The sequence below is a fragment of the Anabas testudineus genome, chromosome 3 (genome assembly GCF_900324465.2).
Source record: "Anabas testudineus chromosome 3, fAnaTes1.2, whole genome shotgun sequence".
NCBI classification, from domain to species: domain Eukaryota; kingdom Metazoa; phylum Chordata; class Actinopteri; order Anabantiformes; family Anabantidae; genus Anabas; species Anabas testudineus.
Window position 1 is genome coordinate 22075006 of NC_046612.1, and position 139635 is coordinate 22214640.

The 139635-nt window shown below is 40.2% G+C and overlaps 1 protein-coding gene across 5 annotated transcripts; it reads left to right on the top strand.

Moving 5' to 3' along the window:
• Positions 1-1701: 1701 nt before the first annotated feature.
• On the top strand, positions 1702-94547 carry LOC113174816 (A-kinase anchor protein 13). 5 transcript variants are annotated; one of them, XM_026378959.1, is made up of 39 exons: positions 1702-2089; positions 15534-15577; positions 23656-23809; positions 26669-26832; positions 27321-27492; positions 32673-32856; positions 34214-34409; positions 34686-36753; positions 37942-38027; positions 47322-47376; positions 54314-54459; positions 58767-59125; positions 60486-60533; positions 63436-63610; positions 63837-63939; positions 65952-65994; positions 66185-66296; positions 69455-69614; positions 71681-71748; positions 71858-71924; positions 73074-73224; positions 73462-73574; positions 73763-73909; positions 74559-74815; positions 75656-75781; positions 76277-76394; positions 79171-79419; positions 79545-79621; positions 81064-81245; positions 82253-82335; positions 82447-82635; positions 85160-85306; positions 86255-86328; positions 87207-87251; positions 87911-87961; positions 88198-88470; positions 89257-89439; positions 89854-90151; positions 92083-94547. In XM_026378959.1, exons 2-39 carry the CDS (start codon positions 15545-15547, stop codon positions 92133-92135), a joined length of 7209 nt encoding a protein of 2402 aa, XP_026234744.1. In that variant the 5' UTR covers positions 1702-2089; positions 15534-15544; the 3' UTR covers positions 92136-94547. The 5 variants fall into 5 exon arrangements, with proteins under 5 accessions (XP_026234744.1, XP_026234746.1, XP_026234747.1 ...); XM_026378961.1 differs by having other exon boundaries at positions 89260-89439; XM_026378962.1 differs by having other exon boundaries at positions 87914-87961.
• Positions 94548-139635: the final 45088 nt, after the last annotated feature.

The following is a 139635-nucleotide window of genomic DNA, read 5'->3' on the forward strand; positions in this document are numbered from 1 at the left end:
ATGCTAAATGGTATTCATCAACAGTTGAAATCATTGTTAAATATAGATTCAAGATTTAAAAAACTTTGTTAATCCCAGAGGGAAATTGTTTTGCCTTGTTACAGTTGCTCTCAACTCAGGCAGAAAGAAAAGGAACCACAACCATAAAAGATCCACACCAACACAAATACAGAATAACATCAATACAGAGAACAACTCAACTGAATGAAAATAGGTCAATAATAATAATCCATGGTGAAATGAGAACAAATATATCACATAAATAATGATTCTGATGATAGTCAGTTCCCCATTTCTTTACAACGGGGGGAGGAGTTGTACAGTTTGATAGCCACAGGCATTAAGGATCTCCTGTGGTGCTCTGTGGACCACTGACGTCTCCACCATAAATACAACCTACAACTGCAGAATCATCAGAGAATTTCTGAAGATGGCAGGACCCTGTGTTGTACCTGAAGTCTGAGGTGTACAAGGTGAAAAGAAAGAGAGCACCTGTGCTACACAACACAGTGTCAGACACACAGTTCTGCAGGGACTGGGGACAGTTGCTGAGGTAATCCATGATTCACAAAATCAGGGGAGTGTCAACCTGCATGTTTTTTTTTATTTCTCTCCCTGTACTGCAGGCCGGATGGTGTTAAATGGACTGGAGAAATCAAAAAGCATAATCCTCACTAAGCCACTACGTTTGTCCAGGTGGGTGTAGGTGCAATGGAGCAGATGTATGATGGTGTCATCCACTCCAAGTTGGGATTGATAGGCAAACTAGAGGGGGTCTAGTGACCAGAGGTCGGAGGGATTCCAGGCTGCCTCTGAAACAAAGGTGTGTACTGTGGGAGGAGGTGTACCCAGTTGTGATCTGACTTGCCCAGAGGGGGGGAGGGCAGTGGAGCTGTAGGCCTCTCTAACATTTGCATACATCAGGTCCAGTTTGTTCTCCTCCCTGGTAGGACAGCTCACAAACTGTATGAGCAAACCACTTTAGCCAAATGCAGGATCGATGTTGTTTTTCCAATGTTTTATGGTTCTGTATGATTAGTAAAAAGTGAAATCACATCCAAATACAAAATGTCTCCTTCCTGCTCAGAGAGAACATTGCAGAAGGTCTCCTGAACCAGCAGAGGGCAGTTCAAACCACAAGTCATTATTTTCCCCAAAGGCGATTCAAAGCATTGAAACCTGTCTTATACTCTCTAGAGTAATTGGCCAAAAAGCTGGATCACTATAGGACAAGTTACCTGAGAAAAGCATTGAGAGTACAACTGCAGCTCCCAGTAGATTAATAGTGAATACAATTGAAACCATGTCTAAGATTAGTACAACAGGTGATTTATGGTTGCTATTCAGGATTGATTTAAAGTAGTTGGAAATCGGGCTAAGCAAGGTTATGAAAGTTCAGACAAACTACAACTGAAATTCAACAAAATGTGCAATAGGTGAAAAAACGTAGGATATTATCTTATTTACTTTAGAAATGTAAGAGCTTTGTCAATTGTACTGCAGTTGGTACGTGCATGTTCATGTGGAGCACCTTTAGTAGGCCATTTATCAAAGATATACCACGATTAAAGCAACACAGAGTAGAAAGGAGAAATAAATAAGTCAAATATCGAGAGGTTTTAAAACGGGTTGTAAAACACGTCATAACCTCTTAACTCAACTGTTGCTTTTATTGTGAAAAAAAAAAAAAAACAGGACACAGGAAGTTCTCCTAACTTTGCTGCCGTCGTCCCGTCGGTGAACTACGACCCGGGACAAGTTTCCCCGAGAAAAGTCACAACTAACCTCGGGGCACGTCAAGCGCGACCTCCGGCAGAGTGAGCCGAGGCCTGCGCGGCGGCAGCACGGTGCTTCTCCGCGGGGTGAAGGTGAACCGCTAATGCTAACAGAGCCGGTGACAGGGCTCCGGAGGGGACTCCTCCCACAGACAGAGTTGTCCTGGGAAACACTAACAACTGGAACAAAGTGAACCGGGACTCCGCGGGGGGAGAGCCGCTCCGTTTAGAAGGACAGCGACCCTGCCGGCCCGGTGGACGGGGATTATTATGCGTCTCCAAACCGCTGCTCATTCTTCACACTGAGCCCGCAGGTAAGCGGAGTCATTCCCAGCGTAGCTCGCTGTTGATTGTGGATAAATGTGAATGGAGTCTGGTGTAACTTGGTCCGTTTGTGTGGCGACTCTCGTTGGGAGAAGCTGGTTAATGGCTGCGGTGACCTGGGGTTTAACTTGTTGCTCGGTAGCCATGACATCCTCATCCAGAGCCCGCACGGCCGGCGTGGGAGCTTCTCATGTTCCTGTGAGCTCAGCGGTCCCATAGCTGGGTCAGATGATCCCAAACAAAGGCGAAACATCTGCAAATTACACGAGATGGAAAGAACATGTTAGTGACCACGCTGTAGCAGTAGAAACATGTACTACTACATGTACTACATGAACATGTACTACTACATGTACTACATCAGGAGGAAGTACTTCAAGCGAATGTAGGGTATGTTTGGAAACTTTCCATGGTGATAAAGTCAATTATTCTCAAGTAGTAACATTTTTAACAACATAACTCGTACTCTGTTAATAGCTCTGCATGATTAATTAGTAAAATTCATCATTCATGTGATATAAAATACATAGAGCTACAGCAAATAGAGAGATCATGATAAATACAATGCTTCATAGCTTTAACTGTGTCTGAATAGTGAATATCATTATGCTTGTGGGAGGCTCTACAAGCATGTAAAGGAAAATAGTAGCCCACTAATTCAATTACACTCGCTTGACCTCACCCACTGAAACAAGTTCAAAGGATCAGGGACATAAACATGGCCGCCCTCGGCTTCCCCATGTTGTAACACACCCATAGGTTTCCTCAGAAGCCCCATCATAGATCCCATCTTCTTCACTCCGAGGTCACTTGAACTTCCCACTCTGTCATAAACTGCTCCGGCGAAGATGCTCGGTAGCCGAGCAGAACTGAGAAGCAGGTTTTCTTCGAAGACAATCAGAAATTAGAGGGAGGTTTTGGTTTTGAGTGTGAACCCAAATATAGTACATTCAAGTGCCTTTACTTTCCTTCAAAATCCAAAGTAATCTAATAATTGTTTTTTTGTGTTACGCTGTCTTACTAGCCCACTGTCCATAATAATAATATTGGATCTTTGGACCAAACACTTAAATATCATCTCGCATCATCTAGTTTTAACCTGATAACATTAGGCGAAGAAACAGCAAGAAGGATTTGAGGATTTAGAGTAGAACCTGTTTTAACGCCTCCTAACTCTCAGAAATGTTTATTTGCCGCCAGAAAAGATGGCTGATATAGTTATGATCATTCTGCTCAAATAGTGGCGAGACCTATGTAATCACTGGTTTTACCCAGACATTTTGTGACAAGCATCTGTGTTTCTTGCTCTCAATTCAGAGACATTTTACAGTCAATATTGACTCAGTAGAACTGGCTGTGATCTCTGTTTCAGCAAACTAGTCATCTTCCTTTTTCGTGTAGATGCTTTTCATTGTGGGATTGGCCTGTATATGTGAGTCAGTTCCTGAAAACACAGGCCAACTATTCACCATCCCCGTATTATGTTCTCTAGAATAGGTGACAGTTTGTAAGAAGGAAATACACCTGTTCTAACTCCTTCCTGAAATGTCTTAAAAGTGTGTCTGATTATCACTTCAAACAGGTAATTTTAACCTTTTATGTGTCAATGGAAATTTGCTTTTAGGCAGAGAGTTAGATGAGAACACTGATATCACCCCCATGTCTGGTCACTATCTGTGAGGCTACAGTCAGCAGCCATTTACCTTAGCATAGCATTTCTGTTCTATGCTATTTATGCTAAGTTAACTAGTTATAGCCTTATATTCATTCATATTTTATTCTGATTGTCAGTTTTATCAATCTTCTCCTCTAACTCTCTGCCAAAATGATTATAAGTAATTTTGTAATTTAATACATATGAAAATATTTCATCTCACAGACAGAGTGAGACAGTGTAACAGTAGACTAAGCTGCAGTTGTGTTATAAACATTCATCTACAGTTTCATTTTTAATAAGACTATCAGGAAATGACTACACTATGCTTTCACTAAACAAAAGCTTATTAGTGTACACTTCGTGTGTCTCCCAGCAAACTTGTTGCTCACTTATGAAATGTCCCAGTGAGAGATGTGTATTTAGCTGCAGTGCAAAAGACAAATGGAAGAGGAGTTGCCCTCCCATTTAGAGTACTGTAAATTACCATGAGGATTCTGCTGGCTCCAAGGTGAACTCAGCCAATTTCTCATCTTCATAAACCCCCTAATTTAATGGTAATGGAGGATACACACTGTGTCAGCCTTGTAATTAAACTGTATTTGCCATAGAGTAGAAGCATTTGAGAAAATCTTACAGGTACTAGTTCCTGATGTGCTTTCGTGTCACGGATGGGTTTTTTATGCCTGGCTTGGCGACTGCTGATATTCACAATAAAGTCTTGACTTAGTTTTTGTTAAGACAGGAATCACTGGAATCCTCTCAGCACGCCAAACAGCAGTCACACTCCCTGTTCCAAAAACAGCAGCCTATCCAAACTGTGTCCCCTGGAGTGCTGTTTCTTTTCCCTTGAAAATTACGAGGCAGACTAGTTTTAATTGTTACTGCGCCTGTGGTGGTACAAAGATTTGCCAAAATATGCCAGTACTCACTTTCCACAAAAATGGCAAATTAACCAGTCAGCTGTTTAGCTTCAAGTTGTTTACAGCTTTCAATTGTGCTGTAAACAACTTTTCATTTGTAGTCTGAATATACGCAGCATGGGAATTACATTGTGATTAGAAAATAGAACTGTATGGCTGGCAATCATTAGTTTTTTTTTAATACTTTTTAATACTGATAATAATACAACACCTTTGCCTTTAATATATAGTAGTAGTAGTAATAGTTATCTTTATAAGGAAATTTTATATGGACAGAAATCAACCTATATATGCCAGACCCACCAAGAAGCAAGCACAAAAACAAACAGAAGACAGGGTGGCTCAAACACAATGATGCCAACAGATACTTAAAAAACTGGATTGTCTAAATGGATGGTGTACAAACCTGCTACGGTATTTATGCTGGATTTAAAGGCTTCTGGAGGAAGTCTTCTCCTGTATAGGTGCTGAAGTCTGTTTTCAGTATGTGCAGTATGTCCTACCTTTCAATGTAATCCAGCCACACACAATGTGGATGCAAGGTACATGCAATACCATATATAAAGATGACTGCTGAGCCTCTGTCTGTTCACTCAGGGTTTCGTGCTGCTGTGTGTTGAGACAAAGATCAGGTTGTTTTATTTTTTTTATGGACTACAAAGTTGCAGTATCTGTGCTTCCACTGTACTGCACACTTTCTGAGTGTGACTTTATCAGATACAGTGGAGAGATGACAGGAACCTAGATAACAAGATGATGTTGCAGTTCTCAGTCATCATCTAAACCCCGATATTGGGTCTACACCGAAAGGGTGTCAGACACATTTTTCTCAATAAGTAGACCATTAAAATTTTGAGCAGATTGTTTAGTCTGTAAAACATCAGATAAAAGTAAAATGTGCAGTCATCACACTATCCTAGACTCCATGGTGACATTTTGAGCAGAAAAAACTATTAAATTAATTAACTTATTGACCTAATTAATTATATTGACTTTCTGTCAATACTGCCAATAGGTTTGTACTTGTACTTGAAAAAACTTTGAATTTCTGGCTTTCAGCTTTTACATAGGTCACTGATCTGACTGTTTTTTCAATTGCTGGGGAGTGAGAATAGAAGATATTTGTTGTTTCTCTGTCTGGTCAGGAAAAAAGGAGAAATATATGAAAACCATTACATACCAGAGGTAGCCTGCAATTAGATGATTGCTGTTGAGCCCCTGTTGATTATGGTTTTATTGACCCCTCTAAACCCCCTAAGCATAACACACTCACTAATGTTAATAACTTTGTCCAACTGATCAAGAGATAGTAATATTGTGAATGTGCCCATGCTCTGACCTGTAACACTCTTAGGAAGAACATGTTCTGAGAGCAGAGGCAGGATATTTGCAGTAGACACCTGACCCGTGGCCTGTAGGCTCCACCTCTTCCCTCTGACATCAAGGCTTTGATCAGCCTACTGTCTGTGTTAGCACAAAGCCATATTTAGCTCAGTGTAATCAGTGTGGTGAGAACCTGCATGCCTGCTACTGAGGATCCGTACCTAGTGAAAACACACCTGCTCTCTGATGGACTTGAAATTAATTTGATGTGCAGCTGAAGGAGTCCGCTTGCAGCCACCATCATCACATACAGTAGACTGTGGGGTAAGGTTGCCATTGATGCCTTTGTATGTGGCTTGTTAGTTGACACAAGTGCTTTCAAAGTTACTTAATAAACTTTAAGCTTAATACGTAGGTAGTGATGTTGTGTAAAGAGAAGCATTATTATGTACAACATTAGACATTGAAGTTGCAGATTGCCTTCCTTGTTTTGCTTTGATAATATTCCTCAGGGGCAAAGTCTGACTATACAGTGCCTAGCAACGTCTGCCTAAGTGATAACGCTTAAGGGTTAGTGACAACATGTGTGAACAAAGAGTCTACTGTTAAATTATGTTTTAATTGGGCTCTGATGATAGCAAATTACATATTTTATCTCTTTGCATACATATCTTGAAAGGCTATTTTTTTCATTTAAAATATGATTTAATGGTTACTATTGTACGTAAAACTACTGGTGAGAGTTTAAAACAAACATAATCATCTCCGAAGTAGCCTGATTGAATAGATAGACATTTCACATTATTATCTGAAAGTTGAGTCATGGCAACTGGACTTCCTTCTTGTTAGGTTGATACGTTTGGCTACTCATCCAAACAGCTCCTTCAGTCACTATTATTACACTTTGTGAGAATGTGAAAGTGTTTTCTGTATGATACAAAACCACACCAACCCTACCACTTTGTGATCGTGTTAACAAATCTCAAGCCCATGCCAGGATAACCCTGATGTCATCAGCAGGTGCTCATATAAGTTGCTGATGCGAGCACACCTGTGTATTGAGACTGATCTATCTTGAAATCGCACCCCTTTTGGTGTCAGGTGCCAAAATGGTGGTGGAAGGATAGTGGGGAACCATCATCTTCGAGGAAGAAATGTGGTTGGAAAAAATCTTGAATGATCGTGATTGTTTGATCGCCTAAATGTTTGGTCTAATTAAATCGTAAAAAAACAACAGTAGAGCTCACGGCATTTCCACATGCACATGCGAAGGAAAGTCAAGGGATTGGGAGTAAATGGCTGTGTAGCCTTAAAAAAACCCTTTTCAATGAGGCTAACCAGAAGAAAAGGCTTCAGTTGGATGAGGAGCATAAAGATTGAACTCTGGAGCAATGGAAGAAGGCCATGTGGTCTGATGAGTCCAGATTTACCCTGTTCCAGAGTGATGGGCGCAGGGTAAGAAGAGAGGCGGGTAAAGTGAATCCAACTCTGGACAGGAATAAATGTTGTGACATTGCAAAAGCTTATTGAAACAATGCCATGGCGGCTGCTGTAATCAAAGCTAAAGGCGGTCCAACAAAATACAAGTGTGTGACTTTTTTTTTTTTTTGGACAGGCAGTGTGTTATCATTAATCTAGACTCCTGAGTTTCTTGTATTTATAAATCCTTTTCCTGTTTGATAAATCAAGCATTCTTGTGATCTAAATGGCCTGTTATAGACATAGATTCACTGTGGGAAGTGGGCAACTCTTGCACATCACTGCCAGTTGTGTTCCCAAAACCATTACCGTGGTTTTAGTTTTATTCCTCTCTGAAGAATCATGGCCATGTTTTGAAGAAACGGTGTGTTACCAGTTATATGTAATCTGGTTGTAGTGTAACTTGCTGGAAAGACCCTGGAAGGCTCACCAGTGTGTCACAGAGAAAACATGCACAAAGACATGCATATTTGTCGGATATTTAGAGTTTCTGATTGACCAAACAAGCATGCCTCAGATTCACACAGAGGAAGCTGTTATTCATTCTGAGGACTTTGTTGCTGTATAATGCTACTACTAAACCCAAAGCCATTATGTGGTCACTGTCAAAACTGGAGTAGTTCATTTCAATTAAAGTTGGTTTGTTAATTGAAATCATATAACCTACAATACACACAGGTATTAACTGCAGTGGGGATGATATTTATCTGATCAGTTCTGTTGTGAGACTGAGGTTAGAGTTGCCCAGGATTCGTTAGACTAAACCTATTAGCTTACAGATGGAACTAAAAGCCACTTTCCTTTTCTAAGATCTAAGTTTCTCAGTGGCAATTTTTTATTTCATACACAACAGTTGAAGTTCAGTGAGTTAAGATAAATGCAGTGTTGATCAATTTTGAGAGATGCGGACACAAATTTTGGGGCATGCAGATGTCCTTAGAGAGTTTGTCCTTATTTCTTGGTGGTACGTGGTGGTAATAAAATTTTTATGGGGGGAAAATATTACAAGATACAGTAGATGTGTGATGCACATTTTATTTGTTTTAGTAGTTGTTGGTCAGAACTAATGAGATGAACAGATTTAGTATAAAAAAGGTACAATGTGTTCATGTTAATTAGTGAGCTGTAGAAGTGCTGGCAGGTGAATATTATTGCTTTTGGATGGAGCCAGGATAACTATTTCTGCTTTCAATTTCTAGTTAAGGTAAGCTAATTAACCACTGGCTGTAGCTTCATATATTTAGCATATACACTTAATGTTGACATCAGTATTTTCACCTAACTTTCAGCAACAAAGGAATAAGTAGATGTTCTCTAAATGTAGATCTTTCTTTTTTTTTGTCTCATTGAACAATTTGAGGCTATGTTTTAGCCTCATAATGTTGGATACGGAGAGTGTGGAAGCTGGGTGGGGGATGGCATCAAACTTGGGGAGGAGCACTGATCAAGGCTCAAGCTGTGATTACAGGCCAGCCCCCAGTGTGCCTCACAATAAGATAATGCTATCTGGGCCCACAGGTATTTGGTTTCAGTGGAGAGGGTAATAACTGTCACCAAACACTGAGGAGACCTTTTATCCCTTAGCCTCGTGTTGTCAGCCAGCATTTGTGTGTATTTTCTGCACAGAGCTGGCTTTTGTATGGTAGAGTGAGGTCGTGTCACCACGAAGGCCTCATATCTATCCAGAGAGACAATAGCTAGGTCTGATTAAATCAAACAGCCGTGACTATCTAAATAGTAGTCAACATGGCGTGTCCAAGTTACTGTGGTGGCGTTGTTGAAAATGTGACGTAGCTTTGACTAATTTAGCCATGCCCCAAAAGAGCAGAGCTGATAGGGGACCGTAAACAGAATGAGACAAGAGTTTAACACAAAGCAGAACCACTTTACTTTCTCTAGAGTTTTGTATCCTCGGTGAGCACAGTCAGTGCAGGTTATGTTATAGTGGCTGGCCAGTAACTAGAGGTTAACCAGGGAGAAAAATCACGAGAGGTCAAGTAAATGTCTGAGTTAAACATCAAACCCCAATGAGCCACGCAGAGCCTTAATTTAAGCTTTTGTGTGAGTGCGATTGCCAATGTTATGCATTCATTTAGGAATCTAGTGGCTTAGAAAAATGCACAAGTGATTTCAGTTTGATTGATATGGCCATCAGTAGTTTCATTGAATGAGTCAAAAGTTGATCATGCTTGGAATTAATCTTTTATTTGACTACATGTAGCTGTTTTGCCAAAAAATGTCTAATTTCCTTCTTTTTGTTCTTGTAGTTATGCAGCAATAATAAGATGAAAATGTTAAGCTATGAAAAAGACAGGTAGATAGTAACAGAATAAAAGAAGATTACGAAGCATAGGGATAAAGGTCAGTGAACTGCCGCCAGGCTTTAAACCAGCCTGAAAGCTCTCCTTGGCGCTCTTATCTGCCATTTGGTGGAGGTTTTTATCTAAAGCTACTTACTGCATCATGAGGCCATACATCTAAAGCAACAGTGCCATAGGTGGAGACTGAACCCCTAAAACAGCCAGTGTTTGTTGTCTGTTCTTCAACTACCAACTGGAAAACTAACAGAATGGAGGTGATGTCAAGACAAAACCTTACCCTTAGATATGTGTGCATCTAAGTGTAATGTACAAAAATATAACAAACACAGACATTAAAAACAATAAAGTATCCAGATCAGCATGTTCCTGCCTGGTTTATGTTGGACAATGTGAGTCTGTATAGGTAAGGCACTCCATATCATGGACTGCAGCTATCTGTGAGCTGCCAAATTCAAAAAGCTTTATGAAAGAGCAGCCAAAGGTAACTGTTGTCCCCAAACAAAGATCTGCATTGACATTTTTCAAACTAAGGACCAGTGGGAGGTTTTTGACCTAGAAAGACTGCTAGGAGGCAAAAAACCCATAAAGTTGTAAAGTTGTATATTGCTTTTTATTAGAGTTCCAAGAATGTAACCCCGTTTGTCTGAAGTATTTACCTTTAGATAAATAGATTCTGCCCATTGTACATCTCACTGGCCACTAGCTTTCTTGGAATATAACTGTTCCGAACTTTCCTTGCCAATATTTTGATGTGAGCTTATTAAAAGCAGTAATAGGTAGATCACCAGGCTAAAGTGTGATAATAACCCTGAAATTGATATACAGGTCAATGCTACGCTGTGAATGGGCATGTAGATCATGGCTGTGGGGTGGAGTTGTGTTGGACCATACATGAAACCATAATGATTTTATTTCCTGTAGTAGTTTAGTTTTAAAATACTCATACCTTTGACCTGAACATAGCGTGTGAGTAGTTTAAACAGGCAGGAGGTCGCTGAGGGAGTGGTGCTGACATCAGAGGTTTGGCTGGAAATATAACGACATATTTGATAGTGCTGGAATAATCCTGAGCATAATTTTTCTGCAGGTTAGGTTAATAAACCTACTCTAGATATAGAACATTTAAATTGTTAATAAAATTACCACAGCTGTGCCACACCGATAATGCCTGCATTGTCTCTCAAAAGTGGAAATTGACATGGACTAGAATGAGTAAAGCTCTTCGTGTGGCATATGCTAACTGTGACATTCACCTTTTGTTGTATGCATTTCGGTTGAGGAAGGATCAGGCTGTCAAATAATATGTGTGACGGTAGGCTAGTGTTACAAACAAATGTGCAACATATCTACATAAAACAGCTGCAAGAAAAATGTTTAATATTGGCGTTCAGAAACTGGAGTCAGACTCCTTGTATATTCTGTTTACTTCTAATAAACACCAGCGAATCTGTCCTGTGCACGTGCTAGTGTTGGGGAATCATCAGCTGATTATTGGGCAGGGTGTAGGTGACAGTCTGATTAATGAGTTGTGAAGCTAATCCTGTTCAACCTCCCATTCATGCTACAGTCACATTGTTATTATGGCTTATTTTGATAGCCAGGGGACCAGTGAAAGCTTTAACTGGTCCATTCATTTCCCTGACTCGGTGGATCACCACTCCTACCCTTGCATTGAGGGGCTTTTGTCTCTTGATGTATTGGTCCATTTGTATTGCCTGTGCACTTAAACGAAGCTGATATCATGCTTGCTTGTGATTTTTCTGCAGCACAAAAAGAAAATTCAGTTCTATTAGCAGTTCAAAGGCAGTTTCTGCCATAACAGAAACTTGGAGCTCAGTTGAAAGCTGGATACAACTGCTGGTTTAGGTGGTGTTAGTGGGTTGTGTAATCTCTGTAAGTAGGTGTCGTGTGGCCATAGGGTGAGCTTGGGGAATGTCAATTCTCATGGTTCTTTTGTTACCATAGAAGAAGGTTGATTTGGATAATGACCTTTTCCTAAATTACTGAATATGGGCCATCTGCAGGTTGTTATTCACTCGTATTGTCAGTTGGAGAACTGATTTTCTCTCACCTGTATTTATTTTGTATGTTTTTTCACCATGGAAAAAAAAAAAAAGTCAGGACCCGGTCTCTTCTGTCTCTATACAGTTAAAATCTGTGAACTGTGAATTGAGTGCTTATAAACCCTTTTCTGGATTACCAAAGAAACCTGGTTTCTTCGAGTAGTTATTTCTGTGCATATAAAGATTGTCCTTGATAAATTAGTATATAGGAAATCTATATTGGATATTTTGAATAGCATCAATACACCCTGTTGCTCAAAAGTGTATTTTTATGATGCAGAAATAAGTGCAGTGAGTCTTTTCATTTCTGTAGTTTCTTGTATCAGTACCTGTAGTTATAAATGACCTAAAGATGTAGTCATTGCTGAATTCCCCTTGTGTACTTTCTAGACCAGATGAACACACTCGTGACCCCATGACCATGGGGTCATGAGTGTGTTCATTTGCAGAAGAACGTTCTGGAGATATCAAACTTGCACTGAGAGATGACTTTTGAAATGAATAGAGAATCAAGTGACTTCTTGTCTTGATGTGAGGTGAAAGAGTCTTACCCAACTCTGTGGCTTCACACAACTTGTATTATTAACTAATAGTTTTAGCTTGGTTTGATTTGTTGTTTTGTTAAATCCCACCTCTCAAGCTATCTAAAGAAAACTAAAGACAGTTTCAACAAACAGAAAGCACAAAAATCAAAGTGAAAGGAGTTAAAAAATTGGTAGAGACCAAAGTTGCTATGTTAGCTACATTATACAAGACTGCCTGGTTAGGAGGATATGCTGACTTCTTTACATTGCCTATCTACAGTAGCTTAGATTGATGGTCACACTAAGTATGTTGGAAGTATTTTGAAACGGGCCCTGCTGTGAGTCCATAACAACCAGCGGAGCAATTTCATCTCGTGATGATTCAGTAAATCTGAATCACCTTCCTTTATGTGTAATTCAAAAACTCAGAAACAGAAGTGATCGTCTGAAAGTAGGGAAGAAGGTGGGCTGTTGCAGAATTCCCCTCTTGTAAGAGTAGGAGTCTTGTAGGTTAATGGTTAAATGTCATGTGTGTCTTGCTTAAGTGTCTTTAACACTAAGATTGATCTGCACACACTATAATTCTTTGTGTTAGTAAATGATTGTCTAGGTGTTTTAGGATGGTACCTGAAGCTGAAAACTGTGCTCAAGAATTACTGAGGATTACTGTAATTAAGCTCTGAATCTATTTTTCTAATAAAAAATGTACTTATGGATATTAAGAGCAGTCACACCTATGTTACACTGCAACCACATGGCAAGTCAGTCTTCCCAACAACTGTTTTTCAAGTTCAAGTTGTTGAAAAGGTTTAGGTGTCTGAAACAGTTCATAAAAAAATAAAAAGATCATTTGAACCTTTTTCAATGTGACACACATGTAGCACCCAGCAGAGGAAATCCATGCTTGACTTACTGTTAAAACTGGGGAGGAGTGGTGCCACTGCAGAAACTGAAGTGTTTCCGGGCAGTGACAGTCACGTGATAGAGATATTGTCAAAACGGACACTTGCTCGCGGACATTACACAGACTCAATCGGACACTACTGGCTGGATGAAGTCTGCTTAATGTCAAGACCGAGCGTCCCTGGCTGGAGAAAGATATTTACTTTCTCACAGACAAATTCAGGATTGCAGTGTAGTGCAGTTTAAAAATGTCTACATTAAAAAAATTAATGGGGCATTTAACGAAGAGAAAAGATTAAAAGGTTCATCTGCAGGTGCAATATCTCTTTACATATTGGGAAAATCACTGTATCCTTAAAACATCACACAATATCTGGTAACCATAACTACCAGTTGGGAATGTGTAAAGTAAGTAAAGCAGTGCAGAACTGATAAAGAGTATAGAAACATTCCTTAGAGAAGAATAAATGTTATCAACTCTCTCCCTGACAGTGAAAACTGTGAACGTAGCAACACACCCTCTTCCTACCAAATATTTTATTTGGTATTGGGTTTGGTCATGTAGTCACGCATAAGATGTCACATGTCAAATGCCAAACACCTGCAATAGTCAACAATGATGTCTATCGACTCATGCCTGCTCTTATGCTGGTTATTAAGACAATACCAGCTGATAATAATTGTTCAAAAATATCAAACTGTAAAAGAACCAGCAAGACTGTTGGGGACATTATGTGAAAATCTTCTCAGTCAAAGTCCTGCATGTGGTGAGGAAGCTGGTCCCTGGCCCAGTGCACTTAAGGCAAGAGGATTAGACTCCAGAGTATTATTAGAGCTACTGATTATCCCCTTACCTGATCCGCCTAATTCTAACTTGAGCCTATTTATTTAGCAGAAAAGTGGAAAAATGTTTGGATTGGGCTGCAGAAAGTGAATTGGCTCTGCTGCGCTTCAGCGCTCTGTTGAGTCCAACATTGACTCTTTTGGTGTTCTCTGCTGAACTCATTAGGTCCTGGCCTTTTGTCGCTGCTTCCCCCACTGTGGTGTTCATGTGATTAATGCACTGCTGACCACTGTGGCCAGTAGCAAGGACTTGTTTTAGTGCCAGGGAACAGCAAACAAAAGAAAATTGTCTCTCCACATAACTGAGAAGAATGCAGGCTCTCAAAGCCTACCAGTCCCCTGACTCATTGATAAATGCAAGCGGGCCAATATCTCTTCTCAAGAAAGATAAACAGAAAAGGTTTCCAATCCATTTGTCCTCAAGTGTAGCTGTAGTATGTTTCTTTGGATGTAATTACACACCCACTGCTTCTGACCTTGTGCCCAGAAAACGGCTTTGAGGTCTACGTCCCAGACTAGAAGTGGGGAATCAAATGTGAATATGAGCTGGTAAATCCTGCTAACTGATCTTCCCTGCTCAAACCCTTGTAGAAGAAACACAGCAATGCATTTAGTGCTTTTCTCCCCTTACTTTTCTAACTTTGTGAATAGTTATTCAGTAGAGGCAGGATCCTTAGAGGTCACAGAAAGATTGTTATCATTACTGCAGCATCTTTGTTTAAACAAGCACTGATAGAGAACTGACAATTTTAGTTATGTGATGAGATTGTGTGTTACCCTAGTGTCAGTCATTGTATTTTTGATACTCAAACACTATTAGCCTCCCACAGAGTGTTGGGACTATCGCCCCGGCCAATCTGAACTATCACCTTGTTGACAACAATGTTCTGATGATCCTAGAGCTGACATACATACATTTGGTAGAAAAATGTTTCCTCTTACATTTAGTTATATGACGCTTTTATCCAAAGTGAATAACTATTAAGTGATAATTAAGAGTTAGCCGCTGTTGACTAGCAATAACAAAGAATAACCATATTCTTAGAAATAATAGCTTGTAATCTAAAGGTAATGTTTATTATTATTACTTGTGAAAACTATGCTGTTACAGTGTTGTCCATTAAGAAAATAGCCAGTGTGAATGTGGTATTAGTGCAACAGGTTTTTCTGGATTGAGCAACATATTTAGTATTTTATATTGGTCTTCATTAAATGGTAGCTGATGTTGCTCAAGGCTTAATAGGCCATTTGTTAACATGTTAGCCATCACTTTATATTGTTCTATTACATGGATGTTATACACTTTGCTAAACTGCCCAGAAATACAATGTGTTAATGCTGCTTCAAGACATGATCTTTGAATCTCACAATCTGATCCTCCATTTTGTTTGTCCTTTGCAGTTTCCAGGGACATGAAACTCAATCCACAGCAAGCTCCACTGTATGTAAGTATCACTGTTCATACTAATCTATTTTTTCCCTCTTAATGTTCCTTTACAGGCACATTAAGGTGTATACCGTTAGTCCACCCACACAGGCTTTTACAGGCTGTATGGGTGTGGCGTAGAGTGTGTTCCACCTGTTAGGGAAGGACAAGTTAAAACCATTATCATTATTGTTATTAGTAGGATATAGACTTAGATGACCTCATGTAATTCCTGGGAGAGCCCCACCTGATTTCATATTGACTCATTAACTTGAATGACAGAAAACAACTTTATGGGTGTGCAGACAGTGGAGAACTCAACATCAGGCTGCATGCAAACCAACTGGCTATGGCTGGCAATTATGCAAATACAAAAAAAGTTTTATACTCTTCTAACTGTCTTCATGACCGTCATGTTTTATGTGTTACCAGTTAAATGAGATCAGAATCACCTGATTTTCTGGTGATAAATCACATGCCTTAGATAATTCTATTATGGTTCACCCATTGATAAATTTTTCTTCCCCATCAAAATCAAAATGAAAATGACATGTGCATGTACTGGTTGACTAATGCGTTGGTTACTGAATTCAAGAAAAGACTAATTGAGGCAGCCCAATATGTTAAGAGGTAAAATAACCTACTAAGCAACAAGAAAAACATTTTGGATGTAGTGGAGGAATTTCTCAAGCTCTAATTTCTACAGCCCTTTTTGGCCATGAGCAATGAATTTAGGGTCAAATTGTTCAGCTGATTCATGATAACTTTAGAAACTTTAGGAATTAACTTTTAACCTTGATCTGGAATGCCGAGGCAACGTAGGCTGCTTTTACAGATGTAGTCTGGGCAATATCAGGAGAATCAGGTCTAAAAAAATTGTTGCTCTATCACAGCAGCACACAATGGGAGATTGCCTGTATCAGATGTGTTCTCACTTGCGAAAGAGTCTGATGGAAGCACACTGCAGAAATCATACTGTATTGTTTACAGCACACTGAAGCAGAGCCAGTTGCATGATTAGAAACAATGGGTTTTTTGTTACCTTTTGTTTGAATCCACCCATTTTTCATATATAAAAGTATTGGAACATGTGACTGACAGGCAACTTTTGTTGCCCAGGTGTGTCCTGTTACATTGGTTATTCAAGCAATAAATAGCACTGAATGTCTAAACCCTGTATCTGCTTTGGATTTGCTTGTTCAGACTGCATTCATAGTTTAAAGGTGTAACCAACATGAAAACCAGAGAGTTGTATATGGGTAAAAAATTGTGAAGCTGAGAGAATGGAGATGATAAACTGTACCAATACTTTTGGAGGGGAGTGTATATTGCCCCAGTTTCATGAAGGACTGTCGTCCAACAACAGAAAACATGGTCTAATTCAAGTCGCCGTCTAAGTCATTAATGCTTTAAATAGGTGGCAATGTGTTTCCTGCTTAAAATGAGGTGAAGGTGCAGCTTCATGGTGAAATTCTCTCACATTGCCCATTGTGTCATGGAGAATGTGCTACCCGCCCAACTGAGGTTAAATATCCCATCTTATTCTTTGTCGGGCTTGTTAGTACAGGTGAAGACAACTTGTAAACTTAAAGCTTTACTTTGCTGCTCTTATTTCTGGTTGTCATCATAGGATATCATAAACAGGTGCCCCTAGCAAGAGGTTAATCTGATGATACTTCTTATCTTCTCTTTTGTATAAAACCTCATGATGACTGATTTTCCCCTTCAAACCACTTCTTTCCAGGAATTCATCATGGACTCAGGCAATTTCATGTTACCCTTTTTCTTATAATCAACATTTAAAGGACACAGCCTTCTGGAGAGACGACGGATAAAATGATGGAGCCAGTTTGCATGTCTAAATGTCAAGGCTTTAGTCTTCTTGCTGTTTTTTCTTTGGCCAAAGACTGATTTTTAATGAGCAAGTGATGGGTAAAGATATTACCTAAGTGCTGATCTTGTCTCAGGAAGCAATTAAATGAAGTAGATGGGGTTATGTGATTTGTTGGGCAAAAAATGACTTCAGGAAGCTCTTAAAAATTTTGTTTTCTTTCAATAAGAGATGCTGCTATTCAGCTGAACAACTACTGTTCTGACTGCAAGAAAACATGCAATTTACCTTCTTGGCATTCAGCAGACAACAAAGATCCCACAGCAGTAGATTAAAAATTTCAATAATAATCATATCAAAAACATAAGAACAGTATAAATCTAGAGTGTAGTACAGTGCAGACATAGACATGAATAATTTAATTAATTATTCAGGGAAACTATGTTTCTCTGGTAACTGTGGAATTAGTTTACATGCTGTATAGAAACAGAAGACCACTTCCTGACTTTTTATTTTTTCATATGTGTGTCAGTGGAGCTGACTGATACACGCAGTAGAACTTTCTGAATTAAAGAATCACACACTGAAAAGTGACTTATTTAGAAATCTAAGGGGAATTTTGTGTTGGTTTCAGTTTTTATCATATTTTGGACATATTTGATTTGAATATGTGGCAGCATTTCTCTTTTTAATGACCACTCCTTTCATTCAGCTGATCCTCTGCTGAAAGTAGTAGAGCAATGAGCGTCTGCAGCCTTTGTTACAAATGTGGGCTCTTGTAAAAAGCCAATTAGAAGCCTTGTTATGTACATACGTGGCAGAGTAATCAGGTTTCTCTAATCTCTTGCCCTGCCCAGAAACCATGTTTTCTGTTTACTTGACAATGAAAAAATCTACCCAAAAGCCGATTGCAACCTGTAAACACACTGAATGAGAGGGAGCAATGACACTAAGTTGACAGGTGCCTTAAGTTCTGCAGTCAACAATAAGTCTGAGGCTATCGCAGTAACTTGAGGTTGGTGCGATCAAATGGAAGTTTGAGTGCAGCAGAAACAAAAGACCAGTGGCAGACCACCTAGATGACATTCTGCCATGCCCACCGTTCTAGTCCATGATCGGTCCTGATGATCCATCCATTTTATTGAGGAGAGACTGTGACCATTTTTCTAAGCTCTTTTCTCCACATCTGCATCTTCACTTTTTTAGGTCATGATGGATTTCAGATTTCTCTCCTGGCAGGAAGTGGAGGTGGAGAAACAGAGATGTGAAACATCTGCTGGAACCACCAGTTGCGCGCAGCAACCTTTGCAAAGCATGCTAATAAGCACAAATGCAAACTTAAAGTACTGACAATAAGTCTAATAATAGTAATAACTAAAATGCTAAACAGAAAATTCTAAGTGTGCAGCTTTATTCAGAAAAACGTCCCAGTACTGACGTGCACAAATGGATGTCTTTCAGTCACACCGTATGACAATGCTCTCTGCTGGTAATAAGTACTTAACAAAGTGACCTGCTGGGGTATTGACCTGCTAATCATGGAGCTTCAACAACAGTTTTACCTTCTGTAGGCTCATGAACACAAATGTTAGCCAGTTCCAATGATGCCTTCAAATCTTTGGCTGTCACTTAGGGTTGCTGCTTTATCTCATTAATGAGTTGTGCTCTTGGGGTCATTTTGACTTCTTGTTAAAGTAGCCACAGTCCCAAAGTGTCTCCATTTGTAGATTGTATACCAAACTGTAGGCTGGTGAATTTCTAAAGTCTTTGACATCACTTTGTAACCCTTTCATTTTTACATGTTTTTTGTGACATTATTTGAGGCACATTATATTTGTTAATACTCTTGACTCGAAGATCAGATCACATTTTATGACAAATTCATGTAGAAAACCATGAAATTCCAAAAGGTTGACATACTTTTTCTTGCCACTGTACGTTTGAATGCCAGCGTTAATGAATCACACTGTCAGGCAAGTGTAGCCAAGAAACCTTAACATCTTTTGAATCACAGATGTAATGCACAAAAAAACAAAATATTTTCAAGATTGTGAATGGCATTTAGTACTTGCTATTTGCGATCTTAGTATATCAGGGCCAAAGCGTGTAGGCATAAGGCTTTACTACTGTAATAATCACAGACACAATTTTAAAACCCTGAAGGGCTTTAATGGTGGCAGCTGTTTAATCTTTGGCCATGACAATTTTGAGGTAAACACATAAAGACAATGTTTATCTTACAAAGTAAAACACCTCTAAAGTGCAAGTGTGAAATTAATCACTGCCTTACCTGGATAGCTGAACCTGGTACAGTTGCTGGATGTGTAGGAAGGGCTGCAGTCATACATGCATATTTAAAAAAGAGGGGGTTGGGTTCATTGCCTCCAGCTGTTCTTTTGATGTTGCTTAAAAGCTGCCTGTTCCCTGTTGAAGCTCCATGATTAGCAGGTCAATACCCCAGCAGGTCACTTTGTTAAGTACTTATTACCAGCAGAGAGCACTGTCATACGCTGTGACTGAAAGACATCCATTTGTGCACGTCAGTGTTAAAGCTGCCGGGACGTTTTTCTGAATAAAGCTGCACACATAAGAATTGCTTAGAATTTTCTGTTTAGCATTTTAGTTATTACTATTATTAGACCTATTGTCAGTACTTTATGAGTTTGCGTCTGTGCTCATTAGCATGCTTTGCAAAGGTTGCTGTGCACAGCTGGTGGCTCCAGCAGATGTTTCACATCTCTGTTTCTCCACCTCCACTTCCTGGCAGGAGAGAGATCTAAAATCCATCATGACCTAAGAAGGAGAAGATTCATTTGCCTCCACACGGACAATTATCTTATTCAGTTGATATTCTATTGTAGTTTTTACTTTTGCTTCTTTTATGTATATCTTGAGTAGGGCCTTCATACTTCATATTATAATGCTGATATTCACATTTATTATTCATCTATTCATTTGGACAAAGGAAGATGCCGTTGTGTTATTCACAGAATCATTTGATCAGCAATTGTGTCAAAATTGTGTCTGTTATTGTGACTGAGGTGATTTGCCACCTGACTTCAAGAGAGAAAACCATTTCTTCTTAAGCTTTTGTTTGTAGTGAGTACGTGAGACTTATCTCACACTAATACGTTTTCATTTTTACGTCACACACATCCACTGAGGTACCAGTCCACTCAGTAGCATCACACCCGAATTTCCAATCTGGGCTCAGGATAAGAGATGAGTTTTTAATGAAGAGAATGTCATGCCTGTTGGCTTTCACCCATCTATAACTCATTTATTCCAGGGCCTCTACTCTGCTTGTTAGAGCTGAGACTCTTAGTGCATAGCAAAGCCTGTGTCCTTCATGCTTCATTCAAGTCAATGTATTCAGTCTTGGCTCTCTGCTGGCTGTTTCTCTTCCTTCGGCCTCTGGGCTATGTGGTCGCCTTTGAACACATTTTTCCCCCTCACATTGCTCACCAGCAGTGGCTTGCCAAACTGGGACTCGTTGATCCCACGGCTGTTGACTAGCTCTGCTGTTGTCAACCTGCTGATCCTCCTGTATGGAACAAGGCCCTAGGGCTAGGACTTTATAAGAGGAGGAAGCACCTTTGACTCTGTTTAGCTCTCCTCCACATCAGCTTTCACTGGCTGTTCACATTGTAATGGAGAAAAGATTGCAACACTGGTCAGATTAAGTGGGATGAAATGTCCCATTATCCATCCTCAGTGTCATCAAGCTGCAGTCCCCCGGTGGAAAGCAGCTAATTTTGAACAATATCTCTATTTTGTGTTCCTTCTACTCCTCCTCAGTCTGTCCTCAGATGACACCACATCATACCACACAATGCTTATCCACAACACATCCTATTGTCACTGAAAAAAGCAGACTGCACAATGAACTGTGCAATTGTATTTTCACATTGGAATATTAGCAAACTGGCAGGACACACTATGTTATCTAGTAAGGTCATTATACAGTAGATGTGGAAGTGATGTAGACATCCATTTTAAATGGAATCTTGATCCTGAAATTACACAGGACTTGAAGCTCTGCAGTGTGAAATTCTTTTTATTGTTGAAGTGGAACAACCTGTAACGAGTGATTTACCAAATGTGTATGCAGTTTAGTCAGTGTGGTGAATCTAGTCTGCAATAACCATAGACCACAACGAGAAAAAAAGCAATTTTAGACAAGAAGACAAACGTGTTCTTTCAGGAAGCTCAGTCTGTTCTTGATTTTAGACAGAAGAAGGCCTCTCATTTTGACAGCTAAAATGAAAACTGTATGTAAAAGTAATTAAGCTAATGTTAGAATAACCCCCCCCCCAAAAAACAAAAAAACAAAAGTAGCTATATACTACATCCATGTATGGAGAAAGTCCATGCACTGTATACATTGATGGTGTCAGTGGAGCCAGACAAGAGAATGAATATAATATCTTGATAATATTTGCACTGCAGCCAGGGTTTTACAGCTTTTTTTCATATACAGTATTGAAACAGCAAAACAAAATGAGAAAAAACAGTTTTCTGTTCTGTTTCCCTGTTTCTGAATGGCAATAGAGAAACTGCTCATTTCCTAATTTTGGATGTGCAAAACAAAAATCGATTGGTCTCCTAGCAGGCATTTTTAATGTTCCCAGCTGACTTGTTTTATAACAAGAAACAAGAGAAACAAGAGAAATGGATTTCAGGATGATGACTAACCTGTGTCATTTGCAAAAAGAGTGCTGCCTACTAGCATAAACTCTAATGGCAACCAAGAAAGGCACTGGCACAGTGGTGAAACACTGCATACTATTGTAGATGTAGTAGTTGCTAGCTAGCAAGCTACTTAAGCAAATGGTTTTAACTCAAGTATAAAAATGGTTGAATCCATTTTTGGAAAGCTTGAGCAATAAAACACCCTTTATTCTCTTACAACAGTCCAAAGACTAGTATCCATGCTACAGCCCAGTGCACAGTGAAGGTCACTGGTGTTTGCACCAATAAACTGGAATATGTGGAAGTGGAGAATGAATTAGTAATCACTCAATAACTACTGTTTACCTGTGAACAATTATTTTGACCCACAAACGTCCTCCTTCTCTTCTTTGGTCTTTCTCACTGAGTTGGCAGCAAGTCTAGCTGCTCCTCCATGTTTCATCACTGTCTGCCTACCAGTTTGTTTGTTATAGATGTCAAATGTGCAGCATTTTAATATAAATAAATTATTACTATATTAAGTTTAATTGCTATAAACAAATGTGGTGCTTTCAGGGCTTACTACTGTGACTGAATTAACATTTAATATCCTCATATTGAGCTTGTAACTGTATGCAGGTTTGAAGTATTGTAGTTCAAGCCTGACATCAAAATCAAAATCATATCCTAAATGCATCTGAATTGACCAACTGTCATATGAGCTCACACCTCTGATCATGTTTGATTTAATATGTAGCTGAACAGATAAACTGCTAGAGAGGAGGAGTAAGTTTCAGGCTTCAAAACCCAAATTGTTACAAAATATAAAGCTTTTTTTCCCCACTCTGCTTTGTAAGTGGGTACATACTGTACCTTCCTGACCACCATGTGGCTTTATAAATCGCATCCAAATGCATTTAGAGTTCATTTGCAGGGTTATTTATATCTATCAGCGTCTTTATTGGATCAGCTAAGTTGCATTTTAGTGTGAGTACTGGGTGTGGGTACTTGTTCATTAAGTCTGATTTAAATTCTACTTGTTTAAGAGAACCACAAACCATGCTTTTTCCTTCATTAATTTTCTCAATCATTGAATTTTATCTAGGGTATGATCACAACTTGTGTCCTGAACTTTCTGCTTTTTAAATTTTTTGTATTTTAATTAGCTTGTTTCATCACAGCAGCTCTGACATTGCAATAGTTACAGTAAATAAAACACTTTAAATTTAGCCTTTGCCTTGGGGCCTTTATGTTCTTCTCTGTACAGTATAATATCATTTGTTTTACATTGTAATATTTTCTAGTTTATTTTTATCAGTATAGCACTGCTGTGATGGCATTTTAGCTGCTATTAACATTACCTAATTGTTTTGGTTGTTTCTCAGTATATCTAAATATTAATAAGTCTGGAATCAAGTGATTCATGAAGTTTGTCCAGTTAAAATCCCACTTGGAACACTCATATGAACAAGAAAAGATTTGTCTGTCTCTCATTTTTCTACCTTCTCTATTTTAACCCATCCATGTCCATCCTGCTTTTTTTGTGTTGTTTCTGTTCTATCTTGCTTCCTGTGACTGTGGGCCTATCTCTGTAGGGGCGGTGTGTTATCACAGTGCAGCTCGCCGATGAAGAGCTGGCTGCTGATGAGGAGGGCGTGGACTACTTCCTGCTGTTTGCTGGCAGCACACAAAGGCACCTGACCAGCACCCTAAGGAGCAGTCATGACACCTTGCAGGCACTGTGTCCTGGTAAGCCACCCCACACACAATGCCTTACAGCTTCCCTCTAAACTCTAATGGACCTGTGGAAAGGCAGCTCCACCTACAGCATTTAGGTCAAATCTTTTTTTTAATTCTTTCATCATGTTTAAACTATGGTAACTGATAGCTGTCCTTGTTGGAGACAATTTATTTACCCTGTTTAGTGTGGCTAAACTGAGTCAATAAAAATGCTAAAATGCAATTAAGGTTCACTTCAATGCAAACTTAAAATTTACACATTAGTAACATATACATATATAATTTCATTATATTTGAATAAAAGTGAAAACATAGTAAGATCTCCTGTAGCGGTTAATCCTGTCATATGGGACAAAGTAAACCTTAAGCTGTGCTAAGATTTCCCAGATCATTATTGTGTTTAAAAAGAGAATGGTGTTTTTCTACCCTCACATCACACAGAAAGCATGGGGCTGTCCGGAGTTATTATAGCCGAGGAAGAAAGTCGAAGTAATAAATGATTAATCATCCACCATCACTGTCCTCCTTTTTAAACTAACGTTTTAATGTGTTTTGAAGTGAGAGAAAGCACCTTACTTAAAAATTTCTACAGTCTGGCTCATTCATCATTTCTCTTGGAGCACATCCCACTTATTGTACTTGCAAAATTAAACGTATTTAACGAATGCTATTAGTCAGGGATAGAGTACCTCCTCTGAGGTGAATGAGCAGCAATGGCAACACAGATATCAAAGGTCACTGAACTTAGAAAATAGTTGGTAAAGATACTGAAAACCTGTGACCATCTTATAAACATGGATGGTAGAAAGAACACATATAAAAGATGTTGTTGATCTAATTTTCCTCAAGCGTCTCTGCCTTCTAGACAGGAAAAAAGAAGGCAGACCTTGATAAACTGTTATCTTGTTAAGAGCTCCACTGAATTACAGCCGGCAAAGGCGGGGGGTTGTTATTACTCAACTAACAGATTAGCTCTGCTTCACTGAATCCTGCATCATGACTCTCAGCGCTCAGAGCTCCAAAGGGCTGGTCCTGTGACCATAGGAAGGCTGTGGGATAGAATGCCCAGGTGGAAAATTGCATCAGATACATAAATCACTACTTTAGCTTGGATGGAGCTGCCAGAGAGCAAGGTCTCAATACCTTAGTATTTAATAAGCTGTTCAGTGGCCAACTAGGTTTATAGAGGCATAAAACATTAAATGAAAGAAGGTGCAGATGCAGACTATCCCACTTTGTTTTAATAACTGAAAACTAATTAGCATAGACTTTCATTTAAGTAATTATTGCCAAATTAATTTGAGGGTAGTTAGATTTGGATTTGCTCCTTGCTTTCTATGGTTCTAGTTGTGTACATGTGTATACGTGAATATGTATCCTAATAAAATTCCCTTGCCTTTGCTATATTAAAATGTCTCCCTGCTCCTAGCTGAAAAGCTCCATGCTATACTCTGGAAGAGTCTTTCAGTTTTAATGAAATCTAGTCACTTTATATTACAAAACTTAATGTCTTGGTTGACTTTAAACATTTGATATAAGTACCACTTATAAAATAGAGCTACTTAACAATGCAGTTACATTGACTTAATGGACCAAATAGTGGTAATTTTAATTGGCCAAAAAAGGGACATTTTGACTTGTCATAGTTGGAAAAGCACTGTGTTACTAATAACATTAACAATGACTTTGTTTTATTCAAGCCATTAGAGTGTGACAGTGAGACAGTATTCACAATACCAGGACTCTTAAACTGAAGCAGCAAGCTGCTAAATGGAATTCATCATGGCATTAATAATTTTTTATTATTTACAACCATTATATCCCTACTGTGGCATATCAAATGACTGCTGTGAAAATGATTTGTGGATGTAGTTCATTTGGAAACAATAAAAAAAAAAAAAAATAAGTGAAAAGGGTTTGTTGGATCACTCAAATTTAGCACTGCTAGTATGCTATGTAACTAGTGACCATTCAAGCGGTCTAGTCACCACAACGCACAACTGCTGCTTATTCAATATCACCGTTCTGTTATTGCTTGTTAATGTCAATTTTTGTTGTGCCAGTTCATACTTTCCAGTTACCCACTGATTGATTACAACTTTGTTTTATTTGATTGTACCATGTGCAATAGTAAAAAAAAGAAAAAGACAATTAACAGCATGTATAACTGCTTTAAAAGATTTGTAAAAAGGATTCTGAATTAAATGTTACATACCTTTTGATATTTGCAATAAGCAGCTGCTGTACTATAATTGGATATGTGCTGTTTGTGCACTGGCACAGTCCATGTGGACACAAACACTGACTGCAGTGTCACTAAAATTAACGATCATTGATCAACTTTAGGTAGCTGGCTAATGTTAGTAAAATAGCAATCACAATTCTGTCGACAATGAAGACTTTTTTGTCTTTCACTTCTCGAATGCATTATTGACCCATCCAAATTGAAAACACATTTAGCCACTGGTACTTCTGTAAGCTTTTATCCTGGTCGCAGTGTAAGGAGAGGGATTCATATATACAGATACTGTGTGTAGACAGCACTAAACTCTGATCCAGTTTTCGCTGCCAGTGTTACTGTGCTCCAGGTCTCTGCGCATATCACGTCTGAAAACTGTGGGTTAGGGTTAGGCCTGGGCTTGGGCCTAAGACTTATTGAGTCACTATAGGCTACAGTACAACAGCAGTGTAGCTTGTCGCAACCAGCTAACAGATTGCTTATGTATAAATCATACTCAACAATATGATAGTCCAGATTTCAACAGCATATAAAATGTATATTACAGTCTCTGTCTCAGTTTCTGCCTCATTCTTTTGAGATTTTTCCTTTGTGTCACCCTGTCTTTTTCCTCCTAAATTGACTTACAGCTCATGACTGCTGCGAGGTGGTGTTGGTTACGTTGTGTTCTGTTAGCCAAGGTGTCCTCAAGACCCCTGATGACCTCCAGCCTTGTCAGGGTCATGTGACTCCATTGTCCGAGCATCGATTCAGCTTCGTCCAAGATTTGGCTTTTGACATGGCCCAGTTCCTGGTAAGCAAGACAAGTTATTTCTGTTTCTAATTTAGTGATAAAATAACAAATGTCACAGACATGCCCCCTATCAATGTGAGTGACAATAAAACAAAAGATTGCAGTGTCATTTCTTCTTCTGTGACTAGGCCTGATGTCTCAGTCTTTGGTATTCAAATAATGAATTCTTTTCAGTACAATTTTTCATCCAATAGAAATGTAATAATTTGCTCTGCCATGGAGTAGGACAAGATTAAATAACTGTCTTGAGCATTCAAACTTTAAACTTCTGATGGAACATTTTTGTCAACACAGCACAGCCCCAATTTGAGTTTAGTGCTGATACACGCATGCTGATGTGTCTTCCTACATTCACATTTACATCTTACATTTAGGCATTTTTTTAATGCTCTTATGCTTAGCTTCTTAAAATCAGTGCTTCTGCTAGACTAAGCCTCAACTCTACCTTTGTAAAGTGTGACTCATCTTGGTAATCGCCCATCACACAGGTGAGCACAGCGGGCCGGCCTCATGGCCTCGATGGGGCACTGCTGCTGGATGAGTGTCAGATTCCCCTGCAGGAGTGTGAACGTCTGGATGAGAGCCTGGCGCTGGCCCTCCATCACCTCGTACTGCCTCCAGGATGGAGCTTACTGGGAAACAAACTAACCAACAGCTTTGGTGAGACTTCAGGGCAGTGGGCTGTGTGTAACATGTAATTTACTCACACTATAAAATGTCCGAGAGCCATTGCGTCTCACTACAATGCAAAGCATTCTAACAAATAACAGTTGTAAGCCACATTGTGTATTCTTTGCATCACATGAGATATTTTTCACAATTCACTTTTCAATCAAACTACGATGCTCATTCTCAGCGTCAGGCTGGTGCGGAGGATTGCATGTTGCTATGCAAGATAGGGTTTCCAAATTCTGTGTGTGTATATCTGTATGTGTGTATGTCTTCTTCAACATACAATCAATTCTGTAGGATCTTCTGGACAGACCTACCAAACAAATGTGCTTGAAAATTAAATTCTTTATATATTTTTCTTTATGTAGTATTTCATATTACAGTAGTGAATTTTACAAGGAATGTGTCACCACGGTAACAGCAAATTGTCCACTTCTGCCTGCAATCCCAATTTATCTGTAGCCCCCTACTAGACTTTCACATTATAAGAATACACTCATTGGGTCAGCAGTTTCTGGTCAGCAACCAGAGTCATCCAAAATTTGGAGTAAATAAACGGAAAATTCACATACGCCTAATGTGGTTAAACACAGCTGTAGTATCTGTGCAACTGATGGATTCAGCTACCGTATGTTCTTTTTCTACAATTAGGAATGACAAGTCATTTTGTTTATTAATAGATTATTTGCATAGTTGTGCCAAGATACTGTAGGCCAAAACAATGTATTAAAATGTCTCCTGTTCCCCTTTAGAAATGGAACTCCAAGTCAAAACTGTGACAGAGATACCACATATAAACCACAGGAGCTGTTATTGTTTACACTGCTTGGGTTGTCTCCAGCAAGTTTCTGATTCCAGTGGTGATTGTTGATAATGAAGATTACATAACTAAATTGAGGAAAGGCTCAGTTGCTGCTTTCTAGTGACACATTTAGCAAAACCATCTCTACCACACAGAACGTAATGTTCAGTTGTGAAAGCATGGGAAACAGAATTTCACTGGATGTAACAATTTATTTTAACATATTTGTAGCTCAATGAAAGATCACAAACATAGTTTGTGTAGGCAATACAAATTCAACACAATAAGGCCTGTTCATGTACAATAGCTCTATCTTTTGTTGTGGCTAAAGTAGCCATTTGTACTGCTGGCAAACCAGACAGCAGATTGAGCTGTGACAAGTTGCTGAACAAAACAAACAAAACATACATTTTGCAAATACTTAGTATGTTTTAGTTTTCTTTTACTTAGTGCCAATTTTCTACAGCAATAGACTCTGATGACTTTAACCAGTTAAAGGAGACTAAATGAGCCGATAGAGATGATAAACTCTGCAAGATAATTGGTGTCTGTGAAGCAGCATAAACAAGACTTTTGGGAGTACTTAGTGTGCTGCCTCTGCCTCTGGCTGTTGTTAAGATAATAGCTTATGGTTTAACTTGAACTTAGATATTAGACTTAACCAGCAGAGCCAGCAGGATTTTAAATATAACTAACAAAAAATTATCTGAAAAAGTCCATACACTCTTTTTAAATGTTTTATTCATTTTTGGTTTGGAGCCTGAAAAGAAAACCCATCAAATCAAATTCTCAGTAATGACCTCCTGCCCGATTAGATAACATCCACTTGTTATTGTTGTGAAATGTGAAAAGTATTATAGCTTTTTAGAGATGCGCACACACATATACACAGGCTTCTTTGCACTGAAGTCAGTTGTCATGCTGTTGATGTGGAAGGCAGTTTCCAGCTGTGGTGAGTGATGTGTGCTCTAATAGGCTCTGCTTCACAATATGTCACCACTTCAATACAAGACACTCAGCTGCAGTGAACTGTGGGGAGGGAAGAGGAGTGCAACTCTGTTCTCCATTTATCAGATCTGTCAGATGATGGATTGCAGCAGACTATAGGTAGAGGTGATGGTGGTTTATCTCAGTCAACCTTCACGCTGTGGACACACAGCAGTCACTGATCTCACCATAGCCAGCCAAGTCTGGTGATCTAGGATGGTGGTCGACGGATTGATCACTCAGCCGATTAATTGGACCAGTATTTGACATTGCTGATTCATCAACATTGGCCCATGTCTGTGCTTATGCTAGTTAATTAATAAAACATTTCTGCAGACACATATGCAGCCTAAACTGGAAGCATGTCATGTGCATATGTGACTGAACATTACAGTGTATGAATGTGAAAAATTATTTGAAAACTGAAAACTGAAAGTACAGTCATCGGGATTCTGCTGCAGCCTCACCTCTCAAATGAGGGCAGAAGGCAGCCAGGAGAGCAGATGGAGCCCAGGTGAGCTGAGACTTCTTGGGTTTGGGCCTGGGCGTAGGTACACTTGTTACTGTATGCACAATATAAGTGAGTAAAAATTATTTTGCAATAATTCCTCACAATACCTGTTTAATATGCAAACTCTCTAAATAACAACGATCCTGTGTGTCCTAGAAGTTACAGGAGAGCCTGGAATTTCAATAGTGGCTCCATGACTCCCACAAATGATATAACATCTCCAGGATATCGGATGTTTCCTCTCTTCTTATAGTAAAGAATTTATTCCTCGCAGCATTGCTTGGGAGGCCTTTCAGGACAGTACAATAATTCAAATACTTGAAATCAGCCTTCCTGCTCTCTTAAGATTAGCATTGGGATTGGCTAGTGTAAAGCCCATATCAATCAACCACTACTCATTCACGTCGCCTAGAGAACTGTGTATACCAAAATGGTGAACTCCACCTAACTAATTCACTTTGCAAGACTCTGTCAGATTATCTGCAGCCTGAGGTTTGCTAATCAGTACCAGTGTGCTAGGCGTTTGTGATATGATCTCTCTTTTGTGATTTATCACAAAATAAGCCTCGTTTGTTTACTGCTGAGACAATGATGTCCATCGTCAATTTTAATCACTGACGCCTCTATTGTCTCTTAATTCTTCATGGCATTCATTGTTAAGACTAAGCATCTGCAGTCATGTTACACATCATTGGATTATGTATGTTTGTTAATTTTCTTACTAAACCTCCTGCCAATTCCCTCAACAGTTTTAAATTACTTTGGGGCCAAAGTAGTGGTAGAAACTGAAACTTTGAAATTGCCATCCCTGGAGCCATGCTCTGAGCCATTTCAGATATTTCCTCTTCTCAAAATTGCTGATTTCCTGCTTTCCTCAGATTGACGTTATTTTAAGTTGACACAAAAAATGACCAAAAGGTCTGAACAAGTACCAACAACTCTTTTGGAAACTTGGATTTTTTCCTCTCATTTTACCATATTTATAGACCAAATCATTACTTAATGTTAAGATCATTAAGAAAAATTAAAGTATTTTCATTTGTTATAATCAAACAAAAAGTAGTTGTAAATTTATTGAACTGGACAAGAAGTAAGAAAAACATTTGAGCAGTACATAGCAAGCAAAGCTAACAAGCAGCCAGTCAGCTTGGATTTTTTTCCACAGGGTATTGAGGCTGTTTTGGTTGCTCCTAGTGACCCAGCATACTGTTAAGCCACTTTTGTGATTTCTATACTGCGGCAAATGTCTGTACCTTCATCCCAGCTAAACCTCTCTGATGCCATTGTACGAAAGTGTCATGGCTGTTAGGCCAGTTTTAAGGAACCATCCTCAAACTCGGCAATAGAGGATGTAATATACTGCTTGACACCTCACATTCCAGTCATCCAATCACAGTTAGGCTAACTGGAGCATTAAATTTGACCACTTAGCCCAAGGTTCATCAGGGCAGACTGGTTCAGATTGGTCTGCTCTAAATGGAGTGAAACTGCTCATTAGCAGACAACCAGCTTTGTAAATATAGCCTGGTAATTATTGTGCAGAAAACAGTAAGTAAAATGTGTTTTAGTTTTTTTTTTTTTAATACTGTCTGCAAGATCTGCACGGGGCATGCTTAAAACATTTTTAAAAACAAAAATAATACTACTTGTTTAGGTCAAAGTGGAAAAATATTATATCTGTATACCTGTATATATTTTTAATAAATATGGAATTTTGTTTATGGACACTGGAGGAAGGAAATCCCTTGCTCACATGCAAATGAAAGAGAATAAGCCACAATCCATTTAATGAACAACAGTCCAGAGATACTGCCGTACTGTAGCTCTATAAACTTTCTCATTCCTCTTGTTTCTGATGTTATAAATAACCACAGACCAGCTTGTTTGATAAGCATGCGTATTTGATGTGCAGGGCACTCACTACAGATGTTAACACACTCTTTTGAACCCCCTATCATGTACACAGTAGAGATTTAACTCAATAAATTAGTGTGTTCCTCTGCAAAATTCACTTTCTACGTTTGTTTTTTTTTATTTATTTTAACAAACTTACCTCTTATCTCAGGATAGCCTTTTAAATTGACTATAAATTTTCCAGTGTTTGGACAGTAGAAGACACAGACATTAACACTGGAGATTGGGCAACTCCTGCACACCATGTAATGTTAGAATAAGTTTTCCCACTTAACCTAGAGAAACATTTTATTACACAAATTCAACTTGACATGAAAAGATTTCTTGAAGAACTGACAGCCATTCACTCTTTCTACAGGCAGCTTTGTTAGGAAACTGTTGCTTTTGGAGAAAGTTAGGGTTTAGTGTGTGTATATGTATGTGTGTGTCCATTAGTGTCGCTGCTGATGTGTAATTAGGAGTTTGACCGATGTCTGTGGCTTGTAATGGACTTAAATAAAAGATATGTGTGGCTCAACTCTGCTAAAATCAAATGGTCTAGTTTAATTCCATCACATGCATAATTTATGCTTTTGTTGCCATGATTTGTTTGTTTTATTATCAAATTATCACACTAGGCTTTTCACACTGATGGGAATATAAGCACTCATACATTCTGTAATACAATGCTCAAAAATGACCACTTTTAGTGATGCTGCCAATTAGCCTGTTGGTAACAATAACAATTTTAACCCATGAATGTGTGTATACGTCCATTGTTTATTGGTTCACTGGACCCGTACTAGTTATTAGACGACACAGTGGCGTTGCCAAGTTTTGATACAGTATTTCAGACAGATATATTTTACACAGACATACATGTGCTGTCTGGCTCTCCTTTTTCTAATTCTTTCTATCTAGTTTGTCCTTTTTTTCAGTATTTTTTTTTTCTCTTTCTTATTCTGTGTTCCCCAGACCTGAATCCTCAGGAGACACTACTGCATTTTTCAGCTCGTCGAGGTCTGCTTCGGGTTACGCGCTTCTTGCTCCGGCAGTCTGGAGCCAGAGAAGCCTTGCGACTGGCCAACAGTCAAGGCCACACCCCATCAGACATTGCAGCATTACGAGGACACGAACACCTTCATGAGCTCCTCACGAAGTAAGCGTCAAAGCGATCTTGTTATGGTGGTATGGCATGGCATTAGGACATTGATATTTATTTATTTGTATGATTCATTTATTTTTTTAGTTCTCAGCTTCAAGTGAGAAGATTCTTTCTCCACAACACCTACTGTATTTCTGAATGTCCCCAAGACAAACCTAACCAAACTGTGTCCACACTGTTTGACAGTGATATTAGCTCTGAGTTTCAGTGGACATTGCCCTCTTCTCTGTACAAACACTTTTATGTCAACATAACAGAGGGCAGCTTGCTTGATTCCTCCAGGAGCTTCAGGGCAATGTTGTTTGTTTATTGTGTTCACGGAACAATGGAAGTATCCAAAAAAACATCACCACGAAGCCCCATAGCAACCTAGCCTAGCATTTTCAGCTGCTGTTGGATTGTTAAGGGCAAATTGAAAAGTGGTCGGCTGCCAGTATTCTTCCAAGGGAACCCAGAGGGATGGGAAACTATTCTGCAACTTGAAAGCCTTGGTTCAACTTCTCACTATGTGTAACTTTAATCAAATACCCTGCCGTGTTGTGGTTAAGGATATTAATAGCAAGGCTATGTATGTGTTTTGTTTTGCAATTGTCAGATGTCATCCCTAATAATGCCTTTTTTTTTTTTGAATGACTAGTGAGGTCAAATTATTTCATCAGGGTACATTGAACTTCTGTAGACACAAAATGGACCCATTTTATGTCATTGTAGACACTTTACCTGGATGAGGAAATGAGGATGCCACAAGCAGATGGCACCACTTAGTGAGCTCGCTCATTGCCAGGCGTGCACTGAAGTTCTTTACAACTTGCAGCTCTCTTGTTATGTGTTGGTAATTACATTTCACTCATGAAAAGTGAAGTCACTTGCAGCCTTGCTGGTGACCTCAGCTGCCTGGCCTTGCAGCTAAAGCAATCCACCCAGGATTACGCAAGCAGATCTGCCTGACTGGGAGGTGTCTGCCTTTTACAGCACTATCTTTATGAACAAAAAACCTGCACGTAATTTTACCTTCAACACTTAGAGCAAATGCAGTAGGCATAAGTGAAGTTTTCTTGGAAAGCTTATCGACTGGGAGTGGTAGGGTATTGCGGGCTATGTTTTACTTCTGGGAAGGAAAATATCTGTTTGAGTTTCTACAACATTTTAAACTTAACATTTAATAGCAGCTTTATTACTTGAGAGCATTTCTGTTGGTTGTTTGATTACCTGCTAAAAATGCCATAATGGAGTAATATAATCACACCATTTGACTGTTGGCCTTCAAACTTTCCCTTGAAAGCAGTTGTCAGTTGTGTTAGCCAATCACATTACAGACCCAGTGAGCTGAACTGTATTTATTTGACAACAGGGCAGACACGGACATAGAGAAGGACAGAGAGAGTGAGAGTGTTCAGCTGGTCTCTACAGATGCCCGGGTAGTTTGCCATCTTCCTAGTCTGAACACACACACTCTGACTCTGAAAATTCACCCTGGCCATGAACCTCCAACCCTTCAGACGAGTGTGGAGCAGCTACTGCACTTGATATGCCATGTCCATGCCAAGGTGAGTCACACCACCCTGCCCTTTTAGCACGCTATCTCTACTCATGTTGGCTTCATCCAGGAGGTCAGCTGCTGTTGAACTTTGTAGGATTGTTTGTCTTTTCACTGCCCTCTTTTTTTTTTTTTTTTTTTTTTTTAACCTTCAAGCTTAGTTTGTATAACCAGTGGAACACCTTATGCAATCACAGAGTTGGAGATTGATAAGAAGTAGAGAGCAGCTCTGTTGATTTCTCTTTCTCTGCTAACATCTAGCCTCCTCCTTTTCCATATTCCACAGGGATTTTCTGTACTGGAGCTACAGTTTGATTCTCTGCACACAGCTGCTGAATGTTGTGATTATGTAGAAAGAGAGATTACCTGTCTCAAGCGACTACAGCAGCCTGCTACAGAATCAGAGTGCCTGGACTTTGAAGCGAGCTGGGAGGAAAACTGCCCAGTGCAATGCAGCAGTACTGTTGACTGTGGACATGATGAAACTAGGAATTTAGAGAAAGACTGGAGTTTGTCTGTGAGTACTCCAGTGTTAGAAGTACACCCCCAGGAGCATGGCCTCGATCCCCCAGAGGACCGGGTGTGTCTCAGTTCAAACACTGGGAGAGATTACTGCCAAACAGAGGAGGAGGGAAAGGAGCCGCCTGTTGTTTCCACCCGGAGTTTGAGTCTGTGTGGCAGCAGTGAAGGAGCGCAGAGTGAGACTGAAGGGACGAGCCTCACTGTGGGAATCTTACCACCAGCAGTCTGTGGTAAACAGGCAGAGGAAACTGATAGAGGAGAGGCTGTGATCCAGGAAGAACAGGAGGCCACAAAGGGAGAGAACAGATCTGAGCAGGAAGCAGAGGAGAGCACAGCCAGGGAGGAGGAGACCAACTCAGACGCAGCAGATGAAATATCAACCAGTAGAGAGAGAAAAGCTTTAGTCATGGGCCAGACTCCGTCGTCAGAGGGCTCAGGGGTTTCAGACACCTCTGATTCTGAAATGAAGGACTGCTCCCAGGAAGCGGAGAATATCAGGAAAGAAGAGATGAGACTTGGCCAGGAGCTCTGTGATGGACTTTGTGTAGATGAGCCAAAGGAAAAGACAGAGAGTGAAGGGTTAAACCCAGGGGACCTCCCCAGCCCACTGCTGATAGACTCTGGTGATGTAATCGAAGAACATGAATCTGCTGTTCCACTTCTCTTGATAGAAGGCCTCCATGAGGGGGAACCTCCACCAGACATAAACAGCCTAGAACAAAACCAGGAAACAGCTGGTATGGATTACGCTACAGAGCAGCAGAAGAACTTGTCTCCAGAAAGTGGCTGTACCTCTGGGAATTGTATTGAAACAGCAAGTGGTAAAGAAGCCTGTGGATACAATATTGACAAAGCTGACAGTACACCTGATTGTCGGACTGCTGGTAAGGACACAGAGAACGATCAAGGCATCTGTGAATCATCACCTGCAATTATTCCCAGTTCTGGTATTACACATGCTGATCTAGATTTGGCCATGGCACAGAACCTCTCCAGTGATGACGACAGCAGTTTCAGATCAGTTGCTAGCTCAATGACAGAAATATTCAAACCGACTCAAGACGGTGCCACTGTGGACGATCAGCTAGAAATTAAGGTGGCTGACACGTTCTCAGAAGGATTCAAACCAGAAGAACTAAATTACATAAAACCTGATGAATGTAAACATTCAGTAAAAGAGGACGCAGAGCTACCCTCAGAGCCAGGCACGGTCAGTGCACTGAAGGATTACAATCGAACTGGAACAGAGCCTGAATCACAACTTTCACCGAGCCTCCAGGCAATGGAGACTTTGAATCCTGAGGGAAAACTCACCCTGGAACTCTCTAAAGAGGATCTGTCATTGGTTCCAGCATTGTCCGAGAGTGTGGATGCCCCAACGGTGGAGGTCGATGAAAGTGAAAGTGAAGATAAAAATGGTTGTGACCTGAATTCTGAGATTGAGCATTCTGCATCAGAGATCACCAGTAGTGTTGTATTTAAACCTAATCCATCTCCTGTAGAAGAGAATGAAGTGACTGACCCAGTTGGAGGAGACTATCGGTTATCAGAGGCCACCGTGTTGGCATCAGCAGAGGAGAGTGGAGCTGTGCTAATTGTGCTACAGCAAGAGCAAGAGGATAGTCCAGAGATGACAACACATGAAAGGTCACCTGATGAGGGATTAACGCACTCAGAGAACCAGATCAATGAATCTTCATCAGTCACTCCAGTTCCAGATAGAGCAGATGAAGTATCCACTGAACGTATTGCTGACAGTAAGATGACTGAAGATCCAAAGATTCTTGACACAGTGGATGGAGCCTTAGGAAGCCACAACAGTGAAAACCAAGGTGAGCAAACACTTATTTTAGTCCCAGTTGTGGTTTATTCAAGTGCCACACGCTCTTCCATGTCAATATGTTTGTCAGAGTCCTGTTTCTAAAAAAAAAAAAAAAACCTCAAATTGAGATCTCCTTTAGTGATTAATGGCAATAGCTCTGCAAAAGTAATTACAGTGTGGCTCACCATAATTGTGCTCACAATGGTTTTTGGCTTTTGTGTAACATCTTGTGATATATTTCTGTTGACAAGACAAGTTTTCTTTCTACTTGTGCTAATGAATTTATAATAAGAATTTAGCTTTTAGTCTTTTTTTTTTTTTTTTAGGAACTGTTCCCTTTTAAACTTTCACTTTTGTTAATAATGTAATTTGGCTTCATCAGTTCATTCTGTCATACTGGGATACGTTGTGGCATGTTATGTAACAAGTACTGTAACACTGAGCCGTTTTATGTCTTTAGTACCTCGGGCCATGTAGTTTGACAACACTTCCTTTCATATTCATATGTTCTGTGTTAGTCTCGTTCCCATACACACACGCACACTCTGGCTGCAGTATACTGTATGTCAGCAGGCACAGTCACATTATCGGTGCATGTGACCAAGTCTCAGACGCACAGCTTAAAGGGTTGGTTCTCCAAAACAAATATACAAAAGGCAGCTGATGTAAGTGTGGAGCAGGAAGACTCTCCTCTCTGAGTGAACTTCGAGCACTCCTCTGTTGGCAATTTTCAGTCATCGGAAACAATTGTGTGGGAACTAAGTCCAATAAAGGGTGGTCAAGGGCATGGCTGGTGCTGTGCGTCACACAGGGAGTGGGGTGTCATTATGAATGAGGGAATATATTTCCAGGTAACACAGTGAGGCCATGACATCATAAACATACCAAGATCTATACCTTTAATTTCTCTCAGATAATTACATTGTTCCATCACTTGTTTGGTTTTTCTTTTTTAATCAAGGGACCATTAAGTCATTTACATTGAAATGGTTATTTGCCTTCCAGGACAGTTTAAATAGTAAATAACAACTTTAGATACAAGCTGCTACATCATTATTTTACGTAGATGCTCCTCAGTGGATCTGCAGTGGGGATAGTCAAGTCTCAGTTCTTTTTACTCCAAACACTTGTTATTGATTCCTATATTTGGAGGATTTTTCATTGGACTGATTGCATTGTGTTGTGTGCATTTCTCCAGAGGTGGAAGTCATCAAGTCTGACGACACTTTAATTGGTGCATGGGAGGAAGAAAATGGCCCAAGAGAGGAAACTGACTCCTCAACGGTAAGCATCTGTCGTGGTTGTCGTCTATCACGCTCAGCTTTTTCGTAGGTTTGATTAACAAACATGAGTATAAGATGACTTGTTTACCAAGGCTTCGAAACACCCTTAGCAACCTTTGATACGACAGTGTTGTGAACAAACAGGCAAGGCTAAGGTAAATTGTGGCGTCAAACTACTGAATAGTGGGTTAGACTTACTTCACAGGTGTAACATCACTAATTACTGCATGGGTCAACACTGATGTTCTTAATTCCACCTATGTTTTTCCTGCCATTTCTACTGCTCTATTCCAAGTCTGTTTTTCTCCGACGCTAACAAGATGATAAAGTCTCAGGTTTGCTAAATTAACACAGCAAATAAATCATTGATTACAAGACAAACATACCTTAAATAGTAAAGATAAAATCAGCTGATCAAGCAAACAAGTCAGTCAAAGGAAAAATGTGAAAAATCCCTTTAATACAGTAGGAGTACCTTGTGTCGTTGGTCTGTCCAGTCAAGTTCACTCTACAATTACAACTATATGAAGACTTACAAAAGAAATACAACCATTTTAAGAGCATCGTAAACCTTTGAACAGCCATTAACCACTTTACCAGTAAATCTATAAAAATATGAATGGTAATTTGTGGTTGTGAAGTACAGATAAGGATTTTGAAATTGATATCTAGTTAGTATAGCAGACTAATGTTTGATCCAGCTATTTCATTTAAGGCCTACGTCAGATACTTTATTATGTTAATTGTATCTCATCATTCCAAAAAAAGTTTTTTCTTTATTTAATCAGAGACAGCATATAGCATCTTATTAAAGCTTCAACTCTTTATTTTAATATTTGCTAGGTAGAGCCAGGAATGGTAAAATATCTCTAGTTTTAAAGAAGATAGAGGGAGAATTGATGAGCAGCTTGATGTGCCAACTAGAGATTTGCTGGGAGTTCAGGAGGGAAACTGTCTGGAATGTTTTTCCCCACTCACTAAAAGCTATCTATTTGAGACTTTGAGCATTTCTGTGCTTTTTGTACCATTGGTTTGTGCATTCAGCAAGGAATATATTACCTGCCGTCCTTAAGTATGACCTCTACATTTGCTTTATTATTGAATCCATCCTGTGGGAGTCATGCTACGCAGTTAATTTACACGCAGCTCAGCCACTGAGCAGAGCACAGTAGACGAGACTTTACTCTAAAATGTTGCTGACTGACAGATTCCTCAGCAGCCATAGACTGGATTGGCTTTGCTTATTCCTGGGTTGTGGTCTGGGTTGATGGCTTGTTCTGAATGCCAGATGTTTCACATACACACAGCGTGCAAGACAGTGGGTTTGCCAGTAGAGGGGGATGTAGCATCAATGGCACAACTGGAGTTTGTCCTCTTGACCAGAGAGAAAATGTATTGACCCACCATCTGATATTCCTGATCCTTGATATCTCCTGTAATTTCTGTGATGAGAGTGCAGTTTGAACAAACTGTGGTAGTAGTTGAGGTATGTGTGGAATGTTCACATGGTGGAGATCGGAGTTCTTCAGAATGCATCTTTGGGATTTTAGTACTTGTTTAGACACAATGTATGTGAAGCATAAATATAGAAATAATAAAACGCTGATCATGTTTAAAGAACAATCTCAGTCTTCCATCTTGATAATATGAGAAATAATTTGTAAAATAAAACAAAACAAATCTAACAAAAACAGACTTGAAAGTGGACAATATAAACAGTGGATTAGAAAATGTCAGACAACAGAGAACGAAACAGACCGGTTAACAGAATCTAAACGACAGCAACAACAAGTAGCTGCACAAAATGAGATGTAAGGTTAATGAAGTAATTAAAATCACAACACATGTGTCAATGTTTTGACAAGACGGAAGCTATTTAGACAGCAGCAGATAATTTAGTCCCAAATGATGCCCCATGCACGACATCTACTACATTTCATATTTATTAATATGGTTACAGACCCATAATATGCACTGTGCTGTTCAGACGTCTCTAAATAACTGGTCAGAGGTGGAATAACATGTTTCATCAGCTGTTTGGAGTTCTTTTCAAGTGGCAAATGGTGTAAAACACTCAAGACATCAGATACAGATAGAGATAACTTTAGATTAGGAAGTGGATACCATATAAACATATACTGCTGTACATACTGGGACAATATGGCAAAATCTACAATATGTTATATATTATGTCCAAAAGGCTCAATTGTTGAACCACATGAACAGAACCAGCGGTTATGGACACCGGCTACTTTTAATTTGAAAAAAGATCATAACTCATACCCACACCGTTACTTTCCTCACCTTCTTAGTTCTGAAGATGGCTGCAAGGAGATTGTGGAGGAATCATAGCAAGCATTGTGTGTATATGTTGCTATTCCTGGTCATTTCGAAAGTGGCATCTATTACTGGTGGAAGAAAATGTGTCTAATGCACATTGGGTAATTACTACAGGTAACAACTCGGAGACTACTCTACAGTCACATTTTAATAAGAATGCATGCGTGCATGGCTGTAAACTTTATATTAGAGATTATAAGCTGATTCCTCTCCTCATAATGTAGAAAGATGGAGTAATGCAAGCTGGGAGGTTGTTTAAAAAGATACATTTTTTTATTATTAGTAGTATTTGTCTGGACACTATAAACTATAGCAGAGTAATATAGTGACTGAGTTTTCAAACCCACTACACAGCAGTTTATATTCAAAGTTCACATTTTCTCTGCAAACTCAGCAGAGTGATTGCAGCAGTTCCCTGAACTGTGATACACCTGGTGCTCCGTGAAGGTCATAGTTTGGATTATGGGGGAGTTTGCTTTGTTTGTGACTGCTGGGATTCAAGCCTATATGCTATTGACCAGTCAAGGCTAGAACCCGAGGTCATGTCGGGCATAACCCACAAACTGCAGGCTGTCCCTTATTTCTTTGTTTGTTACACCATATAAATGTACATTACATCATAATTTATTGCAGGGCCACTAAAATGATTGAATGAAGTTTATATTTTTATACTGAAGCATTTAGTGAACACATGCTAATACAATGGGTCTTATAGATCACAGTAAAGGGATAGACTATTCATAGAGCATTTTATAAGCAGTTGTCCAGCTGCTGAAGTGGTGGAGCACATTTCTGGGTCCCCTCTCAGATGTTTTTCACTCTTTAGAATGACATGGAAAGCTGTTCAAATGTCCTTTCATCCCTTTTCCTTCTTAAGCCCAAATTACACACATACATCTGTGTAGCAGTGAGGGCCCACATAAATCTGCACACACACACACACACACACACACACACACACACACACACACACACACACACACACACACACACACACACACACTCTATGTCGCTATATGAGGGCTTCTGGTGCTTGCTGTGGGGATATGAAAAGGTTGAAATAATCTATTGAAATTGCAATTAAATCTCATAAGATTGAATACTGCAGGTTTAAATGTAATATGTAACAGACAAACATCATTCACCATCAGTTACTGGTTTTATTTCTATTGTTGCAGGGTTTGTAACGAATAATACTCTAATATTGATATCAACCATATTAAACAGGTGTACACATATTGTGGGCAAGTAAATGAAGTGGGATCCGCACTGGTGAGTAACCACTGCTCATAACACCACTCCCACCTTTTTCTTTAACATGACAACTGGCCATATCCAGTTTATGTCAGCAAAACCTGAGAAAGGTGCTTTCTGATTTGTGGCATTGGCTATATCTTTAGTCCCTGGTGGCATCAAGTGTATCCTCTTCCAGCAGGGGGCATTGGATCTCAACAGCATCTTAAATTCTGAAGACTAAAATCACATTAAGTCAAGTAACAATGTAGTACTTTGAATGCCTCTGTGTAGTTCTGTGAATCATAGAGAGGCATTCACAGTCTCATTGAGAGAGAGTGAGAAAATGCAGAGAGGGGGAGAGAGAGAGAGAGAGAGCGAGCAAGGGTGTGAGTCTGGCAGTAAGGAGAGAAGTTGAGAGGCGACAGAGGAAAAGAAAAGGGAGGGAAGACAAGAAGTAGGGAGGGAGCTGGAGTCTGGTAGAAGGTCGTTTCTGTGGCCAGATGTGAAGCTTAGCAGACAGCTACCCCTCTACAGTGTTTCTCCTGGATTTTAACCTTTCATTCAGTAAATCTGCTCCAGATATTTGTAGGAAAATGTATGAACGACACAAACGGAGGTACAGTCTCTGTGCCAAAGGAGAAAGGGCTGTAGACGTGGTTTTGATAAAGGTAGGCTACCATAATCTTCACTTTCACACAACATTAGTTGGTGTGATGAAACTGCTGCTTCTACAGTAGTAAGAGAAGCTTAACATAGTTGTTAAGTGCTTAAAAGAGATTAAAGTAAAAATAAAAGTAAGTGGAGGTCAAAGATAACATGGAATTAAGTCGACTTAGCTGCATTTTATGAGGTGATTTATTCACCGAAAGCTCCTCAGACTGGCTGTTTTTTTTTTTTTTTTTTAATGCATGATCACACTTCTTTTTAAAAGTTGTCCAGAAAAAGTTCTTAGCAGAACATAATCATAACTGTCACAAAGTGCTTCAGCGTGCCTTGGCAAACCTGTTGTTGTCTGCCTGATGTTGTGACGGGTTTTTGCTGTGCTGCACACTGGGAGATGATTGCATGGTTGCCGATAGTGGCCCTTCAGGCACAGAGTGCTGGTTATTTTGGGGTGGAGTGTGGTTTTTTGGATGTATGCTGCATGCTGTACGTAACTCGAAGACAGATGCTCGCACTCTAAGCATCCCTGTGGAATAACTGTGTATGAAACTTAATGAGGCTCAGACAGTTTGGTCAGGATCGCGGCTACTTGTCTGACAATCTGTAAAGCTAAAACACAATATAAAGTCCACTGATGTTTTAAACAACTACAAAGTTGTGACATTCCTCTTTCTCAAAGGTTCCTGTTACCATACCATAAACATCCTGTGACAAACCATTTGAACTGCGTGCTTGGAGTATTTCTAAATGTGATCTTTATAGCACCCAAATGTTGTGCTATTTAAAGTCCAAATGGCACTTTCACTGCACTACAAATAAAGAAACCATTATAAAAAAATTTTTTCCACTGTGCAATTTACTTTTGGCTCTTCGGAAGCAGTTCTTTTGATTGTTGGAACTTCAGTATTCATCACAGATTGTTTCATTCATTTTTATCATTCATTCAGTAATGACAGTGAGTGCTTCAAGCCAGATTTTCACTTTGACAGTTTATTTCACTGTTTAACTAGCATGTCAGATAGTTGGATCAGGCATTTAACAGTTTAACAGATGACTCGGAAAACATTTATCAACATTAACCAATACAATCTGGTAGGAATGTTTAATCTGACTGCAAGACTCTTTTTATTATTTCTCTCCTCATTTTCTTTGTGTTGGTGCTCAGCCCCATGTTTATCAAATTGCACACCTCTCCTTTTATAGCACCTCAGAACTGAATATTTCCTGTTACATGACAAGCCTCAAATATAATCTCAACTAATAAGTATTTAAGATTTGACGTCATGTGTCGTGTCATTTTGTTAGTCATGCTGTCTGCTGAATGTGACATCTAGACATGGAGTAGAGTTAACTGGGAGGTACTTGCAGGGGAAAATATCTATGAAGTGGATTGCTCTGGTATATGTAACACCTCTCTCTAGTCTTTTGTCACTTTCTAAACTTGTTCCTGATGTCAGCTCCTCTTTTCACCAGAGGGGTAAAATAGCAAGTGTGTATGTGTCTTTGTGTGTGAAAGGTAAAGAGAGAAAGATGCTAGAGCTCCAGTATAATGGTGTGGGGGAAAAAGCAGCGTTGGGCTAACAGTTTCCTATGGCCTGAGATGGAAACAGGCTTTGGGCCAAATGACTTCACTCCGACCAATGTTTCACATCCCAGCATCTCCTCTGGCCTTGAGTCACAAAACACATCATCACTCCACTTAGTACAGTACAGTAAATCTGCATAAGCCTTTATACTAACTAACATAGTGCTACTTTACTTACTTTACAAAGGCATGCAGTTTGGCAGCTAGATGGCAAACGGGGAGAAAAATAACACACCTTGTCCTTTTTAGGTATTTATGGAATATGTGTGCCCTTGATAGTCATAGTGCTGCAACCTTTGACTCTTGACCCCTTTGCTTGTAATGTTAGTGATCCATCAAAACGTTATTCTGCTGTTGATCTCCAAAGAAATGATTGGGGTTACAATAACCCATATGCTTTGGTGCTTAAAAGGGGACAGTCCTTCAGTTAGGACCCAGATTAAATTCTCTACCATACTGAAATGTTGTTTAGAAAAGCCTCCTGTTTCTATTCTGTAGTTGCCAGTGACCCCGACCCCTCATTGAAGGAATGTTAGAGGAAAGGATTTCAGTAGAGACAAGACTTTAGAATTGATCGCAAAATCTCAAGAAAAATAAAATAAAAATAAATCAACACAAATCCTGTGGACCAGTTGGCTTATTGTCTGACAGGTAATGTGTTTGGTTACATTCTGTTTGCAAAGTCAAATCCAGGGCACTTCCAAGGGGCAACAGATAATAGCTTTCCCCTCAGGTTTGCTGCCAGGCATTCTCTGGGTTCAAACAGTGTATGCATACCTGGCTGGAAACAGTTATTCAGTAAGCCATGGCATCCTCGAATGCTGCAGAACCTCCATGGCTGCATGCCCGAAACAGGACAGCGGTCCAAATCCTGCCTGCCCCAACATGCACACGTACACACACACACACACACACACACACCAAAATGCCTTTTTATTTTTAAACCAGATGTGTTTTTACTGGGTACAGTTTAGATTCCCTCGACACTACAAATATGCACTGGGCTGTTCTGAATCCAGGATACAAGTTTTCAGAGGGGGGATCAGTTCCAGTTGTAGGCCTGCTAACTGGCTGGAACACTAGTTTGATGAATGTGTGGAATGATGGGTTGACACCTTGTGCTTCTAGGTTTTTATTGGGAAAAACTAATTTATGACCTCACCTTTAGTAATTTAACTACCTCACTTTTTTCAGTGTTTTTTTCAGAATAGATTTGACATTTGTGCACAGACATCTGGCTTTTTATTTACTTTTTTGTTTCTGAATATGTTTGTGACCACTAACATAGTAGTGGTAGCAAAGTAGTTGACCTCAGTTGATGCTCTTCAAAATGAAAGAGTAGCAAACATAGCTCGACATAAGTGGAAAGAAGCTTGATGTGTCTTTTTTTTTTTTTGTATCGAAGGTGTTTCTGCATCCATGGAGCAGGGCAGACACAAGTTCAAATGTCCTTAAGCAAATCACTGGCTTTTCAGCAGCTTCATAGACCAGCGTTGCACTGTAACTGAATCAGATTATATGATTTTAAAGGAAAAGTTGATGCTATAATTGAAACTGAAAAAGCTTTTATTTTGGTGAGACTAGGCTATATTTAGTCATTCTTTGGTCCTCACCATACATCATTTTTATCATTAAAATTATAAATTTTTAACTTTTTTACTTTAATTATAGTACATTTTTAGTAGATTTTTATTTATTAATACTTTTGTCAGTTTCAAGTTATTTCAGTTTGTGGGTTTTTCTTTCTTTAACAGAAAGGTGCCAATAATTTCGTCCACGTCTGTATGTCCACTTCCTCTCAGAAGTATCCACTTCATATCCCATCATGCCTAAGAGTTCAGTCCATTGTATAATCATTGCCAAAACACGCTGAGGCAATTCTGTTGGCTCACAGTGGGTAAACAGTCTATTAAAACACTTAAGCTGATGTTTCCTTTACTTTGGCTTTAATCTGTGTTTTATTCAGGAACCTCTGTTTCAGTTTGAAGGTGTGCTGTCACTGCTCTATCTAAGGTCATCCCATGTAGCCTTTTGTAATTTGTTGCAATCATTTCACTTCTGTACAGAACCTGTACATGCATTAATGTGTCTCTGTGTGTGTTTGTGTGTGTGTATTGGCGCCCTCTGTGACCAGCTAATCTTTCCTTGTCAGCGTGTTTGTTCTCTCTCAGCGGGCACTGTTTGATATCTGAACACAACTGTGAGAGAAGAAAAAAAAAGCCTGTGTGTGCTGTCTGTGCCTGCATACATGTGTGAGGGATTTTGTTGTGTGCATGTGAAGCTTGATGAGTAGGGAAAAAAAAGGAGCGTAGTGTATGTGCACGCCTGCCTGATGGAGCCGTATGTGCATGATGCCAGTTGGTATGGAAGTACTTGTGTATTTGTGTGTGTTTGCAGGAATGCAAAAGTGCATAGTCAAACTCACCACTCCCAAGTCTAGGACAACAGAGCTCAGTGTTTCTCTTAGCATGCTTGTCAGTAGTGTGCTCCAGGACAGTGTGTTTGGTTGGTTAGGGTTAAAGAGAAGAGGAGAAGCTAGACAGGACAGGAACAAATCCTTAAAAAAGGACAGGACCATAAATATCTTAAATTTGGTATCACATACAGTATACTCCATTGCAGTAGTTACCGCTCAGTTCAGAAATGACTTGACCTTTAAAAAGTCAAGTTTCCACCCAACAAGGCTTTTGTAATAAGGGTCTGTGCTGAAGCACTTAGTCTTGGGCATCTATGCTTGTTAATAGATTATTAATCTCTTTTTAGTTTACTCGGTTTGTATGAGGGGCACATTCAAAGTCAAAGCTCATCATCTTTATCTGCATCTCATTGATGGAGTTCATTAAAACACAATGAGCTTCAATGAGAGTCTCTGTTAGATTCACATTCAGAGCTGTCAGTCAAATCTGCACAGCTTCGGGCCAAACTGTCGCTTTTGTGTTGCCTGCGAGGAGGGGGGAGTGCCTGTGGCTTTTGTAGCTAGACCCAACTCTGTCTCTCTCTCTCTCTCACTCTCTCACTCAGTCACTCACACGCAGGCGCATGCACACACAAACACACGCTCACAAACACAGCTGTTTTATAGAAGTTTAGACCGCAGAGGAAGCAGAGCCCCAGTGTTGTGTGTTTACAGCCAACCTAAGATCTCTGACAGGCACGGTGTGTGTGCCTGAGTGTATTTGTATGCGTCAGTGTGTTTGACTTGGTGTCAGTGTGACTGAGTTCTGAAGGCTGCATACAGTACAAAGTTAGATCTTTCCAAACAGTTCCTCTAGGAGATGAAGCCGGAGCGTAGCCACTAAATCCGGTGAATACTCTTAAGCCTGCCTTTATAAAAAGTGTCTTATCGTTGCCTCCCATCCTGTGTACTGAGCACCACTTCCTAACAGACATGCTGGTCTGCATCATTATTTCTTTGCGGGTGACGGTCACATGTTACTGAGGCTGATTCAGTGTCTTCCTGTTTCTTTGTAGATTCACAGAGACAGAGAGGCGTCCTTCCATCAGCCCTGCAACACTCAACACTCAGGTAAGAGTCATCGCTAGCCACTAATCCAAACCACTGATCCATTTCTGGTCAAAATGGATTATGACTTCAAATTGCTGTGCTTTATGTTTCATTTAAAATTATTTATAGATGTTTCTCTGAGCCACTCTGCAAGGTTGCTTTCCTATCGGTGACTAATGTGTTGCAGTGGGCCGTTTGTGCAGTAATGTATATGCTGAAAGATGATGTAACTGTTATACTGTTATATGAAGTGAGTTTGTTTCAAGTGATGGGAAATAGATTTTTGTGACTTTTTAAAGACTCTGAAGAAGTTTGACATAAAATAATGGCACCTATACCATTTGAGTCTCAGTATTTGGATGGTAGCCTTTTCTTTTTGTATTCAGCACTAAAAGTTTACAGCATCTGTTTTTCTGCACAAAAGAGGAAATAGAGACTATTTAGTCTGAAATACAGAGTCAACACATTGGCTAATATGAAATGTGTGTATTTTTGGAGCCTGATAGCAGCTGAACTGAATATCAATGTTTATCTACTACTTGGCCTCGTTGACTGTTTCTAGAAATTTAAAATCATCTACTTCAAAGATTTTTGGACAAAAAGTATATTGTGAAATTGGGTCTTTTAGTATTAAGAAGGCCTATGTGTAGGTCATCTGTAGTTTGATTTATTTAGAAGTGATTGAACATTAGCATATGCGGACACAGGTGGAAGAAGGTGAGACATTTGTGACACAAAACTGTATCAATAAGGCCATAGTGTATAATAAGATGGAAGAGTGGAGGCAATAAAGGCTAAACAACTTATTGTAACCATCAGTAAATATCTAGTGTTGTCTGCAGATCTTTTAATCATCATTGTCAATATAAAGCTACTTTTTCATGAGCTGGACTGGAATGTGTGTATTGCTCATACTTGCACAACACGACACAAGGAAGTGGATGGATGCCACAGGCATGGAATTATTTCTGCCAACTGCACAACTGTGAGCAGTTGGTGGCGTTTTACTTGACCCGCCAGAGGTTTTGGAAGTGACCCAGTATATATAACAGATCTAATTAATGGTGCTGATGTTTTAGAGAAACAGCAGGGTGGACAGTGGTGGTAGAAGATGTGACGTCGTGATGGTAACACAGCAGCAATGGTCTCACTAGTTTAACTAACAGTAGGTTACACATGGTTACAGTAAACATGTCTAGACATTGTCTACGTTTGTGTGTATTATTTACAGTACAAGCATTATCTCTTCACCCCAGTGTAGGGTTTTTTGTTTTTTTTTTGATAGTTTTTCTCTGTTTTTGTTTTTAATTCTGCCTTTTAGGTTAACAAAACTAATTATGTAAAGGTAGCAGGTCTCTGGGGCTGTAAATCTGTGCTTTGAGCTAAAGGTTAATGTAAGCACGGCAATATGTTTACAGTGGAAATGTTAACATGCTGATGTTTCAAATACCGCCAAGACCTGTGTAATAGTTTAAGTTTTGTTTTGTAGTTGTAGCTGCATATTACACAAATGAAGTTTGATGTCATGGTGTTGTTAGCTGAGTGTTGGCAGATAACTAACATTAAGACCATGAATATCTGTAAATTTCACAACAGTCCACAGTCCCTGTGTTGACACATTTCACTTACCAAAATAATACAACCAGTAATAAGTCAATCAACATTAGCAAACCCTAGTGTCATGGTCTAGTGTGGCGAAAAACAACATGAACTCATTTGTCATTAACACAGTTGAGTTTTTACAGCTGCAAAATATACCTGTACTTTAGTCGGCATATGGAGAGTGTATAGGAAATCTTAATCTGAAAAAATGTAGATGTTGACACATTTATTTCTATGTCTGGGCAGTAGCCAAACCAAGATAACAAAGAAAGGTTTGTTGACCTCCATAAGATGAGTCTGTCTGCAGAGACCAGTCTCAATAAAAACGACCAACAGATCGATCAGGCTGAGAACAAACTGCCTTTTATCTGTGCTGGAAAAAGGATGAAGCATCAGTCTGTCAGATGGAGAGGGAAAGAAAAATAGATATCCAGATGGAATGGAAATGGAAGCATTTCAGGGAAAGAAAGGAAAGAGGAAGATAATGTAAAAAAAACAGGAGTGTCAGACAGAAGTAAAATGGCAGGGTGGGTGAGGGTGGGTAAGGGTGGGATTTCCTCTGCAGAAGTTGGGACAAGTTGACATCACTTCCGTAGGTGGAAATATCTTTCTCGCACTAAAAATTATCCCACCTCTTCAACCTTTGTCTCACTGGTGAGCTATTTATTGAGGTAAGCAATAGAGGGTATACCACAGCAGCCACAGCATTAAACTCTAATTTACCATTCACTCACACCAATGGTATAGAAGAATCTACAATGAACAAATTATTTTTAAAGTTGGTATTTCTGAAGATAACATCTGATTTACCAATTGTTGAATGTCTGGATTGTAGCATAATTGTGCTCTGCCTGTTTCTTATGTGGTACACATACAGTACAACCATGAGTTTACATTATCAAGTGCCATGTTGACATTCTTTGTCATGTAAGCAGTAAAGCACTGCGGATAACAGTTTTAGTTTGCTGGTCAGTCACCTGTTTGGGTGTTTGATGACTTTTCATCTAGTGTGATGAACTTCTCAAAGTGATCTTGCATGTGCATCTCAACATCCTTGACTTCAGTGCCAGCATTAGGTTACTATTTATTTATTTTTCACTAATTTTGAGTAAAATGACTTGGGAATTGCTCGAGGGGGAAATGAAATTTCTTGCCTTGGTATCTTGCTAAACAGAGATGGTAATCAAGGTGAACATGAAACCTCCCTTGCATCAGCATATTTGCATTTTCATTGTGGGCATGCTAAAATCCTGATATTAAGTTTCAAAGAACTACTAGCTTGTCTGTTGACACTTAGTCATGTTATCATGTTAGGGTTAGTGTATCAGTGAATGGGGGAATGATTTCCAACACAGCTCAGAACTCAGATTAAGCCCTACAACTATACTTGTGTTTAGTAAACCAGACCATGAAGTAGAGAGTTTGAAATAACCTTCTTTTGTTAGCTCAGTGTAAATAGGTTGACACACGAAAATTGACCTTCCAGGTCAAGGTCACAGGTGACACATGGGTGATACTCTGCTCTGCTTAAGGTCATTTTAGGTGTTTTCTGCATTTTGGTCTCAAATCCAAATCCAAATGTCTACATTATCAAAAAATACGTTGAACAATCATGGAACTGTAGTTAGACTCAAGGAACTGCCCTTGAGTCCCTTGAGGTTGGACTCAAGGGACTCAAGGGCATTTGATTTACATGTTTGTACAAAACTTCAATTTGGTGGCTAAACGTACAGAACAGAATATGGATTCAGGTTAACGATGACCTGGAGCAACTCATTATGACTGGTTAATGTGTTGTTGGAAGACCTTTGGTAGCTTGCCTCTGTGCCTGTAGTTTGCTTGTGCTTCTGCTGCTTTACAGCGCCATTTCTTATGTTGAATGATATTACATTAGGTGAAGTCCTGTCTTGTTTTGCTCAACTCAATATAGGAACCCATATTTATATAGGAGGAGACGTTCTGGGCGTGGCTGAGGTTAAAAAAAAAATGCAGTGAGAAAACAAACATATTGGATGGAAATAGTGGTTTTACACAAATCTGAATGAAGTCTTACATTACAGTTTGGTGAACTGTAGTCTATATGTGCAAAGTAGAAAGCCATGACATTTAAGTAAAAAAAAAAAAATCATGCTTTGTTTAACAAGACTCTTGGCTCTATTGTGAGGACTTTTTCTTTAAGGCGTTAAAAAAATGTCAACATTTTTCATACTTGCACTCTTGAATATGTGTTGCTCAGACTAGCACATTGAACAGCAGATGGGATGGCTGATTATGATCTGATTCAGTTCACCTGCTGTCGGGCCGCCCAGCACTTTGAAGGCTTCAACAGAAACAGAGGTTGCAACACACCTTGTGTTGTCCAGACTTCAAAGTGTATCCAGTGTGGTCAGCCTACAGTGATTTCTATGCTTTGTAGAATGACTGAGAGGCTGCTGTCATACAAAAATCTCTTCATCTACCAAAAGTCAGCCTAGTTACACAAAATACCGTACGTACATTTAACATGCTCGGTTCTTAGAAAACACTGGGCAAGTAAAAGGTATCACTGAAGGCAAAAAGCTTTTGTCTGTAAGTGCTGATATTATCTGCACTTAGTGGAAACACTTAAGGTAGTCTCAGTGGTGATGTATCTCGTATGAAAATGTGCAGAGAGCACTGTTTTGAGACAGAGAGACCCGGTGGATACTTTGTCCTGTCCATTATTTCTTACTACATTTATTGCCTCAGACTGGATGATCTGTTTGGATCAAACCTGCTTTGCAATTTTTTCTTCTTCAACACTCTTCTAACAACAGACATCTTTAGTTCTGCTTAATTGAAAATGCTCGTCCTTCTAAATTAAAGTCAAATTAATGGGAATAATGTTAGTTATCATAATGTCTGTAGGTTTGTGAGCTGATTCACATTAAACCAACAACCTCAACCGCCAACTGACTCCTCAGAGGACTTTACACCTGTTCTCTGTGCTGTGTGTGTGTGTGTGTGTTTGTGTCTGTGAAAAAATCAAGAGGAAGACAGCTGTCAAAGCTCACAGTCCCCTGCTAGTTTTGGTGAACAGGTGTGAGGAGGTGGAGTCTGATGGAAAAACTCCCAGAATCCACTTCTCTCACCACCACTTACCAGTCCCCTAGCACACAGACAAACACTCACATACAGTTCACATTTATATTTTATCTATAGAGGAACAAAGAACAAATGAAGAACAATAGGTGAAATGCTTTTGCATAAACTTCCACAACCACCTTGGTCACATTCAAACTCCATGGCAGCACTTACGGTCAAAGGTCAGTGTGGTTTTCATCTATGGCGCACGTCTACCATAATGTAATGAAAGCCTGCTTATTCTATGAGGTGGTATCTCCCTGTGTAAAGCCCCATGTGTATCACTTCTGTCCAGGGATTTGTTCAGGGATGGACAGGTAGAAATGCAGCAATAAAATGTGTGTCTTTCTGCTGCTGAAATTTTCATACACACTTCCTCAGAGAAGAAAACAGAACTTGTGCCTGTTACGTTGTGTCCTCCTCTGCCTCCTGCTGAAATCCCACAGCTCTACAGTGTTCGATGCAGTTATAGAGACATTAATTTCCTTGAGAAGAGTTAAACCACTGAAACTCTGATTTAAAAAAAAACAAAAAAAAAAACAAAAAAAAAAACAAATCTGAATTACTCAGTTTCTTAGCACTTTAAACCCTGTCATTAGAAATTATTGATGTTTTATAGCATCAGTTCTCAAAGTCGTGCAACACTGTGCAATTTAGTTTTCATTCTCATGAATTATTGAAATGACTGATAAGCTCATCCTTCCAAGTTAAGATGGTGTTAATTAGTGTTAGTGTTAATTGGGAGTTGGGGGGGTCATTGCTGTGTTGCTCAGATTCCTTCTGCCTTCTTGAGCTTAGCACACTTTTGTGATTTTGATTGTGTGTCTGTTTATTTGTTGAATACACTTGTATTGTAATGTAAAGTGGTTATTAGAGCAGCTTTTTGATATATTCCGACATGCGTTTCGTCTAGTGTTTGCAATTTCTGCTAATGTAACTCCCTCATTTATCAATAAATGGGGACACATTTAGTAATCTCTGCTATGGGTGCCATGAGTGGGAAATGAACACCTGGCCTTGGACGTTTTACTGCCTCATTCTGCCCAATTAATGCACAGTTTTTTGAAGGATGAGCACTCATATGCAGTACACATTAACACGCACAAATAGCACTTCCTCTTACTCACATGAGTTTAGGGAATGCAGAATGTTCCTTAGGGACAAGAATAACTTCCGCTTTTTGGGCATAAATAGAGCTCAGAAATGATGTAAAACAACACGCTCTGTGCATGATCTCATCCAGTTGTTCTTGGCAGCTGGCTAAAGTAAGCCTGCTGGTATACATCTGCGAGTGGGTATAATCTTCCTCTTTTAGTTGGGAGTGGGGATATTATCTGTACATGTCCTTACATGTACAAAAGATTGCAGCCACAAAACCCTGTGTAAGAATTGGTATACTGTTCAGTTCTACTCTTAGTTCGTGCGTGCGTGCGTGCGTGTGTGATTGCCTGCGTAAACTCAAAAATGGCTTATGGTGGGTTACTGCTCAATACTTTAGCTGCTATTGTTGAGATGCATTGAGAATTCAGGTGAAGGGTTGACTGTAAGTGCAATCTTTATAGTTGCTACTGTGTCTTGAAAATATTAAATGTGTTACATTACTGACTATGCAACAGGTGGGGAATTTGTGGTTTTATTCAAGCATTGAATAAGTATAACTCATTTGTGTGCTTAAAGCTGTAAGCATGATATCTTTAATTGCTACTGAAATGTTGTTCTGTATTTGAAGCTAATACATGATAATTCACATGTATTTTTAGTGTCATCTTGGCTTCAGGGTGACTAATGGTGTGTGTGATACTTTGTCATAAAAAACGTTTTGCTGCAGGATTTTGAGTTGTCATTTTCTCTGAGATCTTAACTTCAGTTCTACTCTCAGACCTTTTTAAAACACACAAACCATAGTTGTTTGCCTCTGCAGTTGAGCACAGGGGGCTTTAGTCAGGACAGTTGCTCATTGATCCACCAGGCTTTTCACACCTTCTCAGATTCCCAGATGTCTTTTCTCTAATGTCTAACAGACCTGCTCTTGTTTTAGAGCAGGCTGTGAAAACATATTACAGCCAAGTGCTGTCGCTGTGAAAATAATAAAATGGAATCTTGCTTTAATCACGTTGCAACAGAATGTTTTCCTAATCAAAATGTCAACATTTCTCCTGGTACCCGTTATATTTTTTATGATAGCCAGAGTTAAATTGTTTTCCAGTTGACCTGCTGCATTTTATGCTTAACACGCTATCGATGTGTCTTTCAGGATCATCACAATCTTCAGCATTTCCTAGTCTACCAAGTAGGATCAGCAGTACCACTAGTTGTCCTCCCACAACTCAGAGGGATTCTGGCAGTGACACAGAAAGCTTTCTGAGCGCAGAGCCGGGATATGACAACGTCTTCACAAAGGTCAGCCCGGGTTTTTTCTCTTTGTACCTGCATAGCTGCCACCTCTAGCACACACAAATTACTGTTGAGTGGACTGTTTACAGTATATGAGGTAAGAAAATTGGTGGTTCAAATGTCTGAAAATTAAAAAAAATAAAAACATAGCTCTCGTATGAGACGGTGTGCTATGTGAGTTGGATCCAGCTTGTTAGTAACCAAACTGCAATAAATGTTAAATAATCAACGAAAATACATTATCATTAATTTAGAAGTGAATTCAGTGTTCACCAAATCCTCTGTTGGCTCACTCTTCTCACATTGAAGAGCAAAAATAAATTTTTGCCTCTGCAACTAGTCCTATAGGAATTATATAGTATACTGTATATGAAGTTTTGTCAGTCTGTGCTTGGCTTTTTATTTATCAGCACAGAGAGTGAAATGCCAAGCATCTATTAAGAATCTTTTCAAGCCGGCAGCTCTAGACTGCTGCTGGGGAAGTGCAAGCCGTGGTCCCTGCTGTCACTCTGCTGGTGTTGAAAGTCTGTTTGAAGCCAGGCGCCCTTTGGTTAAAGTTGAAATACTTGTATCTCTCAGTTTCGGCTCGGTTGAGCATTTGAAACAAGCTCATGGTAATGTGCACCATATGTCCTTTTTTGTTGTAAACAACAATGGAAGAAGTTGACACAGACAGTATCAGCTGCCTGGGAGTACAGAGCTGAGGGTTAGGACACTGTTGTAGGACAGAGATGTGCAAAATGTAACATGAAGACCAATTTTATTTGTATAGCACCAAATCACAACAGAAGTCATCTCAAAGCACTTTACAGTGTTTAAGGTTTAAGACCTTACAAAATATAACTGTATAGAGAATCACAAAGAAAGTCCAGCAACCCTACTTAAGCAGCACAGCACCTTTAACAGCACAACCAGGCTCAGCGTGGGCAGCCATCTGCCTCGACCGGTTGGGGTGAGTGGAAAGTGGAGAGAAAAGGACAGTAGGCAACAAAAAACAACAACAACAACAAGCAGAATGAACACTGGGCAGGTCAGTAGAGCCAGTAACTGCACTCTTGAGCTATACAGCTCCAAGGCAGAGGATACCTGCAGAGGAGTACAGAGAAAGGGAGACAGAGAGGAGGAAGCACAACTACGTTAATGACATGCAACAGTGGCATTTGAATAGATGGAACAGAGGAGAAGAAGAGCTCAGTGTATCAGTAGAGGTCCCCCAGCAGACTAATCTATAGCAGCATAACTAAGAGATGGTCCAGAGTCACCTGAACCATCTCTAACTATAAGCTTTATAAAATAAGAAAGTTTTAAGTCCAGTTTTAAATGTAGAGAGGATGTCTGCCTCCTGAACCGAAACTGGAAGCTGGTTCCACAGGAGAGGAGCTTGATAGCTAAAGGCTCTGCCTCCCATTCTATATGTAAAAACTCAACCACAAATAGACCTGCAGTCTGAGAACGGAGAGTTCTGCTGGGAAAATATGAAACTATGAGGTCTTTAAGATATGATGGAGCTTGATTAGTGATTTATGTGAGGAATATTTGAAATTCTCTTTTGGATTTTACATGGAGCCATTGGCGAGAAGCTAATTTAAGAGAAATATGACCTCTTTTGCTAATTCCAGTCAGAACTCTGGCTGCAGCATTTTGGATTAAATGGAGGCTTTTAGGGAGTTTTTGGAACGTCCTATTAGTAGTGAATTACAATAGTCCAGTCTGGAAGTTACAAATGCATGGACGTTGAGACAGGATGAATTTAATGTTACCAATATTGCTCAGGTGGAAGAAGGCGGTTCTAAAGATTTATTTTATGTATGATGTAAAGGAGATATCATGGTCAAGGATAACTCAGATTCTTCACAGTATTACTTGAGGCCAATGCTATGTCACCTAAGGTAGCAATATGATTAGACATCATGTCTCTAAGGTTTTTAGGACAAACAAAATAACCTCTGTCATACCTGAATTTTATTGTCATTGCTCATTGAGTGCAATTGAGCATGACATTGCAGACATTGTGTAACTTTAAATGATAATTAGTTGGTGTGTAAGAAAATGAGCATCTTCTAAAATATCAAATAAAACAAACAAACAAATAAAAGAATCCTCCTCAGCTAAATGCTTTGAAGCAGAACTCATGACTCAAACATGCAAACATACACTGGAGTCACATACACTCTAAACACACACACGCGCGCGCACACACACACACACACACACACACACACACACACACACACACACACACACACACACACACAAAAACCCATGTGTTCTCTCATTCCCAGAGGAAGTCGTGTCTGCAGCATAAAGCAAATCTTTCATTCCCAGCTCTCCAACAGAAGCAGCTCTATGCTTGGATCTCACACTGCAGCTGGCAGCTCAATAGACCCACTTAAAGCTCACACCTACAAATTAGCTCTAGGTGGACCGTCCCAAGCCTCTGTGTGTACAGACAGGAGTGCTTTCCCACAAGAACCAGGCCAAAGACTTTTGACCACTATTCCTTGTTTCCATGACAGTGTTCGTTACTTATATTACAGAGTTGTCAGACAGGTAAAACCCACATCTCTGACCTTATGCACCACAAATTTAGCATTTGCAAAGATGCTAATTATTTGCATACAGTACTCTTAGTTTTGAATCACCAAGGCAGACATGCTAAAGTGATGTATACATCTTAAAATGACTTTATACACAGTAACAGTGAGTGTATACATTTTCTGGGGAGCAATTTGTTTTCAGTAGGTTGCCATAATTTATTAGTGTTTGTTTTAATGTCAATGTTGCTATAACGTGTTTCTGGCTCATTATCCCTAAGACTTGCCATTTGGTCCTCATTATATCCCATTTCCTGTGGGTTAAACAGCATTTTGTTGATTCATCTCACGCTTCAGTAGAATTCTGATGAATGTGCTGTGTGATAGGCTAGGTAGTTAACATCATATCACTTTTTCTGTTGCCCATCTATGTGTCATACAGTAGTGAAATTAGATTCTACTGTGAAAGTAATGTTCCTCTGTTACTGAACAGTAGCTAGAAAAAGTTATTTTTTACTCTTCTCAGGGTTAAAGGTTTCACTTCCTGTGTGGCTCTGTGAGAACAGCAGCAGGACTCTGACGCTGCCAGTTGTAGTTCACTCTACATTACAGTGCTCTTTAATTAATTTTGTGACTTTTACTTTTTCACTAAAATGACAAATCAGTCAACATTTTATTAGAGTTCGGCATAGAGTTCAGTCATTTAAGAAGTAATTAAGCTGTTAGTGTGGCATATGATAAAATATCACTTTATGTGGTGTTTCTTTTACTTGGCTGCAAGATCTACTGTGGCACGAGAAAGTATGTAAACCTTTTAAAATGTTGTGGTTTTCTGCAATAATTTGTCATAAAACATGATCTGATCTTCAGCTAAGTCAAGAGTATTAACAAATATGATGTGTCTAAAATAATAACATAAAAATATCAGATGTTTCATGTCTTTATTAAGAACAACCATAAAACCTCATAGTGCTATTGGAAAAAGTATGTGAATCCTTGGAATTCATTGGATTCCTGTAACTGTGGGTCAGTCCTGCACATCAGGAGGAATTTTAGCCCATTGTTCCTGCAGAACTGCTTTAACTCTGTCATTGTCTATGGACATGTATGGCTCTCTTTAAGTTGTTCCATAGCATCCCTATTGGGTTGAGGTCTGGGCTCTGATTTGGCCACTCTGAACGGCGGATTTTGTTTTTCTAAAGTCGTTCTGATGTGGACTTACTTTGTTGTTTTAGGTCATTGTCTTGTAGCATCACCCAACTTCTACAGAGTTTTAGCTGACATACAGACATTCTTACATTATCCTGAAGAATTGTTGATACACTTGGGAATTCATATCCCCCTCAATCACTGCAAGCCCCCCAGGCCCTGATGCAGCAAAGCAGGCCCAAATCATGTTTCCTCCACCATACTTTACAGTTGTGATGATGTTTCTATGATAATATGCAGTGACCTTTTTATGGTAAATGTAAATAGTTCAATATAGTTTCATCAGTTCACAAAACTTTTTACCAATACTGCTGTGGAGTCAATGTGCTCTTTGGCAAACTTCAGGTGTGCAGCTATGCTCTTTTTAGCAAGCAGCAACTTCCTTTGTGGTGTCCTGCCATAGACACGCTGCTTGTACAATGTTTCACCTACTGTAGACTCATGAACACAGATGTTAGCCAGTTCCAATGATGCCTTCTTTTTTGTGTTCACATTCACATTGCCACTGTAATTGGGATTGTAAATAGTACTAAACTAGAGGACACTGACTTGTGTTTTGTATGTTTGTAGAATGACGAAGCAGTGACAGGAGGAGACAGTGCTAGCGAGGTTTCCGTGTCCTGCTCCTCCACAGACGACACTGCTAGTGTTGGCCTGTCCAGCTCCAGTCCTGAGGGCAGCCAGGGACTGGGCTGTAGCTGGACCCCAGAGGAGGGCCTCCAAACTGGGTCTACTATCACCACTGGACTTGATGGTGGTGGAGGAGGAGGATCCGGAGAAGCTGAAGAAGAGGCCAAAGACAGAGTGTTAGAAGTGCCACGACGCTCCTGTATCTTACGGAACAGCATCAGGTCCCTATCGCCTCTTCGCCGCCATAGCTGGGGTCCCGGAAAGAATAACGGAGGGGACGCAGAGATGAACCAGAGGAGGTGAGGAGTGGGAAGAGATCTGGAGTACATTCTATTCTTTAGGATAAGATGTTTCTAATTACATTATGGATAGAGATGAACTGACTGAAGGAAAGAATACCTACTCGTTTGTCTTGAGCTGCTGATGTGAGTGTGGTAATCAGTAGACGTCAGTAGATGTGATGTGTGCAGATGTCAGTGCTAACAGAGCTTGTTGATGTCACTCCCTCTGTGCCATGTTGAGTGTTTCTTCCTCATGCTGTGAGCAGCTGTGTTCCAATTTGTCTGGTATTGGTAGGGAGCTGCAAAAATTGTACACAAAGAAAGAGACAGAGATGTGACTGGAACACGTGTGTATATATATACACACACACACGCTTAAAGCAACACAGTAGTGATAAGTTTACACAGTAGTACTTCACACTCACATAGACACACCAACAGCACTAACAGAGCGCATTAAGACCATGACATGTATTTAGTCTGATGTGCTAGAACAGTGGCCTGTCATGGATTGTTTGTAGAGTAGTTTCCCGGCAATAAAAGGCATGTGCCACAATGTTGGAGTGAAAACAGAAAATCAGCTGCTAGAGGCTCTTATCAGTTTCTATTTTCATGATACTCAGGTAATGGCAGAAAAAGCTATTACCATCGAGGATACATCTGTAGCGTTTCTTCTGTGATCAGAGACGCCCTCAGTGGTGATTAAGACAAAACATACAGAAAACGTTTTCTCCTGCTGCTATGTGTATGCTGCTTAAAAGGGTTGCAGTGTAGTCTCTTTTATAAATTGAGGCATGCATGATTTGACCGCCTTTTAACTTTTAACTTAGATTTTAAAGGAATAATTTGACAAAGAAATAGAGAGATGTGACAATGTGACATGAATGTATACAAACAGCAGATTTAATCAAAGGGTAAATAGTAGGTATGAAGCAAGCAGCCACTTAGGCTAGCTTCTCGTAAAGACTAATAACAGAAAGTAAAACGGTAATAGCTAGCCTCAATCCGTCCAAGGATAACAGCGTCCACCAATCAGCATCTCTTGTAATTTACTACTTGACATATTTATCTTGTTCATTAAATCCATACAAATTGTGTAAAAAATACACTTTGTGGCTTTAAAGGTATTTTTGCACAGGCCCAAATCTGTGTCTTTTAGAATCATTACTCTAAACACATTGGCATTACTGATCCAACATGGTGGCTTGTGCCGTAGACCTTTACACGCAGACTGAATATGCCACTAAATGTCCTATCTATTAAAAAGATTATGGACCCATCATTTAGTAAAATAGTTTATTAATTCATTCATTGCCTTCTTATTGACCTGCCATCCTCATCAACCACTTCCTGTCTCTGCCTCATCCATCACCACCAGTTCCATCCGTAGCTCTGGTGAGGGGAAGCCGACCTTTCACAGGAGAAGGTACTAATAAATCTCATTCATGCATTCATGTATTGTTAAAATTGACTTGTTGCCAGGTGGCGTGCAAACACAAAAACATTTTTTATCAATGCTAAACTTCGACTGCATTGCTGCAGGCTGAATAATGGAGCTCTGTTTTCACCTGTTGGAATGTGTAAGAAATAATGTGGCAAAGAGATGTTTGAGGCAAACTGGTGTTTTGTATTGCAGTGGTAATAACAAGCAGACACATGGAAAGAGGGGGGTTTAGGTCTAGAGGCTCAGAGGACTGTATTGGCAAGAGATTGAGAACAGAGGATTTCTTTGGTGCATTAAGTGCCTGCAGGGAATATTTGAAAGACATTTTGTGTAACGACATCAGAGGAGTTTTGAATTTAGTTCTGAAGGATACAGGGTGCCGTAAAAAACGGTAAAAAAAAAAAAAAAAACTGTATGGAAGATGCGCTGGTGTTGTGCAGAATTCTTCTAGATGCATGAAGAAAGGCATTACTCACTGCATGAACGCTGCACTCTGACACAGAGGAAGTCATGACGAGAGAAGAGGCTATAATGAAGAAGGATTCAATGTAATGCACCATCAAATGATGTTGATCATATGACCAAGAGTTAGTCGCACCTTGTTAGTCTTCAGTTTATGCTGATGATAGAAGCCACAAATGTAGTACAGCCGATGTATAGAATAGGTTTTTAGCATATGAGCCCAAAAAGGATGTCATTTTCCAGATTTTAGACTGAAAAGCGCTGCGTGAAAAAGTTGGAGGATGCTACTGAAACAGAAGAATTAAACTGCAGTTCTGTGAGAGCAGGAGCTTAACATAACGACACAGGCAGCACTGATCATTTCACTGTACTCGATGGCAGTGGATTTCACCGACTTAGCCACCACGAGGGAGTAGGTCAATTTTTGACATGTTAGTCAGTAATTTATTAATTTTGACTTAATAAGTTTGACTGGTTCTTCTGTAATATTTTGAATATTTTCAATGCTGGACAGTGTCTTTGATATTAATGCAGTAAAAAAGTTGGATGACTTTATCAACATGTTTCCTCTTTTGAATTACTTTATTTTTACATATATCCCCTTCAGATAATTATTATATTATGGAGAATTTTGATTTAGGCTGAAATGCTGAAATATGTTCTGAGCAGGACCTACAGTTGAAAAATGTTGAAACTATGCACACAGTTGGATCCTAACTAGCTAAAACTATTGTTATACCAGTCTGATATTTACTGAAACGGCACTGAGTCAAATCCTTATTTTATAAACGTGAAAGATATTTGTTTAAACTATTATAGAAAGGTGAGCGATCCTTTTTAATTTCAGAATTTGATTTTCTTTATTGTTCTGGGTTATTTTGTCCATCCCATTTAAACTAAATAACAGGAGCAGCTGTCTGTAAAACGCTCTGTATAAAGTTAATCAACACCTCAGAAAACAAAAACATTATTAAGTACGCAAGTGCATGTAATAAAATACCAGCTGAGTGTAGTGTATCTTTAACATCTCTCTATGATATAGATCCGTGAGTAGCTAATAAAGAACAATAATATTCTGTCTCTATTAATATATTCAAGAAAGAGACTCCCCCAGCAGTGATTTCAACAGTGTTGTAGCTACCTCGACTGTTCTCACAGTAATGCATTTCTCTATATACAGCTTAGATTCTAGTAGTTTATTTCCTGTCTGATATAGGTAACACCATAACAGGAAATAAACTTCTCACACTTGCAGTGCTCATGTTTTACTGTGTGTGTGTGTGTGTGTGTGTGTGAACTCTTCTTCTTTTCATGTCTTCCTCTATCTGCTTCATTATTACTCTGCTATACTTACTTGTCGATCTTAACACTCCTGCTTAACTCCACTTTCCTTGTTCTGCTAGCTAACCCCTCAACCTCACACTTTTAACATCAGCCGCCACCCTCCTGACACCTCCCACAGCCATGGTGTGGAAGTAGTTAGTTCTCTCAGGTACAGTGTGTTTGTGCGTGTGAGAGCACATGACCTACTTTGTATAGGGTGTGTTTACTTGCACCTTATTTTGCATTTGTCGTTTTGGTGGGTCTCTCGTTTGTGTGTGATTGTATTAATGCCTTCCCAGTTAGCCTACCCAGGAGCTTCCTACAGCAGAGAGCGGCTGGTTTTATTCATGTTTCAGGACTGAGGGCGTTCTGATTCCATAGGATAGCATGTAATAATACTGACAGGAAGGAGGTTTTAATATGACAAATATAGTCATCTACATTCACAGCCCTGAGGATAGGTAAGTGCTGTTCCACGCTGGTCACTGATAATCAGCAAGTCATGATTCTTTCAGTCCAGTTTAGGTTACTGATGTGTGAATGTGTTGGACTGATGATTTGCTGGATAATGGAATGCCATACAAACCCGAGGGGTAGAGATAAGAGAGATTTACTGCTGGAGCTTTAACTAGAACCAAGTCTGCCCCGAAGTGAATATAGAGCTGCAGTTGTGTAGCTCATGCTGAAATGCAGCTGTAGTTTTCCTCTCCATAATCATTGTATTGGCTTTTTCAAGGCCTCTTATTCCCAGTCGTAGATCGATGTAATTGGTTTTGTAAATCACAGCTGCAGAGCTCTCTATGCTGATGTCGATGTTTGAAGTCATCTGCCACTGCTTCAGCTGTAAATCTGCTCCAGAGCCCAGTGATAACTCAGATGGCTAAACACTGTGCAGGACCAGCTGTGTGTACATGTCTGTCAACAGGTGCATGCGTTCACGTCTTCCTGTGTGTGTGTGTGTGTGTGTGTGTGTTACATAGTCCAGAGAAGTGTGTGTGTGTGTGTGTGTGTGTGTGTGTGTGTGTGTGTCTGTGAGTGTCTACAGTACAGTCATTCTTCTTTCACTGAGGTCACCTCTGCCTTCTGGTTGTCCATACAGTTACAGCTTGGAGGGGCTCAGTGGAGGGCAGGAAGAACCGAGGGGCCCCACCACCCAAGGGCCCCGAATTGTGGAACCTATAAGGATGCCCCGACATGACAGTGATGACAGGGGCTCCCTAGTTTCTCTGACAGAGGAGCAGGAGGTGCTGGAGCATGGCAGACTATGTGACCTGGTCAGTAAGACTTTATAAATATTACTTCAGCTGGCTTCTCTCCACTCACTGAATTTAAAACAAATTGTTCACACATCACAAATCATCCAGTTTCCCTTTTTAAGATTATCGTTCCTGTTTCCCGTTACAACTGGTGATGCTTTGTTCCATGTTTTTGCTATCTGGTTTATTTTCTTTTTTACAATGTCATGGAACTTCGGATTCAACCTAGTATCTCGTTATGCAGAAATCAAGGCGGTATCGGCCTTTGAGAAACAGCTGTCCCCCCATGACCCTGCCCCTCACCAAGTCTGTATCCATGCTTGCCATCAGCCAGAGGGACATCGACGGTGAGTGTTAAGTTGTAAGCTGCTCTGCTGTTTTATCCTCAGTGATCACTTTACAGTTACTGAACCAGATCATGGCCTCTAACACTCAGCCTCCCTGACCAATAAATCTAAAAGTCTATTTTTCTGCTTTAATGTCACAATATATGGAAAAGAACTACACATTATATGAGTAAATATCACTCATATAATAAGCCCAGTCTGCAGAATGAGCTCAGTAGTTTTAAAATGTAGAATTCATTATGTTTTATTAAATAGAGGGGAAAAAGAAGTTAAATTAAAGGTTCCCCTTTTACTCTGTTACCGATTTACAAGATTTCTGCTTCTCTTTACCAATTAATTTGTCAGGTAGAACATTTTATTTCTAGCTCACATTCCCAATTCTCACTGTTAACATGAAGTTTCTTTATTTTACTAAACGGCCTGTTTCCACTCTGGTTCTTTCATCCTTGCCTCCCTCAGCGATCGGACGCCTCAGACGCAAAAGGCGAATTTCCTTCTCTTTTACCCTTTCCCCAATCCTCACCAAATCTAAGTCTCAGTTCATTTACGGGGATTCTTCGTCTAGTGATGATGAGGATAATTTAAGTGAGTACTGTATATGTAGCTACAGTAGGATATAGCAGTGATATCAGAATGCAAACAGTAGCTCTTCCTGTTAGAAGCCTGAATCATTCCTTTCGTTGGTGACAAGCAGCACAGCTTGATCAAGGGTCAGTTTACCGTTTAGCACAGAGCACTCCTTGGAAGGATTTAAGCATTCACAGTAACAGAAAGATATGCATTGAAGTGTAAAAACAATGTTTACAACGTTGATGAAACCCAAAACACTGCAGTGAAGTTGCCATGAGGAAGCTGCAAATTACTGCTGATATTAAACTGCTTGTGGTGTGAATGTGCACTTAGAAAAGTCATGTAGTGAAAATCATTAGCATAGAAAATCACCTTTCACCCACGCAGCAAGCTTTGTGCTAATAAGTCCTGTTCCGAACATTAAATTAGACCTTGCCTACTCCTGTCATCTACCCAGTCCATTACTTAGCTGACCTTTACTTGGATTAGTCTTTGTTTTGTCTCTTTGCAAAAAAGCCTGAAACACAATCACCAGAGAAAGAGGAAAAGAATCATCTTAAACAGTGCAGGTGAACTGAGGAATGACTTTCTTTCCTGCAGATAAACAATAAAAAGATATCTTTAGTCCAAGATACTGAGTCATTTCTCCTCTTTTCTTATCTGTGAGGTATTTCCATGAGTGGTCTCTGTCTCCTTTGCCATGTTGCTAAAAACACAGACAGGCCAAAACTTTGCCCTCATTATCCAATTTAAGTTTGACTTTCTGATGCAGCGGGGGAATGACATGTCTTGCATATTTCTGTTTCTCGGAAAATATTAGATGTTTATATGCAGGCAGAACAGTTCGTTAGAAAAGTCGCATGCCTGTGTTCAGCTGATACCAAATAAGTAGAGTCTGTGGTGATTATTTAGGTATGTGCTGTATTTGCTTTCGTTTACATGCTTTGATTATTATTTTTTTTTTATTTAATTAGTCATCAGAATAAAATACAACTAAGTCAGACACTAACTGTGTTGGGGGGAAAAAAGGTGAAGGCTTGTGCAGCTAGATGCATTTTGGAGCTATATATCTAGCAGCCAGTAGTGGCACAGGTTCTAAAGCCAGTACTTTTGGCTTTGTTGCTGTCCACCCTCATCAGTGCCAGAGTCATTTTGTTGGTGGCCTCTGAGCAGCTCTGCAAGGGTACCCAAAGGTTAAATAGTTTCCCAAGGACATTAAAAGTAGCTTGTTCTATTCTTTGTTTAGTTTTTTTAGTGAACACAGGAACTGACAGCCTATGTTATTCTCTCCTAAACTGAGATTTTCACTGCCCAAAATAGAGGGAGGGAGAATAATTTCTACCTCCGATGAATAATAATACTGATAATATTAAGAAACATTACACCAACTTGTGAATCTTTGTCCTTCTGCTCATTTCCTTTCTGTTTTTTTTTTCTTCTAGGCATGAGGTCATTTTCCAGCACCTCTGGGTCACTAGCATACAGGTCAGGTCCAAGTCTGCATGAACACATTACTAGAAAATTGTATTTTACTTTCCTTATGTGGAGAGATTCTTGGAAGCTTTTAGATGTTTCTCCATGGAACCTTTTAAAGTGCTGTCTATTTCAGAATGTGTGAACAGGTATGAGTGCAGCTCTTTCAGGATAAAATTGTGTTTGTTCGTGTGTGTTACAGTATATCAGAGGAAGAGCCTGGGCCTCTGCGGAGCGACACTGAGGGAAAGAGTGTGACGAAAGTCAGCCGCACCTTCAGCTACCTCAAGAATAAGATGTACAAAAAGACCAGGGTAAGGGGACATGGAGTTTCTAATTCTCTTTAATCAAACTGCGATGAAATTTTAAAGGTGTCTTCATAATACTTCACCCTATACCTTTTACTGTTTTATTATTTCTCACAGCAGGGCCTTTGTGTGTTAAGTATGTTTGGTCGAAATTCAGTTTCCTTTCATAGCCTTCTGCCTACCTAAAATATTTATTCTTCGAGCAAGGATGACTGAACATCAGACTGCTTTTCAGCTTCACACTGCTCCACATTCATGCGTCTGCACATATTCACACTGGGAGCTGCCCTCTGCATCTTCTTCTGTCAACCTGCAGTCGAACAGTTGGGGGTTACATGTCTTGCTTTAGGGCAAGTCAGTGTTTCCTGCAACTTCCCCATTCAGATTTCCCCAGTATGTTTGGTTTTAAACTTACATTTTCTGGTCACAGACTTAAATCTCTAGTGTTTTGATACAGTACAAAGCCATGTAAGGTGATTTACATATATTGTCTTATAGTGAGGGATGGCAATCCTGTTTGTATCTGCCAGATGAAATATTTTTAGTGAAGGGAAATTGGCAAAACTATTGCAGGTTTCGGTTGAGACCAGCTCTTAATTGTGAGGTCATGTTACTGCATTTAGAAATCACTATGATCAGCACTGCAGTCTGGAAATCACAGTAATAATGCGTACATTGTAATTCTAATTGTCATTGATTTTATATATTTTATGAACACAATTACATGGGATTCAGATCTATAACAAATACTGTCTTGGAGCACCCTGGTAGCCAAATGGCATCTGCCACCAGGACTCGATTCCCGGTTCCTCCTAGCTACTTGTCGATGTGTTCTTGGACAAGACAGAAAACCTGTAGTAGCGCTTAAATGAAGAGGATCAATGAATTATGCCATTATTATGTTGCTTAGCCAGGCCCAGGTCACATGAATGTAGTTCATGCATGATGACAGAACATGCATTAAACTGTGTTCAATTATGCTATTAAAAAAAAAACAAAAAACTTTTCTTTGGAAATAAGAGTGGTGACAGATATGGAAACTGAAACTCTGTGCTTTCTCTAAGTGTGTAGAGACACTGAGGGGTGAACAGGAACTAAAACAGGAAGGCCATGTTGGATGTGGTGTTCTAATCTGTTTTCTAACCTCAGTCATCGCTTTGCTTTTAAAGTGACAGGATTCCGAAGGAGCACATCACAGCTTGTGGCTGTGCGCTCCATGTTGTAGGTCAGAATTATTGATCATTGTCTTGCAGAATCCAAGGTACTTAACATAAATTTATTGTTTAAATTGGATGTATTTTGGCTGCATTGGTCCTCATCGGGATAATTGTGTTTGTCAAATTACCTCTTCTGCAACCACAAGTCACACACAGCAATTAAACACATTTCTTTAAAGAATAAATCTTAATAAGACAATAATAATAACGTTATTTAATTAAATAAATAACGTCATCCTCTCAACATTACACAAGCCGTCTTCTCCTTAAATAAATAGTTCTTAAAATAAACTAATCTATAATCTATAGATACAGTTTCTGCACAGTATTGAAAGTGTGTAATTTCTGGAAGGGGATGTAGTTTATGCAATGTTCTCAAAGAGTCTATCAGATCGAAGGTTCATTGCAGAAGTAGCACTTCCTGTAGTGAGCCAGTGACTTCCTCATTGCTGCTTTCCTGATGGAGCCTTAGTGCGGGTAGTAGCTTGAGCTACCCAGCCACAGCCAGGGATGTTATACAGGAGATTCACTGGGAGCCATGGCTTCTCACTGAGATGGAAAGGTTGGCTAGAGGTAGGCTAACAGAGTGCTCTGGTTTCTCAGTCAAACTGTAGTGATGGAGACTATCACAATATCATGTTAAAAATTATCTGTGCTCCCTTCTGGTGAGTTGTCTTTTTCCAGTGAAGTCATTGCCTGTTACAGTAAGTTTCACTACAAAGTCTTTTTGTTTCTCTCTGGTCTGGTTTAGATGTCACACATGATTACTCCTTCTGTTGTGAACACTTAGAGCCAAAAGTAATGTGCAGAGAATGTTTTTGGTTCCTGTATTCTCCATGCATTTATAGATACAAACAAAAATGTTAAAGGAATAACCATTCCTCTAGATTTAACAAAGAATACGTATTAGGTTTCTGCTTCGTAGGCGTTTGCCAGTGTGTTTCACCCTTGGTTAGACAGCTGTTGTTGCAGGAATTAAGAACGAATGCTAAGTGTTGTAATGGCTATAAAACATCCAGGCTCGCTGTGGCTGAGTCAGTCTTATGGTATCTTGCATCGACTGAACCAAATGAGCTGTAGTATGGTTGAGCTTTGTGGTCCCCTCAAACCAACAGGCCCAGGGCTGGCCATTAAATTGAGCTGGAAACTCCATTTTCTCCATTTCCTCTGGGTTTGGGTGGAGACACTGTGATGTAAGTCCAAGAGAATAAGAGCTCTGTTCTTTGCTGCATCACTTTATGGAATTGTGATTCAGTTCATTGTACAGAGATGAGCAACAGCTGACGATAGCCACGTCCATTAATGAAAGAAAAGAGGCAGCGGAAAGACCGCTCTCTCATAAAAAGGTCAACCATTGGATTCCCAGACAGTGTGTCTCTGTCAGCAGTCATGTGGCTCTCTCTGCTCACTTATTATAGCATTATTTGAATAAGAGCTTTACAGCAACTGAGAAGACAACACATTGTGCCCTTTGGTATCACAGTCACTATAAATAGTTACAGATTGTATTGTTTACCATTGTCTTTAGCATTATAAATGTCTACCAGCGATCCTATAAAAATACTAAATGATCTTTGGTGAGGAGTCTTTACCTGAGACACACTAGGAAAAAAACTACCTGAAAGAAAATGTCATGTATATAAAAATCATTAAATTACTGAGAAAATTTGTTGTTAGCATAAATAATGTATTACTCAATATGCAAAGCCCCCTGCTGAGTACTACATCAGAGTAATGATGTTGCTCTGCTGGATTCAGATTATAATTTAACATAGACGTGAGGTGTCCAAATGCAGATACATTTTGTCACATTAGTCTAATCTATATGTAACCAAGCTTCACTTTGAATCTCCCTTTCTGAACATGTGCTGTAATTTGTTGGTAAAAAAGTGTGAAGACATTTGTCTGTAGTTTGTGTTCTCACCTATTATAATTCCGTCTTTGCAGGAAAAGGAGCGAGAGAAAAGGGAGAAAGACAAAGAAGGCAAGGAAAAGGACAAGAAGGCTGTGAACGGTCATGTATTCACACCAGTCAGCTCGGGCCAGGCAGCCCAGTGTTCCCAGTGCAATAAGACGTTCAATAGCAAAGAGGTTTTTCATTGCACCTGTAAGTACTATTGTCTCTTCTTTTGTTTGTCTTCTTTTTTAATTTTCCATTGCAGTTTTACTTTGCTTGTGGCTGATCACGGTCACTGTTGCTGTAATCAAAGCTCAAAAAGTGCTGTGATCCTTTATTTATTTCTGTAAACATGCATGTTCCCAGCAAACGCACAGCACTGAGCATTTAGTTACAAGTTCAAAAAAGAAACACTCAGTGGACATATATCATCAGACATAAATCTTGGTTTATGGGAGGGTGCTTTTGGCCTATGCAGCATACATTTATATTCACATATGCAATTACAGACCTGTATTTAAACACAAAAATTATTTTGTTTCCCTGTTGATCATAACTAAAGATGAATGCCTGGAACTTTTTACCTTCAACAGCTTCAAAAATTATTGATATTGTGCATGGTTACTTTTCAATACATTTTGTATGCCTGACAAATTCTGTATCAGCTGTTAACTGTAATTGGCTCACACTTGAAACCAGCTTCATGATCTGTATGAAGTAGAGAAATCTCACAAAGCACCCCTTTAAATGTCCAAGTCTGACTTTCAGTGCAAACAACAAAACCGTTTTTGCATTGTCTTGCACTAAAGCAGCAGCAGGCCTAAAGAGGATGTAGTTTATTGCACAAGACTTTGGCGCAACTCAGAAGGAGCCTAAAAAGGAGAAACTAGCTCTGCAATGGATTGTGGCAACACATAGACCCTCAAAATGGTCACAATGTGGCTCAGATTCTTCAGACTGGCAAAAACAGCTCTTGTTGTGTTCACTTGTTCTGGTTCGAATTGTAGGAGCCACAGACGTTTGTGAGGGTGTTTTTCAGGAGGTTTGCACTCGCAGATGTCTGGCTGGTGTCCATTCAGCAGACAAATACAGTGAACCTTTGTCTGAGATTAGCTGGAATTAGTTGGATGTTCACAAAAAGCAGTAAAATACCCAATAAAACCATTTAAGAGGAGAAAATAGTTGCAGGAATTTAGGATGGTTTTAGTGTGCGAGTTATAATTAAATACATGATGATCTACTAAGTGAATACTCTTTGACAGTATAGATGGATGTGAAAATGGAACTAAAGCCTGACTGTGTTGCCGAGTGTATGTAATTGTGTTGATGCAATCCCAGCAGAAACACATATATAATTGTAAACAATAAGTGTTGTGCAGGTATATAGCACTTTTCTACCTTAGTGGCACTTTACACTGCTTTTTATTCACCTACAATCTGGCCTGACTTACCCTGGGCAACTTGGTGTTCACTGTCTTGCTCAAGGACACTTAAATTACATGTGAAAGACCACTCTACCTCCTGCCCACAATTGTATTCATTGTGTTATTGTGTTGTTTGTGGGCTTCACTTGTGCAGCATATCTGTTCTGCCTCATAGAAACATACCTCTGTGAAGCTTGGTGAAATCTTGGTGGAACCTTGTTGTGAAGATTTTGGTCTCGCTCGCTAACACTTCCTGATCGATCAATTATGTTTTGTTTTTTTCTTCTCCTACTTGTATGTTCATCAACATGATGCTTCAAAGTCAGCTCTTACAAATGATTGGCGGTATAAAAATGTGAATATTGTGTGATAGTTTCTAAAGGAAACATCAGTTTGAATTCTTGATTAACTAACATCTCATTTTAGCGATCTTGAATGAAGGCTCTTGTTCCAAAATAGTGATTTGAGAATGTTTACATAATTGAAAATTTTCCCATGCAGTTCAGAGTTGTTTGTGTGTGTGTTTGTGTGTGTGTGTTTGAGAGCGTGAGAGTGTGTGTGTGTGTGTGTGTGTGTGTGTGTGTGTGTGTGTGTGTGTGTGTGTGTGTGTGTGTGTGTGTGATTTCCCAGCCCCCTTTGTCCACAAGCAGCATTACGCTCCGGTTGCATCACATACTCTGCTCCAGTCTGGATTTCATTAGTGGGCTGGTGGAGTTTCCTGGCCAGCCATGAACACCAGTCAGAATTTCTAGCCCCCACCTTTCCACACACACCCTCTAAACTCCCACCTCCACCATCATTTCCACCAGCACTCTTAGTATTCAATGAACGTTCTGTTGCTTTTCTTCCCAGACTGTAATGCTTCCGTCCACAAGGGCTGCAGGGATAGCCTGCCTGTTTGTGCCAAGGTGAAGATGAAGGTAAAAGTTCCCTCAAACTTACTCTGCCTCTTATTCTGTAGTATTATGTCCTGCAGTGAGTATTGATTTGAACGCTCCCATTATGCTTCTCTTCTGTTTTTCTGGCCAGTTGCCCAAGCAGCAGTTTGCTGTACCAGATTCAAGTTCTTTTCCTTCAGTCACGATGAGGAACAAATGTAAGTGTCAATCTGGGATTCAGTTGAAGCTGCTATGACAGGATATACAATATATACTAAATATACACTGCCTATCCAAAAAAAAAAAAAAAAAAGTCAACACCTGAATGTTACTAAGTAAATAGGTAGGACCCTCCCATTGGATAATTACTGCATGGATGATGTTTCTTAAGCATCCATGTCTAAAGACACATCCTGTGGCCATGGAAAAGATTCAAAGTCAAATTATTGACATAAATCAAGCAAAGAAAACATGTAAGGAGATTGATGAAACTACTAAAACTGGGTTAAGAACTGTCCAATTAAAGAAGGTCATGTGGTCTGATGAGTCCAGATTTACCCTGTTCCAGAGTGATGGGAACATCAAGGTAAGAAGAGAGGCAAGTGAAGTAAAGCACCCATCATGCCTTAACCCCACTGAGAATCTTTGGGATGTGCTGGAGAATACTTTGCATAGTGGTCCAACTCTCCCATCCGCAATACAAGATCTTGGCGAAAAATAATACAACTCAATAAACAATAAATGTTGTGACATTGCAGAAGCTTATTGAAATTATGCCACAGTGAATGTGTGTAGTAAACAAAGCTAAAGGCGGTCCAACAAAATATTAGTGTGTGACTGTTTTTTTTGGACGGTCAGTGTATATACACATATTAAGAGAGTATACCTTTTCTATACCTTTCCTATGTCAGCAATTATTTGTCCATTGATTAGCAAAACATGTGTTTTCACACACAATTCATTAGTAACCACAATACAGTGTTGCAGCCTCTTGTACTATAATCCAAAGTAAATAGAAATAGATGTCAGGGCTGGATTTCTGAACAGACCTAACCTCTAAAGCTTAGAAATGATCCTCAAAGGACTAAACAAATCCCCTAATCTGGACTCTTAAATCTTTTCAAAACCCATTGAATAATTTACAAATGTTTTGGCAAGAAGCTAAACATAAGTTGTTGATGTTTTGTTCTAGAAAAGAAGATGTAGGTTTGAACTCTATGGCAAAATGAAACAATGCTAAATAGTCAGAAACAGAGGTAGTATACATTCCTTAAAGGTACTTTTAGGATCCTCTTTGGGATCCCTTGTGCTTGTTGAAAAGTTTCAAGGCTATCTTTGACTGTATTATCTGTCTGGTTCTGGACCAGCTGGAGGGACGAGGGAGCGCCCCTGGTCAGCCATCTTGACCCCAGAAGACCATTCTTCTCTGACGCTCCCATCGTCACGGAGACACACCAGCATTATGACTTTCCACGGCAACAATCTGTCCAAGAGTCTTTCTATAAGCAACATCGCTGGGTGAGCTTGTATGTGTGTGTGTGTGAGAGAGAGAGAGGAGAATGAGGAGCCTCAGAATCAGTTTCTGTTGCTCATTAACCTTTGTATTAAAGTAATTGTTAATCACTTTATGTGTTCTACTTTGATTTGTTAATACTTGATTTGCCCACTGCAGCAGCTTCATTGGTGTCTGTGGTGGTTATTCATTATGAAAACTCCATTATTAATGTCACTTTTATTATTATTGTCTCCATTCAGTCCGGTGTTTGACGAGATGCCCATTAAAGGCCTGCGGTATCTCTCCCAGTCGACTGACTCCCTGAACAGAACTAACCAGGTCACAGAATCCATGGAATCGCTCACTGATGAAGGTCAAAACACAAACACACACACAAACACAGATGCACCTAACTTTTCTGCTTTCTGTGTTTTTCTTTAAACCAGCTCAGTGTGAACAAGTAATATCTAATTCAGGAAAATAATTAGTGGAAAAATAGGAGACAACTAAAAATATTATGTGACCTTCATCTTGTGAATTGTTGTTGTGTTGTTGGTGCAGGGACGGAGATGATGGATGGGCAGCTGATGGGGGAGTTTGAGTCGGAAGCCAAGGAACTGGAAGCAGATTCATGGAGTTTAGGTGTGGAGCCACATTACCTGCAGCAGCTGGACAGAGAGCTGGTGAAGAGACAAGACGTCATATACGGTAAATCTGATCGCCACACTCTCTGCAGGGATTTTAATCAAACAACAACTCATTCATAGAAAAATGAGGGAAAATATTAGAAGGGTAACAGTGCAGTTGTCATTCAAAATATCTGGTGCGCACCGCAAACTTTCACGAGCACCTGATAGTTTCTTGTGAGCACCAGAAACCGTTTCTTTAATAATGACGACTAGCAAGCAAAGCTGTAATGTCCTTATAATGTGACAGCGCACAAAATATTTTGTAGTGCTCAACAGAAAAAAAAATAAAAACAATTTTTTAGACGAGTTTCTTGTATGATAGTGTTGCATGCTCATGAGAAATACATTTAAAAAAAAACATGTGCCAAGTAAAAAAAAGTAAAAAATAAATATAAATTGTCCCTGCAGGGACCCAGATGGGCTTCTTACAGATTTATGTATTTATTTATTTTTGTAAATTAGAAAATAAATTTCACACTTCTGAACGACGTGGACAAGTCCCTGACATCTAGTCTTTTGATTAGCAAATAAAATTTATTGAAATCAAAGCTTGTGAATTATGCAAAACTCTGCAGGTCTCTGAGGTCATAGATACGTTGATCTGTGGAAAGGTATAAAACTGCTGCTTATATCACTCTTTGACTGTCCCTTTCTCTTGTGTTTCTTAGAACTGATGCAAACAGAGATGCATCACATCCGAACACTGCGCATCATGTCAGAAGTCTACAGCAAAGGTCTGCAGAAAGAGCTGCAGCTCGAGCAGCAGACAGTGGAGAAGCTGTTTCCCACTCTAGACGACCTCCTGGAATTCCACACACAGCATCTACTGCGCCTCCTGGAGAGGAAGAGGGAATGCTTGCTGGAAGGAGGAAGCTTGGAAGGAGGATTTATCATCAACAGGATAGGAGACCTACTGGTCAGCCAGGTTAGACAATGGAAGGGCTTGTGGCATATAGGTTCAAAAATAAATGTGTTTTTTGTTTGTTTGTGAGTTAGGGTTAGGGTTTGTTTTTTTTATATACAGTGGTAAGAAAAATATGTGAAACTTTTGGAATTTCATGGTTTTCTGCATTAATTTGTCATATAAAGTGATCTGATCTTCATATAAGTCAAGAGGACTAACAAAAAAAAACACGCAGAAAAATGAAAACCATGAAATTCCAAAATGTTCACGTTTGTTTTTTCTTGCCACTGTAATAGTTATTCTCATATAAAGCCTGGTGTCAAATACACAGGTTTTTATAATGTAATGAGTTTTTATATGTAAGCTTTCCTTTATATACCATCACAATGGGTTTTAAATAGCTTTATTTTAAGAGGTTTCACAAAAATATGGCACTTACCATTTAGGAACTACATCTACAGTATTTTACCTCTGTTGTTGGGGGGCTCCACAGTATTTGGACAATTGCACTGACAAGAAGTTATTGACAAGTTGCAGTCTATTGCCTTGTTTCTTCAAAACAAATCAAGCAGATCGGGGGTCTGGAGTTGATATCAGGTAGTGAGTTGGCATTTGACAACTGTCTGACTGTAGCTACCAATATAAAATTCAAATGAGATCTCAATCCAACTGAAGGAGGCCATGATTAGGCTGCTCTTGATTCCTGGGCACATGTTGAAGTGTCCCTGGACAAGACACTGAACCCCAAACATTTAGTGCCTTAAGAGGGCAGTTTGTATTTGACGTAAAAAGATCATTTGTATGTTGCAGTGTTCATTCTCTCTCTCTCTCTATATATATATATGTTCAATTCTGTTCTAGTTCTCGGGATCCAATGGTGAAAGCATGAAGAGAGTTTATGGTAGATTTTGCAGCCGCCACAATGAAGCCGTCAACTTTTACAAGGAGCTACTGACCAAAGACAAACGCTTTAAAGCCTTTATTAAAGTAAGACATTCACATCAGCATATATTTGTCATATATCACAGTATTCCTTTTGGCAAAATCCTTATTCTTGTTTTTGTCATGCTCTACATTTTTACTGCTTCAGTGCTAAAAAAATATTTTTTGGTCATCCAGACATGATTATTTTCTGCTATATATTGTGCTTGTTATTGTTTCAACCATGGAACCACTGTATCTGTCACCTTGTCTAGCATTTCTTTTGTTTTAAATTCTTTGTGTTTCTTTTCATTCTGTAAATGTATGAAAATATTTTATAAAAGTCATATCACCCTTGAGACAGTTTTTGTTCTAATTATAATGACTTTACAGCTTTTAGCCTTTCATGGCTGCCAAATCCATAATGACAGCAAACTCTAGTCTCAAGTGTTATTCCAGAGTTTTAAGTTCTCCCATTGGTAATTTAAAACCTTCTCCTGTTTAGTACCACCTGTTGTGTGGGCATGCTTTACTAAAGAACCTCTTGTTGATTCTTTCTAGAAAAAAATGAGTTGCAGCATTGTGCGGAGGCTTGGTATCCCAGAATGCATTTTACTGGTGACCCAGAGGATAACAAAGTACCCAGTGCTGATTCAAAGGATGCTACAGCACACTAAAGGTTAGCTTCATGTCGACTTTGTCTCACTGATCATCCATGTCTTTACTGTGTGTACACAGCTGTTTTAGTTATGAAAATGAGACAGAGACAGTTAGTTTTCATCAGTTCTGTGAGTATTGAACCAGTAGTTTTACAACAAAATATCTCAACTCAACATGATGAGGAATAAAGAAAAAAAAGTAGAAGTTTGCAGTGTACAGTATTACATCAAATCTACTGTCAAGTCAGTGCAAACTAAAAGAGGAAAAAAGGCTGAAAGAATATCCTACTCAGGTTATTTTTTATTTATCTCAAAATTCTCTGCAGTAATTATACTTTCATCTAAAGGATTTTTCTGTAAACCAGTGACAGAAAACAAGACAGAATAAGGGCAATCATTGCATTAGTGTCTAGAATGTTGAGTAACAAGTTGACTTGCAGTTCAAACATCTTAACACTGTAGCGAAGTGGTTCTTTTATAAGAAAGTGAAGCTTTAAGAATTGGGCAGATCCAGTATTCTTGCAATGCAATAAAATGTGTTTGTCAAACTCATCTGAAACAGTGTTAGGCTTCTACTTTGCTAATTTGTTCAACTGAAACCTTATCGACAAAGTTGTAGATGGGAATAATGGGTCCATAAACAAAACCCAATATGGTGTCATTCAAATCTTTCTACATTATTGGCACAACAATTTAACAGGAGATTAGAGATATTTATCTAAGTGTGCTAAAATAGATATATTTTCTTGAATAATACCTTTATTCTTCTCATTTTTCAGCACAATTCAATTTCACTTTGAACATATAGATCAGCTTTTTCTTTTTTTCTTTTTTAGTTGTGATACTGCAAAGCAGCACACCGGTGTCACTTGCTTAGAAAACTTCCTTAAAAGTTGAATTTCCCACACATTAATGTATGCTGAGAAAAATCAGGCATGTGTTGGATGAGTGTTTTTCAGATAATGAATCAGGCATTCTTTGAGGAGCTGAAATATTCCACGTCATATTTATATCTGATTTAAAGCAGCTCATGTCAGCAGGCCTCCCACTGTGTACACTCTCTCTAATCCTTCCCAAAAGCCTGTTTATAGTTCTGTGTGGGAGGGGGGGCTCTGACTTAATTCCCAAGGTGCTTTAAGAAGATGCTCTCCTACTCACTTTGATATATACTGAGCGGAAATAACACAGTACACTCCTAAGTAGAGTTAGTATTTTGATGTGTAACATCAATAGTACAACAGTTACAGAGGGAAGGTATCTCACTTTGGGGGCAATTGTTATATATCGAGACAGACATTATTAAAAACATTTATACTACATATTGCTTTATTCAGTTGTCAGACCTACAAGCCACTGATGATTTGACTGTAAACCCTCTCAGTGCTACTCCTAATGTATTCATGTAGAACTAGTCCCACTGTGTGGATTACAGAGGTGGTGATACAGTACGTGGCTGATCCTGACATTTGGCCTCCCACTAATCACTCTTGTTTGACCTTGGGGAAAATGTTTTCTTATAATTATTTTTTACTTTTGAGTCATTTAATAACTGCAGCCAGTTAGCCTAGTTTACCAAAGATATTAGAAATGGGATATCAGATACTTCTGACTAAAGGTAAAAGGCACATAAACTACCACAACCTGTTATTTTTTTTACACTTTACAAGAATAATACTACTAAACTATTAAACACCCAATCTTCACACTTCTGCCATCAGGGAAGAGGTTCCGGAGCATTCGGGCCCTCACAACCAGACTTTAGAACAGTTTCTTCCCCCAAGCCATCAGGCTCCTCAACACACACACAACAAACTGAACTGAGCACACACACTCGCTAGATTTTACATGTTTCCATCTTTCAGTTGTAAATTGTATTCATTTCCGCTACTGGTCGCTGCTGTTTTGTGTTTTGTGTTCTGTTTTTGCACTGTCTTCTGACGTCTGTCTGCACTTTTTCTTTTGTGTTCTTGCACTGTTTGCACTAGGTTGCACAGGATGCACTTTATGTGTTTTGCTAGGACAACTTAGCAGTCCTCAGCCCCATGTTTGTCTTGTTGCCGTTTTATGTAGCACCATGGTTCTGGAGAAACGTTGTCTCATTTCACTATGTACTGCTTCAGCTATATGTGGTTGGAATGACAATAAAGCTTCTTGACTTGACTTGACTTGAAAAACAATTAATAGTTAGGAGTATTATTCTTCATACGTGCTGACAAGCAGATGTTGATAACCTTTGACCATGTCTGTGAAGATTCTCAGTCGTTTTGTGACCAAAAGCACAAGTGCAGTTTTGGCACAGCTGTCTTAGTCGAACTGAAAATATAACTGTAATATTTTTATTTATCTACACGAGCAGGAGAAAAAAGTTAAAGTAAATCAAAGCAAACTCAAGAAATGTGAAAAATGTTGCATTATTTTGTGAATCCAGCTTCACTAGCTCAAAATGCTTAAATTTCTTTCAGGAAGGCACTTGCAATAAGAAGTTTCTCAGCAAATTAAATGCGGGGAGTTAAATGGCAAAATGGGCATCAGAATTTCTCTGCACCTTCTTCTGTGCATAAACACCTCCTCAACTGTACCCATCTGCTTTAAGTGTGTTAGTATGGAGCCATTAAATTACCAAATGGACTAGACTAACTGGCTTTGCCTGCTTTTCCACTTCTTCTGGTTTTGCACCTGCATAAAAATAAAACTTTCAAAATCCTTCATTACCTCTTTGAAATCTAACCTGAGACTGTTGTTGATATCAGTTTGCTACTGCTTCCTTTATAACCTCTCATCACATGTCAAATACAGAAAGCGAAGAAGACTACGATGACCTGACGGAGGCTGTTCGGCTTGTGAAGGAGGTGATTGCAGCGGTCGACAACAAGGTGAACGAGCACGAGAAAAAACGCCGTCTTAAGGAATTCCACAGCCGCATGGACAGCAAGTCTATCATGATGATGAAGAGCGGGCAGATTTTTGCCAGGGAAGACATGCTGAGGAGGAGGCTGATCCATGATGGAGCTCTGCAGCTGAAGAACAGTCAGGGGAGACTAAAGGGTGAGGAGATGCCTACTGATGTTTTCACTGACTGACAAATTTTGTTTTCATGGATAAGCTAGGGAAATATGTTAACGTCTTTTCCCTTATCCAACACAACTGCTTTTATCTCGTTGATTGTCCAGATGTCCATGCTCTGCTCCTATCAGATGTCTTCGTCTTCCTCCAAGAGAAAGATCAGAAATATGTTTTCGCCATGCTGGTAGGTTCCAGCTACAGTACTATCTCCTCTATCTCTCTCTCTCTCCCTCTCCCCCTCTCTCTCTCTCTCCCTCTCTCTCTCCTCTCTCTCTCTCCTCTCTCTCTCTCTCTCTCTCTCTCTCTCTCTCTCTCTCCCTCCCTCTCTCTCTCTCTCTCCCTCCCTCCCTCTCTCCCTCTCTCTCCCTCTCTCTCTCCCTCTCTCCCTCTCTCTCTCTCTCTCTCTCTCTCTCTCTCTCCCTCTCTCTCTCTCTCTCTCTCTCTCTTGCTCTTATTCTCTCTCTCTCTCCCCTTTCCCTCCTCCTTTCTGCTGCTCCCTCCATGTTCTCTCTCTCCCTCCAGTCTCTTCAGTAATAAAGATCTTATGAGCTCTGCCAGAGATGCTGTTGTCATATTTTCCCACTCTACTATTGTTGCCTTTAGCATTAGCTGCCCCGCTTAGCTTTCCCATTGTGTCATATTGTCTGCCTGTAGCTAGAACGCTAGCTGCACCTAATAAATCTCTGGCCTTGGGCATCTAATCCAACTGTGATAAATCATATAGGTTTATGTCATTTTTTCCATGTTTACAGGACTTACAGCTTCGTAGCATGACACACACATTTATTCACACACGCAATAGGGGGGATGAAAACAGAAGCAGGCCTGTGGCGTAATAATCACATCCGTTGTTTGGAGAAAAAAAAACAAAAAACATTGAGGCTGTTGACATAGAAAAGAAGACTAACATGTGGTTCTAAATAAGATGAGATCTGGGGCTGAGTTTTGAGCAGGATAAGCTTCAGTTCTGAGGATCATCAACAGTAGTCACGCAGCCGTGTGACAATGACCGTAACAACGAGGTCAGAAGTCACAGTCCCTGATCTCTGCCAACAAAAGGCAAAGAGGGGATTTTGTACATGTAATAATGTCCACTTAATGTATTGTTAAGAATGCATTTTGGAAAGAACAATTTTGTATTGTGTTCCTATATATTTATATATAAATATATTTTTATAGCACACTCGCAGTGTGAAAACAAAAGGAAATATATAAACAGAAAAGATCATTTAATTACAGAGCACTACAATGTGGTTACAATTTGTGACTTTTACCAGTCAGAGCAGAAATTAAAAATTGTTTGTGGTGTGTGCTTTACAGCTTATTCATCCTAGAGGATGCAAGCACAAATTCTCCAGGAGAAGGTGTGGATTATACCGTGAATATCTTCTATCTTGCTGATATTTTCGCTCCTAATTGTCCCTCTCCGTTTCCTCCTCTCTACCTCCTTTTCTCATCTGCTTCAACCCAACCCTCTTTCTGCCTTTCCAATCCTCTCCCCTTCTTCATTATGTTTCTCCTCCTCCCTGACCCTCCCACTATGGCCTTTTTTTTTTTTTCCCCATTGTCCTCCCTTGTCGCCTCCATCAATCACTACCCTTCCTCCCCTGCCTCCTTTCCCTATAGGACCAGCGCTCCACGGTCATCTCCCTTCAGAAGTTGATTGTCCGGGAGGTCGCTAACGAAGAGCGTGGCCTCTTCCTCATCACAGCAGGCATACAAAATCCAGAGATGATGGAGGTTCTGGCCAGCTCGAAGGATGAGCGAAACACCTGGATGCAGCTCATCCAGGAAGCCATGCAGTCTATGTAAGTAGGCAATATTCATGTGTTGATACTAATACTGGCTTTTTCTGCTGCCAGAAGAGTATTCTTGACATTTCTACTCAATATTTCAGCTTGTGAGCCCCAAACCTTGACCTAACCTGGCACAAAACCATAACTTAGCCTGGAAGACAAACACTGCCTTCACAGTGCTTTACATTCAGTGCTGGCCTTTTAGAATTGACCCAGGGTACATCTGTGTTGTAACCTGGGAGTTAGACCAAGCCCAGTTTTCTACAGAGTAATATACGGTAAGCTGCGCTGTCAGGAGGATTAGCACTACTCTACCTGGGGATGGGATGTACTCAGGGACAGTCTAATGCTGGATTGGCTTCAAGGGCAGCTCACTATAAGCAGAGGATTATTTGACTGCAGCCAGCAGGAAGGAGAGTGATTTAGTACTGTCTGTCTGTCTCCCCGACTTCGTCAAAATACTAAATTGAGATCAAGCTATTGGCAGGAATGGAGGAGGTCAAGACAAAAAGTGTGCTGTTGATGCTTCAGCTGTCTCTTTGAAGAAGTATACAGTGTCATGCAAATAGCTCTGAAGCTAATAATTATTTTTCATTAATCCTTTATTAAAGAATAGGTGACTGTATAATGCACAAGCTAACATTTTGAATTTGATTTATTTTTTGCTTACAATCTACAAAATATAAAAAATATTTACAAAGGCATAAATAAGAGAAATACTATAAATCTTTAGATCCTAAAAGCTGAAACTAGCAATTGTTTATGCATTTTGTCCTTGTAATTGATTAAAATGATTAATAAATAATTTGAATTTGTGATACTGGGTTGTACAGTATGAAAATCAATGACTTGTATCTGATTTGTCTGTTAACTGATTAATATATCGGATCACATTGATTTCTGCACTCATTTTAAATGTTCTCACAACCAGTTATACATGTTCACCAACATTTGGTAAATAGTGTGGATTTTGATACTTTTCAGTAACATTTATTGTGTTTTTGTCCTTGGTCGGATAGGGAGAAGGATGAAGATGAAGGGATTCCCAGTGAGACGGAAGATGATAAGAGACAACTGGAGACTAAAGCCAAGGAGATGAGAGGTGAGAGAAACATGTTTACCGTGTCTGAATGAAAGAAAACAAGAGTACATTTGCTTCAAATACCACAAAATGTTTTTTTCTCACTGTCTGCCTCTGTTCCTCTCTGGACAGACTTGTTGAGGCAGAAGGATACAGAGATCATGTCTTTGCTGGAGGAGAAGGTGCGCCTCTTCAGGGGGATGTGGGAGGGCTTGAACCCAGGTGAGGAGGCCTGCCGGCAGGTTGAGCCCTACTTCAGGTCATCCTGCAACCTGGAGGTGCCTAGAGGGGCATCTATCATGAAGGATGCCCTGCAGGAAGGTAAGACAGTGTTTAGAATGTATGTACTTTTGTGCTGATGCACTGTTCACTGAGCATTGTTGTCAATAAAACACAGTAATAAGAAGTATTATTAAGTAGTTTTAGTTTTATTAGTGTTGTGCTGCATCTTTAGCAGTGTTTGTTTTTTGACAAGGTGGCACAGATAATATGCCAAATCAACTGTTAGCGGTTTGTTGTGTAACTGTGGATGTACAGATAACTGTCACCAGACTACTTTGATACTGAAGAGAATAAAAAAGGATGGTGCGTCTTTTTTGTATGATTTCTTAGCAGATTTATTGTTGTTAATTGCCGCTTGACATTGGAGGTAATGAAATCATCTGAAAATGTAACTCTGTCACTAAGTCACACTGAATCGAAACACTTGAGTGTCAGCTGTAACAGCTCTCTGCAGCATGCACCTGTCCCTATTGTGCCATCTCCATGTCTTTGCCCAGCATCTAGCATTCCACTGTGCCCCACCTGGGAAAGCCCAGTTGTTATGTCCCAATATTTTTTTTTTTGATATTCTGTCCAATATTAACTCCACCTCATCTGCCATCAGATGAGTTTACTTTTACTTAAGTAGGTTCAGGTAACAGTAACCATCTAGCAGACTTTAGATCAGCTGATGAAGGTTTTCAGGCAAAGTGATTTATGCTTATGCTGGTACTGTGCTTAGTAATTTTCATAATGCGCTCATCATAAAGGATCAATTACATAATCAGTTACATGTGCTTGAAACTAAACCATAGGACTTAGCATTTCTGTGTAATGTCTTCTTTCACCAGAGCCATTTTGACTTGTCATAATAGGACACAACATTAAAATGGCTCCATTCATGTTAAATGTCCCCATAAGGCAGTAAATCAATATGAACAGTAAACCCTGCTACTGGAACATGCACACTGATCAGACTTGTAATCTATCTGCTATTAAAACCGCTTTGTATTTCTAAAGAAACATTTAAACATGTATACAGTTTTACCTGCTACTTGCTATTTTCACTTATATTCAGCCATATTTCGAGAAATTTCTTCTAGCACTTGTTATTGAGTCTGCATGTCAAAACTTAGCCCTTACACTCAATCACATTGGAGGACTAGATGACCACTAACCCTCCATCAAAAAAGAAACTGGACACAGGTCACAGTCAGAATGACACAGTCATTTTATAGGTACTAATGCTTAAAAGGTAATTGCTTGGTAATTGGATCTCAACAGAACTTTAGAAAGCAAAAGTTTAAGAGGGATGGTGTTTGTGTTTTGTGGATGATTTCATGCGACTGTATAGAAAACATTAAAAAGGAGCCTGAGTGTGTTTTTAGGATTTCATCCCAGCTCTTCTTGGCGCTTTGGCAGCCCTGTTCATTGAATGTGTATGAGAAGAAAGCTGCACGAGCTGAGAAAAAAAACTGAGAGATAGTTTATATTGTGACAAAGAGAGAATGAAATGTGGAGAAAAGAAAAGAACGCTGCATTCTCTGCATGAATCTGACGTAAGATTTAAATAAATGAAAAATACATTTGTGCTAAAAACACCTGTTGTATAAAGCCAGTATTACCAGCCTAAAGTTATCCTAAATCATTTTGTCTTGTTGAATCATGAACACAGAGTTACCCTTGTTTTAAGGCAATTCTATAAGTATTGATATTTGTTACTAAGCTAAAGGCATATTGTTTTTAGAAAGAACAGTACATTCTTACAAAAAGTTGTCTTTTAAGAAATTAAAATATTAATCAGTGAAAATAGAAAATTTCATTGGAATTTGTGCAGCAAAGCTCTGTGCCTTGTTGTTTTGGGTTTACCAAGAGCTGACCTCATTTCTGTTTTAGCATTTTAAATAATAAAGTGTTCTTCGTGTTGCCCCCTGAAAGAACTGAGTTACTGTGGTGATCTGACTGAGGAAGTGCACAACGATGTAGCCAGTTCTAACAGATTTACTACAGAAGTAGTGCTGTAAGCAAATTGTGTTTCATGAAAAGACCTAGGTGGGTAAACGCATATTTCAGGGGTTTGTTTTACTGTTTTCAGGTTTGGTAACTGTGTGACATTTAAAAAAGAATGTTCTGCCGATATAATTCAGGAAATGTGAAGGATAAAGAAAACCTTACATTTGAATTGGCAGCAATAACGACATGTCTTCTGTTGTGTTGTACTGCGAGCTCACATTCACCAGAAACAGCTTTGTTTTCCCTTGTTTTTACTGGAAGGGTCATAGTACTACTAACTCTGTCTTCATATGAATACCAAAACAATATATGTGGATCCAGAGGTTATATAAATTCAGATGGTAAAGATATTTAAACTTTTTAGAAAAAGAGCTCTGTGGTTCAAACAGGTTGTCAATAGTTGCTTAGCAACAGGAGCCAATACCAGGTTGAAAGCAGAAGTGGCTGTTTGGATTCGTGTGTGCAGAGCTGAACTGTAACACAGTTAGCTGGCATAATTCACTTACTGACCTGCACACTGATGTTTGTCTCTGTGTGTTTGTGTTTTTGTGTGTGTGTGTGTGTGTGATAGTGGAGACGTTACAGGCTCTGGTGAACGGCAGTCTGGGCGGAGTGATGGCTAGCGTCCAAGAGGGAGGAGGCACAGGACCGGGGTGTTTGCCCCGTCGGGCTGAGACCTTCGGAGGGTTCGACAGTCACCAGATGCACAGCAGTAAAAGTACGTGACCTGCTCTGGGTTACATGTAGACAAGTAGTCAGACTACATATTAGAATCCTATAGCATAAACACACCCACACTTACTGGCCCAGATAACTTGCTGAAAACCTGATGTAAGTAAAATATTTCACTTTCCATAAACTGATTTTTGGTGGTCACACAACAGCAGGCACCACACCCAGCACTTCCCACAGTGCCCCTATTTACTGCAGTTAGATAAAACATTTTAGACGGGTACTTGGACAGCAGAACTGAAGCTTCCTGAGGGAGATGTGGCCTGAGGCGATACTTCTGAACTGGTGGCTTGCAAGCTCAGAATGGGCCACTTTTGACAGTGTGGCAGATATTGAGCCATAAGGACTCCAAACGTCTGCATCACTGATGTGAAACAATGAAACTATAGATTATTTCTATCAGTGTGATTTTTATTTTTTTTTAAGGCAGGCTATTAGATGAGATTTATGGATTTTAAGTTGGGTAAGAATCAAGTCATGTTAGTATTTTAGGTTGAAGGGAGGCTTAGAACTAGTAAAATGATTGGAGTGTGGAGAAAATAAAATGCAAATGGTACCATGATAATAAACACAAAAACAGGATGTACATCATTTCCATATAAGGTGTCATATTTAACATCTACAAAAACATGAACATGTAGATTAGACATAATAACTGAAAAATTATGCTCATAGTTGAGAAGCACTAATTCTATTGATGCAGCAATGATTGAGCTGGTAGTAGCCTTCAAGATGGCATCAGTAAGTTAATAAATAATGTATAAAAAAATACTAAAATATGATCTCCTTTATCAGCTTGTTCCTGACATTGAACGTGATTTCAGTGGTTAAGACTATTCTGTTTATTATTTTATTCTCATGTTGGGCCTGTTCTTAAATGTGGGTTCTTTGCTGCCAGGTTCACTGTTTCTCCTGTGGTTTCCCTTTTTGTCAGGTGGAGACAGAAACGAGAGTGAGGATACGGCAGGAGATCTGCGCAGGACGGAGTCAGACAGTGTTTTAAAGAAGGTCAGCATCTCAGGAGCCAATTATTCTTCACTGTGAAGCCGCTACGCCCCCACTCCTCAATGAGAACCTCAGGCCATGTGTGGGGGTGCATTTGTCCTCCAACATTAACAATACTATTAAGATGAATTTAGCTGCCTTCTCTCCCTCCAGTGAATTAGCCTGTTGACTCTTCCTGCCAGGACCCGTTGCTAATAGCGACTATCAGTAGTTTAAGAATTCAGCAGTGGATGGAAATGAATGGGCTGCCTTTAAGTGCTGCTACTGTAGTTTTGCAATGGATGCTAGCCTTTGTAGTCATTTATCCTGCATAAATCTAGCAGCTGGACAGCACATAATTGTTTCCTGAATGTTTTAGTAGAGCCAAGCTACTGTAGTATGCTGTTTAACAAAAGCATTTTCTTGTCTCTGAATCAACTAAAGACCAGACAATTCCTTGTAAATTCTGGTGTCTGAACAAAACACAAGTACTTGATTTTATTCTGAAAATTTTATTGGATTTAAGCCAAAGTTCAAAGAAAGTTCAGTGGGAAAAGTAGGGAGTGTGAGTAGAAGTCAGAATCATCATTAAACAGCGTTAATTCATGCATGTCTGAACTTCGTTCATGTTTTCATCATAAAATACTTTTGAGATATTTAACTAAGTGCTTAACCTCCAGCTGCAGGACTGTTGCATTACTGTGTCTGTTCTATATAACTTTAGTCTATACAATGATATTTACAGCACGTCCAAGTGTTGCTATAATCATATTTAAATATACTCTACATTATACATTCGTACATGCACATTCTCTGCACACACAATGAGACACTCCAGCAGATGTGTGCATATGCATCACTGTGTTCTGGCTCCACAGTAGTCATTGCGTGTTTGTGTGCAGGGAGGAAACGCCAACCTGCTGCAGCTGCTGAAGAGGAACAGTGAGGTAACTCTGACTTCCTGCCTCTAATTCAATTAGAGCTGCTGTTTACATGGAAACTGTCAAAACTCTGTATCAGCATCAGTCTCTTTATGAACTGAGGCAGTGGCAACAGCAGTAGTTGGTTGTTGTAGATTTGTCTTTGTAGTATTAGAGACTGTAGAATAATTCAGAACCACTAAGGAAAAAAGCCAGTGGCTCAAACTCTTGGCAAACATATGACATAACTTTTTCTATAAATAATTAAATGATGTAGAAGTTCTGGAAACATAAAGTAACATATAGTAAATCTAATACTTTTAGATCTAGATATTAACTGATGCTATAAGTCTAATCTGGTTATTTTTTTCCCTTTGTTTGTTATACACACTGCTGGGAAGACAAGGTTGTATTTCTGTGTGATACCACGACACCTCTCTGAACATGTGCTGTTTGGAAAAAGTGCTGTTTCATTAACTGGAGAATTTTTCATTCTAGTAAACATTAACAGTAACAGCAGAAAGTTCATGGCTTTATTTTAATAAGCGAAGTCAAGGACAGCGATAGACACCATCAGACAAATGGTTCTGCCAGTGCAGCTGAACAGGATTTATCTGCTATATAACATGTTTTGAAGCTATGTGATGCTCATTGTTTTTTTTTTTTTTTTTTTGTTTTCTTTACAGCAGGTCCTCCACAGTGTCTCCAATCTGCATCTCCTGCTCAGCACTCTGCAGGTAAGACAGTGTCCATATAATGCATCCATTAGCGTTAGATCAGAATTTAAATAATGCCGCTCTGTGAGGCTTTTTGCTGCCAATATGAATTTGAAAACATCACTTTTGAAACTAAGTGGAAAAATGTTTACATTTTGTAGTGTGCACAATAGACAAAAAATTAAATTGAAGGTTTACTTGAATATCACATAATATCAGGTGGGTTTTGTCTGACCTACTCTCTCTGGGCTCTACAGGCAGTGGTGGTCCAGCAGGACAGTTTCATTGAGGACCAGCGGCAGGCCCTGAGCGAGCGCTCTTCCACGTGTACATCTTTATCGCGAATGTCCTCTCGACCCAGCTCCCTGATTGAACAGGAGAAGCAGCGCAGCCTGGAGAAGCAGCGACAGGAGCTGGCCTCCCTGCAGAGACAACAAGCCGCACATGCTGAGGAAAAGAGGAGGAGGGAGAAGGACTGGGAGTTCAGGGAACAGCAGTTGACTGAAAGAGAGGAGCTGGTGAATGTACAGGTAACTATACATCATTTTCTACTCCTTCCACATATTATTATATATTTCTATACAGTTATATTTATTAATGTAACCCCTGCCATTTTTAATAGGATGCTTGGGCAATAATTTACCTTGTACTGCATTTTATTTGATAAATTAAACCGTAGCCTTGTGCTAGGATCTCAAGGTTTCATGCAGTGTTCTGTAGTGACTGCAGGCTGCCTTAGAAAAAAAAAAACCTTTGACCGAAGAAGCTTTAAAAGAATCTACGATTGTCTTTTAAAATTCACTGAGATCAAAGCTGCATCCTCCATTTACAGTTCAGGGGAAGTAATGATATTGGAGTAGTAGGAGAAAGGTTTAGCCTGTCGTTAATAATGATTAGCTACTGATTGGCTACATTATTTTATTTTGAAAGTCAAAAGTGAGTCAAAAAAATGAATAAACAAACACATTGAAGTGTGTTGCCTATAGAAACTTGGGGCCAAACATTTGAGAAATAATGTAAAGGTTTTAAGACATGCAAGCATACACTAAATAATTTACGCTACATTGATGAGTTTTTGACTGCATAGTTTCTTTGTCTATAATTTATCTTCCTGACATGGCAAACCTACCAGGCAGCTATTAGTTTTCATTCATTAGTTTTCAGACATTGGAGATTTAAACTAGTTTAAAGGCCCGCAGACTTGTCCTGTCATCATAAATAATGGTGCAGAATACTCCCTTTCAATATCTGAAGACGCACTGTATCTTTGACCTGTGTCATTTCAATAAATCTATCACTGCACCTTCTAACCACTGCAGGAGGAGGAGATGTCGAAGCAACACAAGGAACTGGAGGAGGAGAAGCAGGAGCTGCAGATTAAGAAGGAGGAGTACCAGAAAGACCTGGAGAGGCTGAGAGACGCTCAGAGGAAGCTAGAGAGAGAAAAAGAGGCTGTGCAGCGGCAGCTCAGCAAGATGGAGGAGCTCCGTCTAGCAGAGGTGAGCAGGGACACTTAGGATCCTAACAATATTGATAACATGATGTGTTGCTTTCTGTAGGGGGGCAGCCTCCTCTGTTGCCCCCTCAGGTAAAGAGGAGCACTAATTGAGCTGAAAGGTATTCACGTTTTGTGCAATGATACTTCAGCGGTGTCGATGTTTATGGATGCTGACACTGGAGACTGGAACACGGGTCCTCTTGAAAGTGAATTTTAAAGAGCTCCCGATTGAGTATTAACTAGCAAACAAATAATCAAACCACAAAGTTATATCCATAGAGCTCCATTCTAACACACGCATATGCATAGGTTTTCTTTTCAGGTTAAGACCGCAAAGACACAAAATATCCACTTTTTATATTCACTCAGACGTAGACATCTGCTCATCTGTCTAACGTCTTTCCTTTACTTCCAGAGGACTCCCTCTACAACGTCTGACGAATCCCAGTTCCCTGGCAGCTCCCACTCTCTGGAGTTGGACCCACTGGAGCTTTCCTCCTCCTCCTCCCTGCCTAGGCTGCAGCCTCAGCGGTCCAAGCCCAAAGGGAAAGGCCTCAATCCCTTTACCACATCCTCCACTAACGCCAACATCAAGGGCTCTGAAGCCAACAACCAGATCTCAAAGAGCCTGCTGCAGCTGGCAAAGAGCAAGAGCAAAGAGGGGAAGGATAAGAAGAAGAAGAAGGGCAAAGGTGGCAGCGCACAGACAGCAGGTGAGGAATGGTGAACAGGAGGGAGTGGATGGATTTGCATTTAGTTTAATTATTCATGGTCTTACAGTGAGTCAGCAGGTTTCCTAACATTGTTTTTGTCAAGGACCTTATAGATTAGAAACACCGTATTTGACTTTGGCACTAAGATGCTGTATGTTGTACTTTAAATATGGCAGCTGTATGCTGTGTTGTTTTCAAGAATAATAGATAATAATGTTTATAGTCAATAATGACTCCAAAAACCACAATGAGCCTGATTCACATACTGTATACGTGCAGTTTTTCCCTTTTATTCATTCTATAGTGATGAATTCAGATCTGGACCAGCTTTAGTTCACTAAAACTGGGCTCCCCCTCTCTGTGTCATCTATAGATTATCAGAACTTTACATCCCCATCTATCAGTCCACCACTAACCTGTGCTGCACAATACTTAAAACAAACATAAAACACATCCTTTGTGCTAACGCTGGCAGACTGCAACAACTGTTGTCAGAGTGGTGACGGTGAATCAGAGAACAGTGGACAGATGTGGTATCTTAATCTAAAATAGTAACCTATGACATGAAAGGGCTCAATGTAGTTAGCTATGATTAACATAAAGCCATTAATTGTACTGCCAATAACAAACATAAAAATTCCTATTACATTTTCACTAGATCATCTGTATTAATTCTTCATGAGACACAATAACTGATTGATTATCTTCAGTACATACAGTAGTTCATCTGGGCGAACAGTGTGGTGATGTATTTCAAAGAACCGCAGCTTCAAAGTCAACTTGCATCATGCTGCTTCTTTATCTTCATTTTCTCCTTCGTCTTGGAGTGGATGCAGCCGCAGTCCACTCTGCTCGACATCTCCCAGGTCACTCATTGGAGTGTGCAGCAGTCTCTGCAGGCTCCTAGCACCAGTTATTTTCATGCCACGTGATTCTGGAGCCTATTGCTGTGTCCCAAATTCCTACTACATACTAACTGTACACAGTTTTTTCTGTCCACTAGTCCAGTACTCTGTTCTTTACTGTCTGCTTCTTTTTTTCATCACAGTAACAGAGAAAAATGAGTGTATCATGTGATTTTATAGTACATGAATACTGTTTTTTTTTTTTTTTTACTTTCTGGAGTGTCTCTGCAGCTGTTTCACCACCATCTGCAATTTTTTTTTTTTTACAATTTGTTCCACATGCGAGCAGCTTGTCCATTTTCTTTGCGATTACCACTGTGGGAGAAGAGTGTGCATCAGCAAAAGCACAAAAAAAAAAACACGAGGACTTCTTTTAGCGTGGATATATTTTCAATAGTTTGATTTTGTCATTTTACCCGTATGAACTCACTATGCACTCAAAACCTGCGTAATATGCGAGTTGACTTGGAGACACTGCTTAGAGATTGTTTTTGCATTATTAAAAGAATGGGAGAGGTTAATAATTTAACTGATACATTTGTGGTTTGAAGAAGCCTCTGGCTTGGCTCTGACTTCACCTGTGCAGGGGTTTATGATCAGTACGAAAATTTGTTAAGTGCTGAATTTAAGTGTTTCTGTGAGTGGCGCAGTGAACGCTATGAGGCATACACAGTACACAATACATAAAAAATACATCTGATGGGAAAACCATAGATACACATGAAGGAACAAATACATTTCTAAATGTTGAAACGATGGCTCTGACATGAACAGTGAGTAGTGAGCTAACACACACGCACGCAGCGCATTAAGCTGCTCTCTGAGGCAGCTGTTGTCAATTCTTTAATGGCTCTCAATGACGGCGCAGTGCTCTGTGCTAAGGGTCTGATCAATGTGAAGCCGGGTGGTGCTGCTCTCTGAAGCTACATATAGAATAAATATTCCAACAAAGCTGCAGACAGACATCTTTTAGGAAGAAACCTCTCTTGTGATGTGACACTGACTCCTGTCTTGTCGTCCTTCCAGACCCACAACACCTCCCAGAGCCGCCTCTGGATGGAGAGATCTTCTTCTGCTGAGAGAAGTGGTTCTCCTCATCCTCCTCCTGCTCCTGCTCCTCATCATTGACCCATCATGCCATTCTGACGTGTAGAAGAATGTGTTGCTGCCACTTAATAAATGCATTTACACTGCAGTGTACTAGCAGGGTTTTCTGCGCCTTTGAAATCACCTAGAAAAGACCTAGATTTTATATATAAGGAGCTAAAGCAGTTTAACATAACACGCAAGAAATGAGACACAGTATGTATTTTCTTGCTTTTTAAAAATCCAATACAGTACCACTTCTTTAAGTTTCTGGAAATGAACATGTTTTAGGTATTTTTGTCATGGTATGCAAGTAAGCACGCAAACACTTGCAGCATATTAAATGGGGAACATGCACTAGCGGTGCACTTTGTTCATCACTTTGTCCGGATTTGTCCACTCAGACAAGCTCCATGTGACACTGCAAACTTTTCCTGGCAACTTTTCTTAATCAGGAAAAAAAAGAAAAGACTCATTTCATTTCATTGTTTGCGCCGGGGTCTTATTTCAAAATGCTCCAGTACAGGTTTACACTGAAAGACAGTTGTAGACATTCCTTTACTCACTATTTGAAAAGCAGATGCTTTGACACCCATTCATTTAGCCTCCCGTCATGTTTCTTGCTGAAGTTTTCACTCATTTAAAATAAGGATCTTCTCCATTTTGGAGCGAGTCTCTTCAGATATGTGTCTGTTTTTTCACAGTCAACAAGAATGGAAGGATTGAGACACATTTTTCTTTGTCTAATGGCTGAATTCAAATCCTTTAGTGTGTTTTAGAGCCTTAGATGGATATTAGCCTGATCCTCACTTTATCTGCCTGTCAATGGGCTTTTATGCAGCCCTCATCCTTCGTTGGAGCGCCGAGTGCTGAGCTTTCCATCGTTTTTTTTTTTTCTTCTTTTTTTAATTGCATGTAACTCTGCAGGTAGCATACTAATGGCTCCTGTCTGTTAAAGAGTTCAACTTTCTCTTTCAACCTCCCACTTTGAGTTCTGATAATAGACACGGCAGACATGCACGGCTGATGGTTTTAGGAAATTGAGGCTGTTAATTTAGGGACAAAGGAGCTGGTTAGACAAAATGAGAAAAGACGATGAACTAAAAACACCACGGGATGTTTAATGGCTGAACCACCCAAGTCTCTGATCATTTCAGATTAATCAACACTCATTAGTGTTGTTAAGCACTTTGGTCCTAATATGTTGATATGTGTTTTCTTTTTTCTTTATTTTAATCAGTATGAAAGGTCAGATCTATGTATTCTGTGCAACTTTTTAATCGAGGGCACTGATGCTAATGAAAAGCTATGATGATCCAAAGTGAGATAATGTGTTAAAGTACATGAAAAAAATGTTGTGGTTCACGTTTGTTAGTGTTGAAATTTTAAAAGGGGCCTGGTAGTTTTTGTGCTACAACTCCAACACAAACTGTCAGACCTGGGTTCATTTTTAAGCCTGTGTTTTAGACCCACTAAAGCCCAGATTGTCGACAACGCAACCACCTGCAGGACAGGTAGGAAGTGCAAACAGAAAAAAAAGTCCTTTCCTAGTGAGTTACAGAGCAGCGTCACTGCTTCATTGCTGCCACTTCTGTCACATGTTTAACTGCTTGTTTGTTAACTCAGCATCTGTGTTGAGGATTTGACTTTATGTCCAGGCTGGTTTATTATAGTGTGTCTTCTAAGAGGCTTACAGAGCCAGCCAATTAGTTGCTTCATGTCTTTGTTTATGGCTTTGGTGTAATCCTGTCAAAGAAACGGGGAGAAAGCTTCTTTTATTTCTTCTTTTTTCCCTCTTTAGGCGTGTTCTGACCACTAGGGAGCACTGCACCTAAGATTTAACAAGTTTCCTCACACACAAACGACAACAGCCAGGACGTTTGAATTTCTGTTTTTGATATAAATTCTCCCTGCTGTGTAAAATTGAAATATTTGTCTTAGCAGCTCACTGCCATACAGAGATAATGTGATGAGCGTGGACTCTTGCACTCTGTAACATTTTTCCCCTATGGCATTTGTAATCGACTACAGAAACAAATACGTTGTCAGACATTGGAATTGGTTATTCTGAAAAACCAGTCGGCAGCAGCTTTAATAGGGGGGGGGAGTAAAGGTCTAACGTTTGGAGCGGGCGACCTGGCAGAACCACAGACCTCTTTCTGTAAGGGACAATCAGTAGACGCAAGTCACGCAACAGTGATGGGCCTGTCCGTGAGACGAGTGTGTCCGTCAGGTGAACCCTGCGTAGCCTTAAATCCTAACGATGAAATGCACTAGAGTAGAACCCAGCATCTTCTCAGGACAGAGAGGAGAGCTTTTATACCTCCGCTTTGAAACGAAGGAAATGTTTGTACTATAAAAATGGTACACAGTTGTTAAATTCCTCAACAGTGTAAAAAAAAAAAGGGCAAATGTGTAAATATGATTCATGTACAAAACAAATCAAATGTAAAAAATATGAACTGTTCCACTTGTGATTTATTGCTACATTTTGTAAGAAGGTTTTATTTATGTTTTCTTCTCACCAGCAGGGTGATGAACAATGTAAATGTCATATTTCTCTCATAATTAAAAAAAAAGTCCTATTGCACATTTTGAGTCTTTTTATTTATTTATTGTCAAAATGACAAAGTTGGTGCCACGTTTCTGCTGAAAGCGAGGCCTTGAAGTGCAGTAGTAGTAGTAGTAGTAGTAGTAGTAGTAGTAGTAGTAGTAGTAGTAGTAGTAGTAGTAGTAGTAGTAGTAGTACGCAGTAGTACACAGCATACTACTGTACAAAAACTGCAATGTGACTCCAGTGTTGAATTATCCCTATCAGCTCTGTTTTCCTCAAACCTCTCTATGAGAGCTACATATCCAGGACCTCTCCAGATTGTCATATGAACGCACCAGTCTGTTACGACCCCTCGACTCGTGCCTGGATGTGTGCAATTTGGCCACTAAGGCATGGATCATGTACTTTCACTCCGAGACTACAGAAATGAAACGCCTGATTCTTAAACCCATTTAGTTTTAGACGCTTGAATAGAATAAAAACAGTTGTACTCATCAATCGGGGCAATTAAACGGCAACGGCTTGATTTCCTGTTTCTATTAGTAGTTCCACTGCTGTGTTAGTGCCACCGCCACCACCGGAGGAAAAAGCAGACAACCATCTTGACGGATTGACAGCGGTGCAGACACACAGCAGCGTTTGTACCTGCTGATAAATAAAGAACGAGCTGCTTTAATCTCTCCATGCTCTCTATGCTGCAGACAGCATTCTGCCTGCTCAGCCCTGCAGTGTTTTGCCTTTGGAAGCTGAGGAGTTTTTTTTTTTTGTCCTTAACTGTAGGATCTTATACATCTCAGGTTCATCACCATCCCATCTCATCTAAACCATAGGTTTGCTTTTTATCCCTATCAAAATATTTTCCTTTCTGCTCATTCGCCATGTAGACCCACGAGACAAAACATCAGCTGATAAGACCAAACAGGCGGTCCGTAGCTTGATATGTTGCGGCGTGCACTTTGTTCGTTGGAGCGAGACACTGTAAAAGTTGTCTCTTATCTCTTTTTGGATTATTCCCACCAAATCAAAGGTGTAGAGCAGCAAGTTTGTCTGTGATACGCAGTGGCAGAAAGCTAGATAGTCTCATCTGTGTCTGGTTGTCATGGTGATAGGGATACAGAAGCATTTGGGGAGAGCTGAAGTTGAACAATCCTGAGAAAAGGAGAGTGACAGACAGACCAACAGACCGAGAGGCAAAAACGGGCACAAGTGGGGGAAAAACATCTATATAATTATTGCAAATGAAAAATTCCACCATATTGTAGAAGAACAAAACGATTGTTTTGCTCTGGCAGATAAGTGTTGAAAGCTCCAGTGACTTATGACAAACAGCTGAGGATTCATGGTACATTCCCCTCATTTTATAAATGATCTGCCAGAGATGAGATAAGGTTGACATAGTTGAGCTAATTATTGTCATATCATAATTGACTAAATCTGCTTAACTGATGGTTTTAAAGCAGCTTTTGAACTGAGCTGAGCTGGAAAAAGGAGACAGTGACTGACACGAGACTTAATTTCATCAAAGCATCAACATTTTCCAGCAGGCTGATCTGTCATAGCAACAGATTCAATTTCACGTATACATGGTCTCTCTGCAGCTTATTGCACCCACAGGGGTCAGAGCTCAGAGCACTTCAGGGGCCTTTAGTGGAAATGAAGACTGACCATCACCAGTCCAGATCGCTGTTCATACAGTGACGGAAGCAGCGCGTAGATTAACTGTTTACAATAAAATCATTGCAACATGAGGTAAAGTGAACTATTTGCAATTTCCTGCATAAAATGATGATGAAATGTGATCTGAGCTTCACCAAAGACACAAATATCAACAAGCTGATAAAACCCAGTCACGGTCGTTCATGTCTTTATTGAACACACCCACCAAACAGACAGACAGAGTGATGGTGGAAAAAGTCAGTGGAACAGTTTTTTAATATCTGGTTGAACCACCTTTGGCCGCAATTAACCTCAAGCAAGAGCTTCCTGTAGCTGTTGAAATGACGTGATCTTCTAAAAGAATTAGAGAAGTAGGCTACAGCAAGGGACACACAAGGAGTAAGTCATGCATCTGGTTATTATCCGGTTATTTGTTTGTTCTTTGTCGTGACTCGTTAGGTACCTATGTACAAGTCTGTGTTGGAATAAAGTGACATCTATAATATCCTATCACTGACTTGTCCAATCAGTTTCTTCCTTTTCACACTGTGATAGTCACAACATTCAGCGCCCACTGAGTCATCCTATGGCGATACGCTGTCATCTCGTTCTCAGTACATTTTGGTGACCTTGGGGAACTTTTATATTTGTCTGTAGTCCACGTCACATATAAAACCTGACCATTATTTTCACAGTGTGGGTTAGGTGCCCTGGGCTGTGACTGTGCTGTTGTACCTCAGCCCCTGTTTGGGACTACAAATGTACTGCGCTGCTCTTATGACATGTCACCTCTTGGCTCAGTTGTTGAAACAAGAACAGAAAGAAAGGCTGAACTCATTTCCATTTTTTGTCCCAGCAGTAGCAGGAAGTAGACAAATGGTTAAATGGTGTGTTTCACTTTATTATTGGTTGATGTGTGTGGGAAAAATCTGGGTTTTCTTTATATTTGATTTTAATACAAATCCTCTTGTTCTAGTTTGCAGCTAAAAGGTGTTCTGTGTAGACATCAGGTGTAAGTGACTCCAGCCTCCACATGACCCTGAATGAAAATAAGAGCACAGGACATGAATAATGAATAATAGTAGCTGAGTAGGCTCCTTCACCCCACACATTGCTTCCTTTTTAGGAGTCATAAGATGAAAAGTTCAAGAACAAAGAGGATCAGCAGCAGAGCTCGTATACAGTAGCTGTGGCGCAGCTGCAATGAACCAGAGTACATTCTCCCAGTGGATATTTACAGAATGCTGAGTAGATATTATTGCAGTCCTCCTGGAGGTTTGAGGCAAATCACGGCTGCGAGCGGTAGCTGTGCCACAGTGGGGAGGGCTGTTATGGCTGCAGTGGGGATGGAGGGCGGGGAGAGACCGTGCCCGGTCCTCCATCTTGCTCAGAGATGTGAGGATGATTTAGGAGGCCTGTCTTTGCCAGGGTGTCGGGAGAGGGAGCGGGGGCCGAGCAATCCTATTACTCCTCAATGACCCTGCCTTAATGCGCACACACGCACACACGCACACTTTTCCTGTGGCTCGAAGGCTCACACAGTGGTCAGGAAGACACCACCACACTTACGAAGACCACACTGTGGTCCAAATCCAGCAGGCAGAGTGCTCGCACAGACCAGTCACTGCACACCAAGCTTAAATGCTTTTCACGATGGACTCTCATCATCCTATATGAGATATGATTCATTTATTAAACAAGCTGATTGTCACTGCCTGCTGAAAGTAATCATTGCCCAGGTTTTCGTGAATGATTTGGATACTTGGTGTGGTCAAATATCTCAATTAGCCTACGATTGAAATGCGCCGGTCATATCTGTGGTGTCCAGAGAATACATCCTATTGAGTTTAGTGATCAACTGACCTTTCCTTCAAAGCCATCAGCAAGTTGACAGCTATAACTTTTAACTGAGTGTTTCCACGGCTATTGGATGAGTTACCATGAACTATACCACTGAATGATCACTGTGGGCATATCAGCATGGTGACATTAGCAACTAGCTGTAAGCATAACATGGTGCCATTCAGACAATAATAATGGGAGGTGGGTAATGAAATGTTCCTCCTCCTCCTCCCTCTTAATTACTGTTGGCACCCTGAACAGCATTTTGGCCACTGGAAAATGACAGAAGCTGCTCCTGCATGGCACTAATATATTGTAGAAAGTTCATATGACCTTCATCACTATTAAAAACACTTCTATAGCATTAATAAAAACTTCTAGACAGTCTTAAAATGCTGCATGACTCTATGGACAGGACTGAAATGATAAATTCATTGACCAGAACAGATAACGACAAGTAGTTTAATCTTGTTTAAAATCACTCTTTTTCTGCAGAGTTCATTTTGCATGTGACAAATTCTTCATTTGATGAGTTTGGTTTTAAAAACTATTATATAGCAAATCTGAATTACACTGTATTGTACACTTTGTAAAAGTAGAACTCATGGAGAGCTTTTCTATTGGATTGCATTAGATTATACAGGTGTACTTAATAAAGTGGCCAGTGAGTGCATGTGTCTCAGTGTGTCACAGAGGACAATAATGGTCGGGCTGTCACTGTCAGTGTAACGTCTGGTCACTTTGACCTCGTTACCTTCTATGGGATAAAATGCAGTTTTGGCAGTCTGCATATTTCTGTGCTCGTGGGGACGTCTGGGTTAGAGAGAAAAATTTCAGTTGGGAGTCTGAAATCATAAACTAGAACACTGTCACATGTCACATGCACTGTATACTCACGGGGACCATTTCTACCCCCTCAAACATTTAGCAGACATGCACACGCTCACATGAAGCAGGCTGCACAAACACAGACTCTCACAGCCATCAGAGACATGTGCAGCCACTCACACACACTCACACACACACACACGCACGTTCACGTTGACTGGGGATCTCATGTTTGCTCGGTGGTGTAGCCTGTTGCCGGGGTAACGGTCAGCCCGTCTCATTTAAAGAAGCTCTCGATGACCCGATGATGCTGCTTGTTGAGCTCTGATCGACATGTTTGGCTGTGTCACCTCGACTCTCCACAGGTTCCACCACACAGAGGAGCCAGGAAGTGAAAGCTCCATTGCTCTTTTTATCACTGACGTTTAGCAGGACACAGGCAACTGCAGGTATCTCTACATACGTTATAGATTATATTCTTTGTGGGGAGACAATTGAGAGCACTGCACACAAGGCAACAAACATTAGAATCTTACAAGGACCTATAAAGCTGCATTTATATCACTAGAATAGTTTACTTTAAAAATCATGTGTCTGATTTCCAGGGTTTTACATTTGAGTCTGTTTCAAATGTGCACTTTGACCTTCTTTATCCTTATTGCCAGAATATCCTGTGGTACATACTGTATGTTTCATGTTGTACCCAGTATTCAAACCCCCCATGTATGTTGCTGATATTCAATAAGGTTAAATTAGGTCTGAAAACCAAGTCAAGTCAGAAAAATCCAGTAAAAGCAAAAATTCAGACACTAAAAGATCTGAAATGTAGCCCCGAACCTCTGGGAAACCAACAATATGCAGTCAAGCCTGAAGCAATCATCTTTTTCTGACTCATTTCACAATTAGGTGGCCAAAAAGAATCCCATCCTCTGATGGTTATTTCGCTTCTGCAGTCGCTTCACAAATGATTCAGTCCCCTTTGCTTTTTGCACATTTATTTCAGGTCTTAATTTAATGTTTATAAATCCCTTTTGGCAGCTCCAGATCTTCTTGGGTAAGTCTCTACAAGCTTCTCACACCTGGATTTTGGGAGCTTATCCCATTCTTCTTGGGTTGTACTGTAAGTCTGGGCTTTGTTGGTTCTCTCAAAGACAGCCAGAGACTCATCATGTAGTCACTCCCGTGTTGTCTTGAACTTGTGCTTTTAAACATGGTTGGACACAAAAGGTAACCGTCCCCCAGTGATTTCAGGTCATGCAGCCTGGAGCAGGTTTTCTTGAAGAACTTCTTTATATTTGGCTGAATTCATCCTTTTCTCGATTCGGATCAATCTTCCTGTTCCTGCTGCCGTGATGCTGCCGCTACCAGGATTCACCATACAGACGGTATAAACCAGAGAACGACCAACGTGTACCAGACGCCGAGCCTGGAGTTCTGCCAACTGATCAAACCACAGAACCTTACAGCCACGTGACCACAACTTGGACTGAAAGAGTATAGGATCTGATTTACAGTGTACTGTAAACACCAGATCCATGTTAACCTACACTTATAGTAGGTTAGGTTATAAGATCCTAGTACTTATAATACTAGGAACTACTGCCTCACACAATCCAGGTTGCAGAAACTGTTGGAAACTGTTAGTGGTTGTGTTCCACTGCTCAAGGACACATCAGCAGCAGCAGGAGAAAGTTTGCCCAGATACTTAATGTGAAGACAAAATGCTCGATCGAACTTTTTAAGTGTCAGTGGTTGGGTCATCCTTCAAACTAAAGCTGACAAAAGAGCAGAAGCCTTCACCCCCAGGACAAGATTTGTGCTGATCTGATTGGCAAGATGGAGGAAATGTCAGCCAGCCTCTCAAAGGGCAGCAACGATTTCTCTTCCTGAGATCTTCATTATATCCTCCACCAAACTTTGTTTCCTTTTAACATCAGCTGTAGATGGTAATAGCTATGGAGAGTCTGACTCCTGTTTTGATACAGAAAACTGCCACATAAATTATGAACTTGTTCCTTGTGATGGTTTTGAAAGCACACAGCACGACACCGCGGCTCAAGTGTCCTGTTAAGATAATGAGTTTCTGAAGTAAATCATCAGGTTGATTCAAACAGACTTATTGCCTCATTGTTTTCCTGTGGCCAAGTGTGCCCAGAACACATTCATCTTTTCTAATGTACTTCACATTTTCTTGGCAGGCCCTCAGACATGCATATTAGCTAAAACAGTGCAGCTTTTTAAAACAGGGCGTAATATTCATCACTGTCACCGTCGGGCCAGAAGACTCCAGGTGGACTGTACAATTCCACTTGTAGGTGCTGTTCAGGTTACTGTACCTACATCTCTGTAATGCTACGGCCGTGCAGTACGTGGTGAGACCAGTAGCTCAGTGGCTGGTTGATGTTGGTGTTGCTGTGTTACAGGTGACTTTTGTGCGTGTGTTATGATTCCACTTTGTTTAAACTAATTGAGATAATTATGATGAGCAACAAACTCAGTCTGATTATCTTATTATAGCCACTTGTGACCACAGTTTATTAAAATGTGCATCGTTTGGCTTAATCTTTATGAAGGAGTTGGTTAATCAAAGTTGATCTGCAGTTTTTTTACCCATTACAAGACAAGTGTTGGAATTTGCTGATTGTTGGGGATACAGTACAATACAATACAAGTTATTGAGAGGTCAAGGGTCAGAGGTTATGCCGTCCAGACAGTGTGTGTGAATAAATAAATTGTATGTTCAGATAATGCCAGATGTCGCTGATATGTTTTAATGCAACGTCTACACGGAAATGTCCTTCTGTGACTGCCAAGACGAGCTGGCTCCGTGCACTAACAAATGTACAAATGTTTAGCCTCCCCAAACCCGGGTCTCTCCAGTAATTAGTGCGATATCTTTTTACATTCCCCCTCTACTGTAATACAACAATGCAGCCAGGACTCCCAGCACCCAGTGCCAGAGCAGGACTTAGAAGTTGGCTCATTTTGCCATTAAATGGAGCTAACAAGGTCCGCTGGGATCACGCCGCCACAGCAATTGATGTCAGTTTAGAATAGTTAAGGAGTGCTGATAATGCTCACAGCAACGTCCCAGTGAAACAGTACTCTTGTTTTTCCACCATGGAGCCGACAGGAGCAGAATTGGACTCTGTACAGCCACGAGCTTTCTCTTCAACTCTTAAAAGAAAACGCCTTCTAATGGACTAGTGTCCTCAAATCATTACCACTTCATCTGCTAATAGATTCTCTTTGAAGTCTGCAAGTTATTCTACAAGGAGACATTACATTGGTACAAGTTATTGTTTGAGTAATCAGCATGCATACTGTAGCGTTTGATTTAACCAGCGGATTTAAGTAGTGATTAACCTGTGATTTTTAATTTTATTTTACTGAAGTCACTGTACAGCTTATTGTCAACAAACAAAAGGGCGTCAACGCTCAGAGTCTGTCTCTCCTCATCTCGTCGAGCATGTTGCATGCTGTAAATTTGCATGCGATGGTGCTTACCTCAGCGTTTTGATCTCAGCGTGTTCCTTGAAGCCACAATCCTCCGGGCACATGCAGGCATGAACTTGCATTTGCAAGATACTTCACTGAGCTCTTTGCTAGGGAAATGGGTCAGCAGCAGAGTTTAATTGAGTTCAGCGCATGTAAGGTGATGCTGCCTGTCAGGAAGTGGTGGGGATACAGAATGAAATATATATATTTTTAAAAAGGCCCTTTGAAACTTCTCCGCACCCCGTCTGCCTCAGTGAAATATTCAAGGGATCCTGGTCTTGAGTTAACATACACTACAATCTGAACTGAACAGAGCAATGAAGAGCAGCGACCCCTAATCGTTTCTGTCACTTTGCCTCAGATGAACCAAAGTTTCCCTTTGTCAGAATGTGTCGTGTTCCCAACGTGTCCACTTAAACTGTTTTAAATGGAGAGATGTTATTAAAACCCATTAAAACCCATTGATTTTTGTGCATTATCACAATTGTTTCATAGTTTGAAATTGTAATTGAGGTTACACTTCTTAGGACAGTTACAGGCTATTTTTCCATCACATTAAGCTTTATTATATTATTTCTATGTGACCATTATGTAATTTTTTCACCTTTTGCTAATTATCCAACATTTTTCAAATATTGCTTCTATTCCGACTACTCTAACCTACTTTTCACGTACTTACTAATTGCCACACATGGTGTTCAGATATTACAGCTGACTCAAAATGTGGATTTCTTTAAAATCAAATAATAATTTCCATTTTGTCAAACTACTCTACAATCTTAAGTAGCCCCTTGCAATTTCATGCGTACCCCTTGGGTTCCAATTACATCTGGTTAGAAATCACCGCTCGAGGCCTGTTTAAACGTAAGGAAGTTAACACTCTGCCTCCATTCAGCATGTGGCTCACGGTGGCAGCCTGTGGTTGTACCGGGCACCAGCTAACATAAATGTGTGGAAGTGTACAAGCATGAAGCAGAGCAATGCTGACAGCATCAGCATGGAGCTCAGCTAACTCTCTCTGAATAATTACAGTCTGCTCTAAAAAAGAATCTGAGAGAGAGCTCCTGCAGTAGCTTATCTGTGTCTCTCTGTGTCGCCCCTACTCCTAAGTGCGCCATCTGTTTTTGCATTGAGTTTGGCTGAACTGTGACACAGACTCTGAATAAACTTGCGCACTTCTGCTCGCTCTCAGCAGGTCACGCTGCTGCTAGCAGATGCCTTTTTTCAGCCTTTCGGTACGTTACACTGCAGCATCTCTCAGGATTTTCAACTCATACAGGGCTCTATTGTCTTTGCAAAATATTAATATTCATTGCTCCTTGTTATTGCCACAGAGATCCATTAAACTTCAATTACATATCATTTGAATCCCCATGGGGGCCTGCACGTGGGTGTTTTCTTACAAAACGAAAATCACTTGCTATTTAGATTACATTGAGAAAAATCTTTGTTTTGTCACCGGGTGAAGTTAATTGCTGGGTTGTAACGGAAATGGCAACAGATTACTGCAGAGACCTTCTGTTCCCCTGCAGACTGCAGGGAAGTTGGATGGCGTCCACGTGAACCTGCTGACTGGAAGGAACATACACCAGAGGAGAAGCAGTGCTCCTCTTTCAGACGAGGAAGAGGAGGTGAATGGAGCGGTCGTCTGGTAGGTCCTGGTAGCATTGCTCAGGAAACAGCTCTAGTTTAAGCAGCTGTTGTGCAGAACAATGCGATAGGACACAATCAGACACGATGGGAAAAGAACAACAATGAAATCCCTTCTATCTTTTCCTTTAGCTCTAATTCCTGTTTGCTTTCAGCACTTTGGCTGAAGTCACTTATTGTTTTAAGGTAATCCCTACTTATTTATTGTTTATATTGATAAATGTCCATTTGTAATATTCACACAGTGCAATCCTCAGGGTGCTTTTAAAAGGGTTAATAATATTATCTGAGGTATTGATCTATATGTCTATAGCTCTCTATCCATCTCTATATATATATATATCAATTTATATATGTGTGTATATATTGCTGTAATTATGTTTCATCTCTGACTTCTGGAGTCTCTACTCTAAAAGTAAAATATAAGCAGTTTTTAGTTCTAGAGAGAGGTTTAAGGACACAAAGTTCAGTATAAAGACATGTTCATACAGCTCATGTAGTCTTATATATTTCTTATAATGTTTATATTTCCCATGCCTCATGATAGCAACACTATAATCATGTGTCAAGCATATATAATGATGTAATTAATTCACAATTAAAGCCATGACTTATTTCTTTATTCATTTTTGATGCCTAAAAGAGATTATTGAATGTTTTTGAACCGATTTCACAGAAATTCAAACATTCTCATAAAGCATGCCGGGCTTTGGCACAAGCATCCCCGTGGTGCCAGAGACTGGAGCTCGTCTGTAGATGTGCATTCGCGAGACATTTTTCCACACACTCTCCTATTGATTTTCTTTTAATTTTCAAAACACTGCTGCTGAACACAATATTATTCTCAATAAAGCAATTCAATAAGAATAAGAGTCAGATTTGAAATGAGAAAGAAAATGTTATCAGGGCTGATGATATCTTCCATGTCAGATATTAAGGAGACAGAGGCTGAGTCCGGGGAAAACAACAGAACAGCAGGAAGTCATAACAACCCGCCTTTAATACCTGTTGAGGCAGTGCAGACATCACACAAATGAAATGGAAAATAAGTCCTTCACCGTAATGATGCAGACTATTTCTAAATAAGGGAGGATAGAAACAGGTTCTCTCTTTACCTCAGCCGTAGAGTGGGACTGTCATGCATCAGATCTACCGTTTGTAAAAATGTACTACCTACAGCAGGGTGGCTGACTTCTTTACAACACTAAACAATACGTGTCAGTCACATGCTAAGCACACTCCAAACCAATTACCATTAATATTACATACACTTTGAACTTGAGCATGAACTATTGAGGATATTAATTAATATTGTTTACATTGCTTCGTCTTGTTCTAGATTCTGTGCTGCTTACTACGTCCTCCGGTGGCTCATTAGGATCAGCTTTCATCACATCTCTACCTCTTTGTTTCCTCCTCTCAAATTCAGAACCATTGAGCTGTTAAATTTTATTTCTACACCTCTTTTGTTCTTTCATAACTCATAAACGACGTCTTGCATGTGAACAGGAGTTGTCAGTGCAGAAGGAGAAATCCACTGTGGGGCCTTTTCAGCTTTTCTTTATCCTAAGTAGAACATTAATAAACACAAGATCACTTTCTATTAACATTCATGTAATAAATGAATGTCTGATATAGTTGATAAACTACAACTTTGTGATATATCTTCACAGGGTTAAAGGGTGTATCATACGTTTGTGGATCAGTAGAGAACAGATGGATGATACAGTGTGAGCCCATCCCTTATGGGTGGACACGTTCCAGAGATTAGTCTCTAACTGTACCATTAAAGATCAGTTTATCCTGTAGATTTTAAAGGCTATTCAAAATATTCCCTGTACTGCAATATGTACATTTAGACCATAAGAGATGACGTCTGCAGAATAAAATAGCCCTGCGGCAACATCACCTACTCTGGTCACTAACGCATGACAGACGTTCACATTCAGATCGCTGTGTGTTTTATGTTTCTAGTGTTTTCTACTGTGTAGTATTGTTCCTCCAGAGGCTGTGGCTGCACTGCACACTCTCAACACTTAGGAGTTGTATGAAAGATGCTAGGAGCAGACTCTTTGCCTGGGGATGTTGGCCTGTGTCTGTCATATTTGTAGAGACAGACTAGAGCATGGATTCTGGGGGACATATGCTCTGCCCAGTTCAACCATATGTCCGTTCTGTTGCTGCTGCTTTCCAACAAACTGCATCACTTTAGGACAACAAGTCTGCGTCTGGCATGCCTCTTCCACGTAGTGGACAGTCGCCGTGTTGGAACCAGAGCCCGGGAGGCAGAGGTTAAAGAAGGAAAATCATCTTAAATCAGCGTTAACATTTATCTCCTCTAATGATTTTGGACAGTTAAGTCAAGAGCCACAAGCACGGAGACGCTTTTCTCTGGAGATCAGAGCGTAAAGACCATTTAACCAGAGAACTTATTCAATAACTTCATGCTGAATTCCCAACAGACTTGTTGCCTCAACACATTTTTTTGAAAACATCCAATTCGTTTTTTTCTATGACAGTTGCTTCCAGCTGCGAATCATAAAATTTCACCATATCCCAGACCCCCCCCCCCCCCCCCCCACACACACACACACACACACACACACAACAGCCACTTACAGCGTCCCAGCAGTTGTTTCATTATTCAGTGTCTGTGGATCAGCTTCAGCATTTGTCTCCAGATTACCTGTCAGCACAGTGTCTCTGTCGGCCGCTCAGCTTAGGAACAGAAAACTAAGTATAAATCCAGTTTAAAGGTGGATTTGGCAACTAAAATGAAATAAAAAGAAACTTGTCATGTGTTTAAAGAGCGATGTAGAATAGGTAGCCTGAAAAGAAATGTACAAAACCTCTGAACCTTTGTGATGCCGATGTGGATACACCCTCGCTGCATTTCCGAGCCTCCTTCTGGCAGCCTACAAAATGCTTGACATGGGAAGCTGAATATTTTCCATCTCAATGGTGCACATTCACATCCCACTATCATGTAAAGCTGTTTTCTATTAAATGCAACCCTGAAATTGAGTATGCATGAGCACCGCATGGAGTGCCAAACACTTGGCAGAAAATCCTGTTCATATTCTGAAGGGATGCCATTCTCTGAGTGTCCCATGGCTGTGTGCACAAATGCCCTCCCCTTTTGCTTTTTTTTTTTTTTTTTGTGGGGCTGGAAGAAGTGCCAAGGGTAACGCTCTCCCAGCGTGTTGATGCGGTCTTGACCAGTAGGGGGCACTGTGACTATGTGGCAGCCCCCACGCCTGTTGATTTGCTGCTGCAGTGGCTGGGTGGATAGTGGCCTTAGCTACATTATATCTGTCTTCTCTCAGGAGCTTTCATGGCTGGGAGAAAATCACTGTGTTTGCTGATGATAATGCAATTAATTAAAGAGCCAATCATTTTAGCCCGGCACGTCCACATTTGAATGGAACGTGTGACATATTGCGGTTGTGTTGTACATGCCGATGCTGAGCCGTTTCTATGCTCATCATCAACAAACTTATTTTGTTTTTTCAGTGACTGACCATAATAATGCAAATCGTGTTTTCTTGTTAATGCTGATATTCAAGGTGCTGCATAACGAGGCGACAGGAGAGACAAGCAAAGGCACGGACAGACCCTCCCCTGTTGTCGTCTCTGTGAGCTACTTTCCAGTTGAATTCTATTTCCCTTCCTTTTCTGGGTGTCTCGGTGAGGCCTAATGTATGTCTCTGTGTGTGTGCTGTGGCTGGGGGCAGCTCTGTAGATGAAACCCTGTTCCCCTGCCAGATTAAGGCCTCTGCTGCCATTAGTGTTACGGTAGAGTTGGGAGGCTGCTCACACAGTGCACCCGTTTCCTCAGACAGGGAGACAGATGAGGAAGGTGAAGATAGACATGCAGAGTGGAAGGCAGGGATTTTAACCTGCGCGCCGGGCATTACTGCCAAACCAGGGGAATAAATGAGGGCAGTTTTGTCCCAGATCTCCTGTAACGCCGCCTCTACTTGTGCTCCTGTACAAGATGGATAGCATGACAACACCAGGGTATAAGGGAGGCGGTGTAAAGCATGTGTACACATCACTGGGAGTGTGCACTGTTACGTGTTTGTGTGTTGACAGGGTATTTTCGAGTGACGAGGGCACCGGCGTGAGATCCAGTCAGTGAACATTATCACACGGCTTTCTGGTGAAGCTACAGCGCTTCTCTGATGTCAGAGGAGACAGAGAGGAGGAGAGAACGAAGGAGAAAGAGGGAGAGATAATCAGACTGCCAAAGAGAGAGAGAGAGAGAGAGAGAGAGAGAAGGAGGAGGGGGAGCAGTAATGCCGTCAGCAGGAAATGCTGCTGGGGTATTTTTCTATTCTTGCCTTTCAGCTAGCGGAAATGAAAAAAAAAATCATGTAAGGTGCTCCTGCACGACCAATAATACGAACTTCCCTCTGTCCGCAGGGATCTGATTCACTCTGCAGTGAAGCACAGTGCAGGCTGTTTGTAAACCAAAACTCCAGATGTGCTGTAAAACCGCATAATGTTTCTCTGATTGACTGATTATCTACGAGCTAAAAATACACGCTGGATTTACTCGGAAAAACGACTGTTTGCTCCAAACACGTAATTTGAATAGTCGAGATGTGCAGCAGCTGTGGGCATATTAGTGGAGGGCCGCGGATCCCTCACGACGGTGCATACGAGACACCGACTACTTCCTGATGTTTGGGTTGCACTTGTGGTTCGTCAATCAGGGATCATGGTGCTTGTTGCCCTGGCAACTCTTCCGTCAGCTCATTTGTAACAAGCGTATGAGCGATGTTTCTGAGAGGCACTTTCTATCAGCTGTGAATATTGGCAGCTTCAACAAAAATAGGCTTTGAGAGAGAACATGCAGATCTCTGTGGCAAAATAAATCAAATGGTCTTGTCACAGACTTCGGACTGATGAAAGTGAAAGGCCGTCGAAACCTGGACGTACTTTATATAAAGCTGTGCTTTATAAACCATGGTTCTCCAGTCATTCTTGCAGGGCACAACACACATAGTTTACATTGAGCGAGGTGGTCAAAGTGGCACATTTAAAATTCTCAGTAACTTCTCACCGTGGTAGACGGCCGATGAACTTTTTTGCTTCCATCAGTTTCAGACGCACCTTGTTTTTTTTTCTTAAAATGGTAGATATTCTCAGTTTAAATGTTGGATTTGTTTTCTATGTCCTACTGTTAATAAAACATGGGTTTATGACATGTGTAAATCATTGCATTCTGGTTTTATGTAGCTTTAACCCAACATCCAACTTTATTGGAATTTGAGTTTTACTAGCTGCTGTTTTACAGCTGTAGTGCAACTTGCTTAGTGTGTTAAGATGGTGGATTTTTGAAATGTAATCTAATGCTATTTTATTTACCAATATTTAGCTTTGTAGTTGACTTTAAAGAATTTCCCATGAGCCATAGGTGTTTGTGACTTGACCTTCTTAAATCACTTTCTGCAGACACTACCTCACTACTGTCTATGAAGCTGTTTGCGTTTCTGACAAAGGGAGGAGGTGTATAGCACAGGTGAATAAACTAAACCAGGTTCTGGATTCACAGATAAAATAAAAACAGTTCACTTGTAGATTTAGGATCTGCTAACCAAACCAGACATGTAGAAAGTAATCTGCCTCTCCTGTAAGTACTGTAAGTATTACTTATTGTAATGGTGTAACTCGTGCTAATTTCTGCTCTAGCTCCACATCTGTCTTAGTTCTTATCTGACAGTACTGCAGCTCTAGCACACACCTTAAAACCATTTCTCTTTAGATAATCTATCACAATAAGGGCTACATATATTTTTGCATTTAGATGAGTTGTTTTTGTTACATAGGGAAATCAGGCAGACTTATGCATTTATGTTAATTGTTCTGTTAATTTGCACTGTGAGCAATTTGCTTGCCGTCTTGGTAAAATGCAGCTGAATGAATTCTGGAAAAGAAAATAATAATAAAAAAAAAGAAACACTGTGAAATGTGTTGCTGGTGATTGTTGTAGTTGAAGAAGCTAATAGGCAATCTGCTCTCGAGGCGCGTGTCACTAACCAAACTCATGAACAGCACATGCGTCAAATGAAGTCGCCTATGTGATGCACAGATGATGTAGCTGTCAGCAACTCGTTTTCCATCTAGAAAATCCTCTGATAAAATTCAAATGATGCTTTGTTGGAGTATAAAGGCTCGAAAGTGGAAGGCAGCGTTGGCCGTAATGAGACGGGGTTGAATTGAATCCATGAGGCAGTAGGGTGAAGAAAAGAGTTTTGCAACAATTTCCACTGCTGAATAAAGCTCAGTGTTAAACATGATTGTAGAATTCGTACCCATCCTGCAACAAACCTCTTCAGTGCTCTGGGTTTCGCTGTTTCTGTTGCCTCACAAGGCAGCGAATGAGTGTAGTAGATGTCCCGTACTCCTGCTGTGATGCAGTACCAACAAATAATCCTAAAACAAAACTCCTGACTGTATCTCAGAGCCATTTGTTCTCCAGGCTCACGCCATGTTGCTGAATAATAACTCCTCTGGGGAAATGCAGCGCAGCAAACGTTCAACATAATGCTGTCGGAGTCTTGGACAGTGAGCACAACTGCATGTTTTTCTACACCGCTTGGGTAATGTTGGCGTATTTCCACTTAGCATTCATGCAAAAAGAATAACTGAATTTGAAGGGGGGGAAAAAAAAAGCCTGGCTAAAGTGCTGGTATGGGCAAGGACATGATTGACATTCAGTTTGTTCTCACTGAATCCAGTGTCCTTCAGAGACACAGTGTATATTTACATTTCAGTTGTTAAAAGGTGGCCTCCACCTGCTCTCAGTCAGACACACACTTTATTAGGGAGACCAGACTAAACCAAATGCAGCCTAACAATAAATCCTCCTTCAGGAAGGTGAAAAGGTTCAGCTTTTTTTGGAACTGTTTCAGAGAGGCGTTGAATCATTTGTATGGTCATTGTGGAGGACATCGTTTGAACTGCTGTTGAAATGTACTGCCGTATACAAAGATGACAAACGCCTGGCAGCATAATTCAGTGCAAACTAATAGAATCAGCAACTAGATATTCCAGAAAGATGATACAGTGAAATCAATGCCTCTAAAACTCCTCCAACAAAGTTTGCTGAAGTTTTAGCAACATGTGAAAACATGTTGAAACAAGAACTTGCACTGTTTTTGTTTTGCTTAATTAATTAATTATTTAATGATGATGTTAAAGATTCGTCTGGAAGCTCAGCAGTGCTATTCATATAGCTTATCATCAACAAGGCTACACCGACCAAATGGTTTATCTGTGGTTTTACACTCAGCTAAAACTCAAACAACATCACATCTTTCACAAAATAGCTGCAAATGCACTGCAGGAACTGTGCAATTACTTAACATCAGAGCTGGACTCGTGCTTACAGGGTTCAATACGCTTGCAATGCAGTAGCCTGTCTGGGATTGTCTCATTGTCCAAAATAGATCTCCTTAGAGAAGTGACTGTGCACTGTGAAAACACATCCAGTAAAGCATAAATTGCACTGTTTGTGTCTAATTACGTTTTCCAGTACTGTGTTTTCTTTAGTCATTGTGGTGCACCAAGCCTTAATGGGCTCATTACTTAGACTGGAGGCCAGAAAACACCAACTGGTCCTAGTTTTTGAGTGAGAATCTCAGTGCAGTGGCTGTTTTCCCTCAGTGGCCACAAGGAGCAACACTGAACCTATTCTGTATTCAAAGAATACCTATATATATATATATATATATATATATATATATATATATATATATATATATATATATATATATATATATATATATGTATGTATATGTATATATTACCAAGAGTCCACTATAAGCACCTTCTTTCCGCGGCCACACAAAGAGCTGTGCGACTTTTGTGTGTCTTTGTTGTCTCAGTGCAGTGAATCATATTACAGACACACATTTTCAGACAGTCTCTTCTTGAAAGCCTTCATGTCGAACTCACACTTGTACACATGAAAGAAGAACAGAAGAAAATGAAAATACCAGGGTATTGAGAGAGAAGTTCACACCCACCCCGTGATGTCTTACACTTGACCGGTCACTGCATGAAGTGGGTATAACCGTCAGACTTTCAGTTTCATGAACATAGAGTCTGAAATTGTCGGACATACAGCACACGACTCAGCTTCAGGTTGAGTGAGGAGGTTTCAGATGCAGTTTGCTTTTCTGAGAAGGACGTGGCTTGAAACATGCAGTCGTTTGTGTATGAAGACTGACTTGAATCTACGCCAAGTGATCATAATCGTGCATATTTTGACTAACGTGAAAAATAAATGAAATGAAAAATAAACAGTTTAATTCCCTCCAGCTTCTTACGTCTTGCTAAATGAGTCAATTCACATTTCATTCAACAATCTTATTAATGCAGGAGCACACATTTCCTGGTGGCGTTTCTTTTCCTTGTGTGTGTGACCACCGTGTCACATCTTTATCTCTACTCAGATAAAGATATGACCATATGTCTGGACATTTGCGACTGTACAGTCCTGAAAATCTCCTCCGCTCTTACTAACTTAGAGTGAGTGCAGTTGCTCATAAAAATTGCTGTTGAAGTGCTCAACTTGGCAGCTCCAGCTTGTATCTTTTACCTTTGCAAAGCTGGTGGCAGAAATGACATGTAATTTTCCCCATAAAGAAAGCTGGAGTGACTTCAAGTCTGCTTTGGACAAAACAATTTTCTATAATGAAGAAAATTGTGCACCTTGCTAATCTAGTACCTCTCCAAAGAGAGCAGTGCTGGAAAGGTGCGATGCCTTATGTAGACCCCACTAAATGACTTAAGAAGTGACTCCATTATAGATCTATACGTCAATGCAACCCGAGCTCAGCCTTTGACAAATACAAATTGCCGAGCCATTTCGCGGACCCTTTTCCCTCATTACATATGTATTTATTTCAGCAGCTTCTCTTTTCATGCTGTCTGCTCCTGTCAGAGGCTGTGCATTGGTGTGCATCAATAACAGGAACATTTCTGACTCGCTGCTGATAGCAATACAGCAACCAGAAGGGGGAAGAGACAGACAGAGACAGAGAAAGAGACAGAGACAGAGACAGAGACGAAAGAAGAGAGGCAAAGGCAGACTGAGAGAGACGGACACAGACACTGACGTAAACAGGGAGACGTAAATGAAGATCAGTCACACTAATGTAATTGAGTAGTGAACAGCCTCTCTAAAGGTCTGTGCTTTGGGAATGGTTTGAAACATCAGGGTAAAGGTGGCCACTGTTCATAACTGCTCTGACGACCGACTTCTCGATTATTAATCCCTTTGAATTCACAATATGTCTCAGTGTGAGCAGAGGATCCACTGTTGTTCGCATCTGCTTGCTTTGGGTACCGTCCTGTGGTAAACTGAGAAGCCATTTGGTATGGAGATGGATCTGTTTTACTAGTCAGCTATATGCTACAAGCGACAGCACTATCAAAGTTACAAATGGTCATGATCAGGCGAAGGCCTTAGATTTATAAGGAAGCAGGTATTTGCACACAGTCTAATAGAGCAGTAGGACTGCCTGCATCACTGATGTTTCATTTCGGTGACTAAATGAATAAGAAGCAGCTCTAACTGGTTCACAGACGTCTGGCTGAGACACTGAAGCAAAACACGCATTTGTGCAGTTTATTAAAAGCTGATACTTAAATCAACCATGTGATTTAAAGGTTTTACACCAATACTGAAACACAGAATGGACCAGCACATTTTCACATACAGGTGAATGTGTGGCTCTATTTAAATGGCAGACTCAGCTAAATGACATCAACAGGAGCTAATTGGAGCTGGGTGTTAGCGATCCTGGTGTCCAATCAATGAAATGAGATTGGAGGAGTGAGTTGGAGCTTCTTCGCTTTGTAAAAACACCCAAACATTGAGTTTGATGTGAACCAGTCTTCCTCTCAGACCTATATTACTGTATGATCAAGAACTGCTGAACTGCATAAAGCTGGAAAAGGGTTATAAAGTGTTGTCACAGGGTTTCAGAATTTATCAGACAAATGACTTAACATGAAGTCAAGGTGTTAATATCATGCCTTACACCGTGCTTCATTTACTGTATGGTCTTCTATGTAATAGATCAGCGGTCATTGTGGTTACACCAATATTGGCCTTGGGTTTTCATTCCTGTACAACTCCCTGAGAATATTGTGGCTTTCAGCCACATATCAAAGAAAGAGCTTTTCTCTAAGTAATCACTTGCAAGACAAATGGTTGGCATTGAGACATCTTACATCCCTGTCTAATTAATGGCTCCCTGCTTTCCCCCCTGTAATAATTCAAAATGAAGGACAATAAATAAATGGTGCTGCCGTGGCCCAGGTTTTTGTCTGGAGAACGAGGAAGGATTCAATTAAAGGTGAGGCTTTGAACGCATATTTATCTAAAGTTTTACTTCAATTATATTGTTTCTTTAAGCCAAGGTGTTTGCTGTGAGACAATACGACTCCTGCTGTACTCTAACATAAAAGCTGCTGTGTTTTCATATTTAAATAAAGACATTTAATCATACGTAAGTCGCGACTCAGAGGACGTCACTTCTTTTTCCACATGATAAAAGACTAAGAGAGATAAAGTGTTACGTTACGACGCGCTGATCAACCTCCCCAAACTGAAATGAAAATAAATGTGACAAACACAAGCAGCAAAGGAAATTACAAGTCAAGGCGGAATAGGAAGGGAAATGAACAAAATGAACATAGTTGAAGTGGGCGGATTTTTTCACTCTCACAGTTTGTGTGTGTGGGTTTGAAAAGGTTGAAGGTGACAGGTGGGGTCACGTTCTCTAACTACGCGACTTCTGAATAAATGTTTACTCCGGAAAGTCCAAAGGGAATTAAAACACTGGTCCTCTGTGAATATATCAGTGAAATTTGATTTAATCTAGAACGCAACAAGAAGAGTGAAAAAAAACAACAACAGTGAGAACTTGTTCGGCTTTCACAATCTCATCCAACAGCAGGGTACAGTACTGTTATTATTATAGTCTTGGAGTCTATTCCTGTAGGTTAGTAGGCCTTTTCCTAGTGATACTGAAATATGTGTAGCAGGAGGACTAATGAAGACGAGGAACGTGAAGCTTGAAGAAATAGCATTTCATTCAATGTGACTTGTATTCACAGACACAGAGCGTCTTCCCTTCAGCACGGCCCTCTGAGCTGGTGAAGAGTGTCGCTTGCTATTTTCGTTCTTGCTGTGTTCAAAGTGCTTTCTCAGCCTCACCTCTCACCTACTCTGAAGCTTCAGCCAATTAGGATGGAAAACAAGCTTAATATTTCATATCTCGTTCCTTGACAAGAATTCTAACCACAGACGCCGAGCGATGCGCTTCACTCGGACTCCGTCTCCGCCATCTTTGGGAGACGTTCGTACAGGTGCTTTTGGCTTCAGATACACATGAGCTGGTTCTAAAAGTCTGCAGGGCAAACATAACTGTAATAAAACATGTTTTGAACGCGTGGTATCAAAATGGAACCAAACTGAAGCTGGTATAACAAACAGAAGAAGTGAAACGTACAGTCTGTGTTATCCTGCGGGTCAGACAATCCTTAAAGCTTATAAAGATCAGACATAAATGTGCTCTTCTCTGGGTTTTACTGTCTGGGTCAAGCTTACAATGTACAGTGATGATAGACAAAAAATAAATAAATACAAATACAAAGAGGAGGCTGAATTTATCCTTACACATGGTCATGGCACCAGCTAGCTTGTAGTTAATGACAGTGTTGGGGCATCTGCTTTGAAAACATAGCTTTGCAAAGTTGAACTGCAGCAAAGCTACTAAAGGAAAAGAACCTAGATTCGTGCAAATTAAAAGCTGATATTAGCCCTATTAGGCTTGATTTAGGGTTTATAGAGTTTATTCTGGGGGTTCTGTGATGCCGCAATATATGATTTTAAAGAAAATACTGTCCATGTTGTGATGTGTCTTTATGCAACAGCTCTTTTTTCTTCCTCCAGTCCAGCTCTGTTCTTATTGGCCAGCTTGTGGAAGTCTTCCTGTGGGCAGAACTATACCCAGTTGGAACAGCACTGTCCTGCAGCAACAAGCTAGACCAAAAACCTGCTGCATACTGGGCCGGTTTGTAAGAACAGTAAAGAGATAGCAGATAAAGAACAGATAAAACATTGCTTGTTGTGGGACTGTAACTGTATCCATTGCTGTTTTATGTTTTTGTCCTTTGGGAAACATAACCAATGAAAACGCTTTCTGCGAGACATATTGACCTCAGTGCAAATACACCAACTTGAGCTGAGTGGAGCTGTGGCAGCCAGCCTGAGAGAGTTGGTACTTAGTGTGTGTAGGAGCCCAAAACGGACAGCCAGTTATGGATTTTCACAACACTTGATATTAAACCAGCCAGTATGCAAACACTCATTCACCTCAAGCTCTGTATTTGAGAGACAACAAAAGTCCAGTCTGGTCCGATTGCATGGTGGAAGCAGAACTGTGACAGATTCCCTAAATGCTGTCTTTGTGTATCGTTGTTATCCGGCCACTTAAACCACATCAGAGCGCATCTTTTCAAAGGCTGCTACATCGCGAACAAGACGAGAGAACGTGGACTAACTAATCTTCCTCACACTCGACTGGAGCAGTGTAGAGAGTCAGTGTAGGGCTTAGTGAGCTGCTGCTCTTGTAACTACGCCAACTTTTTGTTTTATTACATGTTGTGATTCAAATGCATTTTGCACCATTAATTACAGAAATCAGCAGGTTTTGTGTATATATATATATATGCCTGTATTCATGTAAATGTATTTCCCAACTACAACCTTACTTTTAAATGTTCTGTGTTTTTCCTCCTTTTCAGAGGAGGAGAACTTTTCCCAATAAATTCACAGTTACAACTGGTGTGATCTCAGTAAAGGCAGCAGAATGCATAATTCTGCTCTGTTAACATGATTTGCACAATTCCGCCTAAGATGTCACGAGGAGTGAGATGAACACTGCCGACACTTGCACAAATGACACACAAACTACGATCCCAGCCTTCTGTCGCTGTTTCATACGTACAGCACATGTGCACCTGACAGGCGCAGGAGCCTTTTTGAATCTGGCCCTGAGTGATAGCACGCCATCATTTCTAGTATGAAGCCGAGAGTGAAAGGTTGGGCTTTTAATCTCTCCCTTGCCAGGTTAAATAATGCAACAAGACAAGCGTAACATAAAAAGTAAAGGAAGAGATTTGTTAAAAAACTAAACAAATAAGGCAACATAAAGCAAACATCACCGCTGTCTGTTCCTAACACCTTCTATCTCATGTAGCTTATCATTAAGGCTGTGGTATCTCTGCACCAGCAACCAAGGCACAAATCACTGCAGACCATCTGTTTGTCATCGTACTGTACCCAGAGGCTAATGCTGTGTCCTGGCGTTAAAAGCCATCTTCCCAAAGCAAATATTTCCAATGGTAAAACTCAGGGGAGCTTTTCTAAAAGCCTGTGGAACACATCCAAAAGCACTGTCCCTCTGTCCTGTGTCCCTCTCACTCTCTCAGAGTGATGTGAACTAGCTGAGTCCATTTCAGTGCCTTGATGCTGTCAGCTACAGAGTGAAGCCGAGGCCAAAGCAGCGAGCACTGAGCCTCATGTGGATTTACGGCAGCTAAAATTAAGCAAAACAAAAACACGACGTGGGACGTTAAATGTAATTTCCTGATACATTTCAACCATTTGGAAACAAAGCTTTTCATTTTCTGCATATAAATACCAGTTGCTCTGCATTTCTTTCACTCTCTCATCCTTAAAGGACCAGCTTTGTAGGAACCCATTCACGGACATCCTCTGGAGTACTGCCTAGTGATATAGCTTGTGACAAATCAGCACACAAAGCACACAGAACAGCATTTACAGTATTTACACCATGTTAGAGTGTTTATGCAGTACTCCATGATAGGTTTAATTGTAGTCATATCACTTGAGCCATTGTTGTGAGCAGCTGAGTCAGATATGATTTACAATACCAACAACCTTCTTGTACGTCTGAATTGTACAGAAAAGAACTGACGTCATCAAGCTGCAAAACCCCAATTGCTTGCAGTTATGATGAAGTAAAATCCAATATTGTCTCTTATTCACTTGATTCAGCTCATCTTAAAAGGGTTTTCACATTTAGTTTTACTTGTTAAACCACTTTCAGGACTGCAAGCGTAACTCATTTAGGCTTTTTAGTGATGTTGATGGCTACGAGGCTGAAACAGTGTGGGAACCTCACTGAATAATGTGTGCACACTCCCAGGGTGCTTTTCACAAATTCATTAGAGGTGCCTCTCTCAACATCAGCTAAGGAATAATTATATTATGGTCGGTCGAACTAAATACATTTGGATTTGAATGAACATAGACACAGTAGCAAACGCATCACACGAAACTCGGTGAATGTGTTTTTACCCCGGCCCTGCAGACAGTGCCAACGTGTTGCTATGTGTATCTTACTTTGTAAATGAGGGACACACAGACATTCTGACGCTTCAAACATTCCTGCTCACCATTACAATATCAGTAGCGTTTTGGCATGACCGTCATCACAGTGGTGGCCTAATGAGAGCAGAAGGTCGCCAGCCTGATAAGATGGATGGGGCGAGGGGAAAAGCAGCATTTGCCTCTCCAATGTGCCACTAATACCACTGCAGAGTCTTTACACAGAACCCGTAAAAAAGCCTATGAGTGAAACTACTGTTCATAAATAATAACCAAAACAAGGGAGGTGGAAGCTGGTGATCGTGCATCTCTCTGGTTAAAGTAAAACCTATTGTGTAGCAGCATGCAGTACCAACAGATACATTATATGTGGATATCCCAATACTCAGCCTGAACAAAGATTTGAGACCCTCTCATTTAGGATTTCAGTGGGATTTCAACATAACTCTGTCTATTACACTATTCAACACTCATTACTGCACACGCAATTCTGAAGCTCAGCTGAGCAGCTAGCAGGCGAACTGGAAAGAGTAGTGGAAAATAAATTCAAATAACATTTTCTTTTCCTTTTTTCAACGTTCAGTTTGTGCGTTTTGATAGATTTCAGTTTTGCCCATAGACACTCTGTTGTTATTGTCTGATATTATGACCGTCATCTCTGCTCGATCCATATCTCACTTTTCTCAAGGTTTATATCTCTTTTGTTACGCTGTCTAGTGCTCCGTCATCTCCATCTCTCTGTTATGACTGAATTGGGTTTAACAGGTAAATCAATCTGGGATCAGAGCTGTTACCTGGATTCACCTGAGCAGAGTGATTGATGGAGACAGTAGCTGCTCCTGATTTCGTCATATTTTGTCCACTCTGTAGCTTCACCCTGCTGGGCCCTCACCGCTGCTCTCAGTGCTGACTATATATGGGCTGAGGGGTGATGGATGTTGGAAGCGTTTAAGTGAAAAAAGAAAGGAGATGAGGACAGATGAGCAACAGAAGAGGAAAACCAGGAGGAGAGGAGGTACGGAGGATGGAAGAAGGTGAGGAGGGAGAACAGGAAAATGCTGAAGCAGCTATTTTCACACGTGCAGACGTTGGTTGTGTGTGTGTGTGTGTGTGTTTAATGAAACATTGGCCAGCATCCGGCTGCTACTAGTACCCTCCCATCCCACCACAGCCACATCCACCACCCCCCACCACCCACATCAGGCTGATTAATAGTGAGAAGAGCCAGCTGCATTCCTCTCCCCACAGAGAGGTCGGGCATATGGCAGAATGAAGAGCCGAGCAGCAGAATTATCATATCAAACCCGGTTTCCCAATGATTCTGAAAAGTATTATGAAGATCAAGGTGCTCAAGCCATCTCTGACAGCCACTGTTAGCTTTGAGATTATGTTGTGTTTTTTTTTTTTTTTTGAGCCAGGCTATTAGAGAGCTGCCGGACCTTTTCATCTTCCTCACCATATCTGTCCTCACACAGGTCCAGATGTAAATTATGCATGGAGCAGCAAGGCCAATTTCCCAAATGTTTAAGCCTCTAACCTCCAAGGCATTGTCCTGACCTCCGTTATACAAGAAAACTCAGCAGTTGGTGGCTGTAGATCTGCAAGACTGGGAGCTTTATAAAACTGTGCCAGCATGATTCCAGGATGGCCTAGTGGTTAGTGAGACCACTAAAGGAAGTGTGACCCTTTTGATCATTGTCTTGTCATAGATTTGACAAGTTTTATTCTGCTCATACCTCAAGCATAAATTACTGTCATTTCCTTGTTTTCCATTTTAAGCCATTTTGTGGTCTTCTACTGCTAAACTGTGTGATAGCAACAAAAACATACTGTACATGCAGAGACAGAACTGTTACTGCTGAAGCAATCCACGGTTCTGACAGGTTGTGACAGATCTGAAACTGGAGGTCTGACCTGAACATGGAATTATGTGCAGCACAATTTTGCCACCAGGTATACAGTATGTTGTTGTTGTATTTGTTGCCCATAATTCATAAGATGTATCTAAAAAATGTGGAGCCTAAACAGCCTATGGTATGCATATTTCCTGTGGGCACCAGAATATTTGTGTGCAAACTGCAACAAAATGCTATATTCACAATATATAGCTTCACCAACTTGACAACAATGGGCTCCTAAGTTGCAGGTACAGAGTCTTTGCACCATAATAAAACAATATAAACCACACTGAACAGAATGAAAACCATCAACAAACCATCAACAAACCATCAGAAAACCATCAATTCAATTCAATTCAGTTTTATTCAATTCAGTTTTATTTGTATAGCGCCAATTTACAACAGAAGTTAACTCAAGGCACTTTACAGTGTAAGGTTTAAGACATTACAGAATATATTTATACAAAAAATTATAGAGAAAAACAAGGAGTTCATGGGAGGTGTGAATGAAACAGTTGCTGTTTTCTCAGGGTACTCGTTTCCTCCCACAGTCCAAAGACGTGCAGTTGGGTTAATTGGTGACTCTTAATGTCTGTCTCTATATATCGGCCCTGTGATAGCATCCTATCATTGGTGTACCCTACCTCATGCCCGGTGTCAGCTGGGATTGGCTCCAGCACCCCTGTGACCCTTAACAGGAAAAGCGGTTAAGCTAATCGATGGATGCACATTGTACAAAAGCTAAACGATCTCTCTATTATGGTAATAACACACTCCGTACCAAAAGCTAAAAACATAATAAATGCAGCTGAGGAAAACATAGTTGAAATAAATCACATGGACTGTAGTGTGCATTTCTCCATTATTGCCTAAATCCCTTTACTCACATCAGAAATAATCTGGGCTCCTGGTTTCATGGTTTGACTCCTGACTTCCTGGTTCATGACTTTCCTGCAGTGGTTTAGTCCAGCAACCACCAGCTCCTTCTGTTCACCTGTTGGTTCGCGCCCTGTTTCAGTTACCACTTTGTTTGGTGCTGCATCTGCTTCAATCCTCACCTGGCTGGAGGTTTGATGCAGGTAACAAACCTGCGATTGATCGCGACTGATCCTCAACCTGTCCATCTCAAGCCTTGTCTGTTTATGATTCATTTGGTCCCTGGCTACTGTGGATTTGGATTATGTGCTGTGTCTGTGGATTTCTGGTTTATTAGACGTGTTAGAAATTTGGGTTTGTTTCCTGTTTGTGAAAATTGGACTTGTGGTCTTTGTACTTACATGTGAACCAAGCAGCCATTTTCTGTTTCTCTTCTGCTACATATTGACCAGGAGGTTTGGAAAGGCTGTCCGTCTTTCCAGAGGGACTGGCAGCAAACTCTCGACCTCACAGCTCGCCTTCTGCTCCTTGCCTTGGCTGAACTCTGCCATTATCCTCCTTACCGCTGCTTCCTCTCTTTGGCTGTGCTCCCCCTTTTTCCCACTCACCTGCTGCTCTTCTCTCCGGCTTCTCTCCACGACATCCCACTCACCTTTACGCTCCAGTTGGTCTTCGCTGTCTTGAATCTCACCTGCTGTGCGCCACCCTTGCCTCAACCCACCTGTGCTACCTCTCTTTTGCGGATCTTTAGCTCCCCTGAATCACTGGCCACCAGAACTGTGCTCAGGATCATTTCAGTCAGTAAGCTTTGTAAATCTCTTTAAACAGTTTTGCCAGTGTGATTTATCAAGTCTCTTGCCAAGCTGCATTGACCTTTTGCATGCTGTGGCCACCAAGGCTGACCACATACTCCGCAGCCTGGCTAACCGACCCCCTCAACACTCATCGCTATTCTTGTTCTTTACAATAAAGCTTTTACACTTGCCTGCAGTGCCAAGCATTTTTTTGGGATCCAATTTCTTTGAAAACCTCTCAGGTCAGGTATTTTGAACAAGCACACTTTGACATCTAGACCAGGCCTGGGGATGAAACCACCACCTGTAGAACCTTATGCCCAACAGGGTCCTGAGCCACAGCTGCCACAATACTCAATGTGATGGCAATTTCCCATCCTCCTTTGCTGCTTTGCAGCTAGAATCATTGAAATTATCAGTCAAGCCAATAAACAAACTTCAGTTTCATCTGACTCCTGCCCTCATTTGTTATGTAAAATGTATCTGTGTCAGATAATGCTGCTCACGAGCTTGCCTTGTTAGTTTATTCTTTCTTTGAAGGGCCTTAGCTTTTCACCTCACACCCATCAGTGCATCACATTCAAATTACAAGTCGTCCAGAATCCCTGGAGATTAGCACAGCAAAGATACTCCACAAAGTTCTGCACAGATTCTAACAAGTAACTTTTGGACATCATTAACATATGCAGCGGCAAGTTTCCTCTTCAATATGCAAGCCCTTTTTGGGGGCAAAAATTCATACATAATTAGAAGCAGGATCTTGCAATTTGTCGCAGTTAATTACACCTTTTTGCCCAAGTGGGGGTGGTTAGATTGCAGAGCTGCCGGCTCCCTCAGTGGCATTGAGGAGCGCTGCCTTCTCTGTTGTTATTGGCCATAGACAGCTGATTGGACTGTTTGCTTTTGTTGCCGGACCTCCGGAGCTGTGGGAGCCTGCTGCTGCTTCTGCCTGACTAGACAGGACTGTGTTTTAAAGGCTCACACACAAAAAAAAAAGAAACATGGGTTACAAGAGGACAAAAATGTACCAAACACATCTCCAGGACAAGATAAGAGAGAGCTGGAGACGAGGTAGTCCAATCGCAGCAGCAGGAATCTTCTCTGTTGCTCTTTGTTGGGAGAAACACACTTAATGTTTCAGTTTGTTTGGGCATTTTATTCCCTGGAGGTCTAATTTAGAACGAAGCAATCTGATTAGCCCAGCTCCCCGGGAGCCGCTCTCATGGGAGCCACCGCCAAGGGCATCACTTGAATCGCAATCACATGATGCAGAGACAAATTATGCTTCTTAAAAAAAAGAAAAAAAAAAAAAAGATATGTTTTACTAATCTTTTCCTTCCAAACCCAGATCAGTGATGATCCTTTTTTCTGTTCAAGTGGACATCTCCTCTAAACATATGCTTCCTGCTTCTATCACCGTTAGGATTACCACAAGAACAGACCGAGCCATCACAGCGTCCATGCTCTGCATGTATTTGATTTTACTTCATCTTCATACAGCTTATATTATTATTCGACGCAATGTTCAAGTAGTATACACATTTTCTATTTATCTTTTCATCTTATTAAGTCCACTTTTTAATCCACTTTTATCTTCTTGTTAAGCTGCACCAGGGTATGAGGAGGAAAAGTCACATATGCATAAACTGTACAGACACGTTTTTAAGCGTGGTAATATCCCTTTCAACACCCTGTTTGCGGTGTTCAAAAAGGGAATTATTTTCCAACCACTGCAGTAAAATTGTTTTAAACCACATAAACAAGGTCATTATCTCAAACCAACACTGAGTACTTCTGCCTCCCAGCAGGGTCCTAAAGCTTTCAAAAGTATTGCCGCTGAGTAGTCGAGTCAATGCAAATGTGTTTTCATGTTCTGCCTCATGGGAGTGTTTGTGTGTTGTTGTCAAGTGATCTTAATGTCACCGTGCGCAGCTGAAGAGATTGTTCTCTACAGCACCTTACACAAAGCCCACCAAGAACTGATGTTTATTCATGAGCAACAAGCTGACGAGGACATGATTGAACAGGCTGCACATGCATTCATATGTGTGTTTACACGTGTGCATATGCAATATAAGCAACACTGTGCTTTGCAGAAACAATAGGTGAAGAGCGAGCCGCGGCTGGATATACTGTCGTGGAACATCAGCACTGCAGCACTGCAAGCTGGAGCGATTGCCTTCGTGCGTGCAGTATGCATCTTGTGATGCACGATACAGACATCCGAGTGTCCATCAATCAATAGCCATAATGAATATGATGATGTTATTCTTTGGAGCTAAGAGGCCTGTGGGACAGCGTTAATCTACCTGTCAGTTTATGTTGGTTTTCCCCAGGCTAGGACGTTTTGTTTTTCTGTTTATCCTGTTACTGCTGAATCATTTAACTGAGTAACAACTGTATCACCGCAGCGGATCGTTGTTCAGGGCTCGCTGTGGTTAGTTATGCTTTTATACGTTTTCTCTCTCTCTCTCTCTCTCTCTCTCTATCGAATTTCACACACACCACCATGCACACAAGCCCTTCCACTTTTCCACCAGGTATGGGAATATAAATGATGAGTTTCCCAAGCCGAAGTAGAAATGCTCATAGAGGAAAATTAAATCCCATGCCTGGGGCTGATGGGATATTTATCTCTCCCATTTTATCTACTGCTCTCTTCCTTCAGCAGTTGGCGCATTTTTCGTCAGTGGCATTCTCCTTCAATCAGTTGCACTGTGTGTGTGTACACCAAGACACAGTGCTGCTCTCTCATAGCGAGTCAGGGTGTTTTATTTTTTTATTTAATAGATGTATCTTGGAACCTGGATAGATTAAAAGGGTGACACAACACCGCAACCACGCAGCCTGTCTTGCATACCAAAGCAAATAAATAAATAAATAAATAAATAAGAAACTTAAGGCTTTTCTTGAATTTCTTGAGGAAGAAGACACGCCGGTCCTAATTAAAACAAAGAGTTGCTCACCTTGTTAGGAGATGCACCTCTCTGCAGTTATTCTGCTCAGGATTGGTGATTACCAATTGCTGATTCCATCACCATCGTCCACCAAATCTCCTGTGAGTAGTTCTACCCCTGACCAATGGAAAGATGGACTGTTTGACATCTTGCTTGGGTGATGTTTGTTGTTTTCCGCGATTTTTTTGGAAGATTTTGATTTTACCTCTGAAGGCGCTGACAGCTGTCACTAGCAGCAGGTAGTTTAAGTGATGAAAACCCATTCCTCTCTCCTCAGTGTCCTATCGATAGAAAGCTGGTATTGACTGGTGCACTGATGTGAAGGCCGGAGGATGTCCACGGCCCTCTGGATTCATCAGCCTGGCTGACTGTCAGAGGCCTAGTGATTCTGCTGGCAATCAATGAGCCCTTTAAGTTATGCATGGCTTCACAGAGACGCTTGCAGATGACATGTTTAAGACAGGGTCACAGCAGAGTTTCTAATGAGAGCTGTGGATGACTCCCACAGGCCTGAAAGCCACTTACCGACACATGAGAAATTTAGAAAAAAGGTGACTTCTCTTGTAATGGAAGCATTTGTAAGACCTGCGAGTGCGAGTGATCGAATCCATCACTGCTTTCATGCACTGTACCACACACCTACTACAGATGAGAGTTGATAATGCATTTTAAAATCATTATTACCATTAGCTGAGGAGTAGGACCACTTTTAAACAGCGGAACACGCAGTTGTCTGTTCTTTTAATGAGTGTGTAATATCATACAAATCACCCCGCCTCAAAAAAGAAACACGTTAAACTGTTCTCATCAAGTAACGCTGATAATGAGACCACGCTGTGAGAAGTTAGATTTGATTGACTCTGAATTTGAAAACGTTTTTGCACACAGCCCTTGAAATGTAACGGTTAGCTTACGTGCCTATAGTATTACTAGATGCTTGATAAAGGTTGGAGTAGAATTAAGATGGCAGTCGGCTTCAACACTCTGTGCTCCTTTAATTAATTTAATAGGTTTAGACGACACTGCACCAACATCTAAGCTCATGCAAATGACACAACTCCACACTCAATCTGAGTAAATGCTAAAATAATGACAGAGCGGCACAAAGCCAAGAAAATAAACTACAGATGATGTGAATCCTCGCTGTGGAATTACGAGTTTAAGTCAAACGTGGGCTGATGTGTTTAGTGAGGAGATTTCATCTTCTATGAATATGCCAGTTCATTTATGCTCTGCAAAAATTACAGGTTTGTTTTTCAACTTCACCACACGCTGCTACTCCCAGCCCATAAATATTTAAATGCAATGAAGACATGTCATCAACATGCAATTAGTCAATACACTTCGAAGGGGTCATGCTTACATTCAAGAACAAACTGATACTAATTCCCCGCCTCATTTAAATGCAAATTCTGTTTAGAAGGCCCTTGTCATGCTCACAGTCAGACCTGATGAGGATGTGTTTTCTGACTGTGGTGTTTTCAGGATGCAACGGGCCGCAGGGGTTCACCTGAAGGTGTGTGTTTGGTTTTGTGTTTGTGATAATTGATGCTGCAGCTCACTCCTCCAAGCCACAAAAAACAAACACCGTCAGTTCTTGCTAAATCTACTGTATTATTAAAATGATCTGTGGCTATTGGATTTACTATTTGTCTGCATGTTTTGTGACAATTAAGCTAAAGATCACACTATAAATGTAACCTTAATCACCAAGACATGGCAGCTTCCTCTGAGCTTTGTTTTCGAATAAACTTTGCAGCCTATTTTTAAGTTTAAAATAATGATCACTTCAGTCTCGGATGGTGACCTCTGTCTTGTACTGGTCTCCACACTGTAGGGCCAGTCGGGGAACTTGTTCAGGGTTTTTTTTTCTAAGGCTGCCACGACTTTTTTTTTTCTTTACATCTAAGTCAACGAGTGCAGGAAAGGTGAACAGAGAGTGGCCACTGCAGTCAAAGATGCTGTGCTGTGCCTGGATACTCTGTAGGAAGCACAGGGAGAAAATCTGAACTTTTTCAGAGGAGATCATGTGACCTGGACTAACTACTGTACTAATAATAGGCTGAGGAGAAGGCGACAGGTTCAGTGTTACAACACGTGTTAACTAACCCAATGCATGTCTGATCACTGACAAACTGGATGTCAGTCAGATAGGACTCTGAGGATTTCTATAAATGACATCTGTCTTTAGATTCTGGGAAAAGGGGCCAGGAGCCGCTACCCACACACTGACATACAAATAACACACCACTGTCTTTTCATTACAGTACAGACACATATTAGCTGATAGTAGCCAGCATTAGAAAGATAAGTTAAAAACTCAAATGACATAAATAAGTTCAACAGCATGTGTGCATGAATAGGCCGAGAAATATTTGTTTATTTTAATCGTTTACATATTTTTCAGGCAATTTAGAAGAGTGGTATCTGCAATTATGCGTAGAGCTCAGAGAGAGGAATCGCAAAACTTCACCAGCTGAAAGCTCCCAGCAGATTAATGGTAAAATCAAAGAAGGCCACTTTTTCAACTACAAACCCAACCTGACAAATGTGAAAGAAATGAAAGTGAAGCAAACTCACTGAGGTCTTTGTCTGGCTGTCTTAGCTTTTATACTCATGTTTAAGGATGATAACAAAGGTGTCACCTACCATGAACACAGACATACATAGCTCTGTTGTTTTTAGGATCCTGTCACTAACCCTCTGGATCTGTGACAGTGAAGAAAATACCTGTAGCCTGTGTGAGTGCTGCTGTGATGACAAATACTGACCGGGTCAAACACGTGATCACATGACGTGTATGTAGACTCACATTTTGATTCATAGTAGCCGTAGTTTTGTTTATTTATTACCAGAAAAGACTTCATCAGAGGGAGAAAGTGGAAGGTTTTAAACTGACCAAGTCAATAACGAGGTCATGACCCAGCTGAACGCACAGTTCACCTGCTGAATTGTACGTTTCTTAATATATCTAGGAGTGAATATCATTAAAGCTAAAACTGAACTTTCACCTAAAATTCAAATGTTTCAGTGTACAGGAAGCACAGATTGCAAATCGAGTGCCTTTGCAGGGGAGTGTATGTGTAATTAGTGTGTGTGTGTGTGTTTGGTTTCTGATCAGCGACGCTGTATAACGAGCTGGATTGCATCTTCTGACAGTACAATCATTCTCATGCATCTCATGAGCACCCTCCAACAACGAATATGTTTCCACACCATGACAAATAAATTACAGGACAGTTATTAAACTAAAAACAGGAAAATGTTTCTCAGAAACAGCAATATCGGTTAAGTTCATCTCCTCTGTGGAAGCAGCCCCGTCTTTTAGCGACAGATGTATCGCCTCTAAAACTGGAGGCCAAACATATGTGGAGCCGTGAACTACACTCCTTTAAGTTATGCGTGACCATAATGTGCATCTGAGACCCCACCTCATGTGCTCAGAATATGCTTATGCTCAATACACCAGTTTGTAGCGAATGTAATTGCTCCTCGCCTTTCAATCCCTACAGTCGCGTTCACACACACTGTTCACCTTTGTGTTAATTTGTGTTGAAACATGAATATGTGTCCATCCTCTTCACTTTTATTCAAATGGCCGGAAATATTATTTTTCTCTGGATTTTTTTTTTGTTTTCGTAAATTTAATAAAGGAAATTGGGAGGTTTTGAAAACAGGTTCAGAGATTTTCTTCAGTCTGCAAGCCTCGGGAAGCAACCAATTCCCAGCCGTAATGTGCCGCTGAGGTCTGTCTCTCACGCTCATTTTCTCCCTCTCGTTAAAGTTCCTTTTAACCCTCGCTTCGTCTGTCATTTCATCTCCCTTGCTCTCATCCTTTCCGTCTCTTATTCGTTATATGCCACCCTGTATAATGGCGTCAGATCAATACCCAAAGTGTGAATGTCTTCCTCCTTCCCACTTCTATACATTCCTCTTCATAACGCTGCATTAGAGCTGGCCTTCCGGACACAGCCTGCCTCATGTTAACCGCATACAGCAGGATCTTTGTGTCCAATCTCCTCTGCAATTGAATTTTATTAATATCTTTTGGCAGCTGACTGTAAAGTGATGTTATTGTTTATTTTTCATTTGGGGGGATGTCTGAGGTTTCATAGGGGTGGTTATAGATGGTTGCTGTGGTTCCATGTATCTGTGAGACATTTGACTGATGCTGAGGTTTGTGTGGCTGCAGGGCAGAGCATCTCGCAGGGATTTGACTGTTTGCATCATAGCTCCTCTGGCATGATGTCTTGTTGCTTTTTTTTCCAGTGGCAATTTTGTCACTATTATTTACAGGCAGCGTTATGATGTAATGCAACAGTACATGAAGTCGTGCCGTGAGGGGTGGGGGATGGGGGACAAAATGAAAATGTAGTTATAGTTAGCGTAGTGTTTGGCCTGCATTCGCTAAAAACAACTGTCACGTGAGTGGACATGGTGACCCTGAGCAGAACTTTAGAAGAAATGGCGAAGCTGAGCTCCCGAGAGCGCCGAGGTGAATATTTCTCCTGTCAACATGAGGAATGTTGTCGTGATGTTGTCTGGTAATAAAAAAAGCCATCATCAAAAACACTGCCACCGCAGAGCTTGCATCCCACCAACCTGGAGAAGTGAACTGCCCTGAGATGTACGCATTTCATAGCTTTGGTCTGATATTAGCTTTTCAACATTTATGAAAACAACGCCGGCAAAAGAACTGTAATACATTCATCATGAGACAGCAGAGCTTTTTATTAGAGTTGACTATTAATGGTCAATTTGACATGTACTCGAGCTCTTAACTACCTCCAGGCAGTGCAGTTGTGTCTTAGAAGAGGAGGCTGAGAAAGAACTGAATGGCTGTTTAATTTAATTGCACATGTATTTGACGGCAGTAAAATATCATGATTTACAGTTACGCTTCCATTTCAATTGCCTAAACTGCTGTGTAAATCTCTGTGTTGTGAAAGCAACTGCTTGAAAACACGGTAAAAATCAGAGCACTGTTAAAATCAATGGCGTCCTGCACACAGAGGCTAGTTTACTCTCTGCAGGCAGTGACGAAAAGTAATAACAGAGATCTGAAGGATTGAAAAACCATTAGACCATCAGAAATACATCAAGATAAATGACAGTGAGATTACTCATCGTGATGGGAGAGAAGCACAATGGTACAGCAAGAAAATCAGTTTCACTATCACACTTTGGCAGGCAAATGTTCTGCTCTCTTTTCAGTGCACGCGTAGACAGACGTCGGCTACTAAAGGAAGCCATGCAATAAATGTTCTTTTTAACTGAGTCCCGTGAATTCAGCTTTGAACAGACCTCCAGAGCTACAAGACGTCCGCCCATTTATCAGGATCATAGAAGAAAACTGGGGATCTGCAGCGATGGCGCGGGGGTGGCAGAGCAAACACACAGCGGGTCACACTGAGCTGTGGCGTTGGCCGTGAGAGACACAACGGTAGGAAGGGAGGGGTTCAACACTATTGAAATGTGTGGATCCCGTCTTTGCTGTCCAAGCCTCTGACACTGACTTATGGTGACACCCTCCAGCATGTTTTGCGTAGACAGTTAAATGACAAATGGTTGTGCCTGTCAGCCAGCATCTGTTAGTCATCTGCAGCCTGGACTGGCACTGGCACAGGCCAGCAGGCTGCATGGTGCTGGCCTGGCAGCCACCTTTAGAGCCGACCCCCTACAGCTCAGTCACACAATTACAGCCAATCAGTAACCAAACACTGTTATCTGAGATCCTTCAACCGCAAGCACACCCAGTCCTTAATGTCTCCGTGTTGCTGCAGTCTGTATTCAAGAGTTATTTGTTGAAGTTGAATCATATGGACTGAAAAATAGGAAATATTGTACATTATTAGATTAAATAATAACATTAAATTGTCTTTAAAAGTATGATAAAATGGAGTCGGATTGAACAGATGGATTTAAACACATACAAGTCACAATTTCATCCTTAGAATATATGGGTTTTCTATAATGTTAGCCTAAATTATAAAGTAAAGTGTTCCATCTGGCCTGTGAGGCCCTGTCGAGTTGCCCTAATTACTCAAATGAGTTGCCTAATGCAGCTTCGCCCAGAATATAAATGCATGAGAAATGATTGCAGCATTACGGTGGTGTTAAAAATACCAGCAGTGCAACAGCAAGTAAGAAAGAGAAGAAAGTATAGCAAAAATGGGAAATTATACAGTATAATGAAGGATAAATCATAGCAGTTGAAATTACTGAGATAAATTTGCAAATTAGCAGCGAGTGCAGAATATGTACACATGAGATTAAACTGAATAATGCCAACACGCTGTTTGATGTGATGTTCAGTTTTCTCCTCAGGAAAAGAGAAAATTACTCATCTTAAATAGCAGAACAAATTCTACATTGTGCTTGGATGACACAGCTAATATCTATCCTCTGTTGGTGGAATTAGATGTTAAGTCAAGGTTAAATGACCAAGTGTGTGCACTGTATTGTGTTTGGAAGCTCCGTAATGCACCGTTTCTTCAATGATTATGGATAGTAGGAGAGCAGTGGCAGTGTTTAGGGGCTGTTATCTCCAGCCTCTTTTCATTTAAGATGGTTTTATAATGCTCTCTCCTTCATGGATCACACACTCGCAGGCACAATATGGCACAATGCTGCACACTTTATCATATACACCAGCAGAGGTTAAACACACAGCACACCCTGCTGTCCTTGAAGAGCCTAAGTAAGGAGCGGTGGATAGTGTGACTCCACAGAGGATATGGAAAACATCCAACAATGTACCTATTCTACTAGAAGTTGCATTAGGCACAATTGGGTTTGTAAAAAAAGAAGCATGTCCTATAAATCCGGGGCAGCAGGTTCACACTTATCCAGATTCAAGTGTTGAAGTGCACCCTGTGAGAATTCTTCCTAACCACAAAGCTACCTTTGCAAACGTCTCTTATCTGGTTTTTAAACTGCTCTCACAGAACATTTGTTCCAACAAGTGCCTGACAAACTGGCTTTACTGTACATTGGCAGCTCAGGAAATTTCACACTGACTGAAATCAGTCAGGATTTATAGAATCAGACGTCGTGTAAAAACAAGAAAACACACTTTTTTCATTCACTTTTCTGTGGAACTACATTGTTGTCAGCAGCGTCAGCAGTAGGCAAAGCAGCCAAAACGTCCCTCTCATCATCTACGTTCAGTGCAGTTCTCGCTTAAGCATGCCAAGGACTTTTCAAGCTAGAGAGGATATGTAATTCCGTACCCCTGGGCTTTCTCCCTGTTGGACGTGCCTGGAATACCTCCAAGGGCATTTTGGGGTGCTCCTAATCAGACCTCCAAAACCACTTCATCTGGCTTCATTCCCCAGATCAGCTCTATTCAAGTTTCTTTTAAGAATAAATATAGCATGTATCCGTGTTGGTGTTGTTGTTATTGTACTGTGGAAATATTTTGTTTAACTGATATATGATTCTCAGACAAATGACTTTTCCTACGTTGGCATGGGGACAACATCGGCACAGCTCAGGAGTCCATTACGTACTGTATATTTTGTCGATGAGAATGATAGCCAGAGAAGCTAATAGCACATTTTATGGTCTTTCGTGGCTCATTTCTCCGGGTGACCTTGTTAAACTAAAGAAAACAACAGTTCTTCGGACAATGCGTGTCTGGCTGTCACGTAACCACACAAGTGTGCGACTATCTCTCCACTGCAGTTTGGAAAAAAAATACTTTGGTTTGAATGCACCATCAATTTAGCGTGTTTAACATATCTGAGGTCATCATCCGGTCACGGGCACCCACTGGTACAATATAATGGTATAATATTACGGGTTAGAATCAAATAAATATGACTTATACTGACCTGTATATGTGTATATATGTAATTACCATTTCTTCTGTACGCAATAATGAAAATAAACTTATTTGTATTGTGAATGAAACACACTTTGTTGGTAAGACAGATATTTTAAGACATGAGGGTACATTATTTCTCGACACATGTCTTGCTGACCCACCGGACGCTTCTTTGAAGAGTTCTCTTCTTGAGGATCAGAGGTGAAACCTGGCTGACTCAGTGGTTCTTCTATAATTAGAAGGCTTGTAGTTGGTGTCTCGTTAGCAAGTGAGTTTTTAAAACATGGCACTTCCCTAAATGTTAAACATGAGTAATTCAACAGCTGGTGTCACTTGAATGCTACTGGGTTTCAGATCCTTTGGGCTGTTTGAGACACACTCAGCAGCTCCTACACTAATGTCTTGACACAAAATATGCTGCAATGGCCTGAATGCAAACTACCACACCTCGACACAGGAAAGAAATCAGCATACGCCGCGGTGATCTCCCTTTTCATCAACATATATAGCCACTAAAATGATGAAATGCTGCACAATAAAACAGTGAGAAATATAACGTTGAAACAGTGTAAAAATGATCTTTCTTTCATGAAGAAGAGCTTATATCTTCCTGCTATTTGTCCAGGGGTGTTCTGGTCACCGGTAGGAAATCTTCTCCAGTGCAAAGAGTGATTCTGGTAGTGGCACAAGGTGATAGAAAAAAAAAAAACAGGGAAATAAAAACAAACAGACCCTTGATGCTTTCAAAGCGTTTCAAAGGTGTCGGAGGGGTCGCAGTCACAAAGCCTTGAAAATAGAATCCGGGGAGAAAGTCAGACCCTTATTCTTGGAGAAATAACGGCCTGGGGAGAGAAAGTCGAAGATTTGGCTCATTCCTTTTCTTCAGTGCTGGGTTTTATGTCTCAGTCTGTGTGAGGGTGCTACAGTTATTCGCCTTGTTGACTCAATAATGATGTGATAAAGACATGTATGAAACCAGTTAGATGATCTCTGTGAGGCAGAAACAATGCATCATCTACAACAACAACAAAAAAAAAACAACAACCAAAAAACAAAAACCCACATTAGTATCATGTTCTACAGCTGGATGGGAGGCTCACATTAATCTCTGAGCTTGCCTCATGATTGAAACATTAGTTCCCATCTGTTAAAACACAGCTGCGGTTGGTTTAAATATAGTATAGAAGGGGCTCTTGTACTGATCTGCAAACCTATCATCTCGTATTTGTTTATCTGACCTCACAATATCTTTGATGCAGCTCATCTTGTCGTCATCGTGAGATTGCCAGGCAACCATGCACTGCAGGAAGTCACTGAGCCGAGTCAAGAAACAGTTCCTATGGCTGGTTTCCAGCTGCAGCTTCATACATTATTACACAGAAAGAAGCAAATAAAAAGTATGTGAACAGCTCATTTAAGTAGTATAGACTAGTATTTGTAATAGTTATGGTATTAGAGGTACTAGAAAGTAGTAGAAATATTGGCAGCAATAATGTAATATCAGCATTTGGGTACAGAACCATACAGTAGAAGCAGTGGTTGTGCTGTTTTGATATAGGAGGTTGCAGCAAGGCAGAACCTGCGGGCTGTAGGTGTCTCATGATTAAAAGTCAATTGTAGCAGTGGGCCTGGATTCAGCAGTAATTAGGAAGGATCTGTGCTAAACGGGGAAAGTTTTAAAGTATGTGTGTCACGTGCTAAACAGGCAAGCCACATCAAAACTGGGACAAACCCCAGCAAACATAATATGGCACAGTATTTATCATTTTATTTAACCTCACATTAAAGCTGCATTGGCTTTATTTAACCTTGTTTAACAATTGAGCAAGCCTGTTGAGATTGAAGCTGTTTTCCAGGGAGACCTGACAGAGAAAGCAGCAGCATGACCGGCATATAGATGCAGGAGAGGGAAAGGCCTTTAGCAGAGGCTGAAGTCCACATGTACAGAGAATGTCGAGGCTCTTAACACATCCACAGACTTTCACTACACGTTTTCGTTCTGTAAATTCTGTCTGTATGTATGTAGAAATGACAATTAAATCACAGAAAATACGAGTGAAAAAAGCAAAAGAGCCTTTAGAGAGCCAAGTTAAAATAAATGTTAAAATAGATGTTAAAATAGATGTTTTTATCTGTCTCTCAGCATTTTCTGTGTGTGTGTGTGTGGATACAACTTGTGTGTCTGATTTTTACACAAACAAACAAGAAGAATCCAGGAGTCAGATTCAGAGCTCTGATGTTAGTCAGCCTTGACTCTCCTGCTCTCTGAATACCTATAGTTGTGAAAGACCTTCCCAGTCAGTGGTTGGACTCTCAAATCCCAGCTGAGACTTCACAGCTACGTCTTTCACTACAACTTAAAAAACTCGACCTAACATTCACACCAGGACAACTTGATCCACCACTGGCATGATGTAAGTTACCTCCTTTATCTCACCTAGAAAGCAGAACGCTTATTTGAACATGTTATTTACTACATTTATTTAAAAATATTAAGGAATTATTTAAGTAAACAGCTAAAACATCTTTCTGCTAGAACACACCTCACCCAAACACAGAAACATTTAGTTTTCTGTGTTGGTCTACACAGACGTTTTCACCCTCTGTCGTGCAAAATAAAACCCTGTATATATATTTTAGGGGATATTGTCATAGTTAAAATTTAATTAAAAAGAAAAAGACTTAATTCATTTTTCAGTGAAGAAAACAATTTGAATCCCAGTGAAAGCTTCTCTTGTCACTCACCTTTTCCAAAATGCTTAAAGTCTTCTACTCAACATCAAACTGCATTATACCTCTCCAATATCTCTCTCTTTAGCTCGGTCAGACAGCACAGATGCTACAGTCTACTTATCATGGCACGCTGCCATGATGTATAGACCAATTGAATATAGACCACTTTATAAGATTTTGATCTCGGCTCTGTGAACCTTTTGCAGCTTCTTAAATGAGGAAGACCATGTGAAAACACAGCTCTAAGATGACTGTTTACAATATAAACTATGCTCACAACTATGAACTGTGAGGCTGTGAAAATAATGACCACCATTTGTCTGTGGAGCTGTTTACAGAAAAACTGCAGTGGCCATATTTTTCACAATGAAGAAACAGTTCACCCAGTGTAACAGTCAGGCTCGCTCATGCATTTTTAATCTTTTTCAGGCTACAACAACAGAAAGATAAGCTAAACCAGGTTCTGGATTCACAGACCTTCTGATATTAGACTCAATTCTGCCTTTTTGTAGATTATGCTGACAATAGCAAAACTGAAGATGACAAATCAAGAATATCTCCTGTTATCTATAGAGGTTTTCATTTGAGAAGACTGAGAGTTGTGTGTGTGTCTTGTTCTTCTGGATCTTATACTAAAAATGACCTTTATTTAATTTAGCACCTTTCTTAACTATATTAAAAAGTGCTGCACAAGTGAAACCAAAAGGTAAAAGTGAGACTAACTGTTCTGAAAATCATCAGGTTACACAAATAATTAATCATAATGAGTAAGAATAAATGTTAGCAATAAAAAAGTTCTGTTCCCAGCATACACTGTATGTACTCAAATGTGATGTCTTGCAGTAATCTGGGGAGAACAAGGCTGATGTAGAGTAGTGGATCTGAGAGGGACACCGCCTGCTTTCTGCTCGTCTGTCCTGTGAGATCACTTCAGGCTCATACGCTCATACAGCTTAAAGAGCCAGACACCAACATTTGGTGATCCATATTTGAATGCTGAAAGAAAAGAGTTTAAATAAAAAGTAAAACGTATATGTGTTTTTCAGACTTTGGCTCTGTTCAATTGGTTGTGAAGATGTTGAGCATGAAACACACTTTTCCCCACAGGACCATCCCATGTTGCTGAATCCTTGTCTGCTTGAAGCCAAGTCTGACACCCCTTCTGACAAAAATTATTTAACAGTCCTTCATTTTCAGAGCCTTGGGCATTCTGTCTCAACTCCTGTTAAATAAAGCCTTGGTGTCAGGAGAGTCAGACTGAAATTCACTTTGCAGCAGGGATAAACCCATCTAAACTGAGTTCATTCACCTTCTCATTAGCATAATAGGGATTTCCAGCAGCAAGTCTTTACATCAAATATTCAAAGTATACGATAAAGGTACTTTTTTCTCAGCTGCTTATCCAGAGAAAGTCAAACAAGCTGTTGGTCGAACAGCAGCTGGGAGAACACGTACTGTAGAGAGTAAATAGCTTTCTCAAAAGCATGTTAACTGGATTTTGATGGATGTCAGTCAGGCTCCCTGCCCGTATCCAACTTTACATGACTTCTGGGGACTAGAAGTTAGCCTTTCAATTTCAATTTAAAAGTTATACACCAATATACATAGTCTTACTTATAGTATGAGTATACTGTAAAGAAGAATTAGAAAAATAAACTATAAATAAATAATATTTCTCTAGCTACTACTCATAGTTCATCTTTTGAAATGCATTCACAGTATATGGAGTTAGCAAATCTCCAAGCAACTGTATTAATGTCAGACAGGAAATGACTTGATTGCATATTACAAACCAAACTGTATTGTTACTGAAAATTGAAATTCAACTCACTTAACTTTATCTTAACCCAAACCATTAAACAAAACCCTTAAAATATCACTAACTCCTTGATCTGAATGTTTTTGCATACATATGACATATTTACAGCTCACTTAACAGCAACATGAAAAGAAACAATTAAATTATTAATATAAGATCAGTGAGATGCAATTTGCTGAATTTCAATTTTTCATCTCACCTTTCTCCTCCTCCAGATCCAGTAATAAATGATACTGCCCCCTCTTGCAGGTAATTTTGATCCCTAATACGGAGCAGTCTATGCTGGTCCTTATTTTTTAACTTGAACCGGTGGCAGAAAACCCATTAAAAGCACCACTTAACATTGCTGGAGTGTGGCGCTGTGACACCAGGTGTGACCTAAAAAAAGGTAGACTGCATAATTAGACACGGCAGATTCAGGTCAGAGGGGGCATCAGTCTCCATTTCACTCTCCTACAAATTAGCATCAGAGCGGATATATTCAAATAATGAATCCTTTCTCCCTGACAAAGTTAAAAGGAATGAGCTGGAGAAGACCAGAAGAGAAAGTGGGAGAGAATCAGAGAGTTACAAAGAGCCCGGAAATCAGACAGGGTAGCTGACAGACATAACATGGCTGTTTTCTGAATATCAAGTGAAGGCTTTCTGCCTCTGATGAATACATATGGTCGGGAAGAAATGATGTATCCCTCCTTTCCTGACTGCAATGATGATGCTCAGTGAATGTGAAAGAGAAGCAGATGGTAGCCCACACACAGACAGGCCGCTACTGTCGTTATTTCACATGATGGAGTGGGACATAGATGAATCAGTCCTCACAATAACCTACAGTAAATCATACTTTTACGAGCAGGTACTGCTTTCTGAATTTGACAATTCAAACATACAGTATGGAGATTCCACCCTTACAGTTATTGATATAGTTGACATACTTAAACTAAATATTAAAGGACCTGAAATCATATTTTTTTCAATGAGCTTCTTCAGAAATGTGTGTATGTGGAGGCAAGATTTTCCTTGAGAACTGTTTTCTTTGTTTCACTTTAGAGGTTTCAGTATTTTCTGATGTTAAATGTCCTAACTTCATTACAAATGTCAGGGCTTTAAGGGGTTAATGTTTTAAGGAGAAGATTAATTTATGTCTTTTTTGGGATGCAGCTCCAAGTGAAATACTATTGAGTAATACATCAAAAAGTGTTCCATTGGAAATATATTTTAAGTTGGCCGACATGATTAAGTTACCTGGATTTTTGCTGCCACCTATACCGCTTGAATCAAAGTTCAAAGTCTTTGATGTTACCTCTTGCTGCCAGTGCACGATTACCAAACGCTGCCACCCATGGCTGCATGAGTCAGATTTAGTCATCTGTACCTCCATCTGCGTCAGCCTGGTGGATCACAGGCCGCCAGGCTGACCTGTGTCAGGAATCCTTTGGTCACTGTGGTCCTTATCCGAGAAGAGGTGCAGTGTAGTAAGCTCTGCTGGCATTGTTCCAGGCCATCGGCGAGGAGATTGGAGAGGCCTTCTCATATCACTTCAGACACCGGTGCATGCATTCAGATCTGCCTGAAAGACCAGTGTAGTATGTCAGAGGGATAGACTGTGCCTCCAGGCCTATGAGATGTAAAATTCAAGAGATGCAGGCAGTTTGGTGGCTTAGCCAAGTTTAATCTTTCTGCTCAGTGCCCCTTGTTGGGTCGTGCATTTTTATTAAGTCCCACTGACAAGGAGTGGAGAACCACAGCATGCATATTCACAGCCAGAGATGCTTCTCTCTGTCCTCCGCTGCAACTAATTGTTACCGTGCCCATCGAACCACTACAGCCCCGATTCCCTGTGCATTCACATAGCTTTACTGCAAAGCCGGCCTGCTGACAGGCTAAACCTTGCTACTAAGAAAATGCTTGTACTCAGGTATGACTCTGTCGCCTGCATGTTTAGAGGGATTGTGTCAGGGAAAGTGTAGATAAACAGCAGGGTTTGGAGGGGGCATAGAGCACAAAGAGATTCACCAGCTGACTAGAATAGAGAGCGTGTGTGTGTATGTGCACAGGGCAGCTGATTGGGAGGATGTGGAGGGAGCAGATGCTGTTCCAAAGGGACTCTGAACAGCATACAA

What these genes read in the sequence shown, in the direction of transcription:
- LOC113174816 (XM_026378959.1), top strand. Translation starts at nt 15,545, where the DNA reads ATGAAACTCAATCCACAGCAAGCTCCACTGTAT. An exon ending in GAGACAAGACGTCATATACG is followed by an intron (nt 73,910 to 74,558) that starts GTAAATCTGATC and finishes TGTGTTTCTTAG; the next exon opens with AACTGATGCAAACAGAGATG. An exon ending in GCTTTAAAGCCTTTATTAAA is followed by an intron (nt 75,782 to 76,276) that starts GTAAGACATTCA and finishes GATTCTTTCTAG; the next exon opens with AAAAAAATGAGTTGCAGCAT.